Raw genomic sequence first — 138,659 nt, forward strand, 5'->3', positions numbered from 1 at the left:
TGGGGGCAGGAAACTGCCAAATCCCCTTTGGAAATGACTCATGGGGAGGGGGAGAGGAGGAACCAGCCAGGTGACAAGATACTCAGGTTACTTCCACAACACCTCCCTCAACCCCTCCTTTTTGTGATGTGTCAGTGATGTAGTCATGATGTAGTTGTGATGTAGTTCTAGGGGTGTAGCTTGGGGGATTAGTAGCTAATAAAAGTTTGGGTCTTCTTTTGTTCGGGACTTCCATCTTGCTTCATCTTGTTGTGGGTGTCGCGGCAGTTTTCAATAAAGTCCAAGCCTACAGGCTGCTGTTTTGCTCCAAATTGTCCTGGTTGGTGTCTTTGTCTTTTTGTCCAAGGGAGCCCTCGGATTCCTCCGTTAACAAGTTCAATCCCTGACATCTCCAGGCAGGGCAGAGAGAGAATTTCACCTGACACCTTGGATAGCCACTGCCAGTTGGCATTGATCAAGGAGAAGTAAGCTGTGGTCCTTCAGTTGTTATGGCATTTGACCTCTCAGCATCCCCAACAAGCATGGACAAGAGTTAGGGCTGATGGGGGTTGTAGTTCCACAACGTCTGGGAAGCTGGAGCTTCTCCATCACTGGTGTAGGCCATACTGACTGGACTAGAGGGCCTCTGACTGCATATAAGGCTGCTTTCTATGCTTTGTCCAGCAATCTTTACAGCAGTTGCCTAATTTTGTGAACCCAACTAGTGATAACAGTGTGTAGTTTTGTGAAAATAGACTCTCTGTGTTAACATTTATGCCGTATCTTAAAAACAAAAAAATTATTGTTTTTGTACAGCCTTCTTCATCAGATCGCCTGACCAACTGCACTGCCATCCACAGAAGCTAGCTCTTGTTCTAGTTTTTAATGTGCCACAAGACTTTTACTTTTTCTGCAGACTCTGGAAGCTGCATACACAGAGCTGCTGTACGTACTAAGCTAGCTGCAACTTTATTGGCTTGACATGTTGCTCCGTGCATCATAGCGACTCTTATCTGTGGACTAATATGCAAACTATGCAAGAAAGATATTGGTGGTTGTGACAGACTCCAGTTCGTGGGCCTCGTACAACTATGTCTCAGTTGGTGTTTTAAAGATAGGGAGTCTGAAACAGTGTGATTTCAAGTCTTGAAGAACCATGTGTCACCCAAAAAGATTACCACCACTCAGGCCCAGTTCCCGGCTGGGAACAGAAAGCTAGATTATTAGGGACACAACTAAGCTGGAAACCTTCTGACTTCCCGCTTTGTATGTACAAGCAGCCTTCACTCATGTGACTGCAATCTGAAGTAGTATTGTCCAGACACATGTTTTCCACCCTAACTGCTCTTTGTGCAAATAAAGCCTCAGTTAGGTTAGATGTGAGACAAAATGAGGCTGTTCTCTCACCATTAGAAATGTTTCTAACCCCATTTATACTTCTAATTCATAATTTTATCAAATTTATTTTTATTGTCTGGATATATAGACACTGACTTGTTGTATCACTGTGTATTTGCATAATCAAATAAAAGTGTTTTTTCCTAGCAGGAGTTCACATATTTTGACTGAGTGACAAGTCATCAGATGCAAATAGTGAGTGGTATATGAGAATTCCAGTATATATTTTTTAAAAAGATCCTCTGTGCTAAATCATACTCTAATGCTGCAACCCTATGCAAGTTTACCGAGAAGGCCTCATTGTAGTCAATGACACTTACTCCCAAGTATAGAATCATAGAATTGTAGAGTCAGAAGGGACCTCAAGCATCATCTAGTCCAACACCCTTCAAATGCAGGAATCTCAACTAAAGCTTCCATGACAAATGGCCATCCAGTCTCTGGATCCTGTTCACATGTCTCTCACAATTGCGGGTGGTGCTGTGGGTTTAACCATAGAGCCTAGGACTTGCCGATCAGAACGTCGGTGGTTCGAATCCCCGCGACGAGGTGAGCTCCCGTTGCTTGGTCCCTGCTCCTGCCAACCTAGCAGTTCGAAAGCACATCAAAGTGCAAGTAGACAAATAGGTACCACTCCGGCGGGAAGGTAAATGGCGTTTCCGTGCACTGCTCTGGTTCGCCAGAAGCAGCTTAGTCATGCTGGCCACATGACCCAGAAGCTGTACGCCGGCTCCCTTGGCCAATAAAGCGAGATGAGCGCCACAATCCCAGAGTCGTTGGCGACTGGACCTAACGGTCAGGGGTCCCTTTACCTTTACCTTTATTGGACAAGCATGAAATGATTGTTGCCTGTACAATAAAACATAACGTGTTTGCTGCTTTTAATCCTCTTCACAACCCTTTCAAATTGTTTCCAGCCTGTCCCGGAGAAGCCCCAGATTCAGTTGTTCACAGGCACACCCAGGGACCACCTGAACTGAATTCAGTGGTTGTGAACCAGTTTGGGAAGCCCTGACTTAAAGGGTTAAGTAGCCTTGGCTCCCTGTGAGTTTGAAGAGCCTCCAGCCGTTTCCTCATGACTCACCTCTCTCAAATGTGGGTGGCCTAATCAGTGGGTGGCTGCCCTTCCCCCAGGCTATAAACATCTCCAGGACATAAACAGTATCCAACAGGCAGACCCATCTCCCAGTGTTTGGGATGGGGTGGGGGGTTGTTGCATTCTCTTGCCATGGGCAGAAGGGAGGGGGGAAGAGATGCTAAATCAGGTTTTCTAAGCAAGATGTTGGCAAGTCCTCAAGCACACACATTGCCTAAACTGTGGTTACAAAAATGGTAGGGTTGCAAATTTCAAGATATTGATCAGCACAATCATCAGTTAAAGCTTTAATAAGGAGTACACACCAGGTAAGTGGCCATATCAGTAGATTTATGGGACCTGTGTCCCAGGTTGTTTTTCACAAACAGCATTAAAAGTCACACACAGAGTGATGGTAGATGTGTTGACCCATAAGCAAGATGCTAAAGATAATAATAATAATAATAATAATAATAATAATAATAATAATAATTTATTATTTTTACCCTGCCCATCTGGCTGAGTTTCCCCAGCCACTCTGGGCGGCTCCCAATCAGTGTTAAAAACAGTACAGCATTACATATTAAAAACTTCCCTGAACAGGGCTGCCTTAAGATGTCTTCTGAATGTCAGGTAATTCTTTATAGGGCAATACCTTTGTATGATATTTTAGTTGGCATAATAAAGGTATTTCCCCAGTAATATAGCATTTGGAACATTAAATGCAACTTTCAGACTTTTTTGTCATTTGTGCTTGCATGGAAATTAGTGGGGCACAGTTCTGAATGTGAAAAATACAGTTTAAATCAATTGAAGGCTGTAGAAAAAGGTAGGTTTCTACTGAGGGCTGCGTTATCAACTAATTTGTTGAAATACACCTTATTCTTGATTAGATAATCTGCCATGTATTCAAGATAAAGGTATTAGCTACAACACATTATGGAATTTTTGTGCTGGACAGGACTAGAATACTAGAATCTCATGCCTTTCCTACCTCAGCACCCCACACATCAACCCAATAATCCACAATACTGCCTGTGACAAACACAGAACAGATCATAAACCTTCAGCTTATTGCCTACAGATGGTAAGGTCAATGTTGCACATAATTCTACAAAGCACCCTGTGATTTTAAAAAAACAACAACCTATAGTCCTCAGAGACCAAGCCATTCAATCAATGCAACAGATGCTCTACTTCAGTGTTTCCCAACCTGGTGTCTCCAGCTGTTTTCAGACTACAGTTCCCATCATTCCTGACTACTGGTCTTGCTAGCTAGGGATGATGGGAGTTGTAGTCCAAAAACAGCTGGAGACCCAAGGTTGGGAAACACTGCTCTACTTCATCATCAATTTGGCCCAAACTAATTGTGAATGAAAAGTTAAAAAAACTCAAACCTTCAGGACAACATAGAGAAATATATTTTATAAGGACAAGTTAAAATGTCAGTCTTCAGAACTTCTTCAGGTTGGATGTCAAAAAACCAAACCAAACCAAACCAAACATGGATGGCATGATATTGGAGCCCAAAACTCTGCAGTTTGTTACAGATTTGACATAAATTACGGTACATAGGAGGTAATAAGTATACTCAGGCTACAATCCCATACACACCTGGAAGTAAGTCCCATTGAACTCAGTGTGACTTACTGTTGAGTAAAGATGGGTAGGTTAGTGCTGTGAGTTATTGTCACTTCTAACATACCTCAGGGGGTAGCTAGACTTCAGCCTTACAGGAGAAACATTGGCTTTTACTAGAACCCTGAGTTCTACCAAACAGATCCAGGTGCTAAATATTTAGAATTAAAGAATTCTGAGCCTAGGAACTGGTTCTGAGTACCAGAACTAAACTGAATAGCAAGTTTCCAATTCTTCCACACAAAAATCCACTCTTTGTTACATCATTCATTTTCCCCATGCCTGGTCTTCAAATCACCAATGTAACTTGAGATAAGGGTTTGTTTTGTTGTTGCCTTTGTTAAGCAGGGTGAAAAATCCTGTCTACTTCAAATCACCCAGAGATCACCAGTAGTTCTACTCACCCCTGCTATTGATAGATACTATAGACAACTATGACTTACACGGAACCCAAAACATTTTGTCTATCAATAGCTTTCACATATATTTGGTAAGAGGAAACAGCTTGTTTCACTTATACAGTGGTACCTCAGGTTACATACGCTTCAGGTTACAGACTCCGCTAACCCAGAAATAGTGCTTCAGGTTAAGAACTTTGCTTCAGGATGAGAACAGAAATCGTGCTCTGGCAGCGCGGCAGCAGCAGGAGGCCCCATTAGCTAAAGTGGTGCTTCAGGTTAAGAACAGTTTCAGGTTAAGTATGGACCTCCAGAACGAATTAAGTACTTAACCCGAGGTACCACTGCATCAGTAAACTACTACTAACACAGAGGTTTTTTTGAGGGGTGGGAATCAGGGATTGAAACTGCATCGTTTAAGGAAATTTCTGATGGAATCGTTAACATTTTAAAATGTCCCAGTCGGTGTGGAATACAAAATCATATTCGATCCAAGTAAATCCAGATGTTTTGTGACTAGTATTTCATTTCTTCACAGCATCCCTGTGAGGTGGGTTAGGCGGAGAGCAGCAACTGACCCAGGGTCGTCAAGTGAGTAGAAATTTGAAACCTGGTCCTCCTAAGTCGTGCTCCCACCTAGTGTTTCCCAACCTTGTGCCTCCAGCTGTTTTTGAACTACAACTCCCATCATCCCTGAATAGCAAGACCAGTGGCAAGAGATGATGGGAATTGTAGTCCAAAAACAGCTGGAGGCACAAGGTTGGGAAACACTAAACTGATAACCCAAAACTCTCATTGCCTTCTAGAGTTCTGGAGGTCCTCTGTTTTAGCTATGAAGCAACCGATGAGCATACCAAAGTCAAGTCCCGAGTCTAAATATTTGCAGCAGAAATAACCTGAAGGCGCTAAGCTCTTTGCCCGACTGTAAAGTAAACAACTGTCATACTGTTGCTTCAGAGCGGAGACAAAGGACAGAAGTTCCTGTGCAACCCTCAAGGGTCTCTTTGCAGGATCTCTCCCTAAAGTTGCATCCTGGCTGGATTGCACCCTCGCGGACCCTCCCTCTAGCGCCTGCGTAGTGGAGCCTCCCTCTCTCTAATGGCAAGCTGAGATTCCTTTCTCCCAGTGTCAGATTTGCATCCTGGCTGGAAGGAAGGAGCAGAAAAGGGTAAGGAGATAAAACTGCATGCCTTGCTGCCTTTGCTGTGGGAGATAAAAACCCTGCAACTTACTCTTTTTCCTCTCCCTTTTGCAGAAAGAAAGGTGGAATCCGGGTGGCTGTTTTGTTCTCCTCTTTTCTTTCCTGGCAGAAGTAATGAGATGGGGCTTCTCCAGGTGCATCTTTGCTGTTTCCTAGGTAATTAAACATTGTTGTTTAATGTTGTTATAAACTGCCTTCTTGTTTTAAGCGCTCGGTGTGTTCCCTGTTCCCCAAGCTGGGAAGAACTTTGTTAGTCCCAGAGCAGAACTTTTGTTTTTCATTCAAACCATCCCCTTTTAACAAATTTCAGATGTGCGGCAGCAACAAAAGGGGCTGCAGCACGAACTTTTGCAAGCGATGGCATTTGCCCAAGTACTTAGAAAACTCCCTTGTTGCAATTTAACCACCACCACCCTCCTCTCGATTCTCCTACCCTTATCTCTTCCCCTTCCTCTCCCTAGAGATTGCAAGCTCATTGCGGTTTTCTAAATATATCCGCCTTTATGTTACTCATGTCTTGTGAACGATCAAGCGGGCTGTTTCCTCCGAAAGTTCCTTGCAGCTGTAAGGATGCGCTGGAAGTTGGGGCATTTGCATGGCTAAGGCTGCAATCCTGCGCCCACTTACAGGGGAACAAGCCAGACTTACTTTAGAGGAAGTGCGTGTGGGATCGGCTGGCAATCAAAGAGTTGTAAGGGACCCTAAGGGTCATGTAGTCCAACCCCCCTGCAATGTTGATGTGGGAGTACGTTTTACGGAACCTCGTGGGTTTACTTCCGCGTAAACCTGCATAGGATGAGGCTGCAAATAGGCTCAGGATGTAAGGCTGAAGTTCCAACTCCCACCTGGGAGTAAGTCCCATTGAATCTACTAGGGCAGGCACCCCCAAACTTGGCCCTCCAGATGTTTTGGGACTACAACTCCCATCACCCATGACCACTGGTCGTTAGCTAGGGATGATGGGAGTTGTAGTCCCAAAACATCTGGAGGGCCGAGTTTGGGGTGTGTGTGTGCCTGCGCTGGGGCTTAATTCCCATAGGATGGCACTGTATAAGGCTTCGATCCTGTGCGCATTCTTCATGGTGCAAGTCCCATCAAACACAGTGGCATTTACTTCCGAGTAAACGGGCACTGGACTGCGCTTTATATAAGTCAATACTATGTTACCATTTTTGCCCACTCCGTCCTGAAAGATGCTAAGAACCAATTTTTAAAGTAGCCTGTGAACAATTCAGGCAAACTCAGACCTTTAAAAGAATCCCCACAACCCCAACGGACACGCTGATGGAGACAGATCCACACGTCTGGAGAGTGCAGAAGAGTCCCCAGTTGTTTTTATTTTGATTATACATTTTGTGGTTTTATATTTTGATTTTGTTCTGTGAACCGAGAGAGAGAGAAACCCAACCCGGTTTATGCCGCGATTCCTATACATCCCAGGCTGTAAACCCCATTGAAAGCAAATTGGCTCGCGTTCCTTGAGCATCAGCTTGCTTGGCTAGCTTGCAGCCGTGTTGTTGTTGTTGTTGTTTAGTCGTTTAGTCGTGTCCGACTCTTTGTGACCCCATGGACCAGAGCACGCCAGGCCCTCCTGTCTTCCACTGCCTCCCGCAGTTTGGTCAGACTCATGTTTGTAGCTTCGAAGACACTATCCAACCATCTCATCCTCTGTCGTCCCCTTCTCCTTGTGCCCTCCATCTTTCCCAACATCAGGGTCTTTTCCAGGGAGTCTTCTCTTCTCAGGAGGTGGCCAAAGTATTGGAGCCTCAGCTTCACAATCTGTCCTTCCAGTGAGCACTCAGGGCTGAATTCCTTAAGAATGGATCGGTTTGTTCTTCTTGCAGTCCATAGGACTCTCAAGAGTCTCCTCCAGCACCATAATTCAAAGGAATCAATTCTTCGGCGATCTGCCTTCTTTATGGTCCAGCTCTCGCTTCCATACATCACTACTGGGAAAACCATAGCTTTTACTATACGGACCTCTGTTGGCAAGGTGATGTCTCTACTTTTTAGACAAGCACAAACCCTGGTAATCCAAAACCCCGCGGAACTCAGTAAGGAGGGTGACGCCAGTGGGCGCGTTCGTGAGAACGGCGCGACACCCGAGTCGCGGGGAAACGCAAGCGCCTCGTCTGCTGTTCAAGCCCCCCTTTTAGCAAAGTGAAATGATGCCCTGGAACCGCTTCAGCCTCCAGAAACCTTGCGCGCGCACACCCACACCCACGCTACCATAGCGCATTCCTAGTCAGGTCTACTCGGAAGCAAGGCCCGCCGCGGCGTGCTTGCTCCCAGGTAAGCGCCAAGAGGCCTTGGCTTTCCGCACCGCCTTCTTTGCCGCCGCTGCCCCTGCTTCTCAGCTCCCCAGAGGGAGAAACGGCCCGGCGTGGATTTGGGAAGAGTCGTCGCCTGGCGCCATATGGCTTTCCTTGCCCGCTTGTTCTCCGCCGCTGGAGAGTCTCAGTCGCTGGGCGAGGAAAGGAGGGAATGGCGCCGGCTCCGTGAGGGGGAAATTGGCGGGAACTTGTTCCCCCTCCGCCAGCCGCGTTTTCCCCTCAGCCTCGTGGCTCCCTCCGAAGCCTTCAGACTTGGCCTCTTTGTTTGTTTTTTTTAAAGTTAAGTTTTAACAAAAAAAGAAAAAAGGGGTTACAAAACAGTAAAAAAAGACACCACAGGAAAATACAAAATCCAAAATTAAACGTAAAAAGAAAAAAGAAAAATCCCTCTTTCTCATATCTTACCACTCATTAACTTATTTTCATGACTTCCTCACACCTCCCTTTTTTGTATTCCATTTAAAAATTTGTTCAACAAATCCATACCCTCTTAGTTTACCCTTAATTGTTTATGCTCACATATTATAATTTCATATTTTCATCTAATATCAATCCATTCTTGCATATTCTTAGTTTGCCTTATTGCTAGAACCACTTGGTTTCATTTCAACGTCATTAACATTCAATAATTTTACAGTGTTTCTGTAAATTTAAATTTCTTCCAATCTTCTTCCACCGACTCTTCTCCCTGGTCTCGGATTCTGCCAGCCATTCCATGTAGTCCACAGACTTGGCCTCTTTGGAGCACGCTTCGCCTCACGACCCTCCAGTTAATATATTTATATTCCTATCCCCCTCCAAGGTGGCCTTCCCCGCTCTCCATATCGTCCTCAGGACAACCCTGTGACTTTGGTCATGGTGTGTCCAGAGGGAGGTAAAAAATGTGCCCGCCTCATAATACAGTGGTGCCCCGCAAGACGAATGCCTCGCAAGACGGAAAACCCGCTAGACGAAAGGGTTTTCCGTTTTTGAGGCACTTCGCAAGACGAATTTCCCTATGGGCTTGCTTCGCAAGACGAAAACGTCTTGCGAGTCTTGCGATTTTTTTTGCTTTTTTCTCCCTTTTTCTAAGCCGCTAATAGCGCTAAGCCGCTAAGCCGTCAATGGGCTTGCTTCGCAAGACGAAAAAACCGCTAGACGAAGAGACTCGCGGAACTGTATTTCTGATTTCTTATTCAGGATGGTGAAGACGGTTTTACACACACACACACACACACACCATTGAGCAGAGAGGGCACAATATGGAGAAGATCCCATTTGGGGGCGCCAAGTTTTGGCCCCGCACAGTGTTACAAAAGATGGCCAAACTTCTTTCCGCAACAGTTCCTTTGGGAATGGAGTTTGTTGAAGCACTTTGCCCCCTTGCTTTCTGCGCATGCTCTCAAGGGCACTGTTTATGCGCCCCTTTGGCTCACACCCAGTGCCGGCAAAGTGTTGCCTGTGAGGCAGGTTAAGAAGAAAGATGGCGGCTGCGCCAAGGTCACCCAGTGAGCTTCGTGACTGAAAGGGGATTTGAACCCTGGTCCCCCGGGTCCTGGTTCAGGTTCGGGGTTTTTTTAACAACCACACAGACTCTCAAAAGTTAGTCTCATTGGGACTGCAGCCTTTATGGGTTGCGCATGTGCAAGCTTGATATAACTGCGCCAGCGGCTAGGATTCAGTCTAAAAACAGAATCCTGTGAACGTTTACACAGAAGTATATTCATTTCACGTGCATCTCATTGTTCATCCAAGGCTCAAGGCAGCATACAAGCTTCTTTCTAATTTTCAAACGAGATTGAAGAAAGAATTCCTGGCCTAAGGCCCCTTGGTCACATCCACACCAGTCATATTACTTTAACAGTAATGGTTTCCCCCAAAGAATCCTGGGAATTTTGTGTTTAACTTCTCACAGAACTGCCATTTTTAGTGCCCTTAACAAACAACAGTTCTCGGGATTCTTTTTTTTTTTTTGCGGGGGGAGGGTTATTGGGTTGTTGTTTTTATTTTGATTATATATTTTGTGGTTTTATATTTTGATTTTGTTCTGTGAACCGCCCTGAGACCTCCGGGTATAGGGCGGTATATAAATTCAATAATAAATAATAATAGTGCTTTGAATGTGGGTGTACCCTGGTCAGCTTCATGGCTACCGTCACATTTGAATCGGGGTCTCATCGGTCCCAGCCTGACGCACTAATCCAATGGAAGCTAATGAGGGATCCACCAGATCCCTTCGACCACAACTCCCATCATCCTGGTGGGAACTGTATTCCACAAATCCAGAGGGCACCTGGTTGGCCGCCCCTTTTGTAACCATTTTTCTACACTGGTGTTCTACCATACTGCCTTCATTGTTCTTATTTCTAGGTAAAAAATAGGCAGTGTAAAATTGTGCCTGCTGTCTTTTTCCCCCAGTATCACTGAATGCTTTAAACTGAAGGGGAAAATGGTAGTTATTAACAAATGCTTGTCACCTTTTGCTCGTCCTGTACTAAGTTCAAATAACTCAGTAGGCAGATAACCATTTCCCCCTATAAGTGTTTGGGCTCCTTTTCTATTTAATTTTTAAGGTGACATGCATGTGTCGTGGATGGAAAATGGAAGGAATTGTGGTCTGGATGCTCCACCACAGATCCATTTCACAAGTTAGTGCATCTTGCTCAAATAACTTTCTGAAGTATTTTCAGTGGTGCACTCAACTGAGGCCTCACTGTGAAGTGAATCACTTTGATTTCTCTTTCATCACCTGGGTGTCCCATTTGTGGCAACCTAAATGAAAAAAATAAACAAACCTAAACCACAGCTCTCCGCAGACAGGAATGAGACAGAGTTGTGTGATTTGTCCTGTGGTGATGAGGGGCCCCTATATTTTCAATAAATCTCTTTTGTTTTTTGTTTTTGCTACTTGCCCAGCTTAAATAACCATAGAATCCAGAATGCTTTTATTCTAATCTGGGACAGGAATCGGTGGCTATCGCCTGCTTACTTGCAAGTTCACAAAAGCATTGACAGAGATTGCTTATTCTTCAGCAAGAAAATGATTTGGCACAACTCCATAGGGTTTAGTGTCTATCCCTTATTATTGTTAGCATCAACACATTTATGAAATTGCCATCTGGCAATTACCCCGTGTGTAAGGTGATGCTAATCATGGCAGACACCACTGAAACATCTCCTCTTCCAAATGCTGATCTGGTTCTCCTTCCCATTTTAAGGCCTTTGGACCATTGCAGTAGCTCAGGAACCAGAATTCAGCTACGGATGTGCGGAGGGTAGCTGCTATCCAGCCACAGGAGACTTGCTGATTGGCCGGGCTGACAAGCTAACTGTCACGTCCACATGTGGGCTTCAAAAGCCTGAACCATACTGCATTGTGAGCCACCTCCAGGTAAGTTTTTGCAGAAGAAGACTGTCTCAGAGCAAAGAGGAATTCGGTTGAGTGTAATTGAAGGGCAATTGATCATAACAGTCCTGGGTCTTCCTCTCTCTCTCCCCCCTTAGCTGACCAAGCAGCCCCACACCCTTTCTAGATAAGTAGAAACATCTGGTGCTGTCCAGAGCTTTGAGAGGAAGCAGACACCATCCCCCTGGCTCAGATTTGTTTGTACAGTTGCATGTGTCCTGCTGTTTCCTGCTCTTGTTTGTTTTTGCTCCCTGAATGCACCAAACCACCTTCTCCCAGGATCATTAGGAGCGTGAGCCCTTCTTTCCCGCAGTCCTAGCTGTGACACCAAGAAAAATTCTTATCTCAAACTTCTGGGAATTCTGTCCAAAAATGCAGATAAATCCCAGGGCTCTTAGTTTTAACAAAATATCTATGTCACTGGGCATGTCTGCATGGGAAGTTACCCCATTTCTGATTCAGCTTTTTTTAGTGCTGAAGTGAAGTCACATCAGGAAGAAACAAATGATGTGGGTGGCATATCCCATTCTTTAATGGTGTTTCAAGTCGTTTGGATAATGCTGGCCTAAGATATTTTGATGCTCCAAAGTTAAACAAAAAACAAAATACCACCACCGACATCAACAATCTTATACTTAAAAGCCATGTGTGCACTGCAGACAGAGTAGCTACTGTTTGGGAAAGTCAGTTATTGCCTCCTTGAATGGATAGATCTCACTATCTATGGATCAAGACCACAGGTCAGAACTCGGGCTGTGTTTCTATATACACTTACAAGGGAGTAAATCCCATTGAGCACATTACTCTTGATTAAATATCCATAGGAATGTGCTGTCTACTTACACTGAGATTAGTATTGGGACCACACTGATGTTAATGGCTACTAATTTCCCTCAAACTAGCTTTTATAGTTCATATTCTGCATACTGATAAGATGGTTCTTATAACTAGCCATTACTTGTGTGTGTGAGGGGAGTGGCATTTCTGCATCAGTGTCAAATTTCTCTTCTGTAGTTCTGGTCACAATTAAGCGGGTCTTAATTCCCAATGCATTATAAGTACATGCAAAATTTCAGCTGAAGTTACTTGTTATTAAACTATAAATGTTTATAGACTAGGAATGTTAATGGTTAATGCGATTGTGGTGTAATGAGTCCATTTTATTAATGATATATTAATAAAAACATTCTGCTGATTGCACTACCCCCAGCATGATATATGAGAGCTGTCTAGACTACTTCCTTCATTTACAGTCTCTGGAAAGATATATAGCTAAAATTCTAGCAATTTCAGTGTGGTTGTAGATATAGACTAAGGAAATACAGTTAAGCAAACAAGGTCTAAGCAATATATTGTTAAATAACCCATTCTTTTCCCAGAGCATTTTTCAGATATAAAACAAATTTTGTCAAAAAGAAAATGAAATATGCTTTGAGTAAACAAATAGACAGTTATATATATATAAACTTAGTAAGTATTTTCTTAAAATAAATAAATAAGAGAAAGTAGCAGAGTAGTTTTTAATCTGAATTATGGGGAAAAGCTATATCCAGTTTTGGAAGACTCAACCCTTAGGGATGATGGTGAAAATGTTTCTGGTTATCCAGGTGAGAACAGGGCAATGAGCATATGGAAAGTAAAGATATCTACTTGAACAAACCAATAATTGTAAGAGCAAGTCATAAACAAAAAGGGAGTTGGTGTATTGGTAATGATATGTAATACTAGAAGCCTACAAGCCAATCTGGGGAAGAGGGAGTGCTCAGGTTGAAAAGAGAACATGGATAATACTGAGTATATGAGAATCATGTTATCGTGAGATAAAGAAAGAAATTGGGAATAATCGAGACAGAAAGAGTTTGCAGTTATGAGGGACTTCAAAAACCTTCACAGTGACCATGCAAAATAGCTGTTCATGTTGCAAGAAAAAGGCAAACTTTCTGGATAGCACAGATATCTGTGCCTTGGAATGTACTATAATGGCATCTGGTGCTCCCTCAAAGGTTGGCTACAAGTCTACCCACTCTGCCATTCCACTCCCACCAGCAGAATATAGCTAGTCAGGGGGCACAGCTCACAGAAAATACGTTAATCTAAGATTTATAGCTATTGGTCATGCTTATAAATTCCTTGCCATCCACACATGATATTAGGCCACCACAGAGCAACACAATGCAGGCGGCAACTGTACCACAATCAGCAAAAAAGGAATTAACTTGTCTTGAGAGCAGATAACTCAAGGAAAAAATGTCACTCAATACAGAATTATATGCACATAGTTAAATATGCAGGATATATCCTAGAAAACATTCACACATTTTAGAGATAGAGAACATCAGATGGGATAGTGTTTTCTTATAACCACCTGGATAAGTTTATGACAGTGTTGAGACTCATGGGATTTGGCCCATCACTTTAATAGAGAGAAGTGCAATTAGGAAACTAACTGGGTCAGATGCATTCTTATGGGTCTGGTTTGTCAACAAAAAGACCAACATGTCCTCTTCTACCCAGTCAATACCTTTTTGCTGCTGCCCCTGCATTCACTATAAATTTTTGTCTAGGGCATTTATACTGTATTGACAACACTGCAATGCAATATGCCACATTGGTTTCCATAGCCGATTGTTGACAATGACATCAGTGTTCCTTCAGGAGAATCCCTCCAAACCATCCTAACATAACTGCAGAGGGGAGGCTAATCATTAATGCAAACCGATTACCCTCCAGGCTCCAGCGAATAACTGGATCATAAAATCTGTCTCACCGCATAACTAAAACCAGCAGACAGTAATTTGGACAGGACCCATCACCACATCGGAAGCACAGCAGCGGCGACACTATGACACCCTGTGCAAGGCCAAAATTTGCCCCCCCCCCCCGTCTTCACACTGCCTTCCCAAAGGTGGGTAGGCACATGGCTTTGGGAAGGAAACAGGGGGACCCTAGGACCCTTTCAGAGCCTTATGCCTCCTTCCCAAATATATATATATATATATATATTTAATATTTAGATTTATTGTGTTTCTAGTTGTATCTCTTTTAATTTATGCTAATGCACTGAAAGAAAGGTGGGACATAAAATAAAATTTAAAAGTAGTGCCTATTCAGAATTATACACTTTTAAATACATTCTAAGATGCTGCTACGGATCTATAACCATGTGCAATTAGGTCATTCTGTAAGAGACACTGAGTCAGACTGACAATGTCAAGGCATCCAGGAATGAAGTATCACTCTGGTAGACTGCCCAGTATCTTCCAAATGACAGTTTCATGCTAGGCAGAAAAAGCTCGAGCCAGTAAAATTACTTCAAAGCAAACACAGACTTCAAAGCAATCAAACCATTTAGATTATTCTACAGCTTTGTTCTACAATTATTCTACAACTTAGCATGTTTGTCTTTCTTCTGCTCTCTGAGTACATTCACATGTAAAGCTAAACCATGGTTTTCCACTATGCAGACAAACCTTAAAGCTCTGGCAAGGCGGCAGAGTACCAAGCTCACCCTCTTCCCCCTCTCTTCTTCCCACGCGTCTGGGAGAAGGAACATTTCAGTTCCTTTGAATCTCAGCTTAGTGCTATGAATGCAGCAGAAATACTGCTTTAAATTCTGATCAATTTCAAGATAAGCCAGCTTCAATCCATGTGTTATAAAGCTGATTTATTAAACTAGCCATATTTTGTTTTAAACCGGGATTTCAGTTTCATGCATAATGCTAAGCCAAGATTTAAAGAAACCAAAACTGATAACAATCTCAGCAGGAAGGAGCCAGGCGTTTTGCTTCAAATCACTGAAGCTCATCAGTGCAGTGCTAAGCCAGCCAAGTAACCAACAGGCTGCCCTTCAGATATTTTGGTCTCAGACTCCCACAACAGCCTCAGTCAGCAGCATGGCCAATGGTCAAGGAAGCTGGGAGTTGTTATCCACAACACCTGGAAGTCGGCATGTTGACGACCCTTGCACTAAACCACAGTTTAGCATTACATTTGAACAAGCCCTTTGCCTTCCAAGAGACCCATGTGTTCTACTGGATTTTATATTTTCGAAACTGGGGAAACAACCCATTATCTTTTCTTTGTCTCGATGGCCCTTAGCGCCTCCTGTGATCTGTCTTGCACCTGGCGAGGCTAATCTAAAGACATATATGCAACTTATCCTGCAGTTCTTCTTTGACTATTAGAAGCTACAAAATTTGGGCCAACGGCATGCCCACCTTTTCCTCTGCCCTCCTCTACCCCCTTTTTAATTAACATTCTGTTCTGTTCAAAAACTCTCTTATAACTTTATGGTGTTTTTGCTAGACTCTAATAAAGGCAGTCACATCTTGTGGCTTTTGGATCCCTCCCCAACCTATCTTCAAAGCAATCAATCCCTGGAGTCTCTCAAGTGACTCAGTGATGCTGAACCAGACATTCAGAGATTGCTCCTCCATCACCCCTCCCCCAAGTTAAAGGCACAGATAAGTGCAATAGTATGAAGCAACCATCCATTGCGCCTAGAGCACAGTGACTGTCCATGTAAAAGAAAGAGGCATGCAAGGGTATTTATCTTTAGTCCGATGCATATCCTGGCATCAGGCTCAGACAGTAGCAGAACCGAGATATGAGAACAATAAAAGACAAATATGTTGGGTCGTCTGAATGCCTGTTTCCAGGAATGCTTGCAGGAGTTGTATGCAAATAGCTCAGATAAATATGCTATAAATATTTTTAAATAACCACTTTGAGCCCTCAGCAAGTTGAAGTTAATGTGAAGCCTTCTTTTGATGTGACCCTAGACTTTATTCTGAATGGTGCTCAGGATCTGGTGCAAGTGTTGTCAGATGGATTTTGAGACGTGACCACAATGCTATCAAATGCAACATATATGTCAGTGACAAAATCCCCAGAGAGTTCCAACGTTTGATTTCAAAAGCAGAAATGAGATTAAAAGAAAGTCAGAAGCAAGAGTTAGAATGATAAAATATATTCAGGAAACTTGCAGATTCTTTAAAACCCTAGTAAGAGAAGCTCAGATAGAATTAATACCATCGATTAGGAAAGGTTCCAAGAAATCCATGAGCATGTCAAAAGGCAAGATGGGGATTTCCAAAAATGGAAGTCTTGCCCATACAAAACACAAGCTCTGGTTAAACAACTACAAGACAAGATGAAAAATGGCCATAGTTTACCCTCTGTCTTTGAATAAGGCGTCGTATTCAAGTCAGAAGAGGAGTACTGCTGCCCCTCCCTTTCATGTGGTGCTGTTGACTGTAAGGATAAGGGCAGCATAATTGTGAATTGGGTGGTCGGTGGAATTTAGGGGAAGACAGTAACTTCTGCAAGATTGATCTGTCTTGTTTGTTTCAGGAGGATAAAAAGTGTTTCACCTGCTCTTCACGGGACCCATTCCATGAGACACTCAATCCTGACAGCCATCGTATTGAAAATGTGGTCACTACCTTTGCTCCAAACCGTCTCAAGTTATGGTGGCAGTCAGAAAATGGTAAGCTGTTTATGTGGGAAGAATTTCACCCAACACTTAATTGGTTGCCCTCAGTTGATCTTAAAACCTTGCTTTGTATTCATAATCATCTATATAGCTGTTTGCCTTGTAATTACTTCTGCTTCATAGTTTCAGTCTTTTGAACATTGTGTTTTTTGTGTGTATGTGTGTAAAACTATATCCTTTAATTAGAGGTTGTTGTTTTTTCAGGCAACGTCTCAAAATGCTTGGAAGGCAGGAATTAATAGTTCTAATTATCTAGTTATTTTAAAAAGGAGAAATTTTCACATATTGCCCTCAATCTTTTTCACCTTTAAGATCAGAATGAGGCATATGAGAAAATGTTTCATCAGGAATAATCCTAGGCAATTCCGTGATTGGTTGTGAAACTCCTATGATTTTAGTTTACGCAAAGTTTCTTTCATGAACAAATACAAGTGTATTATAAGTAAGTGCTCTTAAGAAAAACTCTTCCTTTGATTACAGAGAAAAAATCATTAAGAATTAAGTAACTTGAGCTCTCTATCTTCAGTATTTTCCATTTGGTATTCTAAACAGCCGTCATGTAATTTTATTGTACTAAACTTGGCAGCAGCAGCGCATAAATGTTTCAGCATAAAAGTTCACACAAGTATCCCTCAGAAATAAATAACACATGGTTCTTCTTGCCTGGTTTGTTTGTTGTTGTGGGTTTTTTTTGCATTAGACCAGGCTCCAGTAAGGTCATTTATAATGATTCATAGTTCCATGGAAATTATTGTTGTCTAAAATGTTGAGAGCACAGTTCTTTCCTTTCTTCTTGTGTCTGTCTCCTGTACTTAAAAGGATTCACAGGCTTAGATTTTATGGCAGAGGGACATCAAACTTCTGCCATTGGCTGAGAAAAACTTGAAACTTATTTAGGCAAGCAGCAGCCTCTCCTGACATGGTGTGCCTATGTTGGCTGAAGGCGGCACCATAAGGGGGAAGGCAGAGGCAAGTAAATCAGACAAACCAATGCTTCCTTCTCAGTGTTATGCCCAAGTGGGCATATTATACCCTGTTTTCCCCTGCTGCCTCTATGAAAGAATCCTTTAACATTTCGGACTTGTAACTGGCCTGACCTATTCCATGCACTGGGAAGAATGGAATGTCACTTGGGTGACAGGGCGAATGACAAAGCCTCCGACCACATTTTTCCAGAAGAAACAAGGTGTTAACTGGGGTCTTCCTCTGTGTGCTCCCTCAGAGAGAGATTTAGAAGAGGGCCTTTTCAGTTGTAACTCCTTGGTTGTCAAATATTTGTCCCAGTGAGACCTACCTGTCCCAGATATTTGACAAGTTTAAGATGATTTGGTTGTGTGTTGATGCTGGGTTTTTTTTTTTTGGTTTTTTTTGCTGAAGTTTTTGCAGCTGTTTTATTGCAGCTGTTTTACATACTGCTTTTTTTTTATTCTAGCAGGCATTTTAACTGAAATCTGATTTTACAGTTTTAACTAATTTCTACCTTTTCTGTATAGTATTTCTTGTGCACTGCTTAGAGACAACTATAGTTAAGTGGTATATAAACTTCCTACTAAATAAATAAATCAAGCAAGCAAGCCTTTCTGGCCATAGCAATGAACTTTGGTATACCATAGTTAGTTACTGCTGTTTAATCATATAAAGCATTCTATACCAAGTTTAGTATTCTGTGGTTTCAGGCACAGTATTCTAATGTTACTATGGAAAAGGGGTTCTGAAGTGATGTCTAAAAAGCACATTACATATTCCATTGGTGCTGTGTGAGAATTTTTTTAAAAATGATGGTGTTCTTCACGGTTTTATTCAGGTCTCCCATTGATTTTTATACAGCTTGTTTCCAAACAACTGAGCTTAAGGATAAGAATACTATGTAGAATTTGTCCCTGGTTTCCTTTTGACTCTGTGAATGTTCCCAAATATAAACGCTAGAGATCTTTTAAAAATAAAAACCCTGTGATTTTTTAATTTCTACAACAAATAGCTGATTAGTACTTTGTTGTTATGTTACTCTATATTGCACCCTTTCACAGAGAACAAAAACAAAAAACAAACTGGCTTTTTTGTAACCAAACACATACCCCCAGGGAAAAAATGATGAAATTAGACTTTTGACAAATGTTCTTGTTTACTGTGCAACTTCCTCTCTTGGTCTTGTAGGAGTAGAAAATGTAACCATCCAGTTGGATCTGGAAGCCGAATTCCATTTCACTCATCTCATTATGACCTTCAAGGTAAAGAATCCATAACATTCTCGCAAATCACAAATGACCCTTGTGTAATCTGGTACTGGTCATGGAAGGCAGTTAACTAGCTGCTTGAGAATAAAATGCATAGTACCCCATGTTTTGAGGAGATCTTTTAAAAAGGATTTTAAAAGCTATTAAAACTGGAATGCAAGAGGTAAGATAAACCACATCAGTTTTACGATACAGGCTAATTGGCTTCTTCTGCATTCTTAGGTAAGTCTTTAAATAAATTCCAAACACTTAGAAAGCAGGAAATCCTGATTGCTCTAGCCCCACTGAATTTTGTAAAACTTACTACTGAAAGGTCATGGTTAGGATTGCAGTCTTACGGTTGCTTTTTCATCTGTGCCCTCTGCAGCAGTAATCAGTAGCTGGTCTATCACTAATTTTTTGTTGATAAAGTTGAGGGTTCTGTAGGATGTTTTGTCCACATAGCCTTCTCTGTTCTCCTTATAGTTGTATCAGATCCAAACCGGGGAATGTGATTCTTTAAGACAACAAAATTATTGGCTTTAGAATTCTCTCAAATTTGGCAGCTGAAATAATCTCCAGGAAAAAAAGAACATCTGTATACAAAGTTCTTTTGTTTCCTTCTGAACAGATGTCTTGGCAGGGCAGATGCGCCCATATGGTTTAAAATATATTTCATTGGGGAGGTACACAATAGTTTGACTCTCCTGAGATGTGCATTCAGAAAATCTGTGCTGGGATTACATTTAATGCATTGCTTATGTGAAAATAATTTAGACGCTTAATTTCATACCAAGTGAGCAGTACCTAATAATAATCAGTACCTACACCCAAGAAGCACCATATATGTTTGTACAGTATAGCATTTGTAATCAATTGAATACCCGACTTTTAGCTGATATAATCAATCTCTTCCATTTAACTTACTTTTCCCCATCTTTATCAAAGCATCAATACAGGTGCCTTTCTATGAACACACATAACTGCCTAATATTTGGTCAGGCCAAATATAAACCAGCAGTCCTCAACCATGGAGCCAAGGGGTACATCAGGAAATCCAAGAAACACTCATGACTATCACAGAACAACTATTTCATTTAAGATAAATTGGCAATGCTCAGAGCCCGCCCCCAGCAGTCAAAACACCCCCTGAATCAAACAAACTGCAGGCAGGGCTTTTTTTCAGTTGGAACTCACCAGAACTCAGTTCCGGCAACTCTTTATTGCATTCTGGCACCTCTTTGGTGCCATTCCCCTGCATGGCACTCTGGGCTGTGTGACAGAGGCGGCGGGCAGCAGGGTGAGATATATTCCTGTTCCTGTGGCGGTGGGGTGAGCGGGTAAAGAAGAAATGTCCCACTCCAAAAAAAGGCTCAACAATTTCTTCGGGTGGGTGCTCCCCCTAAAAAAAGCTACACAAGTTCCAACACCTCTTTTTCTATATAAAAAAAACCCTACATCCAAACAACCTCCTCAAAATGCAAAAAGAAAATGAATGAAAACGCTTAGGAGGAGTGGGGACATTGGTGAGAGCCTTAGGAGGAGACTTTCTGAAGGCACCACATTGGGGAAATCGGGTCCAAACCAAGTGACTCTTAAGATAGGAAGCAGATATATTTCTCAGCCCTGCTACCTGCTATCTAGAAATACCAGAGATTGAATATTGTGCTCACAAAGCATTGCTGTACTACTGAGCAATGATCCTTATTATGTTAGTCTGGTTGATATCCCCCACCCCCGTACTGATCTATTTGTGGCAAAATAAACTACAACACAGTCTTATTGCTACTGATACATTTGCTCGCGCTGTGACTTCATGAGTCCTCCATCCATCAAGCAACACCATTCCTATACAATCTGGGGATTTAGCTGGTACAGCTGTGCCTTTTTCTGGTGCAGCCTGGACGAATGAATGAATATCACTATTAACACGCTCCTTGGCCCATGAGGGGGCCTTGACCTGTTGGAGCACCTGCAATTACAAGAGGCTTATTGTTGTTTAAAAGCATATTCTGTAGACTGACATGCATAGGCTACACAGATCTGAGCATAATCATTGCAAGAAGAAGCAGCGGCAGAAAAGTCAAATAAACGTTCAGGAAATCGTAAATGATACTGGAATTTTTTTTTTCAAATATTAGATGAACATTGTTTCAAATAATTTGTAGCTTAACATTCACTAAAATCTATTCCTCTTCTTGATTCTTAGACGTTTCGCCCAGCTGCAATGCTGATTGAAAGATCCTCAGATTTTGGGAAAACTTGGCAAGTATATAGATACTTTGCCTATGACTGTGAGACTTCATTCCCAGGTGTTTACAATGGACCAATGAAGAAAGTAGATGACATAATTTGTGATTCCCGTTACTCTGATATTGAACCTTCAACTGAGGGAGAGGTTTGTAGTTTTATCTACAATTGATCTGCCTTACTAGTGAGGCTCTATCTCTGTGACGCTGATGAATCCTCATGTTTGTTTCAGGTAATTTATCGTGCTCTGGACCCTGCTTTTAGAATAGAGGACCCATATAGCCCAAGAATTCAAAGTAAGTATGCAAGCTTCTTATCTTCCTATACATTTTTAGGATTGCGCTTGAACTGCATTAAATGCTTTACAATAATTACTTCACATGTCAGCCTTGTGTGGTGAAGTCCTCTTCACTTTTTGCAGACAGAGAAAGAAGGGTGAGAAATAGTTACTTATTCAAGGTTATTCAGTAATTCTGTCACCAAGCTGGCAGATCGTAGGTTCCTTGCGGACTCATGTTGCACAACCTCTTAGTCTTGAAAGTTAAAAAGAATTACAAGTTGTTGTTACAGAATATGGAAAAACTTGCATCCTTGTACTGGCTTGTTGGAGCCAGTATGTTTCAACATTTCAGAGCACAGGTTCGTTTCAGATGGATTTCAAGTGAGCTTGGAAATATATGTGTTTGCAAGACTGGAGTGCCTGAAGAATTTTCATTAACACCAACCTGTGATCTCCACTAGGATCAAAGGCGCTCTTAAACATGCATGCTTAGAAGCTGATGAAAGGGTTAGGCTGAAATGTCCTCAGGTGTCCCATCACAAACAACAGTGGTGATGAACATACAGAAATTTTAAATGACTCAACAGAGCTAAGTCTTATTTAAATCAATATTTCAGCTACATAAATTTCTGCTTCATTTCAGCATATACTATTAATGAGTGACATTTACAAGAAACTTGCTGCTGAACAATCATCATACATTTAAATGTATTTATTTAATAGAGCATACTTCCTTTCCTATCGCAGAGCTTCAGGTTGATTAAAATCAGGCTAGGCCCAGGGCATGGATTTAAGGTTCATGATACAGTAACTTTGCAAAAGCTGAGCAGGACCAAGTCTGCTCAGCGACTGAATGGAAGACTGGATAAGAACCCTACTTATGCCTCTTGGGTGTCTGTGATGGAAGAAAGGCAGGGTATAGATGTAATAAAATAGATTTAACATTGGAAAACAGTTATTTAATAATAATACTTTGAATTTGTATAGTGCTTAAACTTAGTTGCCTTAGCCTAAGTGTATTTTCAGGGAAACTTATTGCTGGTACAGTGGTGCCCCGCAAGACGAATGCCTCGCAAGATGGAAAACTCGCTAGACGAAAGAGTTTTCCGTTTTGGAGGTGCTTCGCAAAACGAATTTCCTATGGGCTTGCTTCGCAAGACGAAAATGTCTTGCGAGTTCCTGCGGTTTTTTCCCCCTCCCCCCCTTTTTCTAAGCCGCTTATCCGCTAAGCCGCTAAAAGCCGCTAAGCTGCTAATAGCGCTAATCCGCTAAGCCGTCAATGGGCTTGCTTCGCAAGACGAAAAAACTGCTAGACAAAGAGAATCGCGGAACGGATTCTTTTCGTCTTGCGAGGCACCACTGTATATTTATTTTATTTTCATGAATTTCCACCTCACTATTTAGCCAAAAGAGGCTCCCAGGAAAGCTTATACACTAAAAACAAGATAGACCCTGCTTCTAAATGGTACAAAACAAAAGGAAAATGGATTGGGGTGTGTGGAGAAAGAAATAAGCAAACACAGGCACCAGATATTCATTACAGGATCTTCTAGTGATCAGCTGGGTTGGAAACAGTTAATTGAGAAGAGGTCCCCAATGGTTGCTGGTGTCTTTAAGTTGCACCAGTTGTTGCATCCCCCGCCCCCAGCTCATTACTGCTTGGTGGAATGGCTTGCAGTTGATGGAGGAATGGGAGGCGATAAATATGTGCAACTCCCATCATCCCTGACTGCTGGCCTTTTAGCTAGGGATGATGGGAGTTGTAGTCCAACAACAGCTGGGGACCCAAGTTTGAGAAACGCTTTGTTAGACTCATAAGTTTTTCATAATAAATATTCTTAATATGTCTCTTGCAACAAAACTAAATTTCTTTTTTTAAAAAACAACAACACCCTTACTTTATTTATCTTTGGCTTTTCAGATATGTTAAAAATCACAAATTTAAGAATCAAATTTACCAAACTGCACACACTGGGAGACAACCTTTTGGATTCGAGAATGGAAATCAGAGAAAAATATTATTATGCCATTTATGACATGGTGGTCCGTGGAAATTGCTTCTGTTATGGACATGCCAGTGAGTGCGCACCGGTGCATGGATATGATGAAGAGGTGGAAGGAATGGTAAATTTTTATATATTTTTCATAACAAGCAGTGTTAAAGTCAGATAGGTTACAATTCTGCCACTCAGATTCTAAGAGGTTCCCTCCTTGAGGAGAGCTACCAACGTAAACAAAGGTAGCAAAACTAGATTTTCTATCAATTTAAATTATTGTTGAGGGTCAAAGTAAATGAGACATCAGTAGCCATGGGTTAAGGGGGAGGTTTAGCACAACCATGTCCCAGTCCCTGAAAAGCTTGGATGTAGAACGGCTTGTATATAGCTGCTTGGTATAAACTCTGGATTAAACAAACTGAGCTGTCACAATCTAATTTGGCCCTAGAGCCAAATTAGCATCTCATTTTAAGGGTGTTCTGGACAGCATGTAGTTCCTTTTTACATTAGACGGGTGAGAAAGGAGCCACTGCTGCCCTGGGAGTCAACATATTCCCAGTCAAAGATGAAGTGACTTGTTCTTCTTGTTGTTCCATTATTTCCAAGCCGCTGGATTTTTGTAAAAAAGTCCCTAGAAATTCTCACAACAATCAAAGACTACTATTTCTTTATATGAATCCTTAGTCAATGAGAGGAAATGAGCATTGCTTTTATTTTCAATATATTGTGTCTATGTATGTATGTATGTATGTATGTATGTATGTTCCAGTCTCTCTCTCTTTCTTTAAATGAAAGGTCCATGGTCACTGCATGTGCAGGCACAACACCAAAGGCCTAAACTGTGAACAGTGCTTGGACTTTTACCATGACTTGCCATGGCGACCTGCCGAGGGTCGCAACAGCAATGCATGCAAAAGTAGGTGTGACAAATTTAAATTCTGCTTTGTAAAATCTATGGTACTAATGTCTGATGAGCCTTTCGTGAGAAACTGTCTCTCTCACAGATTACCCAACTTTTAATCAATTTTGCTAATAAAAATACTCAGCTGCCGCTGCACTCCTTTCTAAATAAGTTAATGTAGTTGTTTGATGGAAATTTTAGTTTTAAAAATGGATTGTCGCTTAGAATTAGTTTCTTTATCTTTATCCTAGAATGCAATTGCAACGAACACTCTGCACAGTGCCACTTTGACATGGCCGTGTACATGGCAACTGGAAATACCAGCGGTGGAGTGTGTGATGACTGTCAGCACAACACGGTGGGGCGTAATTGTGAGCAGTGCAAACCCTTCTACTTCCAGCATCCAGAGAAAGATATTCGGGACCCCAACATTTGTGAACGTAAGTACATTGTCTCCAAAGTGTAGTTGACAGCTTGTTAAGATAAATGAGTGTGATTCTGAAATAATAAATAAAACTTTGTAGTTCTTTTTTATCCTAAAATGTACAAATGGAAGACTTACTGCATGTTCCAGAAACATTGTGGGTTACATCTGATGTAGGCCACAGTCAGAGTAAATCCACTGAAATGGGCATGGCTAATTTAAGACCATTCATTTCATTGGGTCTACTCTGAATATGACCACTTATGTGTACTGATTTGTAATAGCAGAGGCTCCTGTATTCAAAGTGGTATAGCATAAAATTTTGGCTAAATGGGAAAGCTAGTTGCCATTTGGCACAGCACCTTTAGACAGTGGGAGGTTTTGATGACAGAATTTTCGGGAAATGGAATTGGTGTTGTATTTGGCTATAATATATGCTTCCAGCCCAGTAGCTATGATTACATAGTAAAGAGCTGCTATTTCTTTTAGCATGCAACTGTGATCCAATTGGCTCCCAGGATGGCGGGGTATGTGATCGCTACACTGACTACTCAACTGGCCTTATTGCCGGACAGTGCCGTTGCAAATTATACGTGGAAGGGGAGCGCTGTGATTTCTGCAAGGAAGGATTCTATGGATTAAGTTCAGATAATCCACTTGGTTGTCTGTGTAAGTAAAACAAAAAGAAACCACTTTGTAGTTTTGAACAAGAGGAGTGTTTCTAATGCTGCACCTCACTGATTATGTTAACGGAATCTTATTAAGTTTAGAGCTATATTTTTTATTTGTAAATACATTGCCCTGCCCTGCCCGCCATTGTGTGTGTGTGTTACTGACATAGAGGATCAGGAAGGTATAAATTCATATTATCTTGCATTGTTTACTTTCCTGGCCTTTCCTGTACGTTCAAATTTAATTTTGGTGTGGGGATACAAGGGCTGTTTTCTGTTTTTATTTGTTTTGTTTTCCAAGCAACAGAAATCTCTTATCCTGTTCCTTGCACACCGGAGGGGGAAACCCATCACCTTTCAGTATTCTGGCCAACAAGTGCAGAGGTGCTGGGATGGTCTATAAGCACTTGAGCGTTTGGGGGCAGAGGGTTATATTAAATTTAAATGACTCACTTCAAATATATCAGACTTCTTGCATTTTGCTTTTTACTGGGTTATATTTAATTACAATGCCCTTATAAATGATTGCTTAGCAGTGCTGGCTCTAGAACTTTGAGGGCCCCACAGTACACACATTTGGAGTCCTAACTTGGAAGAGGCGGATGATGCATACCCTCAAACAGGTTGCCGCAGAAAACCAGGATGTGTGTCTACTGTAACGCTCTCCCATGCAAGTCACATGACCTGCATGAGATCACACCCCATGTCTTTTGAGGCTGAGGCCCCTGCGAAACAGGAAATCCCGATTTAATTGGGGCAGTTGAGGGGTATGTGCATGCAGACTGAGAATTCTCATAGGCTTCAGCTAACCATATTGAATACTCTGTGCAAGGTTAACACTGTTAGGGTGAGGGGCCGTTTTTCTGGTCCTGGGGACCTGGGAAATTGCCAGTCTTGCCACACTGTGGAGCCAGCTGTGAGCCTTAGAAAACGCCACAAAATTTCTAACTGCAGGATTTCAATTTATGGTACACACTGCTACTTCACAGCTTTTGTTTTGTTGTTTGTGCTATTTTTTATCACTGACTGTAGGTTATGCTGACTGGTTTTTTGTTTTCGTTTTGTATTGTTCAGTATGACCTTTGGTCAACAGGCAATACATCTGTCTCCTTGGCTTTACTTATACACAGGATGGTGTGTGAATGTGTTTTTGTGAACTGGATAAGAGAGAAAAGCCATTTGTCAGTAAGTCTGCAGTGAAAAATGAGGGATAGTGTTGATGTAAATATTTGTATTAAATGTTGTGCAGATTTATAACTTAAACATTTTTATTTACTTATACTTCCTAATATAGCTTGTGCATGTAATCCTTTGGGCACAATTCCTGGAGGGAATCCTTGTGACTCAGAGACAGGAAGCTGCTATTGTAAACGTCTTGTTACAGGAAGACGTTGTGATCAATGTCTGGTAAGTCGCCTTGCGTAAAAGAACAGAGCTTTTATTGTGTGTGCGTGCATATTTTTTTAAAAAACCCTTTCCAAATAAAACAACAAGTGTCATTTGTCTGGTAAGTTTCATTTAAAAACTTCATAATAATCAAACTGATTTGCAACACCAAGCTCCTCTACTCAAAAGCCTAAAGGGCATTCTCGATACTTCATGGTACAGTATTTGAATCCACAAAAGTTGCATACACTTGTGTTGGAATGCCAAATTATTAGGCCTGTGACATCCTGCTTAGGTTTCAGCTGCCCGAACTGTTTTATCACATGGGCAAAGGTATTAGGCCTGCCCCTCACGCACAGGCTCTCTGTAACACCAAAACACCAAAGCCAAGAACAGTGATTGGGGCTGTGACCCCTCTGCTTGCAGTGTCCCATCCTGATCTCAAAGCTGGTCAGCAACTTCCTGGCTATGACTACAACTTCCTTAACTTCCATCAGGATTGCACACTTGGTTTTCCTCCCCCAGTCATTTATTCTCACAACATCCCTGTGAGGTAGGTTATGGTGAGAGTTTGTGACTTAACAGCTGAGTAGATAGTTGAACCTGGCTCTTGCCAGTCTTAGCCACTACCCCACATAGCTTAAGGAAGCAGATAGTTCTGCTATTACTTATTGGTAATGTCCACCTTTTCGCACAACCTTGAGCTTGAACTATGCTTGAGTTTCGCAACATCCTGTTATACCAGTAACACTCTAAATCTTCCCTTGCAGCCTGAGCACTGGGGCTTGAGCAATGATATGGATGGTTGCCGACCGTGTGATTGTGACCAAGGAGGGGCGCTGAACAATAAGTAAGTCTCAAAGAAGCAACTTGCCGCATTTTCTGCTCCATAAGATGCACCTGACCATAAGACACACCTAGTTTTTACAGGAAAACAAGAAAAAAAAGTATTCTGAACGAAACAGTGGGTGCGTGATTTTTGTGGTTCATGCTGTGGCCACAGACATGTGATTTGATGGTGGTGAGTTTGGGGTAGCTCAGTGCAAAAATCCTGAGAATCCATGTGGATCCGTGCTTTGTAACCACGTTTTTGCACCATTGTGGCCCCACGCAACAGTGGGTACGTGATTTTTTTGGTGCAGGCTGTAGCCATGGACATGCTATGTGATCTGATGGTGAATTTGGGGTGACCCAATGCAAAAATCCTGAGGATCCATGTGGACCCATGCTTTGTAACCACGTTTTTGCGCCATTGCGGCCCCTCTTGTTTGCCTTAGTGTCTTTTCCTTAGCTGGAGCAGGTTTTTTGGGCCTCCTTTTCTTCTAATTTCTCTTCTCATTGATTTAGTCTTCCTGTCTCCGCTCCTTACAAGTTTGCTGTCTTTACCTCCCCCCTCCCAGGCAGCCCCCTTTATTGCTAGTGTCCCTTATCTCCGATCACTTGCAATCAAGTGCTTTGTTTCAACACTCACTTCCCTCTTTTAAAGAAAAAAAAAAGCATGATCTGCTTTTCGCCCCTGGGCAGTTCGGCTCCAGGGACCACACATTCGCTCCATAAGACGCACAGACATTTCCCCTTACTTTTTAGGAAGAAAAAGGTGTGTCTTATGGAGCAAAAAAATACGGTACTTGGTTTTTCTTTTCTTTTCAGAAGCACCTGATTCATCTGCAATGTACCTCTGTTTTTAAAAACAATAATGATAATAAAAACAACACTTAGTGTTTACATAGTGAATTTCAAGTATTTAAAGCATCTCACCATTGTTAGCTTAGTAATTCTTACAACAGCCCTGTAAAGTACATCAAAATGTTTATCACTATTTTGCAGATGGGAGAGGGGCAGGGCATGGATTCAAATATAGTCATATTTTGAGTAGCGTAACTCTTGCCTAGGTCATGGCTAACTTAAATTCCATAAATCTGTTACCTATCAGTAACTTAAATTCCATAAATTTCAGTAGGTCTTCTCTAAGCATGGCTGAATACAATCTGCTGGTGGCCAAGTCGCCTAGCCAGGATGTTTCCCAGCTGCATCTCTAGATAGTTAGATAATCATTTAAACCTTTCCTGTTTAGTTACTCACTTCTACATGTGTTGAATGGAAAGGGGGAAGAATGCATGAGCCGAAGATCTGAATGCACTTAAATAAACCTCAAGGGCCAAGTAAATGTCCTGTTTTTTTCTTCATTTTGTTCAGTTAGTTAGTTTACACTTGGGAAATAACTATTGCACAATCAAATTACATCAACACAAATCTTTCTGTCATTTCAAACTTACTTGCCAATCTGTCTGAAGTAATCACAAAGAAGATAATTCCAGCGGGCTCATGTTTGTACCCCTGTTGTTGGCCCCTAGCTATTTGTTTTCCTATGCAATAATAATAATAATAATAATAATAATAATAAATTTTATTTATATCCCGCCCTCCCCAGCCGAAGCCGGGCTCAGGGCGGCTAACAACACTAAAACAGTATGACATTATAAAACATTATAAAAATGAATTAAAATCAAAATTGATGGCAACCATAAACTAAAGTTTTGTAACGATTGCCAGAGGAGGGGGTCAGGCTGCGCCCTGACCAAATGCCAGGTGGAACAGCTCTGTCTTGCAGGCCTTGCGGAAAGATGTCAAGTCCTGCAGGGCCCTTGTCTCTTGTGACAGAGCGTTCCACCAGGTTGGAGCCGCAGCTGAAAAAGCCCTGGCTCTAGTTGAGGCCAGCCTAACCTCTCTGAGGCCTGGGACCCTCAAGGTGTTTTTATTTGAAGATCGTAAGTTCCTCTGTGGGGCATACCAGGAGAGCAGTCCCGTAGGTACGAGGGCCCTAGGCCGTATAGGGCTTTGAAGGTTAAAACCAGCACCTTAAACCTGATCCTGTACTCCACCGGGAGCCAGTGCAGCTGGTATAGCACCGGATGAATGTGATCTCTAAGCAAAGACCCCGTAAGGAGTCTCGCTGCGGCATTCTGCACCCGCTGGAGTTTCTGGGTCAGTCTCAAGGGCAGCCCCACGTAGAGCGAGTTACAATAATCCAGTCTGGAGCTGACCGTCGCGTGGATCACAGTGGCTAGGTCAGGGCGAGAGAGGTAAGGAGCCAACTGCTTAGCTTGGCGAAGATGAAAAAATGCCGCCTTTGTTATAGCTGCAATCTGCGCCTCCATGGAGAGGGAGGTATCGAAGATTACACCCAAACTCTTAACGGACGGTGCTGGCACTAATTGCACCCCCGCAAGAGATGGGAGTTGCCCCCTCAGTCCCATGTCGTCCCGTCCCAGCCAGAGGACCTCTGTCTTCGAAGGATTTAACTTCAACCGGCTCCCACGTAACCATCCAGCCACAGCCTCCAAGCATCTGATCAGTGTGTCTGGGGCCGAGTCCGGGTGGCCGTCCATCAACAAATAGAGTTGGGTGTCATCAGCATACTGATGGCAGCCCAGCCCAAAACTCCGGACAAGCTGGGCGAGGGGGCGCATAAAGATGTTAAAAAGCATCGGGGAGAGTATTGCACCCTGAGGCACTCCACACACCAAGGAGTGGCGGGATGACAATTCCCCCCCAAGCGCCACCCTCTGTCCCCGACCAGAGAGAAACGAGCGCAGCCATTGAAGGACTGTGCCCTGGATCCCCACGTCGGCAAGGCGGTGGTCCAGGAGTTCGTGATCGACTATGTCGAAGGCTGCTGACAGGTCTAGAAGAATCAGCAGCCCCGACCCGCCTCGATCCAGCTGCCTGCGGAGATCATCTGTTAGGGTGACCAGAGCCGTCTCGGTCCCATGACCAGCGCGGAAGCCGGACTGGAATGGATCCAGAGCTGATGTTTCATCCAGAAACCTACCAAGCTGTTCAGCAACCGCTCTCTCAATCACCTTACCCAGGAATGGAAGATTCGAAACCGGGCGGTAATTGGATAGATCTAAGGGATCTAATGATGTTTTCTTTAAGAGCGGGCGCACCACTGCCTCCTTCAGTTCCCCTGGGAATGTCCCGGTGCCAAGGGACAGATTGATGATATCCCCCAGGGGGGCCCACACCTCGTCTGGACACGCTCTAATCAGCCAGGACGGGCACGGGTCGAGAGGACAGGTGGTGGGCTTTCCAGCTCGGAGGAGTCTGTCTACATCAGCTGGGGATATCCAGTCAAAGTGGTCCAATACTGAACCCGAGGACAGTCGAGGGGCCTCCAGTTCCTTTATTGTATCCAAATTGGCAGGGAGGTCATGGCGGAGCAACAAGACCTTCTCCGCAAAAAAGCTCGCAAATGCCTCACAGCTGTGTGTCAGATTGTTATTTAAATTTGGCTGTCCTTCGAGGGACTTTAAAGACCGAATTATACTAAATAATTGCACCGGGCGAGAGCTAGCGGATGCAATGGAGACTGAGAAGTAGGACTTTTTAGCGGCCTTCACTGCCATCTCGTAGGTTTTCATAAAAACCCTATAAGATGTTCTTGAAGCTCCGTCACGGGCACCCCGCCATACTCGCTCTAGCCGTCTGAGGTCCCGCTTCATTTTCCGGAGCTCCTCGGTAAACCAGGGAGCCCGGTTTCTGCGGGGTCGCAGAGGGCGCTTAGGTGCGATCTCATTGATGGCTGCCAGGAGCTGGGTATTCCAGGCCTCAACAAGCTCAGTCAATGAGTCGCCGGGGGAGATGTTCAGATGTTCTCAGAAGTACTATTAAAATTGTTTGATAGAACCACGAAGCTGCCTATCCTTTGAATGTTAATGACACTGATTGCAAAACCATCTGAAAGTGGGTGTTGCCCATTAGCAGAAGTCAAGCCAATTCGCTTTTCCTTTTTGTCTCCCAAGAGAATGGGCTCATTCATCCTGAAGATTCTGCTTTAAAACGGCTGCAGTTGAGATGCCTATTCTTACAAGCCTGTTTTCTATTTTTACAACAGCCTGTCAGGAAGGATAGAGGGTATTATTCCAAAAAGTTTCTAACTGCAGTTTTATCCAGCATAGATCATGGTGTCTTGATACAGCACCTGAAATGCACATCTGGGTTGGAATCTAACTTGTGATTTTGAATGCTGGAAAAATACAAGGGAAGCAAAACAAAGGATGGAGTTGTAGTTCAACCATAGGGTACTTCCCATATTTGTTAAAATCTATCTGGGATAAATACAGAAATTTCACAGGAAGGAACAATGTTTAATTACAACAGTTTTTTCCCATGGAATTTTCCCCTCCGCCATAATTTGTATTCTGCCCCCAAAGTTTTAAGCTGACTCATATGCAAGAAAATGCACTTGTATTTGAATCTAAACATCTATGCCAGGGTATCTCCCTGTGCCGTGCAAACAGTGGTGGGACTTAGCAGTACAATTTGTGATGGTTTATAGAATCATATAATTGTAGAATTGGATGGGACTTTGAATGAGGGCCATCTAGCCCAACTCCCAGCAATTCAAGTTGTATCGCTACAGTGTCAGTGGATCCTATTCTCAACCCTAATTTACTTCTGTGCATTGAATGGTTATATGTTCTTCTAAAGTTGTCTGTCTGTATTTGCTTTTAGAAGATTGCAATATAAATGTGTTATCTTTTTCAGTTGCTCGAGTGAATCTGGTCAGTGTCAATGCAGGCCTCATATGGTTGGCCGCCAGTGCAACGAAGTGGAACCGGGGTATTTTTTCATTTCTTTAGATCATTATGTCTATGAGGCTGAGGAAGGCATCTTTGGCCCTGTGAGTACCTACTCAGTTAAACTTCCACAGGCCCTTTTCTAATGCTCTGATATTTCCATGTACGGTATTCTGTTCTGTTTCTAGCCTGTTGGTTTTACACTATACCTACCGAAAGACGCGGATGGTCTAAACCACCGAGCCTCTTGGGCTTGCTAATTGGAAGGTCGGTAGTTTGAATCCCTGCAACGGGGTGAGCTCCTGCTGCATTGTCCCAGCTCCTGCCAATCTAGCAGTTTGAAAGCACGCCAGTGCAAGTAGATAAATAAGTACTGCTGTGGCGGGAAGGTAAACAGCATTTCTGTGCACTCTGGCTTCTGTTATGGTGTTCTGTTGCGCCAGAAGCGGTTTAGTCATGCTGGTCACATGACCCAGAAAGCTGTCTGTGGGCAAACATCAGTTCCCTCAGCCTGAAAGTGAGATGAGCGCCACACCCCATAGTCGCCTTTGAACTGGACTTAACCGTCCAGGGGTATTTTACCTTTACTTTTTTATTTTATTTTAACCACACCTACCAGACATGGTCTGAATATAAACATGAGCTGTCTTAGGTGATCTGTTTAGGAAAGACAATGTGAAAATAAAAGTAAATAAATACAAGTGTGCTAATGGGCCACTAGAGAGTTGGCCACTGGACCTTGATGGTTATGAGTTTTAGCAGTCTACACTGAGAAGGTATATGGGGCATGTACCAGAGCCAGGATCTGCTTAGAGGCAGGTTCATCTAGAACACTGGCCTTCAGCTGGTAGGTTCTAACTCACAACTGGTTCATACCAGCCGCCATCTTGAATGACCATGTTTTGGAAAGAGGGAGAGAAAGAAAAAGGTACAGAGAGCAAGGGTGGAAAGATGGGTCTAAACTGAGTAAAGGTTAATATTAATGGTATAATATTTTTTTTAAAAGTAAGTATTAAAGCATAATTGTGTGTCTATCGAAGTTGAAGATCGCTTGCTAAGTCTAACTTCTTGTTTAGGACGCTCATTCCATTTATGTTAGGCAAAGTATCTTCCTGAAACCGTCAGATATTGCAACTATGCTGCAGCTGAAGATTCCTGGCTTTAGTTATTTCATAAACATTAGGCATTTCTGTTTACTCTACAGTTATATTATGCCTGATAAAGTGGTTAATAATACAAATGATTTTTACACTTCACGTCTCATTACGCTAAACAGAAGAGAATTTGTGCAGTATACTTTATCTCAATGAAGTGGCCCATGTAAATGTAGGAGAAGATGTAAACAAAAACATTTGTCAGCAAATAGGAATAGGAAGCAAGAAGAAATTAAGGTCAAAATAACCTGTAGTGCCACTCTTCTACTGTGTCATTCCCTTCAATTCTTAGAAGGTGCATGTGCCAACTTAAAATAATATGTAATAACTCCTTATTCTGTTCCACAGGGAGTGAGCATAGTTGAACGTCAGTATTCCCAGGACCGCATACCTTCATGGACTGGAATAGGATTTGTGAGAGTTCCTGAAGGCGCATTCCTGGAATTCTATATAGACAATATTCCTTACTCTATGGAGTATGAAGTTCTGATTCGCTATGAACCACAGGTAAATACCAACCCTGGACCCATGCTCTTTCATAGAGTTGAATCTGAGTGATGGAGTTTTCAAGAAGGTTTAAAGCCTGCCTATATAGGTTGATGTGGCTTGCTTTTCTTTTGTCTTAAGATCACGCAGATATTCCAGTGGCTATTCCAGTGGCTATCACGCAGATATTCCAGTGGATATTCCTAAGTCTACATTAGGCATAATAATCTCTCAAGTGTTCATCATTAACAATAGACCTCTGTACACATATGGTGAAAGTGACTGTTCCTATTGTTCCTATTTTGCCTAAACATTCCAAATTTGCATATATTTAGCATTTTATTTGTATATTCAGCAGGTAGTAGTGTGCTGTTATGAGGAGAAAGATGAGTAAATAAACAGCAGTTGTGGTGTATGAGTAAGGGGAAAGACTCAAGTGCATATAATCATGCAGAGTTCAAAAATGCTGGAGCATAGAATTTATTTTCTTTTCTTTTTAGATTTATCTAAGAAACCATGAGGGCTGAAACATTATTTTATTTCCCCCCTCCCCCGCCCAGCCTAAGATGTTCCTCCTTCTATTTGCAGAGGTGCAAAAAATGTCCAGACCTATTTATAGATTATTAACTGCCATTTAAAGGGGACGCGGGTGGCGCTGTGGTCTAAACCACTGAGCCTCTTGGGCTTGCTGAACAGAAGGTCAGCCGTTTGAATCCCCGCGATGGAGTGAGCTCCTGTTGCTCGGTCCCAGCTCCTGCCAACCTAGCAGTTCGAAAGCACACCAAACATGCAAGATAAATAGGTGCCACTTCAGAGGGAAGGTAAACGTTGTTTTCGTGCGCTGCTTTGGTTTTGCCAGAAGCGGCTTAGTCATGCTGGCCACATGACCCGGAAAAAACTGTCTGCAGACAAACGTCGGCTCCCTCGGCCTATATAGTGAGATGAGCGCTGCAACCCCAGAGTTGTCTGCGACTGGACTTAACTGTCAGGGGTCCTTTACCTTTTTAACTGCCATTTATACTAGATAAAATCTGGTGATTGTTTGCTATAGGTAGCAGAGATAGCTACGAGTAGCAACCCTGCACGTTTACTCAGAAGTGTATCCCACTGTCCAGTGAGAATTCCTTCAATGTACTTATAGCAGCTTACCATGGTTGCTAATACAGTCCCAATTCCTGCATCAGGGGGAAAAATGGTTCATCTCCATGGAGAGAACTTTGATTACTGCTCAGCAAAGAAAATATGTTAATGTGTGCCATTTTTTCCAGTTACCAGATCAATGGGAGAAAGCTGTCATCACCGTATTTCGCCCAGACAAGATTCCAACCAGCAGCAGATGTGGCAATACAGTTCCTGATGATGACAACCAGGACGTATCGTTATCTCCTGGTTCAAGGTGAGTATCACAACAGAAGGATAAACAAAGGAGCAGTGAAGACATGATGGGAGGCAGAGGGAGAAGGAAAGGTTTGATTCCACATAATCAACAATCTCAGTCCAATCATTTGTTGTTTTAACATCCCGTTGTTTTATCTCCAATGTACCCTTCCCTTCATGAACATTGTGTCCGTCCTGGTCTTGCAGATACGTACTCCTTCCACATCCAATATGCTTTGAAAAGGGTCTGAATTACACGGTTCGTCTGGAGCTGCCACAGTACTCCCATGATACGGAAGTGGAAAATCCATACACACTCATAGATTCTGTAAGTGCATGTTTAAATAAAAATCTGTTTACATAGTTTGCAATTTTACCCAGTTAAATAAAACTACATGCATTGTGCTTCCTCTCCATGAGCCCAGAATTTTAGCACAAGTAGACTGCAAGCAGGGGCAGCCTTGAGAGAAGCAGTGTGAACGGATTCCTCCCCATGAGAGAAGGAAAGGCTCAGTGGCAATGGCTGTGATTTATTGTGGTTTGCCTGGAACGCTGCGTGCCTTGCTGAGTGCCAGCAGGTGAAAGCGGCAGGAGAATGAGTTCCATTGCACTTCACTCAGAAAGCTGTGAGCATAGGAAGGGATGGATTGAGTTTCCCTTCCTCCACCTGTAACTTTCCCTAAGAACATCTTGTGTGTCAGGGGAAACTTTGGGAAGTGTCGCCAACAGTGTTGGTTGAGGGAGGGAAAGCAAAACACCCTGCTGCTTATGTAGTAGCTCTTTTGTGCCCCTAAACCAGTGGTGGTCAAACTGGGCCCTCCAGCTGTTTTTGGACTACAACTCCCATCATTCCTAACTAACAGGACCAGTGGCCAGGGATAATGGGCATTGTAGTCCGAAAACAGCTGGAGGGCCAAGTTTGGCCCCCACTGCCCTAAACACTCCTTGGACAGCATTTTTAGGAGACACTGTGCATATTAATGATCAACCATCTAATACTTTTAACTATTGTAGATTTCTTTTTCTAACAATACTGCATGGCACTGTACAATAGGACCTCTGGATGTGAACGGGATCCATTCCGGAGCCGCGTTCGCATCCAGAAGCAAACGCAATCCACATCTGCGTGTGCACGGGTCGTGATTCACCGCTTCCCTGCATGTGCATGATGTCATTTTGACTGTGCATACGCAAGCAGCGAAACCCAGAAGTGATGCGCTCCGTTACTTCTGGGTTGCTACAGCACGCAACCCAAAAATACTTATCCCGAAGCTACTTCAACCCAAGGTATGACTGTACCGTATTTTTTGCTCTATAAGACTCACTTTTTCCCTCCTAAAAAGTAAGGGGAAATGTGTGTGCGTCTTATGGAGCGAATGCAGGCTGTGCAGCTATCCCAGAAGCCAGAACAGCAAGAGGGATTGCTGCTTTCACTGCGCAGCGATCCCTCTTGCTGTTCTGGCTTTTGAGATTCAGAATATTTTTTTTCTTGTTTTCCTCCTCCAAAAACTAGGTGCGTCTTGTAGTCTGGTGCGTCTTATAGAGCGAAAAATATGGTATTTTATACAAGGTTCAGCTACAGATCTAAATAGTAATTCTGCCATGTTAAAATCAACCCACAGCTTGTTCTCATGCCTTTTTGCAAATCCCTGGACATATTCTCAGTTGGAGGCAGAGGTGATGATGTGACGACTAACAGTGCCTGGGAAGCCTTTCAGAGATACCGGTGCCTGGAGAACAGCAGGAGTGTTGTTAAAACACCCATGACTGATGTTTGCAGGAATATAATTTTTAGCATCTCAGCTTTGCTGCATGAGACAGCATTAGGTAAGTAGATGTAACTGATTATTGAACTAAATTTCACAAAGTGGGATTGGGGTTAACTAGGAGGAAAAGGCAGTAGCCATGTTTACTACCAAAATAGGTAGACATCCAGATGTTGTTGGACTCCATTATTCTGGCTTGCATGTCCAGTTTATGAGGGGAGTTGTAGTCCAACAACACCACTTGCAGGGCAACAGGTTTCCCAGCCCCTGTTAAACTTAGCATCTGAACAACCCCATTGATAGAAGACAGGACCCTGGGTAAATATATATATATATAAGTGATTCATAAATGAAATTATTATCATCATCTTAATCAGAAATAACATTTAATATCTGTCCAATCAGGTTTATGCAGATCAGTTCTTTACTAACCCATTGGCACCTTGCATAATACTGTTGCTGCCAAGATGGCCCACACTTGTGCATTTGCCACTCCTGCAAAACCTGTGTCTTTCCCTGTTTCAGCTTGCCAGTGTGACCCACAAGGCTCATTAAGTTCTGTTTGTGACCCTAATGGAGGCCATTGCCAGTGTCGGCCAAATGTTGTTGGAAGAAGATGCGACAGATGTGCTCCAGGCACTTTTGGATTCGGGCCTAGTGGGTGCAAACGTACGTTGCTGCTTTATTCTAATCAAAACGTCATATGTTGCTGCTGTTTAACCCTTACCCAGTAAGTTTGATTGAAAGGAAGAAGGAAAATCCTTTGATCCCCTTTGTTTCACTATACATCTGTAAGAATCCTTTAAAAAAATCCAACCTTCACTCTCCAAATATTTTATTTTTAAGTAATTTGAGGCTTCATGTCCTAGTGTCATCATAACTTCATGAATGTAAGCAATGTATCCAGTTTCAGTATCATTCAAGATGGATACCTATGTTCTTTTTAGCTTGTGAGTGTCATGTCCAAGCATCAGTTAATGCTTTCTGCCACCCGGAGACTGGTCAGTGCCACTGTTTCCATGGAATATATGGTCGTCAGTGTGACAGATGTTTGCCTGGTTACTGGGGATTTCCAAGCTGCCAGCCCTGCCAGTGCAATGGTCATGCGGATGAATGTGACCCATATAGCGGACAGTGTTTTAATTGCCGTGATCATACCTCTGGCCACAACTGTGAAAGGTATGCCTTCTTTTTGGATTAACTGGGATATTCGTTAAATGATATATTACTTTTCAAGCAAGATTTTATCATGCTGCCCTCTGAAATGTTGAGTTCTAACCCATTTACTTAGGCTGCACTTATTTTCAGGATATTTTGTAGATCAGATGCACTGATCTCAACTCATACTCCTACCACTACTCATTTCAAAATGATTCCTGCCTGTTTAATGGCTGTGAATCTTGAGCATGCACACACTTTAATTGGCACCTGTTGTATAGTTTTCCAGCTTGGCCACTCTGCCTCAATTGCCTATTCCTATTTTATTTTTATACTCGCAGAGAACTTAATTTTGCTTACACAGGTCCAAAGACTGCTCTAGGACTAGCACAGTTATTGCCAGAACCATCAGGAGTTTGGGGAAGGGGGGAAAGACAGCAAAGTAACCATTTGCAAGATCTTAGAAACGCAGCTCTTCTAAACTCTCAGAACTTTCAGCAGTGCACATTAGCTTGTGAACTGAAGCGTGTTTATATGATACCTGAAATAAATGGGTTTGGTTTGGCATGCCTTCCACTAACATCAAGGAAGAGCCAATGAAAACATCTGTAAAATAGTGATTTTACAGATTATGGAGGGCTGCAAAAAACCTGCTGAACTGTGTCCTATGGACTGTCACCAACCCATATCAGATATGCAAATATATGTGTGGCAATGAAGGGGAGCTCGCTCAGGGTGAGAGACTGGGAGAAGAGAGAGATGCTCCCAGGTTAGAGCTAGGAGGGCTCACCTTTTTCCTGTAAAAGGGGATAAAAGTTAAGGTATATCTATGAGAGAGGATCTTGTATTCTTTCTCTTCTTTTCGGTCTTTTTCTTTTTATTATTCTTGGTGTAGATTAGTTTGTGGGGGGTGTTTTTGTATTGTGAGAATTTTAAATGAAACTTTACTATAAAAACAATAACAAAAGATATGCAAATATATGTGTTCTATTCCTTGGGTATGCTTAACAGACTTTTATATTGTAAAATTAAGATGCCTTGGTGGTTATTATGGAGATCCTGTCCTGGGATCTGGGGATCACTGCCGTCCTTGTCCTTGCCCAGATGGGCCAGAAAGTGGCCGCCAGTTTGCCTCTGGCTGTTATCAAGAACGTTCTACTCTGCAGGTGGTGTGTGTCTGCGAGACAGGATATAAAGGTAAAATACCTTGTGAAACCAAGTATAGTGAATGCTATTAAATTGAAGCCATTTCAATGAGCATACATATTTTGATTATCACAAAGTGTCATATTTTACACTTACAATTATTATTATTGTTATTTTATTAAATTAGTTGCTCCATCTTAGGAATGGTTCACATGTTAGTAATAATAATTCTACCATCAACAAATGTGCCATCTGCATATGTGGCGCTTTATAAATAATATGTGATGCTTTGTGCACTAAAGGCAGTGACAGACCTTTGGGTCTCAAATTTCAGCAACGCCCTGTGTGACACCAAAATTTGGCAGACCCACCCACGTCTTTCTGCCATGTCACTCGTTGCATGTCTTTGATACACAAAATATGAGTATGCTCGGCTGACGAAGCCCAGCAGGGCGAAACAAGGTATTATTCTGGGAATCCTTGTCACGTTTAAGTTCTTTCGTCTGATACCAGCATACAACAACTATATTTTGCAATGGCAGGTGTGGAACATTACAAGGAAAAGATAATCTTTTGCAAGTACTGCATCTTAAAGTTGTTACGTTTGACACTGATATTTGCTAAGATATACATGGAACACAAAACCTTCTATTTGGACATTACTTATATAAGAACTGATCTATTTGTTTTTCCTGTTCTAAATGTTGGTCCTTAATTGCTTCTACTCAACTAGATAATGTGAAAAGAGTTATGTTTATATGATGTATAAAGAATTTATATGGGTTAAACACAGCCAGTTATGTTGTGGGTATATTTGGAGCACAGACATATCAACATAAATTAGGTTTCAAAATCTCCGGCAAAAGCCAGATTCTCAACCAGCCTAAGTAATAGTCTCTCTTCTGGCATGTGAATTGATAGTGGCTAATCTATTTGAAATCTTTCTGATGGTTTTCTTGTTTGGTGTGTGTTAAGATTCTCCAGACAAACTTCCATCCTATGTCTTAGCACATACCTTGATTTTTTCCTCCCCTTTATCATGCTTTCATTTCTAGCTAATGTTTATGTTTGAGTGAGCTGAAGAGATTTCTTCTTCCTTTGATTTGTCTCGTTGAGCAGGGAGCAGATGTGGTGAGTGTGCTTCTGGTTTCTTTGGAAACCCTGAGGATGTTGGTGGAATTTGCCAGCCCTGCCAGTGCAACAACAACATTGACTCAACTGATCCGGAGGCCTGCGACAAGAAGACTGGATTGTGCCTGAAGTGCTTGTATCACACAGAGGGTCAAAATTGCCAACTGTGTAAACACGGTTATTATGGCCGGGCTGTTCAGCGGGACTGTAGAAGTAAGTAGGGGAAGGTCTCTGCCTCTGACCTTTGCAAGCATCACTTTGTCTTCTTTTAAGCACTAAGGTATTATTTTGGTGCACTGGGAATTTGCAGATTGGGAGCATAATCCTTCATTAAAGGTCAACAGATAACTCAAACCTAGTTTGAATGGGGCACTTAAGTGAAGAAGAACTCCAAGCCTGATCTTGAAAAGATGAGGCTTTTGTGTGAGAGAAGGCTTTCTTGTTAGCTTTCATTGTTTTCTTCTTATCAGGAGAAAAGCCCAGGCCATTTCCTGCAGCCCCTCAGGCTTTGGAGGAAGAAGAGGGGATTGTCTTTTGTTTACAGAGACATTCCTGGTAAAGAGTAGAAGTGGATTTCTGAAAAGTCATAGGGGGTGGGGAGAGAATATGCACAATAGCAAGCAACAATATTCAGAAATCCTCTTCTGCTCTTTGTTTTTCTATTATATTTTATGCACCAGGCAGTAGTGAATAACCTCAGCCGATAGGTATAGAACTAAATGTGTTAAGAAAAACGCTTAAAAGTGTGTGTTTAAAAGTTTTATGCTGTGAAGTGTGACCTAGAAACTAGCAGTGTTTTAATGTTTAGATGTATGGACTGCCCCCTCCCAAAGACTTCAGGTATGCTTCCTTATCTATTAATCTTTTCAAAACAATCTCCTGAAGTAGATCAGTATCATTTCCATTTTAAACTTCGGGAATATACCATGAGAAATTGTTGCTTACTCTGTGCCTGCTTATGAGTCCATGGCTGTTGCGGTATTTTAATGCAAATCTCATAGTTCCTACCAGGTGGATAGTGGTTGTTTTGCTCCCCAAGAATGAAAGGCCTAAAGAGAGTGAGTTTGTTGAATCAGGTGATGTTCACAAATGAGAGAAGCTGAGCTTTTGAATAATGCAGATAGTTGTGAGAATTCATTGAGATAATTAAATTTTGAAACCCGACTTCAGCCCAGCAACTTCATTTTGCTTTGACATGTAGAGAGCAAGTGGGGGATATGTAGGAAATGACTCACAGATGCTGCTTATATTCTTGTGTCTGGAGCAGGGAAATGACAGCTGCTGGAGACATTTATGCTTAGTGGGCCTCTTTTTCTCCACCCCCCCCCCCCATACTAGGACCTCATTTTCGCACCATTTCCGCACCATTGTATATACATTGTATATACACAAAACTCTCATCCTTCCTATAACCTTTTGGAAATATAAAAGTGGCTACAGAGAAATAAATCTAGTTTTACCTTGTTCTTCTGGGGTTGAGTTGTCTCAGCAACACAGCAAATGTGGGTCTGGCCCGCAGCCTCTGCCCCTTAGTCCCATTCCCACATGTGGAAGTTAGGTTGAGTAAAACGATCCTATTTGCACCAAGGGGAAGTTTTTCTCCCCCCAAAACTGGTTCTCGCAGATGTTTATTGTTTTTCTCCTTAGAATGAGGCAATCCTGACTAAAGCTATCCACTTATGCCAGGCATGTCCAAAGTCCATTGTGGGGGCCTAATTCAGTCTGCCAGTTGGTTTAATTTGGCCCACTTTGAAAAAAGTTTGGACACCACTGACTTATGCCAATGGGAGCTTTTCTCTAAGCCTAATTGCTGAGGGAAGTGGCTGCTCTTTTTCCGAGATGGTGGCAGGGAAGGATTCATCCTCCCTTCCCTGCACTCAAAGAAATTATGCTTTGGGGGTTGGGAGCAGGCAGGATCCCACTGCTGCTAATGGAAGCTTTGTTGCCACACAAGGCACTTTTCATTGGAGTGGAAGCTGATTAGGGAAGGGTTAACTTTTCTCTTTCCATGAACTCTTATTTTGACAAAATTCCAACCCCCTGTAAAGCAAAATCAAAAGAGGCAACCTTTCCTGCCACTGGCTTTGGCCTTTCCCACCCTGGTTGCGCAGCCTGGAAGAGATTATCCCCAGGTAATGTGACCCTAGGGACGCAGGTGGCGCTGTGGGTAAAAGCCTCAGCGCCTAGGGCTTGCCGATCGAAAGGTCGGCGGTTCGAATCCCTGCGGCGGGGTGCGCTCCCGCTGCTCGGTCCCAGCGCCTGCCAACCTAGCAGTTCGAAAGCACCTCCGGGTGCAAGTAGATAAATAGGGACCGCTTACCAGCGGGAAGGTAAACGGCGTTTCCGTGTGCGGCTCTGGCTCTGGCCAGAGCAGCGATGTCACGCTGGCCACGTGACCCGGAAGTGTCTCCGGACAGCGCTGGCCCCTGGCCTCTTAAGTGAGATGGGCGCACAACCCCAGAGTCTGTCAAGACTGGCCCGTACGGGCAGGGGTACCTTTACCTTTACCTTAATGTGACCCTTGATATCTCACAAAGCTTCTCCAAATCTGCTACAATACCTTCTTACATGTCACAGTTTGATAACATATTAATCACCCAAGTGTACTGCAACATGTTACATTGCCTACTCTTTTATCCCCAGAGTGTGTCTGCAACTACCTGGGAACAGTGCGTGAGCATTGCAACAGCACTGAAGAATGTCAGTGTGAGAAAGAAACTGGCCAATGCCAATGCCTTCCTAATGTGATTGGACAGAACTGTGACCACTGTGCCCCCAATACTTGGAGGTTGGCTAGTGGGACAGGGTGTGAACCATGTGGCTGTGATTCTGAACGTTCCTTTGGCTCATCTTGTAACGAGGTAAGAAAAGCTGATCGCTGTAGAGTCAGACCATTCAGGGCTAGCTCTGCTCTCCCACCTCTGCTACTACTATGACTACTACTCCTACTAATATTTTATTTATACCCTGCCCATCTGGCTGGGTTGCCCCAGCCACTCTGGGTGGCTTCCAACACATAAAAACATAATAAAACATCAAGCATTAATAGTAACAATCTGATCCAATATAAAAGTCACAATAACTTTAAAATAAACAACTTATATCGAACAAAGCAAAATTCAACAATACATCAGAATCTAATAGTAAACAGTGAAATTAAACTTAGCACACTATCTCACATTTGAGAAGTTTAATAGCAGCAAGAACATATGCTGTTGATAATGGTAAGAATATGAGATAACAATAATAGTATGAGATCTAATGGTAGTGTTGGCAGTTCTATCTAATTTTTTTATTGCGTTTGCTTAAACTTGTATTCTGCCTTGATATTTCATCTGAATAGAGGGTGTAGAAACGTGTTTAGGAATTAAATAAATTCACATGCCACAGGGATTTTAAATAATCCAGCAGAAAGCAACTCTGCGCATACTGAGCTCTGTGAGTTTTGTATGTACTAGTTTTGTTTGTTTGTTGTCTTAAGATTGAGGAGTATTCAAATGCATGTTCTTGCAAAAGTCACACTATTTGAGTACAGTGGATGATTACTGTATCACAGTGCTTGGCAGTATGACAAATTGCTTTGTATTAGTGTTGAGAGAGAATTTCCAACAGATTATTTTGGCCAGTGGCCCTGTGGGCTGTTTGCTTTAGCTTGACTTGCCTGCTTATACAGTGGTGCCTCGCAAGACGAAATTAATCCGTTCCGTAAGTCTCTTCCTCTTGCGGTTTTTTCGTCTTGCGAAGCACGGCTATTAGCGGCTTAGCGGCTATTAACGGCTTAGTGGCTTAGCGGCTTTAAGAAAAAGGAAACAAACTCGCAAGAACTCGCAAGACGTCGTCTTGCAAAGCAAGCCCGTAGGGAAATTCGTCTTGCGAAGCACCTCAAAAAACGGAAAACTCTTTCGTCTAGCGAGTTTTTCGTCTTGCGAGGCATTCGTCTTGCGGGGCACCACTGTATAATCTATAGCTGTTTGTTCCACTGGCATCATTTTTACATGGTGCCTGCTGCCTGCAAAATCCTGTTTGGACCTGACTTAATTTAGCAGGGGAATCAAGGTCTGGTGTATATAAGACTGTCCTGCTCTGGGACATGGCAATCAGCTGTGAGTGGTGCTGAAAAGTTACATCAAGGATAATGTTTAAAATTTAATATCCCATCAGATGTGATGATGCTTTAGATGTTTCTTGAAGAGCTGTTGCTGCAGCTGACAATAATGCAGACTAGCTATGACTTGTAGTAAAAACCCATTCATTTCGCTAATTCGTTCATAATCACCTGATGATTTCCATAGAAGGTTGCATTAACAGTTGAAAACATTTCTCTACAGAGTTAGTGTGCCACACATTTGCACTTGGTATATAGTACTAGGAAGCAGCGGCCGACTGATCTTCTAACTCATGTTATATGTAGCAAAATACACACGTGTAATTGTCACACATAATGGGTTGCTCCCTAATTCTTACATGAAACCAAGAAACTTGCTGATATTTCAAGTTCCATTTCTCTTTATTAATGTGACAGTCAACCTGATTTTTCTATTTACTGAGCCTTTTCAAGTATTCAGAGACCACAAAGGGTAATAACGGGAAGAGCATGCGCTCAACTCTATGTTGGTGTGGTACCGTATATTTGTGTATTAATTAATATGAACCATTGTAATTCCTTTGAAAATCTGATGAACTGTTAATACTAAAGGCCCTCATACAGTTACTTGAACGTGTTCTTCACCATAAGCTTGAAACCCTGCAAGTAACTGATATGAAGTCGGAACCAGTGGAATCTATTGTTTAGCCAACTTCTGTTATTGTAAAGATATATTTTCAAAAGGAATTGCAACTGAGGGAGAAGAATTTGAATTGACACTGCGGTGCCGAAAAAGAGCTTAATCCTTTCTCCTGTTCCACTTTTCCAATGGAATATGTCTTTGTGTGTGTGTGAGTGATCTTTGACCTACAGTCTCAGCTGCAAGCGGAACATCCTTTCTTGGGGAAACAGTGCAAGAAGTATTGGTTATCTGAGTAGCCTCTCCCGAGCTGCTATTGACTCTTAACAAAACTTACCGAGATCCTATTTAAAGATCTCCAGAGTCATGTGTACTATGTCCATAATTCTGATAGGTGGCCAGTTAACATTTTTAGCTCTTTTGACACTTAATGTATTGTATTGACAGATGGCTCTAGTGGCCCAATAAAGTCCCTGTGGCTTGTTCACTTTGTGAAATGCACCCTGTTCAGCTATTTTTGTTGCATTTGTTTGAATTAACAGTTTACTGGGCAGTGCCAGTGCATGCCAGGATTTGGAGGGCGCACATGCAACGAGTGCCAGGAGTTTTTCTGGGGTGATCCTGGTGTGGACTGCCAAGGTGAGCACATTACTTTCATTGTTCCGCGTGCATTATTAGCCTTTTGAAGGAGCACTTCTGTATGTGAAATCTGCATGCATTTCCCATATTGCAACTTCTGCTGCGGTTGGGAGCCTAGAGATAATTGCTGATAGCTTGCCCTGTGCCTATGTGTGTAGAAAGAAAACAAAGCAGCATTCATTTTGGCTCCCTCATGCTATGTTGCAAGGAATTAGATACACGAGAGAACTAAGATTCTATAGTGCATTCATTAGCCTCTTCATGTTGCAAGGTTTGTTACTATACAGCACTTAAAAAAGAAGCTCACTGATCTTGGCTGGCTTTTTTAAAAATGCTATTTTTGTGAAGCTAAATTTAATTCTAGTACGGGTTTGGTTTTGAAGTGGATTTTTGCAGCTTTGTAACAGAAATGACAGACTGGCTTTAGATGATAAGAGATTTAGATGTTCATTTTCTAGTTTCTAGTAGTTGTTTTTTTTTCATATCGTTAACAAAAATAATGTGAAAAGAGTATTTTCAGTTTTTCACCTGGGGAGAAAAGTATCTTCTCGTTTTGGTTCTGTAAGAAAAGCACAGCATAGAATAAAAGGGGAGCAGCACCTAGGTGTATAAATAAATTAAGAACTCATTTACTGAGGCATGTTTCGTAAATATGCCTGGTCACTTCAGTTGCTATCCAAACCAGAACACCATACATTTAGAACACATTTAATGCCACTTAAAGCACATGACTTATGCCAAAGAACTCTGGGCACTGTAATTCACCCTTAACAGAGCTACAATTCCCAGCACACTTAACAAAATACAGTTCCCATCATTCTTTGGGGAAAGCCTCTTAGGCTGTCACATTTTGCCATTAACTATGGTGGTTGCCTCACCTCAAAAAGGGTACCGAAGAGCTGGAAAGGGTTCAGAAAAGGGCAGTCAAAATGATCAAGGGGTTGGAAAGGTTCCAACTTTGGGGTCTTTTTTGTTTGCAGAAAAGGTAAGTAAGAGGGAGCATGATAGGTAAAGGTAAAGGTACCCCTGCCCGTACGGGCCCGTCTTGACAGACTCTAGGGTTGTGCGCTCATCTCACTCTAGAGGCCGGGAGCCAGCGCTGTCCGGAGACACTTCCGGGTCACGTGGCCAGCGTGACAAGCTGCATCTGGCAAGCCAGCGCAGCACACGGAAACACCGTTTACCTTCCCGCTGGTAAGCGGTCCCTATTTGTCTACTTGCACCCAGGGGTGCTTTCGAACTGCTAGGTTGGCAGGTGCTGGGACCGAATGACGGGAGCGCACCAGGCTGCAGGGATTCGAACCGCCGACCATGCGATCGGCAAGTCCTAGGCGCTGAGGTTTTACCCACAGCGCCACCCACGTCCCATAGGGGGCATGATAGAAGTGTATAAAATTATGCACAGTCTTGAGAAAGGGGATAGAGAAAAGCTTTTCTGCCTCTCTCAAAAAACTTGAACCCTGGAGTACCCAATTAAGCTGAGATTCAGGACAGACTGAATATAGTTCTCCATACAGTGTATAGTTAAACTATGGAATTTGCTCTTAGAAGAGGTAGTGATGGCTACCAACTTGAATTACTTTAAGAGGAGGATTAGACAAATTCATGGAGCGTAAAGGCTCTGAATGGCTACAAGCCACAACGGCTATGTTCTGCTTCCACTGTTGGAGGCAATATGCCTCTGCTGAATAGAGATGGCAAGTCTAGTAACTGCAGACGACTGCACTCAGGTCCTTGTGAGCTTCTCATACACATCTGGTTGTTTACTGGGAGAAGAGAGTGCTGAACCAGATGGGCCTCTAGCGTGATCCTACAGGGTGCTTCTTATTTTCTTAATTTCTGAAAAATTCAGATCTAGTTGTATTCAATGGATTTCAAACCAATTCCTGCCTAAGTGTGTATATGAGAGAAAGGTATCTGGGTATCTGCATTTAAAAATTGTTTCAGCTGAATAAAGCCCAAATAACTTCATTTTTTTGGCATCAAGCATATAAAGGATTAGCCATTACACAGGGGGGACATTGTGTTTAATGGATAGGCTGGAATCAAATCAGAATTCTGTTATCTTTCAAGACTTTGTTATAAGAGTCCAAATCCTACTGAATCCCCCAGATTTCCTCTATCTGGAAGAGCATGCCTAAGAGACAAAAATACTGGTGAGCTTGGGATTTAGCATTAAAATAGGGCTTATTGCCCGGAGCTTTTGGAGTATTGTTTTAAATTAAAATGCAGTTGTGCTTGTTTTAACTCAACACAACTGCTAATATTTGCATTGTATGTATTATTGAATAAAAACCTCAAGAACAGGAAGAAGAGATGGGGGAAAGTTTTGTACTTATTGTACAAAATAGTAGTTACTGAAGGTAGGATTTCTGAGATTTTCAGAAGTTTCTCAAAGGTGTACTTAAGGTAGGTGCAGGTCTGTTTCTATGAAACAGGTTTAGAAAACATGTAAAGACTTGCAAAACTCTAAAGCATCCCATCAACTGAGACCTGGCTCACAGGTATTCAGAGGCTGGTTCACAGGTATTGTTTCTGTGACCTTCCAAGGTTATCTCAGGTTTCCAAGCCTGGTTTGAAAGGCAAGAACAAACCATAGATTGTTAGTTCAGGTGTAATGACAAACTATGGTTTGCCTGGACTAGGAAGTAACTGACCCTGAACGCACAAGGAGGAATACGGCATTTAATTCTAGAATTTATAAGCTATGACTTGAAGGGTAGCAAACATTCAGCATAAACTATATTTTAGCTTGAATGCTGTTCAAATTTGTTTACATGTGAGGATATACAGCATTAGGTAAAAGAAACTGAAGCATACATAGTTTAATTTTACTGATACTTCAGTTCAGACCTATGTTTAAGCCAATATATATACTATATAAGCCATCACCAACCTGATGTCCTCCAGATGATTTGGACTACAACTCCCATAAGCCCCAGACAGCCAGATGTCTTTCCAGTGTGTTTTTTGTCCTCCATTGGGAAAATATGATGGACATATTTTTTATATATAAAAAAACCCTAATTATTTTGCATAAATTTCATAGACTACAAGATGTCTGTGTGCTACAGGGGCTGTCATATCTAAATGAGAAAAAACCAAGGGGGATTTTGCACTTTGGTAGGTAAGATAAGAGACTTCCAATGTCTTCATCATGTTCTATGGAACTTGGGTGTCCTAGAGATCCCGTCCAATAAGAGTTTTCTAGCTACATACATTGTAATTGTGGAATGTAGGAGATTTGGCTTCTTTACATTTCTCATTAGGCTTGTCTACTCCAGGCATCCAGATGTGCTACCTAGGGATTTGCACTGACGTTTTTTTGTTTTTTTTAAATCCTCTATTCCACATGTGTATTGTTCTAATCAAGTACTGGATGATCCAGCAACAGTTAGTGTTCCCAGCACTAGGAAGTTAGCATGGGTATTTTCCAAGTACATGCTATCCTGATTTGATCCTCTAAAGAAGTTTCTGAGGAGTATGGAATAGCTTCTCAGTGTTTATTCAAAAGTCAAAAATAAAAGCAAGAGAAAAAAATTGGGGGCCCTGAAGAACTGTAGCACACAGAAATTAGATAGGAAATAGGATTGCACCTGATTCACTGCTAGTCATATAGGACTCATTTTTATTTATATATTTACTTATATTTTATTTATTTATATACCACCTTCAAAGTAGGGTACATGGTTCACCTCCTCCCCATTTCATCCTCACAGCAACCCTGTGAGATAGGTTAGGCTAAGAGATGGTGACTGGCCCAAGGTCACTCACTAAGCTTTCATGGTTGATTGAGGATTCGAACGCTGGCCCAACACTCTAACCATTACACCAGGGAAATGCCATTGTTAGGTTCTTTAGGGGCACTGGATCATTTACAGAGCTCTGTACAAGATTGATTAGTTATCTTGACAGATTTATTTTGACATACAGTGGTGCCCCGCAAGACGAACGCCTCGCAAGACGGAATTTCCCTATGGGCTTGCTTCGCAAGACGAAATGTCTTGTGAGTTCCTGCGGGTTTTTCCCCCTTTTCCTCCCTTTTCCTAAGCCGCTAAGCCGCTTATCAGCTGAACCACTGATAAGCCGCTTATCAGCTGATCCGCTAAAAGCCGCTAAACCGCTAATAGCACTAATCCGCTAAGCTGTCAATGGGCTTGCTTCACAAGACGAAAAAACCGCTATACGAAGAGCCTCATGGAACGGATTAATTTCGTTTTGCAAGGCACCACTGTATAAGCAGAAGAGGGATCAAACTATTTATCACTTTTAATTCTTCTGTAGTTATCTGTTCATACATAGCACTAAATTATGGTTTATTCAACTACACACACACACACACACACGTACGTATTAAAAGTTCTGTATTATCCTTGTTACAACAGGAATTTGGATTTTTCGTATACCATCAATGAACTTGCAGTTTTGTGTTCTGTTTATTATATTCATAAAAATGCCTCTGAATCAGGCAAAATCCCAATGCCCTCAAAGAAAAGATAAATATAAATGCCCATTCATTTCAGTGTGATCAGGATTGTGTGCTCAAAAACGAAATAAAAGATAACTCGACATGTTAAAATGGATTGAATGTGTAATGTGATATTATCTTGGGATCTTCAAGAGAAGGGAGCCATATACTGGTGGGCTTCTGTTTTCGTTACACCCATGTAAGGAATCCGAATAATTCACCATTATCCAGATAGTCTAATTTCCCACAAAGTAATAATAGTTTACTGGTGGTGGAAAGGGTTAAGTGCCTCCTTTCCCCTTCAATCTTCAAAGAGGAATGAGTTGCCGGAGGGGGTTTAGGAGGGGGTTTATGTTCCATTGCAATTCACTGTGGGAATGCTGAAGTCTCTTTGATGGAAATAAAACCCCTTGTGTTGGCTTATAATTCTGAGAACAAAAAGGCCATTTTGTTAAATTGCACCAACATAAGTTGAACAGCAGGACAACACATTTTTTTTGTATCCTATGTATTGAATTCCTCTCTACAAGAAAGCTGGTTTTGTTTATGGTAACTTGTTCTTTTAAATGGTTTTTAAGAAACTTGGCCAAGAGATGTGAATATTTAAATAACAGTATGTGCCAAAGTATTAGCCCTTCCCTGCGTACTCCCCTTTCTCATATATTCTTATGGGAAGTTTGAATATTTGTGGAAGAAACCTTGACAATAGACCACAACATCCACACAATACCTTACAGGATTCCTGACTGATGGATCATTTGCATATGTTAAATTTGTTAAGCCTTTTTGAAGGATGTGGCATTTTCCTATGGGCTTTACATTGCTGGGAGTCAAACTGTCATTTTGGATGCTGGCAGCATGTGCCTTTTTAAAATCATTTCATTCCATTTCATTTCACCTGCAGCTGTGATGGAAAGGATTCTCCGAACTGTCTCATCCCTTGTCAAAATGAAGCTTTTCAACACTAGTAGCTTCTAGTTTTCTTGTCCTGCCTGGCTATTTGGGGTCAACTAATGGAAAGTGCCAACTACCTATTGATTGTAAATTCAATTTCTGCTACACTAATAAGCGTGATCCAGAGCCATTCATATCCATGGGAGATTTGTCATTGACCTTAGTGGGATGTAGAATCATAGAATCAGAGAGTTGGAAGAGACCACAAGGGCCATCGAGTCCAACCCACTGCCAAGCAGGAAACACCATCAGAGCACTCCTGACATATGGTTGTCAAGCCTCTGCTTAAAGACCTCCAAAGAAGGAGACTCCACCACACTCCTTGGCAGCAAATTCCACTGTCGAACAGCTCTCACTGTCAGGAAGTTCTTCCTAATGTTTAGGTGGAATCTTCTTTCTTGTAGTTTGGAACCATTGCTCCGTGTCCACTTCTCTGGAGCAGCAGAAAACAACCTTTCATAGTGCAGACTGTTGGTCTTCAGACTGGTGGGACGGAACCTGCTGGTGGGTCATGGGTTGATTTAAAGTGGGTCACAACAGCAGCCATACAACATATCATCATGCAAATATATTTCAATAAATTAAGAAACATGGCTCCAAGGTCTGAAAAGCTTGCAGACTAGTGGTTTTTAGCCTTTAACACAAATACTTTTGATGAGAAATAAAACAGCTAAACTTAACTAGTACTGCACTCTGACCCACATGTGGGGAGCAGAATCAAGAAAGGGAGGAGAATTAGGAGTGCCAGGAACAGGGAAGCACTCCCTTGTGTCAATTCACATTTAATTTGCACACATTTCACTTCTATTCCAACCTTCCTCCAAGGAATTCAGGGCAGCAAACATGAGCCTCACAGCAACTTTCTGGAGCAGGACAGGCTAAGGTGTAAGACAGGCTTCAGTAGGGACATTATGGTTAGATAGGGATTTGAATGCAGATCTCGCTGACGTTGGCATGCACAGCTATGGAGTGTGATCTGGACATTCGTCCACCAAATAGATGGATAATCCCCAAGCTGCAGGAGTAGCAATTTTTCAGGAGAATTGGCATGGTTTTGTTCATTTGTAAAACCGCTGCCTAGGGACGCGGGTGGTGCTGTGGGTAAAACCTCAGCGCCTAGGACTTGCCGATCACAAGGTCGGCGGTTCGAATCCCTGCGGCCTGGTGCGCTCCCATCGTTCGGTCCCAGCGCCTGCCAACCTAGCAGTTCAAAAGCACCTCCGGGTGCAAGTAGATAAATAGGGACCGCTTACCAGCGGGACGGTAAACGGCGTTCCGTGTGCTGCGCTGGCTCGCCAGATGCAGCTTGTCACGCTGGCCACGTGACCCGGAAGTGTCTGCGGACAGTACTGGCTCCCAGCCTCTAGAGTGAGATGAGCGCACAACCCTAGAGTCTGTCAAGACTGGTCCGTACGGGCAGGGGTACCTTTACCTTTACCTTAAAACCGTTGCCTTATTTGGTGGTTCCCCGCCCCTGGTTTGCGGTGTCTCCATTTATTTTTGTCTCTTTTCAGCTTGTGACTGTGATCAACGTGGCATCCAGACCCCACAATGCAACCGCACGACTGGGCAATGCATCTGTAATGCGGGGGTTGAGGGAACTCGTTGCGATAAGTGCACCCGAGGCTACTCCGGCACTTTCCCAGACTGTGCACCATGTCACCAGTGTTTTGCACTTTGGGATGTCATCATTAGTGAGCTGACTAACAGGACACAGAGATTCCTGGAAAGAGCAAAAGCCCTGAAAATCACAGGGCTCAGTGGTCCTTACCGGCAGACACTCAACTCTGTGGAGGAAAAACTGAATGAGATTAAAAGTATCATTGCTCAAAATCCTGCTGCTGAGCCTCTTAAGAACATTGGAAATCTGTTTGAGGAAGCAGAGTAAGTGTGGCATAAAACACAAATAGTGTTCTTTCGCATTTGCTCAGACATGGGGAGTGGGGATCTCATCATTCTGCAATTTTAATTAGACTTGTAAGCAGAAAGTAAAGAAAAAGAAGGTTGGAAGTGTGCCTTACAGTGATTATGGAAAATTTGAAGGAAACTGTGAAACTGCTTTTCAATTAACAAGGTGGCACACCTGTTCATTCCTTATCTTCTCCCTGAGTATAGGATAGAGACTTCCGTCTAAATGAAGGAATGTGGGATGAGAAATGATGTGCTTGAAATGTTCAGCCTCTAGCAAATTGCTCGTTCCTGTCAGTCTAAGGAAGGGAAACTGATTTGGTTTCTTGATACCACCAGTTGTTTTTGTAGCCTTAATGACAATCGAGCAATTAAAGTAGCTTAACTGTATTAGGCAACTTAATTGGGTACAAATTAGGTAACTTAACTGTACCAACTTCTGTTAATGGATGATCATACAATCCTTTCAGGTTTTTAGTTTAACCTAACAGCTGGTGCACTTTCCCCTGCAGAACTTGGTCCTGCATAAGAAAAACCAAAATACATTACACCTTTTAGTACTTTGCATTCATTCGGCACCAACCATTTCCCCTGGAGTGCTGTGCAATAATTTCCCCCCACTGCAGATGATAATTTAAGAATTAAGCGCTGTTGAACATGTTTAGACATAATTTATACCCACCCTGATTTGTACTTTTATCAGTTGCAAAGACCTGTTGTATATGGATGCCAAAAGAGAGGAACTGCAGTTTCAAAATCTCAGGCTTGGCAGACGACCACAGAACAATCTTGCCCAAGTGTTGTCTCGCAAGGGCTTTCAATACCTTTTGTTTTCTGGCACTGTTATTCTTCAGGTGCTGCCAAATTATAAGCAACTCCTGTATGGATTAGCCTGTGTGAATCAACTTTCCCCCAGTATTATCAGTGTGGTCTTGCTTTGGTTTACTCACCTACCCTGTTTGTGAGTTTTGCTTGCCATAATGTAGATCTTACTACTGGATCTTCTTTATTTTTCAGTTATGCAGTTTTAAGGCACACACAGAGAAATTTCCCAAGAAAATATCCCGGAGATTTAAGAATGCAAAAACAAAACAATTGTCATGCCCTAACAACCCCTTAATTCATATGCATCTTTGAAGAAAGAGTTCACTACATTCTCCCTTCCTTGCTAAACTGTTGTTGCATTTTTAAAGCTATAATAAGCAGCAGCATTTGAAGACAGATTTTCTACATTCAGTTTTCATTTGCAGAACAAATCAGTCTCAAACAATGCATGATGGAGAGAGGTGTTCTTAATTCAGGGCCTAACTCTGACTACTTGCCCTTGTTGGTCCCACCCTAGGAACAAAAGAAGTCATGCTAGAGCAGGCCAGAGGGCCATCTGGTCCTAGTTCTCACAATGGCCAACAAGGTGCCTATGGGAAGCCTACAAGTAAGAATTGAGTTGAACAGCACTCTCCCCACCTGGTATTACCAGCAATTGGTATATGAAGGCATACTTCCTTGGCCACTGGAAATATAATATAGCCATTGCTATGTACTGAAGTTCTCACCCTGGGCCAGCAGGGGGATACTGTAGATAGTTCAGGTCCACATATGCAAATAAGGGATCAAAAGTGACGTTCAGTGATTGGATAGTTATAAAAAAATGGTTACTGTTGCGTTCTAGTGGAGTTCTTTATAAGCAGGCTGGCTGAACCCTTCAGTTCAGTTCTGTTCTGGCCTGTGAATAAACAAGAGCTGTTTGGAGAATCACTGTGTCGTCTGATATGTTCACCCACAACTTAACAGCCATCATGTCGCCCTACCCTAAAAATTCCTACTGAGCTTTTGCACAAAACATTTTCCACAGGCATTTTCCTCATGTGAGGGTTAGGGACAGTGGGTCCTGTTCTCTGCTGTATGTGCATTTGGTGTAACTGAGGACTACAGAAGAAGAACACAAATGCTGGGACAGTTGTTATAGTAGGGTTAAGGAGATCCCCCCCTTTAAAAGCAAGATACCTTGCACAAATACATTAATATCTCATTTCATTTGTTCAGAGGTTGAGTCCATGCAGATAATGCGCATGCCCAAGGACTGATTCTCTAGGCTTGGCAACTTTCCTCAAAATGTTGTTTATGTTCATTATGATGAGTCCTACTTTGTATTAAACATGGAGGAAGTCTGCAGCACAGCCAGCTTCCATTTTGTCTCATATTTTACGGAGTAAAATAATCTATTATGCATTGACCCTCCCACCCCTTAATCATAACTAGTTCGTCTGTGAAAGAGTCTGTGAAAAATAAATTAACAACCATTTGTTAACTATGTGGGATACAAAAGAAATTATGTATGGATTCTATGAGCCAATGCTATGACCTATGCAGTTGGCAAAGTTCAAGCACATTACAGCAGACTTCTGGAATCCAGATTGAGTTAAATCTCACACAAAACAGCTGTTCTCTGAGCTCTTTGCTGCTTTGTGCTTATAAAATGTGATTTTGTTTTTAAGCCACGAATTCTGATTAATGAGTATTTTGAGTAGGGAAGTTGTAACAAACTCATTAACCACATTCTTGGGGTGAAAAGGAAGGAATTAACCTATCATTTGGATTTATTTATATTTTAAATTCAAGGCCAGTAGGTTTTTTTGTTTTGTAACAATAAATGTTGGTTCTGTTTGGTTCACAGGAAGTTAACAGCAGATGTTACAGAAAAGATAGCTGAAGTAGAAGAAAAAGTATCCAAGGTGGCCTCTGAAAGCAGTACCACAGACACTCAACTGAGCACCCTGGAGGCAGATGCAAAGAGCCTCGACAATGTTGTGAAAGAGCTTGCAGAGCAACTAGAATTCATAAAAATATCTGATGTTCGGGGTCAGTGTTTGTATGCTTGTGTTTTGCTTTTAATATGAAAGAGAAAGGAATAAGTTTAATGGGGAGGGGAATCCAACCAAAATTAAGTGCTTTGAATTATCATTTATATCAGAGCAACAAAATTAAGTTTGTGCTTATTACGCCCAGTCAATTATATGTGCTTAACGATGGCTGTAGCATGCCTTTCATTTTCTTGGAAGAGCATGCGGAGATCTTGGGTCTGTTGACTTCCAGGGCAATTACACCCAGTGTATTGTGTACATAGGGCTGCTTCTCCTGTTACAATTTCAAATGAGGCCAGCCAGAATACTCAAGAATCATCACATTGGATTTTTGCAGGAGCCTTGGACAGCATCACCCAGTATTTCCAGAGGTCCCTGGATGCTGAAAGGAGAGCCAATGCCTCAACTCTTCTTCCTGGTAGTGTAGTAGAGCAGTCAGCTGAAATGCGCCTAGAGGTGGAGAGCTTGATGAATGAGACTGAGGCCAGCTTCAAGGCTAAGCAAGAAGAACAGTCACGCCTCTTGGATGAACTTGCAGGCAAGCTCCAAAGTCTGGATCTTGCAGAAGTGTCTGAGAAGGTAAAGTGCAGAGCCTTTGGTAAAAGGGCCAGAGAATGGTCATAAAACAAGAAGAGCTAAAAGACAGGAGCAGCATTGAATATGCTGCATGTAAATGGAAAAGTGTGAGAGCTGCAGTGGGCACATTGCAATGGATTACAGAGGCTAATGTGCTCTTTTACAGATACATTACAAATGAGGCATATATATAGAAAACGAAAGCCCTATTTAGGCAGTCACCTTCATATATGGCATAACAGGGAGAGAGGGGCTATTCTGTGTGGGGTGGTGGGCATGTCAAGTCGCTGATCCCATCCACCCATGCATTGGGTGCTGAAGTGTGGAAGGGGGCAATAAACCCCCCCCCCCCTGCATAACAAGAGAACATAAATGAGAAGAGGGTCTAACTGGGCAACCACTTTCTGGAACAAAAAAGAATGAGAATTCCACACCTTTGGACCATTCAGTAATGATTGGGACGAAGTTTTAAAAAAGAAGGGACCAATGTTTTCCACAAGAAGGGAGTTTTGGGTTACAGCCACTGGCTTGAGAATATCTAATAAAAGTTCATTTTTTTCAGTTACTGGAAATTAGTAAGGACATAAGATGGGCCTGTTGGTTCAGGCCAATGACCCATCTAGGCCAGATCCTGTTCTCAGTGGCTGACCAGATGCATGTGCAAGTTGAACATGAGTGCAACAGCTGAAATCTGACCACCTGGTAATCAGAAGCACAATACCTCTAATGATGGAGCTAGAACATAGCTATTATGGCTGCTAGCAATTGATAGCCTTGTCCTCCATGAATTTACCTGATCCTCTTTTAAGGCAATCCAGTTTGAGGACCATCATTGCCTCCTGTAGAGCAAGTTCCGTAGTTTAGCTGTTTGCTGAGTGAAGAAGTACTTTCTTTTATCTGTTCTGAATCTTCCAGTGTTCAGCTTCATTGGATTCTTTACCCACTTTCTCCATGCTATGCAAAATTTCTTAAAATTCTCTAAACTCAAAAGTCAGAAGAAGCTGCAGCCTTTCCTCATAGTCATTCCACCCCTTAATCATTTTGGTTTCCCTTTTCTGAACCATTTGGAACTGTACAATATCATTTTCTTGAGACTGTGCACTGTACCTGACAATATAGCTAACCTAGGTAAACGGAGAGACACTTACTGCTCTGTCTAGCAGCCTCACGCACCCACCCTGGTTTTAAGAAAATGCTAACCTTTCACTTTTGTTCATTCTTTCTTGGGGTTGCCCAAAGGCAACTGCTGTTGTCAACATTCTGCTGTCAGTTATAATTAAAAGTAACATACTGTAGGCATAAGGTGGGCTAATCACTTCCCTAAAGCAAACTAGTGTGGCCCAAGGAACCGCTCTCCCAAGGTGGAATAATTTCATGCTAACCCCTTCTCCTTTTCAAATGGGAATACTAAACTGTATCGAAATCTGATAGCCATGAAAGAAAATTGCACATGCAAATCCTGGTTACGTGCGTCTCAAAGCCCAATACAAACACTGAGGGGGCATAATTACTCACTGCCCAAGCTGGAGCAATGCCCCACAAGGGAAGGTCACCATGCTTGGGCCTTTTGTGTTTAGAAAAACAGGCCAGTACAGAAAGGAGCATCATAGAGGCGAAGAGAGTAGCAGGAGAATAAACTTTTTCTAACAGCCTTTGTGTTCTCGATGGGGCTCTGGAAATTTGTCAAGCTGCAACTAATAGGATAGAGCTTTAGGGAGCTGGCTGGGAAATTTGTTTGGAAAGGGTGATAACCTCCCCGCCACCCCACTCTTTCCTCTGTCTAATCCTGTCTGCTGCAGACGTGCGGAACTCCCCTCGGGGCTTCCTGTGCTGATTCAGAATGTGGTGGCCTGAGCTGCCGCACAGAAGATGGAAAAAGGAAATGCGGAGGACCAGGCTGTGATGGGTTGGTTACTGTAGCCCACAATACCTGGCAGAAGGCGATGGATTTCGACAGAGACATTCTCAGCGCTTTGGCAGAAGTTGAACAGCTCTCCAAAATGGTGATTTTATTATTGACTGTTATTTTTAAAAGGTAGATCAACCAGAATGAATTTTAGAATAGTAATAAAAAGCTTAATCAGCAGATTGTGCAAGTCTGGACAATTGCAAACAAAACTTCTCCCCAAAATAATTGGTTCTTTACAGTTTGCATGATCCTGCTAAGTACCCTCATTAAAGAAAAAGGTCTGGCTTAAATAGAGATTCCTATGAGTACTACACAAAGCATCTTGGGCTGTTTAAAATATTGTTGTGTTTACATCAATTTAAGAGCGTTCTCTGACTTTTATGAGACTTGCTCTCACACAGCTTCAATGCTGACGAATTGCTTTCTCAGTGTCTCTTCTTTTTATCCCTGAGCATTTTTTAAGATTGCCAGAAATAGAAAATAATGGCCCATTTATTTCACTTAGGTCTCAGAGGCAAAACAGAGAGCAGACGAAGCAAAACAGAATGCACAAGAGGTTCTCCTAAAAACCAACGCCACCAAAGAGCAAGTGGACCAGAGCAACAAGGATCTGCGGAATCTTATTAAGCAAATCAGGGAATTTCTGATGAGTAAGTCTAGTTTTAATATGGTTAGCCTGCTGTTTTGGGACTGTTGTGAATAAGCGCTTCCTCATCTTAACCTAGTATTTTAATTATGCACATTTATTCAATTGCATATTGAATGGGACGCGGGTGGCGCTGTGGGTAAAACCTCAGCGCCTAGGACTTGCCGATCACATGGTTGGCGGTTCGAATCCCCGCAGCGGGGTGCGCTCCCGTCGTTCGGTCCTAGCACCTGCCAACCTAGCAGTTCGAAAGCACCTCCGGGTGCAAGTAGATAAATAGGGACCACTTACCAGCGGGAAGGTAAACGGCGTTCCGTGTGCTGCTCTGGTGCCGGTTCGCCAGATGCAGCTTGTCACGCTGGCCACGTGACCCGGAAGTGTCTGCGGACAGCGCTGGCTCCCGGCCTATAGAGTGAGATGAGCACACAACCCTAGAGTCTGGCAAGACTGGCCCGTACGGGCAGGGGTACCTTTACCTTTACCTATATGAGACAATCCAAAGTCATGGGTAAACAAAAAGGTTTTCACTTTGTGCCTAGATTAAATCATTGCAACAGTTTTTTGGGGGGAATCCCATAGTATCTTTCCCATTCAAGCACCTCTCTCTTCCTTGGGACCTCCTCTCCTAAGTTCCCATGCTTCCCTGTTGCTGCTGGACAGGCAGACAAAGCCTGCTTTGGGTGTGTTTCTACTTCCTTCATTTATGTTTCTCCTGCCTGTTCTGTCCAATAGCTTTATGACTGCCCCATCCAATTCTGCCATCAGGGCAGCTCAGCTAATCACTGCTAGTGACTTCACTTCTCCCACTCCAACCTGTACTGTGTTACCATACAAAAGTGTACTGATGATTTGAACATCCTCTGAAGGCAGGAAACTGCGATGGTGCAACACGAAGAGCTGCTTTTCTTCACATTCCACGATCAGTACACTTAGTGCTGAAGTGACTTTATTCGTGGTACTTTGTGCGCTGAGAACCTGGATCAAAGCATTTGGGTTTTTCTAGGAGGAAAGTAGTTTGCAGAGTACAGATATAAATCCACCCACAAAGGTTTAACTAGTGGCAACAAAGAGCAGTAAGATCATTATTCTTTGAAGAAGTTGGAATACGCTGCTCCCTTTTAACAGCATCCAAGATTGCTGGCCCAGAACATGTAGAACAGCTTATATAACTGCTTCAGCTCATCACACCAGCCTGATTACTGCGTAGCATCACTCCTGTACAGGCAAAAAAATCGCTATGCAACACAATAGACTTCTACTTTTAGTGACTATAAATATATATGCGCAGAAACAGGATTTTTATCTGCTCCACGCAGTGTTGCATGCACATACACACTCTCTCTTGACTTCTTCATCCATATACCGTATTTTTCGCCCTATAGGACACACTTTTTCCCCTCCAAAAATGAAGGGGAAATGTGTGTGTGTCCTATGGGGCGAATGCAGGCTTTCGCTGAAGCCTGGAGAGCGAGGGGGGTCGTTGCGCACCGACCCCTCTCGCTCTCCAGGCTTCAGGAAGCTATCCGTGGGAGACACAGCTCTCCCAGGACTAGCGGAGAGCTTGTCTGCACCCAGAAGCTTGGGGCGCGCTGAGCTCCGCACGCCCCAAGCTTTGGGATTAGCGCAGCGCTCCGCTAGCGGTGGGAGAGCCGTGCGAAGTCGCGCGGCTTTCCCAAGGCTAGCGGAGACCTTGCCGGCAGCCACAAGCTTGGGGCGCGCTGAGCTCCGCACGCCCCAAGATTCGGGATTAGCGCAGAGCACCTGGGGGGGGAAAATAATTTTTTCCCTCTTTATTTCCCCCCAAAAAGACTAGGTGCGTCCTATGGGCCGGTGCGTTCTATGGGGCGAAAAATACAGTAAGTCATAGAATGCATGAGCACCTTTTGTTATATAAGCTACAATGTTATATCAATTGATCAGAGATTGAAGTAAGTTGAAAGCAGGATGGAACGACCTGCATAATTTTAACTCTCCATATTACTCAAAAGTAATTTTGTCAATGACAGAAAGTTCATTACATCTGCTATGATACATTATTGATCAAAATCCACCACATGGCTGAGGCCATTTATTTTTGATGTTACTTCCATCTGCCATTGCCCTTTGGCGAGAATTCCTTCCCAGTACTCAACTGCCTGATCAGATGCGAGATTCTTAAGACGTCTTAGAAATTCATCAAAGCTAAAGCACTTCCAAAGAGTGTGGACTTTTATACCTTTTTTATTATAAAAAAATGCCACCTGGCTCCTGTTTTTTCTCGGCTTTATAGGAAATAAAACATGATGAGGAAGGGAGCCATCTCACTCACTGTTTCTGTTTACCATTTCAACAGAAGACAGTGCTGATCTGGACAGCATTGAGGCAGTTGCTAACGAAGTGCTCAGCATGGAGATGCCCAGCACACCTGAGCAGTTACAAACACTTGCAGATAATATTCGTGAACGGGTGGAGAGCCTTTCGGATGTTGAGACTGTCCTACAGCAGAGTGCCGGAGACATAGCAAGGGCAAAAACGCTGTTAGATGAAGCTAAAAAAGCCAGGTACCAATTTTTTACCCCCCCTTGCTCTTGCTCTTTTTTACCTTTCAGCGGAATCCTAGGAGACTGTCTTTGTGCCCTGAAAAGCATTCAGTATTTAATAAGCATGTTGAGAAACTGGGAGTAAGTTTAGCCTGTTGCATATTCTTTGAAAAGGCCAACCCAAAAGAATCCTTTTTAAGGAGAGCCTGTCCTTTTGTAATTAATTTCCATTCCACAGTAAAAGTGCAACAGATGTCAAAGTCACTGCAGACATGGTGAAAGAAGCTCTGGAAGAAGCCGAAAAAGCCCAAGATGCAGCTGAAAAGGCAATCAAACTAGCAGATGAAGACATACAAGGAACACAAGACCTACTTACCTCTGTGAGTTTCAGTCACCTAAATCTGCTTTTGGAAGCAGTGTTATGGCCATGTATGTTCTCATGCTGTTTTACTTTTGTACAGGATACACAATAATCTTATCTTCTGGTTCATTCTATTATCACCTAATACTATCTGTTCCTTAAATCAGTGCTTCAATATAGCTAGGCTTTGTCTAGAAAAGTACAGAAACTGAGAAAACAAAAACAGCAGATGGTTGATGGCTGATTTGGGGTGGGATGAACAAGAAGCGAAAAATCTGTTCACCACCCTTTGTACAAAAGCAGTGGAGGTAGAATGGAAGAAAGCCTTTGTTGCTAATGTACTGGCCCTGTTACAAGCTCAGTCAGATACGGTGCCACAAGCATTAATCACTTGCATCCAGGTTGTTTGTCTTGCTGCCTCGATAATCTGATCTTCCTTTTATACCATGGTAGAGGAAATGCAAAGGTGGTCAGAAGGGGTTCCAAGGGGCTCCTGTGTCAGTGATCTGTGTTGGCAGAGACAGAAAAGGCAATCCATAGGAAAGAAATCAGTGAAAAACTCTGGCAACCCATTTAGCGCATTGGTTGAACCATTATGACTAGCCTATCTGCACCCTGAATTAAGATTGCAATTCAGCTTTTTACCCCATATGATGATGATCTCAACATAGCAAGCAGACTTTCAATACTCCCCTTATATCAGGTTGTACACCACAGCTGTTGGTTTAGGCAGGGAGTTGCTGGAAATATTAGGGATGCGAGTGGCACTGTGGGTTAAACCACAGAGCCTAGGGCTTGCCGATCAGAAGGTCGGCAGTTTGAATCCCCATGACGGGGTGAGCTCCCGTGGCTCGGTCCCTGCTCCTGCCAACCTAGCAGTTTGAAAGCACATCAGAGTGCAAGTAGATAAATAGGTACCGCTCCGGCGGGAAGGTAAACGGCGTTTCCGTGCACTGCTCTGGTTCGCCAGAAACAGCTTAGTCATGCTGGCCACATGACTCGGAAGCTGTATGCCAGCTTCCTTAGCCAGTAAAGCAATATGAGCGCTGCAACCCCAGAGTCATCTGCGACTGGACCTAATGGTCAGGGGTCCCTTTACCTTTTGCTGGAAATAGGGCATTTTAAAAACCATGACAGCAGCAAAACAACTCTCTGCCCCTTAAATTACACTGCTGAAATAAAGAAAGCTTGGGTAACAGAGAGTGGTTTTTGTCTGGAAGAATTGGTGAGCTGTAGTCTCAAACATTTTTAATTCTTAGTGTGCCTTTTGCCCCAGGCTGAGATACCTTGGGCTTATAGTAAAATAAAAACTGTAGGTCCTGCAAGCGTGGTGCGTGCCCCTGCCTAGATGACAATTTCACTTAGGCCTATCTTGGTACTACTTCTTTCATCCAGCTAAGCCAGAGCTTTCCAAACTTTTCATGTTGGTGAGACACTTTTTCGACATGCACTTCTCAACATAGTAATTCAGTTTTACTAGGAAACGCAAGCTTAAACTAACCCCTTTCCAGCCCCAGGAGGAGCGTTAATGCTACACACCTACACACTGCAGCCGACACACTAATGTGTTGTGACACAGAGTTTGGAAAGCTCTGAACTAGATAGACCTTGGTGATATATGGCAGATTGGTAGCCATGCCCTTGCTCAAATCATAGGATCTCTCTTTTTTCTTCGTAAGCTGGATTTAGTAATTAGCCGAATGAGTGATTTACTACTGAATTTGATTTGGGACACTGGTAACAGGCAGCAAAGCTACCGTCTACATTCCCTTCCCCTGAAACCCCTCCTTCCTCCAGTTGTTTTGCTCACAATTCAGTGCACTAAAAGGTAGCACAGCAACTTAACTCAATAGGGTTTAAGCATCTAACTGTAGTTAGTTCAAAGACTCTAATGGAGGGGGTCACAGCTCAACAGTAGAGCATCTGCTTTGCATGCAGATGATCTCAACTTCTATTCCCAAGCAGTGTCTCATGGAAGTGTACTGTATAGAACAGGCATAGGCAAACTCAGCCCTCCAGATGTTTTGGGACTACAACTCCCATCATCCCTGACCACTAGTCCTGTTAGCTAGGGATTATGGGAGTTGTAGTCCCAAAACATCTGGAGGGCCGCCTATGCCTGGTATAGAACAACAAAATAATTATTGGACAGGCTACCCTTGTCTTCCCTCATTTTTGCATGAAGACCACAACCACCTCTTCCCACTGGGCCGGAGAAAAACTATCAGCTGTATAGCAGCAACATCCCAGGTCAGTGGAAAGGAAAGGGAGGCAAGTGTCACCTCATGCAGTTGATGAAAGCTGGGGAAGAGGAAAAGCATAAGCCTGCCACAACACAGAGACTTAACGTTTGGAAAGCTTTGTAAACTGAACAAGTATGTCGTTAAAGTACTGTGGTTTGGGAAGAAATTTGTGCATCATGTTCTCATTTGCAATGCTAGATTGAATCTGAAACTGCAGCTTCGGAAGAAACTCTGAACAACGCCACTCTGCGCATTGCTGAGCTAGAGAAGAACGTGCAAGTGCTTCGACAAAAGACTGCTACAAACATAGAGGACATTAGAGCAGCCGAAGAAACTGTTGCGACTGTGAATCAAAGTACCACAGATATCAAAAGAGTAAGGCTCTCCGTTTGAAATTACTTTCTATGTTCTCAAGAAACAAAGGCATTTTCTTAGCTACCAGCTTGTGTTGTCTGGTTTGCCCTTGAATTTGTTAAGTAAAATTAGGCCTGGCCAAAGATGCTATCAAAGTAGTTTGGCCATAACACAATGCAAACCATCAGGCTGTAAAAAGCATGTGCCATTTTAACTGTTGTGTGAAGTGCATCTTACTATCCCGTGGAACTGAATGAGGATTTTCTTGAGGCAGGAATCTGACATTCCATTTTCAGTGGTGGTTAAAAGTGCTTCACATCTTGAGAGCACACATAACTTTATGCAGTGGTGAGCTATGGATTCTTGCTTGCATGGTTATTGAGACTGTGTAATTCCTGGGGCAGGGAGTTAGCTAAACCAGGCACAACTCAGTTGAGTCCACTTGCTAAGATGGCTGGAAGCCACATCTAGTTACATGCTTCACCTCAAGAGCATAGCAAGAACAGCAAAGAATGGTTCCTGTTACGAAGGCTCCAGATTTTCTGGCCATGTGTATGGTGATGTAAGACAGTAGTAGTAAAGAAGCTTCACTTTGTAGGCTTAATTAGGCCCACTAGGCCTCACCATTTGACTGAAGCCCACTGTTCCAGCACATGACTTTCTATAGCATCAGGCTCAGAACTGTGCAGTCACTGGTACCAATTACATTCTGCACTTTTCTGATGCCCTGCAGCAACAAAACAAGGTGCTAAATTTGAAAAAGGCATTGAATTAGAGCTACAGAGAAAGTACTGGAACCGCGGAGTACGCTCTCGATTCTTCATTTGAAGGTGTACCACTTGATAAGCCACCCACCTGTCAAAGTTGACTCTGGAGATTGGGCACAGCCCCAATTTGGGATCCGAGGCAAAGCACTATATGGTGTTCCCAGTGGCGTAGCGTGGGTTGTCAGCACCCAGGGCAAGGCAAGTAATTTGTGCCCCCTAACCCGTGGATTTTAGCAGGGGGCAGAGAGCTGCGAGTGCGAGCGCGGCCCCCCCAGATGTTGCGCCCGGCCTCCCTGCACCCCCCACGCTACGCCACTGGGTGTTCCCCTTTCCCGTCAAGGAAGAGGTGGAAATGAAGATCTACATCAGGAACAAGGGAATAGATAATGGCAGGATCTTCTGTCACTATAGATCCTGATGTCTGAGGCTGTCACCTCACCTTACCTCATGGGGGGGCTGAGGATGGGGCAGTTGTGGATCAGTCTCACCCGCTGGATCTAGCGCCTCACACCAGTGTAATGCAATGGCTTACGAAAACACCTGCTTGCAGGATTGTAGTTTATTTCTATTTAAAAACAGCTGTGGCAAGCATTGTCTGTTGAAGGAAGTCTTGGTCCATTCTTAAAGGTCCTGCTCCCTTATTGGCAGCAGCTGACTTCCAGTTTTATTTTCATTTCCAAAAAGAGTATGGACACTAGTGCAAGTATCTACTCCAGCTGTGACCCATATTTAAAGGCTGGGAACAACAAACCACAGTTTTTTTTCCTTCTCATGGGGTAAAGAGAGTAGAAGGGAAGGGATGCTTTGAACGATGCTGAAAAGAGAGGTCCATTTCCATGGACTCCACTCAGGATGTGTGTGGTCTCTGCTCAGTAGATCCTTGTTATGAGCGAAAGTAGGACGTCAAACAAAGAATGTGTTCCATTTCTGTGTTCTGAGTAATACTGCCACCTTGTGTCTCAAATCGCAGGTACTAGATAACGATGTGGACAACAAGTATAGGACAGTAGAAAGCTTAATTGCCAAGAAATCAAGCGAGTCTGCAGCTGCCAGGAAGAAAGCAGAGGCACTACAGAATGAAGCTAAAACACTGCTAGAACAAGCAAACAGCAAACTTCAGCAGCTCAAGGGTAAAGACCAATATGGAAAAAGGGGTTGAATATTTCTTTAGAACTGCCATATGTTCTCAGTTACAGCTGAGCACTCCTAAGCCCATTTCCACAGCACCGTGACGTAAAACATCATCATCAAATACAGCTGTTTCTCCTTTTTATTGGAAGCCTCTCGCCAAATAACTGGGTACAATGGGGTTTGACTTCTTTCCAATTCCACCTTTACTTTGGGCTTTCAAACCACCCAACATGTAGTGTCTGCTGTTGGAATAACCTGACTCTTGTGTGTGTCTCCCTAACCGTTTCTTCTTTCTTTGCAGAATTGGAAAACACATATGAGAAGAATCAAAGAATTCTGGAAGACAAAGCCAAGCAAGTGGTGCAGCTGGAAGAAACAGTCCGCAGCCTCTTGCAGGCCATCAGCCAAAAAGTCGCTGTTTACAGCACTTGTTAGTAACTGATTGGAAAATGGAACCAGAAAGAAAAAAAAACCCTTTGGAAGGGGAATATGTAAATCCAAAGAGAGAGAGGTCTTGAACTGATATACATTATTTTCATACCTTAAGACCTGATAATTTGACTAAATACCAGCTTTAATATCTTAAAACCAAAGACTTTCTCTTTTACTTAATAAACAGTACTTTTGTAACAAAGCATATGATTCATTTAACCAGTGTTACATTCATTATCCCGAAATGGCATTTTAACTCTTTTTAAGTACTCTGATAATAAAATCTTAGATGGGAAGTTAATTTCAATTTAAAGAGTTTATGAATGCAGCTCCAGAACTTCCTCTGCTATGTCAACAGATGTTAGGAAAGTGAAACGCTTAGTTCATAAAATAAAGCCATAGAGGACCAAACATTTGCAGAATCAGAGTGAGGGGAAAAGATGCCTGAAACAAGACAGAAACATAATTTATTTCATTATGTTTTGACTGTCACTGTATCAGACATGAGTTTTGATATTATGTATTTGTACTCTTTGGAAAACAGTAGAAAATAAAATACCCTTTTTACATTAGCTGAGGTGTCTGCATTAGTTAAAGGGTGTGTGTGAACCCTTAGGACCATAAGATCCCTGAACCAGTGCCATCCAGGAAGCAAATCCTAGTATTCAAGTTTTTTTCTGATCTCCCTCTTGTTTGAACAGATTCATTCCCCTACTATTTCTAACAAAGGAAGTGTTAAGAACGCCACCATATAAATGAGCTGATAATGTACCATGAATTATTTTTATGCAAACCTAGGGACAGGAAAAGTGATCCTCCACCACAATAGAGGGTCATAAAACCCAGTATGTGAAGCGCTGGCATAGGGAGAGAAGCAGGGAAACTGCATCATGGATTCTATTACCTGGATTCAGCTGTGCATACAAGCAGAAAAGGAGGAGATTGCTGCTTGCACCTCATGTCAGAACATTGAGGACAATGGCGCTAAAGCCAAAAATGTTGGCCTGCTTATGCAACAGCTTGGTCCGAACTCTTCCACTTGCTTTCCACACAGTGTATTTTTTAATACCAATTTTTGTTTCTCCAAAAGAACTTGATTTTCTTTCAATAAGTTTCACAAAAACGGAGGTGTGTTTCCATTTTTAAAAAATATATCGATACAAATGGCCGTTCACAGAGCAAAACCAGCTGTACGCATTTTGTCCTACATATCAAGAAGAGCCAAGACAAAGACTAGCCTTGGTTAAAAAATAACTTTAAAAAGATTGTGACGCGTTGAAACCTATTGCTATCCCTCTCACTGAAATTACCACGACAGCATTGTGCAAAGGTGACAGAGGCATATTTTAAGTATCATGATATTACAGTATCAGTTCCTCAGCAATGACAGAACAGCAACACTGGATAGTATCGATAATTATATTTTGCCCGAGTACATGATGGACTCTTCTTAAGCACGCTACAATCTTAAGCTGTCATTGCTGTAGCTTGTCTTCTGCAGAAACCTAGAATGTACAAAACAAGCAAACATACTTAATGTACAGCTGTTGGGTGATTTCCCAACCCCAAATCTGTTTAAATAGCTCATGTTGAAAAGAAAAGTTCACTTAGTTAAGTCCCAGAAGTTTTCAAATGACTCAGCTTTTCACAAAGCCTTCTGACAGTTTTCAAAGGAAAATATGCTTTCTGTGTTTTGCTTTAGAAATTGATCGCTTTGCCAAATGATGCTGCTAGATTGGCTTCCCTGAAGGCTTCAGACACAGTCTGTTGAGAACAAAAGAAAGTAATTAGGAAAAGGTAATTGGGGGGGGGGGTGTCACGAAGAATCGGACACAACTAAACAACAATTGGGGGGGGGAACCTTGCAATTATGTGGATCTTCAATTAACCCACAGAGAGACAAAAATGACTAGACAGCTCACACCAACTTACTGGATGTGCGTGGCAAACTCTGGCAACATCTTCACATGATGCTCCATATTCCATTGCAAGAGCAGCTTCATTAATCATTTCTCCAGCACCCTGGAGGGGGGGAATTATTATGATACAAGTAATAAATGTACGAGAAAAAATTAAAAGCGGAGGTACAGAGAACAATAAATAGAGCTCTGTGTATTCTGTATTTTTAAAAAGATTATCAAAATTTGGTGTCAAATCTGATTTGCATTAAATGCTTAAGTTAAGCAACTATACATCTAGCAAAGGCTTAGGGCTGTCAATGAAATCTTCATTAAATTATGCAAATACTGTTTAGGGGGGAAAACAAGATTTACATATTATACATTTGCATATTTCATCAGCTGCCATCTTCGAAGAGTTATTACCGTGTGAGAGAAAACAACTGGGGAACACCACTTCTAAGATGCCATTGGCTTCTTATATTTGTATGTAATAGTATCATAAATCTGGGTTTAGATGCCAGTTTGCATGCTTTCAAGCATAGCTTCATAGACATAAGGACTGGAGACATGCTATTTAAAAAAACATCACACCCATGAAAGTTGAGACGCTCAGGATGTTTAAAGTTGTGCATAAGACCAAATTATATGCTATTATCACTGCACACAGAGTGCTCTGAACACAGTGTGCATGATGGGGTTTTTCATGTTCTGGTTTGCTTTTGTTGTTTGTTTGTTTTTAAAGAATTGCATTCTGCTGGCGAATGCCATGACTGTCAAAACCTCAGACTGAGAAGCATGGAGTAAGAGAAAAATCATACAACACAAAACTGTGGCAAAGTCCACTGTGCCGCACACTTGGTAGTGGCACATGGTAATAGCACACCATGACTGGGGATTTAGGAGCCAGCATGTGAAAAGCCTTAAATCTGCAATCCCAAAAAAATTCAAATTCTGCAGTGGACTACGTTATGCAAGAAGGCATGTGTTTATTTAAAATGTCCATGAATCCATCATTTGTTGTGGCATTCTTAGGTTATCTTCTTGAATTATGGAAGTAAAAGGTACACAGAACACCAAGAGAAATGTAAGAAGAGCAACTGAGGTGTGGTAAACATTTGGGGATACAGTGGTGCCCCGCAAGACAAACGCCTCGCAAGACGGAAAACCCGCTAGACGAAAGGGTTTTCCGTTTTGGAGGCGCTTCGCAAAACGAATTTCCCTATTGGCTTGCTTCGCAAGACGAAATGTCTTGCGAGTTCCTGCTGGTTTTTTCCCCTTTTCCCCCCCTTTTCCTAGGCCGCTAAGCCACTTATCAGCTGATCCGCTGATAAGCCGCTTAACAGCTGATCGCTAAAAGCCGCTAAACCGCTAATAGCGCTAATCCGCTAAGCTGTCAATGGGCTTGCTTTGCAATACGAAAAAACCGCTATACGAAGAGCCTCACGGAACGGATTAATTTCGTCTTGCGAGGCACCACTGTATAGACATTTTTCTGAAATCTTACAAGCCACCAGCAAATGCTTAGAGGCCAGAAGTATACATGGTTGCATATTATGAACGCCTGTCCACCAGAACCAACCAAATATATTCAAGATTCTGAAGCACTATGTGCAGATTCTGCATAGTACTCACTGCGCCTAAAATATGCGCTCCCAGCATCCTGTCTGTTGTTTTGTGACTTAGCATCTTCACCAAGCCGTCTGTGTCAGCGTTGGTCTTAGCTCGGCTGTTGGCAGCAAAAGGAAACTTGCCAATCTTGTATTCTACCCCCTAAAAAGCAAAAGACAGTTATGAGAAGCTGGACATTATCTCCTGCACCTGGCAGAAAAACTAAAGTATGACTTCTCTGGCAGTTCGCTGCATCTGAGCTCCGAAAGGCCAAGTTAGGGAGGGCTGCTCACATCCTGCTCCACACAAAAGTATTTCCTACATAGAAAACTAGGTGTCCGGGAGAGGGTTTTATCCTAGCCGCCTCCCAAACACAAATATTTTCAGTCCTGGAGTTGCAACCCTGCCATCAGATGTGGTGCAGTACACTTTACATTTTCGTGAGGTCCGAAGAAGACATGACCATTATAGATCCATGTGCAGAAACTGCTGCACTTGCTTAAGAATATGGAGTGGGAAGTGGACACTTGATTTAAGGCAGTGGCGCTCTCAAAACAGCCCCTTTCCCCAAATTGTTTTCTTCCCACTGGGGCTGCCGTAACAGAACCTTACAGAAAAGCACTTGCTACTTTGAGACAAAAGGCAGGAAAACTGAAGAGCACTCAGAAGACACGTATGACACCACGTATGTAACATTCAGAACTGCAGCAGCATTGTTTCCAACATCCATGGGGTTCTCACTTCCGAAAGTTTTTATCAGTGGTTTGTTTCTGGGAGCAGGACTGAACAACAACTATGATTCCTAGCAGCCGGCTTTGTGGACTTATGGCTGCTCTATAGCTATCTAAAACAATAACTGGGAGGGGGGCCCATCATGAAAGCCTCCCTCTCCTCTCCGCTATAAATTGAAACACTGATATTCAAGCACATTGTTGCTACTGCCAGATCCATTATTCTGCCCTTTGCTCCAAAAGAAATGCAGGTCCAGTTTGCACATCGTATTTAGCTATGGTTAACTTAGTGTTCCTAGTCATGCTGGCCACATGACCCGGAAGCTGTACGCCGGCTCCCTTGGCCTATAGAGCGAGATGAGCGCCGCAATCCCAGAGTCGGTCATGACTGGACCTAATCGTCAGGGGTCCCTTTACCTTTACCTTTATCTTAGTGTTAAAGCACAAGCATTCAGGTACTCACAGTAAAAAAAATAAATCGTATTGCTCCACTCCTCCCCCCAGCTGTTCTGGTGCAGTGTTACTTGGCACTAAGCCATAGTTTGGTTTAGCTTTATGTCTGGACCCAGGCTGGTGGTTTGCCTCCCCTGAACGAACCATGGTTTAATGCAAAAGTTAAAAATAGATTTGAAAAGAAGACAGCATCACAAATGATCCGAACAAAAAAGGAGAGCAGTGCTAACCGCTGCTGAACGCCAATGCCCTTTTAAAACATGTTGTAGAAAGGAGGAGATTATTGGGTTGTTTTTGTCATTGTTTTTTATGTTTTTATGTTGTGATTTTATGTGGCGAGACCTGGGGGGAGGTATACAAATTTAATAGATAGATAATAATAATAATTCTTTAGTGAAGCTCAAAGCAGTTGAAAGCAAAAAATACCTTCAGGAGTCTGAAAAGTTCTTAAAATTCATGGGTTGTCTGGAGCAAGAGCCTGTGGTTTGGATGATATTCTAAGCCAGCCTTTCTCAACCTGTGGGTCCCCAGATGTTGTTGAACTACAACCCCCATCACCCCTACCTAGCAAGGCCAGAGCTCATGTGAAATGAAAACATCTGAATCTCTACATCATGTTATGTTTATCTGCCCTTTGTACAGTTCAGCCCGTGCTAGCATACTAAACTCCATAATCCAGCCAATGGCTGACAAACCAGTAGACCTACAGCTTGCCTGGGTTCTTCAAGATGTGGATCCTTATATTACCCTACAGGTTGCTAAATTCCTAACAGCCGTCCTCTCGTACAAGAGACGGAATGGAATGTTAGCTGATTATTGATAGTTATAAGAATTTTCTATAACGACATCAGATATTGATTTTAGTGTAGTGCAATTTTTTTTTAATTTTAATCTTAATCTTAAACTTTTCTTATGAATGGCTAATATTTGTCCTTGTGAGTTGTGAACTGTGTTATACTACTTGTGGCTTGTACGAATCCGCTGTTTTGTTTGATTTGTTTTTTTGTATTGTGTGTCATGATGGGCGTAAAGCCGAATAAACATTTGATGATGCCAGAGCTCATGGATGATGGGAGTTGTAGTCCAACAACATCTGGGGACCCACAGGTTGAGAACCACTGTTCTAAGCTAAGCTATGGTTTAGCTCTGGGCAGCAGGACTACTGGGTGAGGAGCAAACTGGCTGAGACGTTTGCAGCAAATACTTAGCTGCTTAGCTGTGGTTTGGCTTAGTGACACATGCAAACCAGGGCATAGACACACTGCTCTACTATGAGCGGACAGAATAAACTACAAATAGTACCTCTTCTTTCAGCTGTTCCTCCGATTTTCCAATCCAGGCAACTTCAGGATGTGTGTAAATGACCGAGGGCACACAGTTGTAGTCAATGTGAACTGCACCTCCAGCGATTCCTTCAACACACAAAATACCTTCATCTTCCGCTTTGTGAGCAAGCATCGGTCCAGCAACTACATCGCCAATAGCATAGATGCTGCCAAGTAAAGAAAAACAGGCAGATAGACATAAAAACGTGCACTGTAACAGCAGCGTTTGACCCATTGTCCTGAATATACATGGAACAGGCTAAAAATAAAATAAAAATACAACAAAGAGTCAAATTTCTAATCTAATTTGAAACTTTCGTTTTTTAAGGTAAAATGACTTTGAGCTGCAGTCTCGTTTTAACCCAAAGGTAAATGCCAACGGGCTTGTTCTTGTCATCCTTTTCTAGCATATATTATGATTGAAAGCAAGAGTAACACAAGCCAAAAGAGGAGATTGTAACAATCTGACACAGTATAAATCTTCCTCCACTTAACCAATGCTCCCACGTTAAACTACATCCAGTTTTTATACCCATCTTGCTAATGCAACTGAACCTTAAATTTAAACTCAAAATAGCAACTCAGAAAAAACAATTTCCAACAGCCCAACAACCCATCTGATTACTTCACTTACTTTGGGACTTTGGTTTGGAATCTGTTGTTGATCGGGATTCTTCCCCTATTATCTAGTTCAATACCCACATCTTCCAGGCCAAGATTCTTAGTGAATGGGCGCCGCCCGATACAAACCAGAAGTACGTCACAAGTGATCACTTCTGCCTTGCCACCAGCAGCAGCTTCAATCCTGGGGGAGACGGAGTAGGGCAGTCCTCATGAATGGAGAAGCAACATACTGCTAGTACACCTGTTGTCACTGAATCCTGATCACTCCTTTTTATCTAACAGTTATGGGTCGTTACGCGGATAATATGTCAAGGCCCTGCAAAACTACAGCAAATTATGGTTAAGCCATACTAGATTTACATGTATTTACATTCACGTCACAATAAGTGACTACAGCAGTTCTCCAACAAACAGCTTAAACGAAAGAAATGTTATAATCGTCTCATAACTGTCACAACACCACCTTGTCTATAATGAATAGGTGGGATTATCTCTTAAACCCCCCTTCGAATTGTTTCAACTACGCATTGTCCAGCTCTTTTCTGAATCTTGCCAGCTGTGCCACAAACAATACAATCAAATGGCATAGGAATTTTGTGAAATGCATAGAGTCTACACATCGAGAGAATAACAAATGCAAGTTTAAACTTTGTGGTTTTTATCCAGCCACTTTAATTCTGAGGGATAAAACATGCAACTCGTGTAAGATTTTGAACATGTGAACAGGATGCCAATGCCTATTACATTAGAAACATTTCAATTTGTGCAGTGTAAGAGGCATATGTAACTGTCATTATCCAAGATTAGCAGCTCCAAGAGGACTTGTCTGTGTTGTGTTTTTTTTTAAGCATAAACTAATGGATTACATCACCTATGTCAGCGGTAGCTCTGCAGATGTTGGACTCCCAACATCCATCAACCCCATCCAGCCTAGCCAATGGTCAGCAGGGATACAACCCAGTATATTTGATTCTACAATATACACTTTCCATGCCAATAGCTACAATTCTGTAAACATGTTTCCAGAGATGAAAATATATTTGAAATAGCCTAAGAACCAGTCTCATATACAGTAATACCTCCGTGAACGTCCGTCTTGTCTAGTGTCCATTCCGGCGAACATCCGCAGCAAACCCGGAAGTACTGGAACAGGTTACTTCTGGGTTTGCTGCTTGCGCACGTGCAGAAGCGCTAAATCACACTCCGTGCATGTACAGAAGCACAAACCACTCCGCAAACGGACCCCGGCCACAAAATGAGGTACAACTGTATATAGATGCCAGTAATTCCACCACTCCTTTGATCCCATATCTGATCTGGGGCTAATTTAGGTTTTATAAAGAGAAGACAACCCGTTTCTTTAAGTTACATATTTACATAGTTGCATACATACTTACGAAACATCAATCTTTCCATCGGGTCTCTTGGTAGCACCGGTAACTTTAGTATTCAGTTTAAATTTAAAGCCTTGCTTCTGGAGAATACGCTGGAAGTTCTTAGATATTTCCATATCAATACCCAATCCACCTACGTGGCCCAAGAACTCCACAGCTGTCACATCTGCACCGAGACGCTGCCAGACTGAACCCTGCGATGTAAACAAGCCCATTTTTACTTTAATTTTTTTTTAAAAAAAGAGAGAGGGAGTGATTTTATAGCTCCTGTGTAGCTTTTGCTACAAATTAATCTGACTAATGGCAATCATGGAAGATTCAACTCCACCAGAAATCTTTAAACCGGGAATGTTTTGTAATCTTTTTAAACTCCACCAGAAATCTTTAAACCGGGAATGTTTTGTAATCTTTTGCACAACGCCTGCTACACTTTCATGACAATTTCACTGACTGATAAATTTCCTTAACTGGGAACACAATAAACCAGGAATGGGGAACGTGTGGTAACTCCCATCATCTGAGTCCACTGGCCATGCTAGCTGGGGCTGATGGGAGTTGGGCGGGGTACAAATAATAAATTACAATTACAACATCTTCTGGAGGGTAACTTCCCCGATAGGTCTTGGAATAACAGCAGAATTTTTTATCGTAATTCAAAGGCTTCCAGTCCTGCAGAAGCCCTGCTATATATCAGCCCTGTGCAAATATTCACTAAGCCCCATGTGTTCGATCGTGCAAGCATGCAAGGCTGCAAACCAGAACGGCCTAGAAATAAAGCCTGGATGGCGTGGCACCTCCACGTGCCAGCTGCTGCTATTTGCTCAACTGTTGCCATTTGGAAAACTATTTCTATGATTGCAAGAATTGTAACAGCCGTATAAGCAGCCCCCATAGAAGGGCACTGGTTTATTCAACCCATGTTTCCTTAGTACCTTGACTGGTTTGCGTGACTGCCACCACCCAATAGACCCCTACAGGCAACTGCATGAGGCCCAGAAATATTTTTTCGCATGTCAACTGGGAATAGTGACAGACGCTGAAAACATTTTAATGGAGGTAGAGCACTTCTTACCAGTTCCACACCAATGACTCCTGCACCGATGACCACCATTTTTTCAGGGACTTGCTTCAAAGAAAGAGCCCCCGTGGATGATACAACCGTATCCTCATCAATCTAAACAAATTTAAAAGAAAAATATATCCCCCCCCAAATATGAGACTTTTGTATAAAAGCATACACTGTGTATAAAATGCCAACATTTTTTTCAAGGTAATATGTAAGACAGCAGCCATACCACCATGAACACACCCAATTTCCTCTGACATCAGAAGTGAATATTTAACAGCTACCACACCATGGTGTGTGTTTAGCCTATTTGTATCTGCAAATGGGATTTGTTGCACAATATATATTTGAGCTGGGGGACGCAGGTGGCGCTGTGGGTTAAAGCCTCAGCGCCTAGGGCTTGCCGATCGAAAGGTCGGCGGTTCGAATCTCTGCGGCGGGGTGCGCTCCCGCTGCTCGGTCCCAGCGCCTGCCAACCTAGCAGTTCGAAAGCACCTCCGGGTGCAAGTAGATAAATAGGGACCGCTTACCAGCGGGAAGGTAAACGGCGTTTCCGTGTGCGGCTCTGGCTCGCCAGAGCAGCGATGTCACGCTGGCCACGTGACCCGGAAGTGTCTCCGGACAGCGCTGGCCCCTGGCCTCTTAAGTGAGATGGGCGCACAACCCCAGAGTCTGTCAAGACTGGCCCGTACGGGCAGGGGTACCTTTACCTTTACCTTTACCTTTTTATATATTTGAGCTAGTTTGCATGTTGCAAACACCTCTGGCCATAAGGAAGAAAAGTTTGACCTGGCCTAATTATGGTTTCTCTGAACTTAACCATGGTTTAATTCAGGGCAACAAACCACTATTTGAAACCATGTTTTGCTGCTGGTTTACAAATCTTGGCTTCCTATCAAGTGTGGTTTGCTATTACATTTCAACTTAGGAGCCTGGCTTAATCTTTGTTGTTTCAGTGCATTATTCTTGCCATTCAACTAGTTACCTCAGCACAGGACAGAGGCAGCTAGAAAATGAAACCGTTCTCCAGACCAAGCAACTCTTGATGGCACTTTTCCAGAAATGATCCTCCTCATTCTGGATTGTATACATTAGTCACACAGATGAGACGCCCTGAATGGAATGGGCAGAACTAACTTGGGCCTTTTAATTTCAATGGACTTCAGTGGATACAACTCTTTGCCTAGCTACAGCCTCCCTTCATCGCACAAGCCTACCTTTGCTGTAGCTGTGCAAGGTGAAGGGACCTCAGCCTAATTTGCCAGCACATGCAACTCAAGTCCTAGCAAACTAGCATGATTCTTACACCTATGGAAGGTAACATAAATAAGACTGAAAACAGAAGCAACAAAGAATACTAATGTTTCTATTTGACATCCCTGTCGCTGGAAAATTATAACTTGTTAATGCAACATATTAAATGACCAAACAATAGCACCTGAGAACTATCTGCTGCAGGTATAGAAAAGGGTTAAGAATTTCTGATCCCAATACAATGTTAAGCAGGGAGATTTCTTGACTCAGGGGGTGTCAAACACAGCTGAAAATGTGGGTTTGCTGGCCCATTTTTGCAGTCAATCAATGGCAAGTAAGCAGTGAGCACACTAGTAAAAAAGTTTAAAAATCAAGTCATACCGTAATTCCCGGGAAAGGTGTTACTTCTGAGCCAGTGGCTATGAGGATGTTCTTTGTATTAATGACCTGAGTGCTGCCATCATCTTTTGTTGCGGTGACCTGGTTTTTGCCAGTTATTTTTCCAAACCCAGAAACATGTGTCACCTTCAAAAAAGAAAGCTCTTGTTAAACAAAATCAACTAAGAAACATTTCAGGTTGCAGCAATCTTATTCTTTACCCTGCTTAAAAGGAGGCACTGAAATCTGATACACAGAGGTTGATGGAGTAAAAAGCTTTTTGTATTTTTTGTGACACAGGGCACACATGAGATGTTTCAGTTTTTTATTGTGGCACACACTAGTGTTTTTAATCTAAGCAAACAACTCTTTAAATTTCCGTGCATTTAACGATTACAACTTTATCCTATCAGCATGCAGGTCCCAGTGATTCCCAAGAACACCCAGGAGGCTGCCAGCCAGCCACCTGTTTTTAAAAGTGTGAAGGAAGTATATAAATAAATATCTTCACTTTGAAAGGAAGCTTGGCCTACATATGAAGCAGATTAGATGGCTGGCAAGCCTTTAAAGAACAGGGGAAACTGTAAACAGCACACATATTGATGGGGCTTCTACCTTCAGCAGTTGCTAGTGGATATGCAGCCCATGATATCCTAACCAAGTTAAGAATACTTCATCCTATGGTTCTTCGGGGATGTATTTGACCATGTTCAGACTATATTTCTGAGCAAAGGGAGTTAATTATTGCTCTGGCTTCTCTCACCAAGAACTACCAGTTTAGATTTGAAGATGGGATTAAAACCACTAATTTATGGGCAATAGCCAACGTTAATCACCCTCAGGCAATACAACAACAACAACAACAACAACAAATTTATATCCCGCCCTCCCCAGCCGAAGCCAGGCTTAGAGCGGCTAACAACAGTAAAATGATACAACATTCTAAAATCAGTTCATTATAAAATCAGTTAAAATCAGATTAATGGCAACCATTGGGCTAGAGTTCTGTGAGGATTGCCAAAGGAGGGGGTCAGGCTGTGCCCTGACCAAAGGCCTGGTCGAACAGCTCTGTCTTGCAGGCTCTGCAGAAAGATGTCAAGCCCCGCAGGGCCCTAGTCTCTTGTGACAGAGCGTTCCACCAGATTGGAGCCACAGCCGAAAAAGCCCTGGCTCTGGTTGAGGCCAGCCTAACCTCTCTGTGGCCCGGGACCTCCAAGATGTTTTTGTTTGAATAATAAGGTCCCCCGTGGGACATACCAGGAGAGGCGGTCCCGCAGGTATGAGGGTCCTAGGCCATATAAGGCTTTAAAGGTTAAAACCAGCACCTTAAACCTGATCCTGTACTCCACCGGGAGCCTGTGCAGCTGGTATAGCACTGGGTGAATGTGATCCCGCAGCGAGGAGCCCGTAAGGAGTCTCACCACGGCATTCTGCACCCATCGATTTAAATGGGTCCACTCCCCGTATGACTTGCGTATCATCCTCCATGTGATGAATTGAAAATTGGGCTGCCGTTCTGGCAACCACTTATAGAAAAGCGGCAACTTACACTGGCACCAACTTCTAAAGCAACTAAGAAATGGCCAGGAATAGCGCAAGCAGTAAACTGCTTTTGGTTCAGAGTCCAGACGTACCTTGTTCTGTTTAAACAAGTGAGCAATTCCCCCTGTTAAGGCCTTGACTGCACCACTTTTCTGCTCCATCATCTTCTCTAAATTCAGTTTGAGTCCTGTAACTATATAAATATGTGCAAATGCAACACACTTTATTTTTGCAGACTTAAGCACATAGCAAAGTTCTTACAGTTCTATTAGATGTTTCAGTGAAACATCTAGCAAGTTTTATTAACTTAAGACACCAATATCTCCATCCTTCATGTATCTCCATTACCCCCCTGGGTGTACCCTACAATACTGAAGTTGTATCAGAGGATTCCTTGGAGCTTTTCCACAAAAGACCCTGCTGTGAGATAAAATGTGGTGGCTGTGGACAAGGACTGGCTTGTGGCTGGGCCCCAGTTCTGCAGACCCTTCCCCAGGAACATTCTCATGGCACCAGAACTGAAAAGTGTGAGGTGCCGTCAAGCTCGGACTATTATTCCAAGCTTTTAGTGGAAGATGTACCCTTTATGCTGCTGGTGATATCTTAATTGCTTTTTTACTGATAGACTATTCTGTAACATTCTGGACTTGGTAATTTTAATTTGTTTTACTTTTCATTTGTTAACTACCTTGAAAGCACTATTAAAAGGGGGGAATACAAACGTCTTGAATAATAAAACAATGTTCAGTTTATTTATCATTTCAATCTATCCATTTAAAAGGTGTCTCTGATTAATCAGGTGTAATACACCAGCACCACTTTTCTTAAATAAAGCCCTCCTCCCCTTTCCTTCACATAGGAGAGCATGCCTCTTCTAAGAAGATGCCTGTCACAACAAACGTTATCCAAAAATAAAGTCTGCTTCTTGCTTTAAAATCTTATGGTTATTTCTGTGAACTCAACAGACAGGTTAATACACATTGCATGGGATGGTGACTAAAAGAAAGAGAAGCAGGCCTATAAAATTGGCTTAAATATAGATATTTTCCAATGATTTAAGTTTGCTTAGATCAGAATCAAGACCATAGCCATGGAATAACCTGACCCTTCTAGGGGCATTTTAGGTTGCTTCCCTGAATTTTTATTTTTATTTAGAACAAAATTGAAAAGCAAGCCTTCAAAAGCCAAGGAACATCCTGCTTTTTCATGCAGAGGGTGGAAGAACATTGCTTATTCTCCCACCTGCTCTAAATCAAGCAGTGATTTATCAAATCCCACCCACAGGAGCAGCAGGAACGGAACACAGGGCTGCACCAGGAAGCATGTGAAAGCCGTGCTGTGCGCAAGGAATGTTAAGCACAATTCTTTCTATCAAAATTTAAGTCTTTTGCCCTTTCCTCTACGGACAAGAGCAACTCACGGACAATATTCTACCCAGTAGCTTAGACCAAAGGATTGTACAGGATTCCAGCTAAGTATTGGCCTGGCTGGCAAGTTTCTCGGTATATATAATTTTAATTTAATTAACATCCTGTTAAATATGTAGAATAGACTCCCTATATTTAGGGCTTTACACTATCTTAAGAGGATGCAGCAGTCTAACCCAATATCCAATCCCGTAAATTATCTCACTATGCACTAGCACAGCAAAACCAGGATATTTGGAATGTCAACAGATGGTATTTCATACTTACCCTCGATTCCTCTACTAGCAAAGTCTTTTCCATGGGCCAAATGATACAGGTGTGAATTGTTTAGCAAGGCCTGTAACATAAAACAAAATTAAACTAAGCACATAATTTCCACAGGGTATATTGTAGTATTGTACTGAAGTTCAGGAGTGGCTAACCTGCAGCCTTCCAGATATTGTCGGACTGACTGGGGCTGATGGGAGTTGGAGTCCAACAACATTTGGATGAGCATGGGTTAAGTCACCCTTGCTATAGTATGACATCACTACTATTTATCCTAAGATCAGAATGAAGTAATTTCACATTGGTTATTAATATGTCTTCAGGAAAACACCACCATGTTCTGCACTTGATGACTGAATGAATAAATGAATGGAAGCCTGAATGGACTACATAAGTTTCCACAAAGAACTTCCTTATCAATTCACATTATCTCAAATGCAATGTTCTTCAAGGTAGTCAGTTCACACAATCAGCTGCTTGTCATGAAGTAATCAAGTGACATAGGTGCATGTGTGAACCAATGCTCCATTAGTGGTCAGTTTCTTTTCTTTTTTTGGTATCAATTTTTTATTCATATTGCACATATACACAGAAAAAACATAAACAAAAAAAGAAAATCCACCACATACCTTATACAAATTATATCCACTTCACAAATCATAAATAAAATACATAACTGAGTTAGTCTCCTTGGACTTCCCTCCACTCCTTTGGTAAGTATCGAATAAATTATATAGTCGCGTACTTTTAAACTCTTTTACATAGGCCTTTCCCGCTGTTAGAGTTATTTCAACCCTGCCAGTGTCACCTGAGATTTAGATTCCATATGTTGTTGTTGTTGTTTAGTCGTTTAGTCGTGTCCGACTCTTCGTGACCCCATGGACCAGAGAACGCCAGGCACTCCTGTCCTCCACTGCCCCCTGCAGCTTGGTCAGACTCATGCTGGTAACCTCGAAAACACTATCCAACCATCTCGTCCTCTGTCGCCCCCTTCTCCTTGTGCCCTCCATCTTTCCCAACATCAGGGTCTTCTCCAGGGAGTCTTCTCTTCTCATGAGGTGGCCAAAGTACTGGAGCCTCAGCTTCACAATCTGTCCTTCCAGTGAGCACTCAGGGCTGATTTCCTTCAGAATGGAGAGGTTTGATCTTCTTGCAGTCCATGGGACTCTCAAGAGTCTCCTCCAGCACCAGAATTCAAAAGCATCAATTCTTCGGCGATCAGCCTTCTTTATGGTCCAGCTCTCACTTCCATACATCACTACTGGGAAAACCATAGCTTTAACTATACGGACCTTTGTTGGCAAGGTGATGTCTCTACTTCTCAAGATGCTGTCTAGGCCTGTCATTGCCCTTCTCCCAAGAAGCAGGCGTCTTTTAATTTCGTGGCTGCTGTCACCATCTGCAGTGATCATGGAGCCCAAGAAAGTAAAATCTCTCACTGCCTCCATTTCTTCCCCTTCTATTTGCCAGGAGGTGATGGGACCAGTAGCCATGATCTTCGTTTTTTTGATGTTGAGCTTCAGACCATATTTTGCACTCTCCTCTTTCACCCTCAATAAAAGGTTCTTTAATTCCTCCTCACTTTCTGCCATCAAGGTTGTGTCATCTGCATATCTGAGGTTGTTGATATTTCTTCCGGCAATCTTAATTCCGGCTAGGGATTCATCCAGCCCAGCCTTTCGCATGATGAATTCTGCATATAAGTTAAATAAGCAGGGAGACAAAATGCAGCCTTGTCGTACTCCTTTCCCAATTTTGAACCAGTCAGTTGTTCCATATCCAGTTCTAACTGTAGCTTCTTGTCCCACATAGAGATTTCTCAGGAGACAGATGAGGTGATCAGGCACTCCCATTTCTTTAAGAACTTGCCATAGTTTGCCATGGTCGACACAGTCAAAGGCTTTTGCATAGTCAATGAAGCAGAAGTAAATGTCTTTCTGGAACTCTCTAGCTTTCTCCATAATCCAGCGCATGTTTGCAATTTGGTCTCTGGTTCCTCTGCCTCTTCTAAATCCAGCTTGCACTTCTGGGAATTCTCGGTCCACATACTGCTTGAGCCTTCCTTGTAGAATTTTAAGCATAACCTTGCTAGCGTGAGAAATTAGTGCAATTGTGCGATAGTTGGAGCATTCTTTGGCACTGCCCTTCTTTGGGATTGGGATGTAGACTGATCTTCTCCAATCTTCTGGCCACTGCTGAGTTTTCCAAACTTGCTGGCATATTGAGTGTAGCACCTTAACAGCATCATCTTTTAAAATTTTAAATAGTTCAGCTGGAATACCATCACTTCCACTGGCCTTGTTATTTGCAGTGCTTTCTAAGGCCCATTTGACTTCACTCTCCAGGATGTCTGGCTCAAGGTCAGCAACCACACTACCTGGGGTATATGAGACATCCGTTTCTTTCTGGTATAATTCCTCTGTGTATTCTTGCCACCTCTTCTTGATGTCTTCTGCTTCTGTTAGGTCCTTTCCACTTTTGTCCTTTATTATGGAAATCTTTGTACGAAATGTTCCTTTCATATCTCCAATTTTCTTGAACAGATCTCTGGTTCTTCCCATTCTATTGCTAACTTTTATATGCCTGTTATCTTTGTCCATGGAGTTTTCTTGGCAGGGATACTGTAGTGGCTTGCCGGTTCCTCCTCCAGGTGGATCACGTTTGGTCAAAACTCTCCACTATGACCTGTTCATCTTGGGTGCCCTGCTCGGCATAGTTCATAGCTTCTCTGAGTTCTTCAAGCCCCTTCGCCACGGCAAGGCAGTGATCCATGAAGGGGAGATTCCATATACATTAAGTATTCCTTCCAATTATCATGAAATTTCTGTTCGTCTTGGTCCCTTAATCTTCCTGATATTCTATCAAGCTCAGCATAATTTATCATTTTAACCTGCCAATCACTTATGTTGGGTATTACTTCTAATTTACAATTTTGAGCTAACATAATTCTCTTATCTTCTTTTTTAATTTCTTTACTGACCATTCCTAACAAAAAAGCTTCTGGCTTTTTGGGGAATGTATATTTCAAGATTTTTTTAAGTTCATTATAAACCGATTCCCAAAAGCCTCTCACTTTATAACACGACCACCACATATGGTAGAGGTCACCTTCTACCTCTCTACATTTCCAGCATCTTTTATCCTTCAACTTATAAATCTTCGCTAGTTTCACTGGTGTGTGATACCACCTGTAGATAATTTTCCACAGGTTTTCCTTTAGTGCCATCTTTCGTGTAGCTGGACCATGGGTTGGCAAACTAAGGTCTGTGGGCCGGATCAGGCCCAATTGCCTTCTAGATCCGGCCCGTGGACGGTCCGGGAATCCAGGCAGCCGGCATAGTGCGCACACAATGGTTTTTGCAACTCAGCCAGCCTTGGGGGTCAAAAATGAGGCGGACAGCTGCTTGAGACAAGCCCCTTCTCCGTTCGTGATGCGCGCACAGAAATCTTTTCTTCTGGGGTAGGAGATGGGGAAGAGGGAAAAGGAGCCACAGTTTCGATTTCCACCATGGAGCTGCCAGTGACTGACTTCAGGAAGGGCAGTTATGGCGGCAGGGGCTCAGAGGTGCCTCGGGAGCGGCGCCCGCCAGTGTCTTGTGACGGTGGTGCTTCCCGCTGGAGGAAGTGGGGAGAGCCTCGGTGGCTGCGCTCTGAAGCAGTTCTGCACTCTGCTGGGGAGGCCGCTCATTAGCTACATGGAAAAGTAAACAGCCGCTGCCTCATCTTCCCTCACGTGGGGAAAAGAACATTTTTGCCTGAGCGGTGCCGGCCTGACTTAGTGTAGCCAACGGCTTTTCCCTTGAGCCACGCATGCGCATACACTCTCCAGGGCTGACAAGAATGGCGCACTTACCCCAGCCCCCCACTACGAGAGAAATAATAATTGTCAATGCGTAAAACGCAAAGGAAGCAGTGTGGGTGTATGAGGGAACACCCTCTCCCCCCAAAAAAATCACATTTGGGCAATGTTTGGGTTGGTCCCAATAAGGGTTTTTGCCAAAAAAGTGGGTCATAATCATGGCAACGTATAGTCCGGCCCCCCACAAGGTCTGAGGCACAGTGGACCGGCCCCCTGCTGAAAAAGTTTGCTGACCCCTGAGCTGGACTCTTGAAAGCATGTCACTTTCACAAAACCACCAGGAATTAAGCAACAACACAAAGGAGCAATATCAACTCAGCAGCAGCATAGGGTTCGTGTTTGGCATTAATTCTATCCAATTAGTTGGGAAGTCACAAAGATTCTCAAAGAAAATGATTCCAGATTCCAGAATAAAAAGACAACTACCTTCTTTGTAGCATATTTAAAAATAAATTCTTGGATTTAAACCACAGATTTATTTGCTCCTGTGGACATTCTATGTCTAATTCCAGAAGTAAAGCTGTGCACTTTTTTTTTTTTTTTGCTGGCTGTGGATCACCTAATAAACTTGTTTGGTTATATAAATAAAAGGACATACATAACTCAGATTTTAATAACTGTAGTCTTTCCCTTATCACATTCCTTTCTTCTGTTGAGAAGGATATAATCCCATTAAAAACTGAATACTAATATCTGTTACATTTCCACCCTGCCCTTCCTCCAAGGGCTTCAGGTACCTGATTCTCCCACATCCATTTAATCCTCACAGCTACAATTCACGTAAGGTCACTCTTGAGTTTCCATGCTCAGCCTCTCTCTCCTAATTATGGTCTGACACACTAGCCAACACACCAAAGCTACTGCAAAACGACAATTCATGACTTCTCATACTGTGGGACCATATTGGCTGTGAGTCCTGGAAGACCTGCTCCCTGCCTTTTCCCACTTGGCCTGAGATAGTGGAGGCCTGACTGACAAAAGCTGAAGCTGCTGAACAGACTCTTGGGTAGGGATACTGTTTAGGAGTTCTTGTTGCTGTTGCTGATATTAAATTTTTTTGTATCTTTATTTTTAGATCTTCTGGGATTTTTATGTGGAAATTGTTCAGTTCAGCTGTGTACAAGGCCATCTTTGGCATATGCGGTGCCAGGGTGCAAAAAACTGCCCAGCGCCATTTTTTGGGGGGGAGGCCAAAGTTGTTGAGCTTTTTTAGGGGGGCAGCTCAGAGTTTTTGAGCTTTTGGGGGGCATGCAACTCTCTCCCATGCCGCTGTGGGGTGGGGGGAAGGAGGGAGAGCAATCCCCACAGAGGCTTGGGAGGGAAGCTGCGAGCCTCTCAACGGCCCGCCAATCCAGGCACACAGGAGGGCGGAGCAGGCCGGATGCCTCAGCACCCGCAGCAGAAAAGCCTGCGATGCTCGACAGACTCTGCTCCGCTTCGCAGCGGCTGGCCTGGCTCTTCAACCCCCAGACTCCAAATCTCACCCCTGGACTCCCACCCTGTCGCCCCTGAGAGCCTGGCTCCTGGATGCCTTGCACCCCTAGTGCCTATGGGTAAGTTTGCCCTGGCTGTGTACTTTTTGAAGAGCTTTATTTATTTATGACTGTTATGCTTGCATTCCTGGGCATAAATCTTTTCAGGGCTTTAACTATGGAAAGACAGAATGCAAATAAAATTATGATGACGATGACGATGCAGATTTGATTAAGTATTTTCCCACCATGAAGCTGATGAGCCCCGGTAGTAATAGTAAAGGGATCCCTGACCATTAGGTCCAGTGGTGGCCGACTCTGGGGTTGCGGCGCTCATCTTGCTTTATTGGCCGAGGGAGCCGGTGTACAGCTTCCAGGTCATGTGGCCAGCATGAGTAAGCCGCTTCTGGCGAATCATAGCAGTGCACGGAAACGCCGTTTACCTTCCCGCCAGAGCGGTACCTATTTATCTACTTGCACTGGTGTGCTTTTGAACTGCTAAGTGGGCAGGAGCAGGGACCGAGCAACAGGAGCTCACCCCATCGCGGCGATTCGCACCGCCGACCTTCTGATCATAAAGTCCTAGGCTCTGTGGTTTAACCCACAGTGCCACCTGCGTAGTACTTCTGTGCAAAAATGAATGTAGATGTTCCTCCAAGCTAGATACAGCACAAGGTGAGAACTAAAAACTGTACCTACCTTAGAAGGTATGCATCCAACATTCAGACAGGTCCCTCCTAGTGTTGCGTTCTTCTCCACACAGACAGTCTAAGAATTAAAAGCAAAAGGAATTTTCATAAAACAGTCTCCCCGCCACAGATCAAATAGGCCACAATGGGTTCCTGCACTTTTATTTTCAAACAATTCATTCTTTTTTCTTTCTTTTTTAGAACACTCCTATAAGAATTTTTTCTAATGGGAAAACTTTCATTTTGTTAGACAGCTCCCGTCATTCTTAACCAATGGCTATTCTGACCAGGGATGATCAGAGTTGAATTGCAACAACATCTAGAGACTCGTAAGTTCTCCATCACTGCTAGAGAGAAACAGAGCATCACAGATCTTCTGAAGAAATATCTGATATAACCTTATCTGCTTCGAAGACACCATATTGTCTACTACATAATAAAAGCCACATCTCTATATGAGAGACACACTGCTGAAGAGTTTATTCTTAAAGCTTTTATTTCAAAATGAGCCTGCTATAATGTGTATTCTCTATTTATTAGATGTATCTGGCATATTTAGCCTCCTAACTGTGCCAAGTGAAGTCTGCACATTACCTTTCCAATGTGACACAGCTTTTGTTCAACAAACAACTCTTTCCCCCAGGTTTGTATAGCAGGTTCTTTAGAGTGCAGTCAATTTAGAAGAACACAAGGGATCCTGCTGGATTAGGCAAATGTCCCATCTAGTTGAGCTTTCTCACAGTGGCCAACCAGATGCTGATGGGATACCCGTACTCTCCCCCTTCCAGTTTCCAGTAACTGGTATTCAAAAGCATACTGCTTCTAACAGGTAGAGCATAGCCATCATGTTTATTCGCCACTGATAGTCTTGCCCTCAATCAAATTGCCTAATCCAGGCATAAGCAAACTCGGCCCTCCAGATGTTTTGGGACTACAACTCCCATCATCCCTAGCTAACAGGACCAGTGGTCAGGGATGATGGGAGTTGTAATCCCAAAACATCTGGAGGACCAAGTTTGCCTATGCCTGGAATCCTCTTTTAAAGCCATCCAATTTGCATCGTCAAGATACAGACGGCCAAGCTACAAATGGTCATCTTCTTTTTGACATAATTGCAAGAACCACAACTGCAAGATTATCTGCGCCACGGCTACATTATGTGATTCTTCTCATCCTGTTTCCTTACCTTAAAGCCAAGTTGAGCAGCTTTGATTGCTGCAACATACCCTCCAGGGCCAGATCCAATGACAGTAACATCGGCATCAACTGACAGAAAAAGATGTCAGATGTTTATAAGATGTGGAAGATGTAAGAAAATATTTTACATTTAAAAAATTTCCAGTGAAATATTTCACAGACAGAAAAAGATCACATAGGGTTGTGTGATCCATCGAAGCAGATCCACTGAAATCAACAGGCATGACTAAGTCCATTTTTTTCAGTGGGTCTGCCCAGAGTATCTTTCTTGAATACAATCCCTCTACCTATTCTTTAAAATGAGAAAAAGAAAGCAATGCAATTCTTTCCATTTAAAAAGAAGAAAGTTTCTGAATATGTCATCTACCAGTGCTGCATTAATTTTGATTGGAATGCAATCAAAGTACATTTGCATGTGTTCCAATGCAATTAATTGCACATACTTAAGAGATGTATGAGGACATTTACATTATTACATATTTACAGTGGTGCCTCGCAAGACGAAAAGAATCCATTCCGCGATTCTCTTTGTCTAGCGGTTTTTTCGTCTTGCGAAGCAAGCCCATTGACGGCTTAGCGGATTAGCGCTATTAGTGGCTTAGCGGCTTTTAGCGGCTTATCAGCTTAGCGGATAAGCAGATAAGCGGCTTAGAAAAAGGGGGGGGGAAAGGGGGAAAAAGTCGGAAAAACTCGCAAGACATTTCGTCTTGCGAAGCAAGCCCATAGGGAAATTCGTTTTGCGAAGCGCCTCCAAAACGGAAAACCCTTTCGTCTAGCGGGTTTTTCGTCTTGCGAGGCAGTCGTCTTGCGGGGCACCACTGTATTAAAATGATTTATATACTGACTTAAAACCAGAAGTTACCAAGACAGTGTACAACATAATAATGCAAGATAGTCCACTAAAAGATATTTCAGTAAAAAAAAAGTATACAGGAACAATAACAACTGATACAACAATCCAAGTAAGCAATCTAACCGATCAGTCTTCCATGGCTACAGAATTGTTATTTATCATCTTTTTTTTATTATAGCTAATATCACAAAAATACATTGGTAAGCTTGAGGTATTGTAACACAATGTTTGTGGTATTTCAACTGTATTTTCCTTTCAAATACATGGAAAAGGGGCCTGATCCTTTCCAGTCACTACTTCCATGTATCTTGAAGGGAATTTTTTTTTTCTCTTCTCTTCTGGAATCTGCATTGCTACCACAAAAAATGTGGAGAAGCAATCTTCATGTGTTGGTCAGGCAATGATACAACTTTTCACAGTGTAGTAACATCTTAATAATCCTGAGAAACATCACATAGGCAGAAATGGTGAAACAATGACCCAAAATATTTAATTGTACAGTTTGATGTGCCATTTGAATGTAATGTTTAAAGTTACATAATATTTACCTTGGTCAGCATAGGTTCTTAAAGGCACTACAGAAATGCCTTGTAAGCCAGGCTGGATCCGGTTAAAATGGCTTCTCTGATTTGAAAAACAAGAAGAAATATATTTATGTTCTCCAATAAGGAAAGTGTATGTATTAAAGAAACAAATTGCTATTCACAGGATTAACTAAACTCATTGAAATTCAATATTCATTTTAAAACCTTCACTTGTACTCCCATTTTAGTTCCTAAGGAGGCATACTTTCTATGGGTCATTTTCTTCTTCAGATCCTCAATATCTGTATTTATCATTTGAAACAACCAGGGTGGGATGGAAATTATCACAGTGTATTGGTAAAAACCCTGCCTCACTTGTGTGATTTCTGCACACTGAGCAACACTTATGCATCATTAGCTGCTGGAGTTAGAAAAATAAATGTTGGGAAAGTTCCACGGAAATCTATTCTAATGAGCACCTATTCTGAACATTGCCTTTCACTGCTGATAGGAAGTGGCAAAGTCTATGTACAGATAAATCCACAAGTCAACACTTCCTCGCTTCTTTTTGACCTCTGACTTATTAGAAAATACAAAGACTGACAACTTTTGAACACCAAAGGTCTCTGTGGAGAATGCAAAAGGCCTCGCAGACCGCCTGGCATCTCTTATCATAAGGCGATACTCTCTAGTGCAGAACAGCGAACAATATATGTCCTTTACTTCAGAATACGACAGAAGAGCCCGTTCTTTTTGAATTCTTCTCCTGGAAAAGTCAAAGGAATAAGCCTCTCTACAAGCTCAGATGCAGAAGCTATAAAAAGAAACAAGTAATGCAAAGTAGAATTAAGTAGATCAAAGGATTGCCAAGTCAAAGGGGGCTTCTTGTTTTTTAAAAAAGAGATGGTACGAATAAATTTGCAGGAAGCTGCTGCAATCCCCCTTTACCAGCCCATGTTTCTTGCTTAGGTTTGCTGCAACCACATATAAAGATGCCAAACCCATTCACCACCCACCAGCACAGGCAATATGACTTGGCGGTCAAAACAGTAGCAGAGTCCTCCTTGCCTCTCTCAAACTACCCTGATACCTTCTCCTCAGCTAAGGGGGAACTTAAAACCCACCCCAGCAGAGAGAGAAGCAGCAGCATATACTGTATTTTTCACTCCATAAGACGCACTTTTCTCCTCTTAAAAACTAAGGGGAAATGTCTGTGCGTCTTATGGAGCGAATGTGTGGTCCCTGGAGCTAAATTGCCAGAGTGCGGCACGCTTCTGAGCCGCTCTTTGGGGCTGGTGGGGGAAACCCGGGCTTCCCCTGACAGCGCTCCCTCTAGCTGTTCTAGCTTCTGCCTTAGCGGCGCGAAGCCTCCGCAGGGCAGCGGGGAGCCTTCGCGTGGCTACCCCTGGCTTTTGCGGGAGGTGGGGGAAGGGACAGAGCATACGGCTCTGTCCCTTCGCCCACCTCCCGCAAAAGTCCCCAAGAGCCGCGCTCCCTTTAAAGAGCACGCAGCTCTTGCAGGAGGTGGGGGGAAAGCCAGTAGGCTTGCTTTCACTGAAGCCAGGAGGGCAAGAGGGATCGGTGCGCTCCCTCTTAGCCCAGGATGCTTTGCATTGCTTTCTTGTTTCTTGTTTCCCTCCCCTAAAAACCAGGTGCGTCTTATGGTCTGGTGCATCTAATAAAGTGAAAAATACGGTATACTGCAGCTTAGACTAGATGCAAGGTGCAATACACCTGCTGGGATAGCTCAGTCAGTACAGCATGAGACTCTTAAAGTTTAGGGTCATGGGTTTGAGCCCCCCCCCATTTGGCAAAATATTCCTTCATTGCTGGGGGTCGGACTAGATGACACTCATGGTCCAATTCCAATGCTGCAATTCTATGAAATGGCCACCACAGCACTAACAGCTGTTGGGCTTTTGAAGTTGTGTGGCCTTATTTCCTCTGGCTTGCCCCAAAGTTCCATGTGCATAACAAGCCGGAGCGGACAGCTTCACCTTCTTGTTGAAATCCATCTGTCTCAGGAGGCAATGGAGTTGTGTGTCTTTGAGGGTGAAATCAAACCGGTGGGACAGTTGCAGCGTTTTGTTGCCACTCTGGAGCAGATGACAGCATACAGTTGTTGTGCTGCTGCTGCAGCAGCAATAAAAACTTCATAGCGGCGAATAAAACTTCATATTGGTGCCCCAATAAAACAGCTAGGGCTGTTTGCAAAGCTAAGCAGGGTCCGGTATGGTTTCAAAGTGGATTTTTTTTTTGGGGGGGGGAGCTGCAAGTTGAGACTCCTACATTGCAGAGAATTGGATTTAGATGACTCTCCGGATCCCTTGCAACCCTACAATTCCATGATAAAGGAACACACAAAAATTATCTTACACCAAACAGTGTTTGGTCTGCGAGGGCTAAATTGGTAGAGCAAGAGATGCTCCAACTCAGGGCAGTGGGTTCGAGCCCCACGTTGGGCAAAAGATTCCTGTAGTGCAGAGGGTTGGACTAGATGCTACGCCCTTTTGTGGCTCTTGGTGTAGTGTTATTGGGTTGTTGTTTTTATTTTGATTATATCTGCTGGGGCTTTATATGTTGACCTTGTTCTGTGAACCGCCCTGACACCTTCGGGTAAAGGGCGGTATATAAATTCACTGAATAAAATAAAATAAAAATAGATGACCCCCGTGGTCCCTTTCCAACTCTGCAATTCAGACCATACGGGCTGATCACTGCCTAAAACACAGCTCTTTCTTCGGCCTCAGGGCGCCCCACGTCGCAGCACTACGACTTGGATGATGGACTCAAGGGCATCCTGATCAAATTTGCAGATGACACCAAACTGGGAGGGGTGGCTAACACCCCAGAGGACAGGATCACACTTCAAAACGACCTTGACAAATTAGAGAACTGGGCCAAAACAAACAAGATGAATTTTAACAGGGAGAAATGTAAAGTATTGCACTTGGGCAAAAAAAATGAGAGGCACAAATACAAGATGGGTGACACCTGGCTTGAGAGCAGTACATGTGAAAAGGATCTAGGAGTCTTGGTTGACCACAAACTTGACATGAGCCAACCGTGTGACGCGGCAGCTAAAAAAGCCAATGCAATTCTGGGCTGCATCAATAGGAGTATAGCATCTAGATCAAGGGAAGTAATAGTGCCACTGTATTCTGCTCTGGTCAGACCTCACCTGGAGTACTGTGTCCAGTTCTGGGCACCACGGTTCAAGAAGGACACTGACAAACTGGAACGTGTCCAGAGGAGGGCAACGAAAATGGTCAAAGGCCTGGAAACGATGCCTTATGAAGAACGGCTAAGGGAGCTGGGCATGTTTAGCCTGGAGAAGAGGAGGTTAAGGGGTGATATGATAGCCATGTTCAAATATATAAAAGGATGTCACATAGAGGAGGAAGAAAGGTTGTTTTCTGCTGCTCCAGAGAAGCGGACACGGAGCAATGGCTCCAAACTACAAGAAAGAAGATTCCACCTAAACATTAGGAAGAACTTCCTGACAGTAAGAGCTGTTTGACAGTGGAATTTGCTGCCCAGGAGTGTGGTGGAGTCTCCTCCTTCTTTGGAGGTCTTTAAGCAGAGGCTTGACAACCATATGTCAGGAGTGCTCTGATGGTGTTTCCTGCTTGGCAGGGGGTTGGACTCGATGGCCCTTGTGGTCTCTTCTAGGATTCTATGACTCTATGACCCCTGCCCCATCGACCTCGGGGGCGGCTGTAGCCACGACGGGACTCCCATGGGGGGAGCACAGCGGCCTCCTGGGCGGCCGATTCCCCCTCACAGCCGCGACCTGGAGCGGCTCCCCGCCCGCCAAGCAGGTGCTCCGCCTCGGAGCTTCCCCTGTTGAACAGCTGCCTGCCAGAGGCGCCCAGACCCGACCGGGCCCAAGGTCGGAGCGCGGCCTCGCCGGGGCGTCGCCTGAGGTGAGGCCCGCCGCTCCTCCACTCCGCGCCCGCCCGCCCGCCCGCCCGCCTCGGGCCGCTACCTGGGCGAGAGCGCAGTAGACGCGGCTCCAGCTCTGCATGTCGGCCTCGTTCGGGCAGCGTCGCTGCCGCCTCAGCGCCAAGCACCTTCAAGCTTCGCCCTTCTCCGCCCGGCCGCTCTCTGAGGCGGCTGCGGCGACGAGTCGCGCAGGCGCGCGGCGGGGAAGCGAAGCAGGCCTCCGCGCGAATGCCAGGTCTCGGGAAAGGGCACGCCGAACGTGCCAGTACGTACGCAGCAGAAGCTTGCGCAGGCGCAGAAGGGGAAAGTGGAGCCTCGCGCCGACGGCAGGGTCCCGGGAAAGGGCACGCAGCGTACCCACCCAACCTGGCGGCGGAGGTCTCTTGGCGCAGGCGCACGGAGGAGAAGCGAAGCCGGCCTCTCGCCGAACGCCAGGTCCCGGGAAAGGGCACGCAGCGTGTCCCACCCGCCTAGCAGAGGAGGACGCCTAGCGCGGCTCGCGCAGGCGCACGAGGGGGATGTGAAGCCGGCCCCTCGCGAAGGGCAGCCTCCGCGGCGATTAGGCGCCTGGGATGCTGAGTGGGCCTTGCGCCTCCGAGGGGGAAGCTCGGCTTTGCGAGCGAGTCGAATGAAACTCCCGCCTTTGCCCCTAGAACTGTGGCATTGGGGAGGAACCCATCCCAACCCCTTGCCATGCAGGAATCTCCCAAGGTCTGCACTCACATTTCAAGACGGATAGCCGTGTTAGCTTGTTGGCAGCGGAAAGAAAACAAAAGCGAGTCGAGGTTGACACGTGTATTAGTCACTTGTGGAAGGAGTCGAGGCATGCTTGCGCCCAGCAGCAGGAAACAAGCTAGGGTCCCTGGGCAAGTTACTAATTAAAATCTGCTGCAACCCTTTCTTCAGGAAGAAAGTTTTACTGCACCTACTGCATAGCTGTCAACTTTCCCCCTTTTTTAAGGGACATTCCCTTATTCCGAATAGGATTCCTCGCAAGAAAAGGGAAAAGTTGACAGCTATGGTACTGTGCGAGTAATAACTTCCTAGTAAACACGGCTTCCAATGATTAACTGACCACTTAAGGTACGAGGAAAAACACACCAAACACTGTACTCCCAATTCACAGTCAAATACCTGAATAAATAGAAATATTTTAGCCTGGCAGCTTAAAGCAAACAATGATGGTATCGGGCATACTGGAAAGCCACCTCTGAGATGGCCCATTCTCATGTTGCCACCCTCTGCACCGCCCTTAGAGAAGGCACACTGAGAAGGACCTCTGATAACAAACAGAGGCTGGATCTACATTGATCTGCTAAACCTTTTTTTTAAAAAAGTTATATAAAGTTTAAAAAGAGTTTCCCATTGTCGCTTGCTCGTTGCAGAGCTGTCTGATGTCACCTTTTAATAACGCATTTATAACGTTTTAAATGACAAGTGTGGATTAGTCCACAGTGTCCAAGTAGGTTCGTACGAGGAAAGGCACCCCTTGTGGGATTGAGGTCCTGAACATAAAGCTTTGTAGGTTAAAATTAACACATCAAACTGAGAGCAGAAACTAAAGGATAAGCAGTCCTCATATCATAGCATATTACCAACCACACACTTCAAAACTCCAAATGAACCACTCCGTATAAAAAGCAAGGGGGTTAAAATTATCATGAATACAACAAATGTAAGAGACCTCAAAATATCCGCCTTTTCATACATGGGGAAACTCTCCTCAAAGAGCGAAATAGATTTTTCGGTACTCATCTTTTAGTTATCTCAACATGACAGTGTCTTCCATAAGGTGGCAGCATATGCCAATTTCCAATATTGTTACTATTCCCTTGCTCTCCTTTTAATAGCCAGAGACAAATTAGACTGCTGCGATTTAGTCGTCGGCAGGATATCAGGATGGCAACCCTATTGATTCCAGTAGTTCATGAAGACACTTTATTAATCAAGAATTAACCCTGACTCAGTTCTGGCATAAGGCTTTATAGGTTAAAACCAGTACTTCGAGCAGCAGCAAGAATACTCATTGCAAAGTATTGGAAGACACAAGATCTACCCACCTTGGAAGAATGGCAGATGAAAGTAATGGACTATATGGAATTGGCGGAAATGACGGGCAGAATCCGAGATCAAGGAGAAGAGTTGGTGGAAGAAGACTGGAAGAAATTTAAAGACTATTTACAGAAACACTGCAAAATTATTGAATGTTAATGATGTTGGAATGAAAAGAAGTGGTTTTAGCAATAAGGCAAAAGGAATATGTAAAAATGGATTGATACTAGATGAAAATTTGAAGTTATAATATGTGAAGATAAGAAATTAAGGGTAAACAAAGAGGGTATGGATTTGCTGAACTAATTATTAAATGGAATACAAAAAAGGGAGGTGTGAGGAAGTCATGAAAATAAGTAAATGAGTGGTAAGATAAGAGAAATAGGGATTTATTTTTAACGGTTTTTATTTTTCTCTACTATTTTTTCTTTTTTGGTTCTGCATTTTTTTGTATTCTTTTTTTCATTATTTCTGTAACCTCTTTTCTTGTTGAAAAATTTGAATAAATATTATTTAAAAAAATAAAAATAAACCAGTACTTCGAATTGAACCCAGAAATGAATTGGTAGACAGTACAGTTATGCAAGAATCAATGCTATGCCTTCAGATAGCCTCACCCCAGTCAGCAATTTTGCCACTCAATTCTACACTACCAACCTTGAATAGGATATGGTATAACTCAACACCAAAACCCAGTGTACCATCCGAGAGAGAGAGAGACTGCAAGTCTCCATATGAGACTATATTTCCTTAGCCCCATGTCATGCACACTTAATGCTCCCAAGGAAGAACTTTGGCGATAGGAAACTAGAGAGAAAAGGCTCTTTACACAGAACAGCCTGGCTTCACGATGTACATGGCACGAGTGCACATTGCTAACACTTCTCTGTTTAGAACCCTAATAAGTCCTTAGCATTGAGACCCCAGAGACAAACTAAACAGTTATTTGTGCCCACTGTCAGGTCTATCCCTTGGTGGCTCCGAAATAGGACTGGCTCCTCGCTTGACTGGCAGTGATGCAGCACTTCAGATATCTGGAGGTGGACTGTTCCCTAGACAACCCACTTGGTCCTTGCCCAGAATCCAAATCTTCACTGCTCAAGCTGCCAGGGCCTTTCCCAGAATCAGGCTCCTCTCACAGTTCCTGATCCCTGCACCCCAGCATGCTAGGACTCCTCCAACTCCCCAAGCTCCTCCATTCCTTGTCTTCTGACCACACTCTCTGTGGCATCTCTATGGGGCTCCGGACAGATTTCAAACATGCCTCTCAGAATGCGTTTGAGCCTCTTCTGTGCTACTGGAATGCACACAAGGAAGATGGAAATGCAGTTTTAAAGGCCATTGTAATAGGTGTCTTAATTCTATCAGATGACCAGGCATGAAAGTTGATTTTTCAACTGCATCACAAACTCCCTCTGTCACTACATGCATTCTAACTGAAGCACATTTTGAGCTGTGTATAGTTAGGGATGACTCCCTCCCCCACACACATTTTCCCCTTTCCTTCCTGCAGAGAAGTGTGGAGGAAACTCATATTCAGCTTCGCCATGGCAGATTACTTGACCTTTCTTCTTCTTCTCTGCTGCCTATTAAAACCGACTCAGCTGTCAGAACTTCATTCATCCCCTTTCCCATTCTGCTACTGGTATTCCAAGGAGGTGGGTCGGTTGTGGGTTGGGGTTTTTCTTCAAAACAGCATGTGGGTCAGTTGTGGTTTGGGGTTTCCTTCAAAGCAGCATGTACAAGTGTGTCTGGCAATTGTGCATCAGTGCAAGTATAAATGGCAATACTAGAAAAGGCACTGCTGAGGCTGATAATGTTTTCCAATCTCCTTGTGAGTTTTCCCAGAAAGTCACATTTAGGTGAGGGGCACAGTAAGGAAATGCAGTCGGTCAGGTTGAGCAGATACCTGTGAGGTTGCATCAAAGTAACATCCAGTTGGGTAGGTGGGGGAGGACTTTTTATTTAAATTGGGAGGGGGGACCCCACGTTAGCTGGAGGAGAGCATGGTGACATTTAAAGTGGTCAAAGCATCATGGTAAACCCTGAATGGTAGTAATCCAGATTCCCAAGCGATCACTGAAATGTTTTCAAATGCACCTGTGATTTTTGGATCAAGCATCCTCTTACATCACCATCAAACCTTTTATTGGCATCACATACGAACATCCAAAACAAATCAATACAGAATTACCACTTCCCCAGTGGCACAAAACATTTGCTAAAAGAAAGGAGGCAGAGCAGTCTATTGTCACATCTCTAGGTCTCCAGGGAGATCAGACGTCTGCAGTGTATTTCGACGACAAAAAACCAAATGGAGATATTTAGCCACTAACTTGGTGAGCTCCTGATCATTCTCCAGTACTGTAATAGAAAATGTATGACCTCTAAATCTGGTTTCCATTTGGGGATACAGAGTTGTTGATCTAGAAATTGCTGGCGGAGATCAGCATATAGTTTACAATTAAGAACCATATGTGTAAGGGCTTCCACCAGATGGTCTTCACGTGGGCAAATTCTTTCTCCTTCCACCCTGCCTGAGAACCTTCCCCAAAGGAGGTTTGATGGATTTGAATTAAACGTGGCCAACGAAAATGCCCTTCTTTCTTGAGGGTTAAGCAGAAATTCAAGGTAATTGTGGTTAGTTTCATGTGCCCAAGAAAGTTGAAAATAAAGAGGGGAACATGTTTTCTCTGCTGCTACTGTTAGTTCTTGGCGTTCAATATCCCACAACCTAGTTTCTATTATAGCCTTGGCAGATGGTAGGGACATCGCTTGCAAAAGTTCCACTGACAGTTGCTGTACCTTCTTGTTAAACTGTTGTAGCCCTGGGGAAAGAAAGGGGTCTGACAAGACTTTGCTGAGGAGAAGATCTTTATCTGATGTAAGGCAGATGTTTAACCAACATAGAAGAAATCTCACCCAGGCAACAGTCTCTACCTTGTGTTGACCTCCCTCTAGACACAAGGCTACACAGCGTGGGACAGTAAATAATATTGAAGAGGAAAACTGGCTGCACACGTTCAACCAACTGGGTAAACCCTGGCAGCCAGACTGGAATACCATAGAGCAACTGAGCTATAATTTTGGGGCTGAAGACCTTGAGGGCAGAGGGGATATGCGAATTACCTCTTGTTACGAAAAAACACATTATGGCCTGCATAGACATCTTACTGGCATTCACCGCCGTTGCACAGTGTGTGAACCAGAGAAGCCTATGATGGAATGTAATTCCCAGATAGTTGAATTTGAATTTCCCACCAAATACCCAGCTATAGCTCTTGCGTGAATTCCCAAAAACCATTATTTTGCTTTTGTCAAAGTTCATGCACAATTTCATTCTGGACAGATAGTCAATACAGGAGTTTAACAATAGCTTTAAACCAATTCTTGTCCGTGAAAGCAAAATCATATCATCTGCGTATAGGAGGATGAGAATGCTTGATGCGTTGAGTTTTGGGCCAGTGCTGAGTCAGACTTTATGATGCCGAATCACTGCTGTTGAGTCATAAACATACCTTTCATAGAACAATGCATACAGGATTTTAGTGTAACAACAGTGGGAACGGTATGGATATAAATGACTTTTCAACTCTGCTGCTCCTAAATTAGATTTTAAGAGCTAACTCTCCTGGTATAATTCCACTTCCATCCTTCTGCGTAGCCTCAGGTTTATAATTCGTTCCACCACAGATACACACCCATCCTTGAGTGGTTTGTGTAGGCCAAATTGGCATGTAAGAGTAGAGGCTGAGTTGACCTGTGCAAACATTTTCATGCGCTGATGAAATGTTTGTGCAATTGCTTCAGCCACTTTACAGATTCACCTACATTTGCCAACCCCACTATTCAACCCACCTTTGGGCACCCTTCGTAGGCGAAGACTCAAACTACCTACATGAGAGCCAGTGTGCTGTAGTGGTTAAGAGCGGTAGAATCGTAATCTGGTGAACCGGGTTCGCTTTCCCGCTCCTCCACATGCAGCTGCTGGGTGACCTTGGGCTAGTCACACATCTTTGAAATCTCTCAGCCCCACTCACCTCACAGTGAGTTTATTGTGGGGGCGGAAGGGAAAGGAGAATGTTAGCAGCTTTGAGACTCCTTAGGGTAGTGATAAAGCGGGATATCAAATCCAAACTCTTCTTCTTCTTCTACATGTAATTATAGCCCACAGCCCCTTTAGAGGACAAACATGCAGGGCCGTCTTAAGCTTATCCGGTGCCGTGGTGCAAAGATCCCTCTGGCACCCCCCCTTCCCACAGTTGTTGACCTTTTTTTAGGGCTGGAGGAAGCGGGCAGCAGCTGGAAGAGGCAGAGGCTGTGTGCAGCACCTCCCGGCTCAGCTGGTCGCTTTGTGCCATGGTAGGCAGCACACCGAGCAAGGGGCCCCACAGAATTCGGCGGCTGCAGGCTAAAAGGGGGAAAAACTGAGCCGAGACTCGGCAGGAGCGACGCATACACCCTCGCTCATTCAGCGCACTCGTTCGGTGTTCCCCGGACTCTTGTCTGGTGCCCTCCAGAACCTGGCGCCCCGGTGCCCCACACCACTAGCCTTTACGAGTAAGACGGGCCTGCAAACATCCTGAAGGAGCGTCTCCACCCCCATTGTTCTGCTCGGACGCTGAGGTCCAGCGCCGAGGGCCTTCTGGCGGTTCCCTCATTGCGAAAAGCAAAGCTACAGGGAACCAGTCAGAGGGCCTTCTCGGTAGTGGCACCTGCCCTGTGGAACGCCCTCCCATCAGATGTCAAAGTGATAAATAACTACCTGACATTCAGAAGACATCTTAAGGCAGCCCTGTTCAGGGAAGTTTTTAATCTGTGATATTTTAGTGTATTTTTGGTTTCTATGGAAGCCGCCCAGAGTGGCTGGGGAAACCCAGCCAGATGGGCGGGGTACAAATAATAAATTATTATTATTATTATTATTATTATTATTATTATTATTATTATTATTATTATTTCAGGGGCAGAAAGCATTCAGGGGAGCATATAACTTAATACAACTGCGGCTTCCTTGCTCCAAATCGCATTCTCCCCCCAGCAGCTTTCTCCTCCTCTTGTGGGATTTTAAAATTATGTTTTCCCACGCTCAAAAGCCAGGAGGGGAAACCGTTTGCAGGGTAATTAGGGAAACAGGGACAGGAAAGGCTTAAACACCATCATGTGCTGCCACCAGCTGCCTCTTTCTGATCTCTCTCAACGTAAGTGGTTTGAACCATCTAAATACTCTGTTGTGGAAACCATGTGATAAGTAGTTTGGGCCGTGCTAAAGCAATCATATAAGGGATTCCTTACATAATTAATGTCATGGACTGGCTGGATTCAGAGGAATGGTGGGAGGAACCAGCTGGGGAACCACCCAGGGAAGAAGAAGACCCAGAGCCCTGGGAGTGGGACAACAATGAGAGGTCAGAGGGAGAAGACTGGGAAGAGGAGGTGTTGGAAGCTGAAGAGGCTAACAGGGCTTAAGTGAGCTGGGAGAGTGTGTGGCAGAGAGAAGTTCAGAATCAGAGGCAGAAGCTGAAGCAAGGAGGGTGGGAGGAGAAAGACCAAGAGGCAGAGATGAATCAGGCTGGTGAAGATTCACAGGTGTCTCCCCTTCCTGCTAAGACAAGCTCCTTTGTCTCCCAGAACCAGAAGAGGCATGAAAAGGATGGAGGAGAGATTAGCTGTGTGCAGATGCAGTCTCCGATTGCTTGGGGGGAAACCCCTGCAGACGAGGAGACTTAGGCAGCTGTGGGAAGGCAGGGACCTTCAGTCTCAGCAACTGCTTTTTGAGGGCAAGACCCACCAGAGATGAGTTGCTTTGCTCATTCAGCCTGATGCTTCTGTGTCGATTCCAACTTGCATGGTGTGGTGCACTGCTGGCTCACTTCTGACACTCACTTCTGATATATTTATCCCACATTGTGATCAAGCCCACTTAGACAAAGACTGGGCAAGACCCACTGGCCGCCACTAAATGGTCAATATTTTATGGGAGGAATTCAAGCACATGCTGGGAAGCTGGGATTACGCAACTGAACTGGATTAAAGCGCTCTGTTGCCCTAGTGGAACAAATCCATATTTAATTTTATTTCATTTTTTAAAAATTGATTTTTTTGCGGGTAGGAAAGTGACACAGAAATACACTGCAAAGTACAGTGGTACCTTGGGTTACATACGCTTCAGGTTACATATGCTTCAGCTTACAGACTCTGCTAACCCAGAAACAGTGCTTCAGGTTAAGAACTTTGCTTCAGGATGAGAACAGAAATCGTGCTCTGGCAGCGCGGTGGCAGCAGGAGGCCCCATTAGCTAAAGTGGTGCTTCAGGTTAAGAACAGTTTCAGGTTAAGTACGGACCTCCGGAACGAATTAAGTACTTAACCTGAGGTACCACTGTATGGACAGAGCAAATGATTAACAGGAAGATGAATGAACACCCCAGGATGGATGCTCGTTGTCATCAGACAAATCCGAACAAATGCTCAAGAAGGCCTGGGCATGGTCTAACCTGTTGTTTTTTGTCTATGGAGTTTTCTTGGCAAGGATACTGGAGTGACTTGCCAGTTCCTGCTTTGGGTGGGTCACGTTTAGTCAAAACTCTCCACTATGACCTGTCTGTCTTGGGTGGCCCTGCACAAAAGACCCTGATGTTGGGAAAGATGGAGGGCACAAGGAGAAGGGGATGACAGAGGACAAGATGGTTGGACAGTGTTCTCGAAGCTACCAGCATGAGTTTGACCAAACTGCGGGAGGCAGTGGAAGACAGGAGTGCCTGGCGTGCTCTGGTCCATGGGGTCACGAAGAGCTGGACACAACTAAACGACTAAACAACAACATGGTCTAACCTCTGTATAAGGTTTGTGCAAATGAAGCAGGAAGAATGCTTAATAAACAAGTCATCTGAACGAGCCCAGAGAATAATGCTACTAAGGTTAACACATCCTATCTAGCATAGTCCACAGTGAGGGTACAACTGAATTCCTACACAGTGTCGTCTGCCTTTCCTTTCTTGTTTCTTCTCCCTTTGAACTTGAGCTGAACTTGAAGTGAAAGGCAAGGCATTGTGCAGGAATCCACTGGAATGTAGCCATCGAGGGACATTCCTTTCACCCAAACAATAAGCGAGAAGGGTCACAAACATAATAGCTGCTGTTAACCTTGCAAGCCGTGCTACAGTAACACGCTTGCAAGGTTTACCAGGGAACCGATGTTAATGATTATCTCTCGGCAGGCAGGATCGTGGCCGCTCTGTACTTAAGTTGCACCACGGTGCCTACCTTCAACCAGCTTTCCACAGCCACCAAGAGCATCATTACGTGACATATTAATGGCGGCGTGGGATGGGAGAGGAATGGAAAGTTTTGGGGCAGCCTGACTTGATCTTTGGAAGTGGGACACACAGGCCTTCTTTGGATGAGACATTTGCGTGGGAGGAACCAGCGGGCTGGAAAAGGCAGGTGGGAATTCAGGATCCAAACAGAAGCCACATTCTCCATGTACGCATAATGCAACAGAGGGTCTTCTCCTGTAAACAACTTCTGTTATTAGAGTATATTATACTAAATCTGGCTCCCTGCTTACCCAATCGGTAGGAAGATCCAGGAACAGCTGCCACAGGGTCCGTTGCCTTGGAAAGAAAGACTCCGGGAAACTTAGGGTGTAATATGTGTTTATTTACAACTACAGCCATTAAACATGGAGGAGCAGGCAAATATTGAAATCCAGCAGCAATCCACTTCTTCTCCCTCCCTGGCAAAAAAGAACCGTGTCCCCCTCAGCTGCAATCCAAGGCCCAACTTGTTTTTCTCTACGTGCACCTGCATAGGCCAGGTGTTTGTGCCCAGGAAAGAGCAGCTGTCACAAGTCACTGAAGAAACACCTTCGAACTCAGGGTAGATTTGTTTTTTTCCACCCAGCTTATGGGCCACATTCCCTCATGCAACTTTCTGGGAGCAACACGAGCAGGTCCAGAGGATCAGAATGGCCAAGGCTAGAGGCCAAGAGGGAGTGGAGCAATGGAGGAGGTTCTTACATTTGCACAGTAGGGTCCATCAGAAGTTTCCACACAGAGAAACACACGACTTGGTTCTCCATCTAGGCAAGCAAGAGGCATTATCACAGTTCCAGAAATCATCCCAGCCAAGCAAAAGCAGTTCAGGAGGTGCAGAGCATGGCCAGTCAAGATATGGTGGCGCCAGGAAGAATCTTGAAGGTGGATCGAGAGGGTCACATTTAGTTATTTGGGTCCACTGAATCTGTTGAGAAAGTCGGCATTACTTAAATCCCAATATAATACACCAGTACTGAATGGAGTGAGGGCGCAATTGCATCATCTAACAGGATGTGTGCATGCTGATATTGTGCTTCTATTGGCCCATTTGTGGGTGGCATAGTACCATCAAGGTTGGCACAATATCTGATTAGTAGCCACTAATGGAGTTTCCAGGAATGCTGACGGCGTGTCTACTGTTCTCACACCATTTATATATTTTTCTACTTGTATGTTATTCTTCTATTTATTTTTATTTATTAAATTTGTATACTGCCCTCCATCTGAAGGTGAAAGGGTGTCAGGATGCTGTCAGTGGCTGGTCGCCCAGGAAAGTATGCAGACAAGGAAAAGTTTCTTACTGTCCTTTTTTATTTCAGTATTTACAGAGAGAGGCTATAAAACTCAGCCTCTTGGATAGTGGCGTTGTCTTGAGTGAATTTCCACCCCCCCCCCGTCTCTCCCACTTCCTCATTCGTCACTTCTATGGGTGCTGCTATGTGCCCTCTGTCTTTGAGCTCTTCGCTCTCCTACTTTTGAGGCTCACTGGGTTCTGGGAGACGGAAGGTGTGGAATGCTTTATAATGACAATGTGTCAGCCAGCTGCCGCTCCGGTTCTGCCTTCTCCTCCTCCTCCTCCTCCTCCTCCTCCTCCTCTCCTATTATTTTCCAACTTTTCCCCTTATCTGCCTCTGAGCTATAACCTCCCGCAAACCACTGATGTAAATCTATTCAGTGGTACCTCGGGTTAAGTACTTAATTCGTTCTAGAGGTCCGTTCTTAACCTGAAACAGTTCTTAACCTGAAGCACCACTTTAGCTAATGGGGCCTCCTGCTGCTGCTGTGCCACCAGAGCACGATTTCTGTTGCGTGGCGATTCCCGCCTCCCCTCAATTGGAATAAATAAAGACACAGGACACAATTGATTGAGGTTAATGGGCAAAAAATTGGCCACAACTTTATTGGTTGCAGGTAAGAGCGGTATTGGCTTAGGCATTGGTCCTATCAGACTATCCGGCTTCAGCCTGTTAGCATGAAATCCGGAAAGGGTTAACACCAGCAGGGGGAGCCCTGGGATGCACATCACTAGGAAACTAGGAACTCCCCCAGGGGTCACCGCTCGGGGGTGTGCTTTAAGCCCTGGCCTCCATAGGTTTCGGACGAGGCAACGCCCCCTGGAATCCTTTACTGGATTACCCTTAAATATTTGGGGGAGGTGATGGCGCTCCTTCCCCCCCAACACATTTACATAATGATACCCCTACCAATGCCTAACTGCCGTAACCAAAAGATGTTGTGACGATTTGCTAGGAGGCAGGCGAAAAACCAAATGGCCGTTGCCAATTCGCCAAGTGGAAAAAAATCCTACCAGGCCCCTGAACGGCGACCAACCGAAGTCCATAGCAATGTCAGAAGGAAAACCTAAAAGGTGGGTGGGTGGGAAACCAAATCTGCAGCATGGGCGAAAAGGGGAGATCCCGGGGCCGCACCAGCCTTAAATGACCCAGGCCACGCCCCCAGAGCCAGCTGATTGGCTGGCTCCGGGGCTGACGCGTCCCAAGGATTCCCCTGGTTGCGCGGGGCTGCAACCAGCCCTGCGCGATTGTTGGGGTCGTGAGCCCGCAACCCCACCTCCTCCTTATGTCGGAAGTGGCTTTCTCATCCAGAAGCAAAGTTCTTAACTGGAGGTACTATTTCTGGGTTAGTGAAGTCTGTAACCTGAAGCGTATGTAACCTGAAGCGTATGTAACCCGAGGTACCACTGTACTGTCTTCCTCTTCCTCGTCCCTGGAAGGGTCAGGATGGGGAGGCTATTTCCACCATTCCTCCTCTGCCCAGTCACTGACATCGGGCAACTCACAACATAAAAATGAGAACACAAAATAGATGATAAAACAAAAGCAAGCCAATAACCCCCGTCCCACAAACACATCTGAAAGGATGTAGAATGGCCAGGTGATAGAGAAATGTTTTCATCTGGTGCCTGAAGAGATGTAATGAAGGCGCCAGGCAAGCTTCCCTTGGGAGAGCATTCCAGAAATGGGGAGCACCAGATTGTGTTGCCACCCTCCCGACCTTTGTGGAGGAGGCACACAAAGAAGGGCCTCAGATGATGATCTCAGGGTCCAGATCGGTTAATGTGGGGAGTGTTCCAGTTTTGGATTTAGAGCAGCGCCGGAGGGTACAGAATGCTGGGTGCCATGGGGCAATCATCATCATCATCATCTAAAAACCTTTCTTTGTGGTTCGAGGACCCGACCCCCGCAATGTGGAATGAATACACAAGGACACGTGATATAAGGTTAATGGGCAAGAAAAGGCCACAACTTTATTGATTACAGCAGTGATAAGGTATTGGCTTAGGCATTGGATGTCTAAAACAAGGGGGTTTATTCACCAGTAGGTGGAGCCTGTTGATGCTAATCCAACTATAGGCTCTCCCCTGATGTCACCGAGGGTCGTGCCATGGCCTCCCGCCAAGCAGGCATCGGACAGAATACACGACCGCCGGATTCCTTTAACGGAATACCCAAAAATTGAAGGCATAGGCGATGGCCACACCTAGCTCTTCGACACACCACAACACATTATTCCAATGCCTAACCTACCCACCAATACCACAAAAGTTGTGACGATTGCTACGAGGTAGGCGAAAAAACCAAAAAGCCTAATGCCAAATGGAAAAATTCCTACCAGGCCCCCTGGACAACCAGGGCGACCAACCTAAGGTCCATAGCAAGGCCAAGGAACTAAGACCCTGAGCTTGAAGGGAGTGGAGGCGAGACGACGGAGAGGAGGATGAGGCCGAGGAGGGGCTGGCGCCGCAGCACATAGGCTGCTGAACACGCCCCCTCGGAGGCACCTGGTTGGGTGCCTGCCAATGGGCATGGGCGCCACCCAGGTGAGTGGGGGAGGCAGGGGGCTACCGCCCCCTGCTAGGGGCGGAGCTCGGGCTCCCGCCCACAACCACTCCCCTCTCTTCCAGGGAGGAGAGTCTTTATATGGGTACCTAGGGAGAAGATCCACAAAAAAAGGCAACTATATCAAAATGAATTGGCTGTCCTGCTGGTATATCTTTGGGTCAAGCCTAATGTGAGTGTGGGTTATTTCTTACTCCGTTTATTCACACACCCCAGTCAGGGACCCTCCTTATCACGTCTCCTGCTGCAAAGGAAAGCCAATCACCTTGAGATCATTCCATGAAAAGTGCTAAAGAAAATGTTGTGACCATTCTTAAGGCTCTAGAAAAATGCTGTTTATTGTGAATCATCAACTGTGGCCTATTGGCACATAAATTTAAATAATGCCTTAAATTTACCTAGGTAAATGCTGGATTTGCTAAGGAAACCATGCTTGCTGATTTCCAACATTTAATAGTTGCAAGGAGTATAATGGTCTTCTAACACACCTTGTTACAGAGAAACCACATTTTCCCAGCAAAAAGACCCAACATTTTCATCCAAACTCCAATAGTTTGTCACAGAGGGGGGGTAAACAGCTTTACAATTTTATATACTTTATATATCTTTTACCCCATTTTCTTAGCCCAAAGGAACCTGTCAGGGAACTGCCATCGGAGCCAGAGGGAGAGGGAGGGCTCCAGAGGGATTCTGGAGAGCGTCCCAGGAGGGAGAGAAGCAGCCCATCTTCTGGGGAAGGAAATCAGCGTAGCACCAGTGGAGAAGGGGGGCAGATGGGGGAATCGGTGAGGTGGCTCCATGACTCCTCGCCAGAGACCAGCGGGGAGAGCACAGGTCCTCCGCTGCCCACACCATCCCTGCGCAGAAGGCTTCCGCGCAGGGAGAGTAGGCGGAGACTAGGCGTCAAAGAGCTTCTTTGCTGGAAGAAGTTCAAGAAACGCCCACTGACAGATGCTTCCAGTGATTGAGACAGCCACGGGTGAGTGGCTGTCCGGACAGAAAGGGTTCACTCAGGCAACCCAGCCAGGTGTGGCGCCGATTTACGCACGAGCAACCCCTAGAACCATTACAGAACCCCTTCTCTTTTGCACTTTATAGGTGGGAGTGTCACTCACCTGATCTCTGATCACCTGCATCACTGCCGCATACTGGGATGAAGGGAAGGCCAGTTGGTTGGCACAGTGCAAACGCACTGGTGGGCGTGTCAGATTTACCTCACCCCTTCCTTTCTCTATCCTGGTGTGCAGCAACAACACAAGTGACCAGAAGTCAGCTGAACGCTGCTGTCCCATCTTGCCGTCTCTGCTATGTGATTGTCATGGGCATCTATTGGCTAGTGCCTATGAGGAGAAGCACACTTGCTCTGCACAAAGAACTCACTTTTCTTGCAATTTTTGTCCCCTTATAATGCAACTGTATTCCACACAGCTCCACGCAGTTCTGGTAACTGAGAGGGAAAACAAATTCCCCCCCAAAGTATTGTACTCAGTGCTGGAAAATGTGATTATCCTACAACCTTGGGAGAAAGATACTTAGATATGTCCCGACAAAAAGGAAACAACTGATTACTACGCAGAACGCAGCTGGTAAATAGACAGGGAAGGGAGGGAAGGAGTTGGCAGATTATCTTGGAAAGTATTGCTCAGTGTATCAAAGTATATCAATATTAAAAGTTTATTAACTTTCGTCTAGCTAATAAAAAGATTGCTCGGCTATGTACTGTCAGATACTACGCAATCTTCAATAATGTTCCTTCCACTTAGAACTGGCTTGTTTCCAAGGATCTAGGCAGTCAGTAGTATTACAGGCCATGGGGAGATTGGACTTGCGTTTCTTGAATGGCAGTACACTGCAATGCCACACACAGCAACTCTCACCTTTTCAGAGGCAGATTGTGGGCTGTTTCCTTCCCCGGAAGCTCACACAACATTTACTCAGATCTAGGGATAGACAAATCTAGCCATTTCGGTTCTTCGAGCTTCTGCTTTTCCCAATCTTAAATCCACTTCTTCATATTTCTGCAACCATTTGCTATTTTTTTAAATATATATTTTAAAAAAAAAGAAATGTCATGAAAATTAATCAGTATTTTTGTGCAAATTTCTCATGATGAAACTTTTTTTATTCAGTTTTAACTTGATTTCGCAGATTTCTGGAAGCAGTTTCTCCATACCTAATGCATTTCTGCAGATTACTTTCACCCATATATGCATTTATCTTCACACTTCACAGCAACAGATGCATTTTTGTTAACATTATTGGCTGGAAAACTGTTTTGCAACAATTTGGAGAAGTGCACATTTCGTAAAGGTGGCTGTGCTTTGGTTTGCACAGTGTTCCAAAAAGTATGAATTTGGGAAGTTTCACCTTTGAACAGAATTTCTTCTCTAACCCTACCTTTCCCTTCAAAATTATAGGAAGGCTTTGAAATATACTTGGAGTCGAGAGTGGATTTCATGCTCTTTATTCAGCTCATAGTGGTGAGGAGGAATGTAAGTTCCCCCACAATATCTGCTTTATATACATTATTTACACAATGGGCTGCACGTGATTGGCTAATTCCAGGATTCTCCTGTAGGCCAATCAGGTTGTGGATTCACTTCCACCTGGAGATGGATTGGGTGGCTCCTGTGGACCAATCAGACTGCTGCATTGTTCTAGGAGCAATCAGACTGCTGCATTTTGGATCCTATTCAACTCAGTACATAACAGGCTTTGTATGCCAGCTTCAACTGTAGCCTTCATTTGGTGCAGGAATTTTACTTTCAGGATAAACAGGACTCAATTTTTGCCCCTACACAGACACACACCGGTTTTAATTGTTCTCCAAGACATGGAGGAGAGGAAAAAGAAAAACCGGGCCATTTCAGGATCGAATCAGAAACCGGGACAGCTTCTGTAATTCCGGGACTGTCCCTGGAAAATCAGGACACCTGGAGGGTATGGAGTCACAAATAAGGGCCAAACTACAGTTAACATTCCCTTTGCATTTAAGGTTGTTGTTGTTGTTTAGTCGTTTAGTCGTGTCCGACTCTTCGTGACCCCATGGACCAGAGAACGCCAGGCACTCCTGTCCTCCACTGCCCCCCGCAGCTTGGTCAGACTCATGCTGGTAACCTCGAAAACACTATCCAACCATCTCGTCCTCTGTCGCCCCCTTCTCCTTGTGCCCTCCATCTTTCCCAACATCAGGGTCTTCTCCAGGGAGTCTTCTCTTCTCATGAGGTGGCCAAAGTACTGGAGCCTCAGCTTCACAATCTGTCCTTCCAGTGAGCGCATTTAAGGTAGGGTTGCCATATTTCAAAAGTGAATATCCAGATTTCACCTATTTCCGCCTGGACACTGTTTCCAATGGCCAAATTCTGGACCTATGGCAACCCTGATAAGGGCAGGGTGTTTTTTTTAAAGTGCAAAGCTGAGAGGGATGGAGCAACTGATAACTGATGAGATCAGATAAGGAACTAATTCATGCTTTGGAGTTGCCAGTGGTGTATTTCCTCCCAATGCAAACCACCTTCCAAACATATATACCTGATGCAATTTGCACTTTCTTTGTAAAAAAAAATGCATTATCATACATAGTTTATAGGACAGCGTGACAACAGTTGACTAGTACTTTTACGAAGTATTTCACCTAAATCACACACAGGGTCACATGCACCAGCCAAGCTTGACAACATGGGTTCTGTCTTAGTCTGCGTTTTTACAAGACTTTAACAGGGCATAAACTTCAGATTGCACATGTGTAGCCAGGCCCGTGCAGAGCTTGTCTGAGGTCCGGGGCAAAAGTCTGGTTAGAATAATCTTGAACAAAAACGTCCTCCTCCCCTGGCCAGCTTAGCCCTCCTAGGCTCGGGGCAAGTGTCCTTGGCTACCCCTGCTGCTCTCTGCACGGGCCTGGTGTAGCAATTGAAATTTAAACCCAGAGCATTTTGGGGCAGGATTCAACCACGTACCAGCAAATGGAGGTAGCACGATGGAAGTTGATTTGCAGGTCTAACTGATGTGATGACCATGTGTCAAATTTTACACTGAAGAATTTGAAAGAAGAAGAGTTTGGACTTGATACCCCACCTTTCACTCCCCTTAAGGAGTCTCAAAGTGGCTAACAATCTCCTTTTCCCCACAACAAACACTCTGTGAGGTGAGTGAGGCTGAGAGACTTCAGAGAAGTGTGACTAGCCCAAGGTCACCCAGCAGCTGCATGTGGAGGAGTGGGGAAGTGAACCCGGTTCACCAGATTACAAGTCCACCACTCTTGACCACTACACCACGCTGGCTCCAACAAAGAACCATAAAAGAGGAGAATAGGGTCCTTAACATTGCCTGCTTAGCACCTGAACAACAGACTGGGTTGACACGTGGTCAGGTTTCCTGCTTATAGCAAGATGCACAGTATTAAAAATGCAATTAAATTGTAGTAACTGTTTCAAAATTTGTTTCCTTTCTTTTAAAAGTAGAACATATTTAAATGTCTGTCCCTATATATATATATATATATATATATATATATATATACACAGTGGTGCCTCGCAAGACGAAATTAATCCGTTCCGCAAGTCTCTTCGTCTTGCGGTTTTTTCGTCTTGCGAAGCACGGCTATTAGCGGCTTAGCGGATTAGGGCTATTAGCGGTTTAGCGGCTTAGCGGCTATTAGCGGCTTAGCGGCTTAGAAAAAGGGGGGGAGGGGAAAAACTCGCAAGAACTCGCAAGACGTTTCGTCTTGCGAAGCAAGCCCATAGGGAAATTCGTCTTGCGAAGCACCTCAAAAGACGGAAAACTCTTTTGTCTAGTGAGTTTTTCGTCTTGCGAGGCATTCGTCTTGCGGGGCACCACTGTATATATATATACTTCTTATTGTTTGCTGCCACCCTACTCACTGCACTACTGATAGGACTGTACCACTTCAGACCGCAGTTGGAGAATTCAATGTCTGAAGGCTCCTTCACATTTTTTTAAAAAAGGCTTATTCCTGATATGGTACTTTGTACTTGCAGGTTCTTAAACACACACACACACACACACACACACACACGAGGGAACATGTCAGGATATGGCTATTTTTCTAGAAAAGGGGGTTCTGGAATTCACCACGAATGCCTCCCTTGTTCTCTTAGAATGGCAATGGTGTCCACCTAAGAGGGGCCAGAACTGAGTTCCGGCTGAAAAAAAGCCCTGGTCCCACACTTGCGTTCTGAAGTATCTCCCAACCATAGTTATGGCACACAACCAATGCTGATCAAGTGTTTCAGATCTGAGATCCATAGGATTCAAAGCGGTGGCAGGAAATCAGAATGCCTGAGACATGCCTTGATGTTAGACAAGTCTAATCCCAGACTTACTCCTCAGCCAAATGCCCACTCGTAGTTTCATCCCCTCAGCGGAAACGGTTTTTGGCAAGAGCATCAGTGCTCTGAATGTATGAGGCCAGAAACAGCCGTGTCCCAATGGTACGTGATCAAAGGCTTGCTCTTTCCTCTATTTCATAGGATGACACACAAGGTCACAAAGAATTCTTGGAGAAATGTTGAGATGCTTCCTTTTGTGTGTGTTGGTGTTTCAAACAACAACCCCAAGGATTATGCCAGTAAAAATAAATGTGACTATGAATTAAGAAAGCAGCTTTGTGATCATCCACTACTACAGAGCAGAGGCCAGGCTACGGTTAGTCCAATGTTATTTCTCCTCAGCGACTCTATCAAAAGTGTGGCCGAGTTGCTAGGAGTCCTGATTTCACGCACAAAAGCCCGCTTTTGTGTTTGGCCATGTAATATAGAAATGCACATTTTTCTATGGAACTATGTGGTGCTGTGCTTTGGGGCCAACACTATTACGGAATGAAATGCTTCCATACCCTGGGCTCCCTTTTTGGAGAAAAGAGTTATTCCAAGATGAAAAGAGCAGGCTATCTCTGGAATAAAGGATGTGGCCTGCAAGGACTCTCAGGGAGACAGCCCTCCCTTGCCTATGTTGGACTGAAAAGGTCCAAGTTTGATGTGTACCAAGCTGTACAGCCGGTCCCCCTGCCCCTAGATCTGGCGTCATGGAACTGATCTTGGTTTTCATCACATGGTGCTTTTAACTACCGTATTTTTCGCTCCATAAGATGCACTTTTTTCCTCCTAAAAAGTAAGGGGAAATGTGTGTGCGTCTTATGGAGAAAATGGCGCTGCGCAGCTCTCCCTCTCTGCGCAGCGCCTCTTCAGTGAAGCGGGAGGAGAAATGGAAGGGGCTCCGTTTCTCCTCCCGCTTCTCTGGAGAGGTGCTGCACAGAGAGGGCCACCTTAACCTCACTGGGTTGTTGTGAGGTTGTTGTGTGATAGCCCTTGTTTAGCCCCCTGAGCAACTTGACAAACAGACAGGAGAACATTATTCTTGTTTTCCCTCTTCAGTCAGTCTTGGATTCCATCACAGCCCAAACCATGTGCCTCTGTCTCTCCAAATGGCCAGATGATCCCATTTTTTTTCCTGGGGCTTTCTGTGAGAGAATGAAATCCAAGCACTAATGCCTGTTAAAATGCTTCTCCTGTTCACTTGCAAAATCAAGCTTTTGAAAAGAGGCTCTACAGAAATAAAAGATTCGGAATTTTTTTTTTTCTTGTTTTCCTCCTCTAAAAACTTTGTGCGTCTTATGGTCGGGTGCGTCTTATAGAGCGAAAAATACAGTATATCTGTCCGGCTCCTAGAAGAGGATTTTGTGCATGAACACCATTTCTAGGGTTGGGTTGTTGTTATTTAAAACACACACACACCAATTTTTAAATACAATATAATATTTTTCTCGATATCTAAGAAGTGCTCCAAATATGCAGCATCCCTTTTCTCTGTATATTGATGGAAGGTCCTGTTTCACCCTCTTGCTCGCCTGCACATTGCCACCACGTTTGATAGCTAACTGGAGAGCCCACAATGAACTATTCCACCTGTATCCTCCGCAGTGTAGAATCATTGTAGCATCGGAAGGGGCCACGAGGGTCATCTAGTCCAACCCCCTGTAATGCAGGAATCTTTCATCCAACATAGGGCTCAAACCCACGACCCTGGGAGTCTCATGCTTCACCGACTGAGCTGTCTAATTTGGCTAAATGTAGCGTGACAGCATTCCTGCTCTGGGGTCTAAATAGGGATGGGTGACAGTGAAATCTGTCCATTTCAGTTTCTATTTTTTCCAGTCTTAAATCTGATTCCCCACATTTCCACACCAGCTTGCTATGATTGTTTTTTTTTTTCAAAGTCCTCGTGAAAATTCTAATGTGAATTTCTCCCAAGTATATGAATTTCTGTATTTTTTCCCTAACGTGCACATTTTTTGGCAAAGCAGCTTTCTCTACTATGATGCATTTTGTATGTAGTTCTCACGAATATATTTACCTGAGGATATTTTATTTGGCGCTGTAAAATTCTTCTCTTTTTTTTGCCTTTCTTCTTTATTGGTTTCTTTTGACAAACATTCACGAAATCACGTTGTAACATCTCAATTCTCCTGTAACTAAACATGTGATTCTAAAACATAATAAAGAAAACGAAATATATACTTATTCATTTGATTCATTTGTACTCCATTTACACTTGACTTCGCTCACCTTCTTACTTGGGTCCTCTATTTTACTTTAAATGCCCCTTATAACACATCTATATATTTGGTAACCTATTTTCCCCACTATATTTTAATATTTTTTCTTACAAGAGTTACTCTAAACCAGTCACAAAATTTAATTCTCCATAATGATCTTTCACATATTGTTTAAATATATTCCAATCATTTTTGAATTTTTGTTTTGATTGATCTCTTATCTGCCCTGTCAGACACTAAAATTCAGGGGCACGCACATTTTGAAGGATGGCGGTGTTTTGGTTCACATACTGTTTTGGAAACTGGATGTTAGCCTTTCATGCAAACTGAACTGAATTTGTCACCCATCGCTATTCCCAGATATTTCTTTTTTTTCTACATACCTATGGGTTCCTTAGGGACGCGGGTGGCGCTGTGGGTTAAACCACAGGGCCTAGGACTTGCTGATCAGAAGGTCGGCAGTTCGAATCCCCGTGACGGGGTGAGCTCCCATTGCTCGGTCCCTGCTCCTGCCAACCTAGCAGTTCAAAAGCAAGTCAGAGTGCAAGTACAGTGGTACCTCGGGTTAAGTACTTAATTCGTTCCTGAGGTCCGTTCTTAATCTGAAACTGTTCTTAACTTGAAGCACCACTTTAGCTAATGGGGCCTCCTGCTGCCGCCGCACCACCAGAGTATGAACAATATATTTCGTCTTCTCATCCTGAAGCAAAGTTCTTAACCTGAAGCACTATTTCTGGGTAAGCAGAGTCTGTAACCTGAAGTGTATGTAACCTGAAGCGTATGTAACCCGAGGTACCACTATAGATAAATAGGGACCGCTCCAGCGGGAAGGTAAACGGCGTTTCTGTGCGCTGCTCTGGTTCGCCAGAAGTGGCTTAGTCATGTTGGCCACATGACTCGGAAGCTGCCTGCGGACAAATGCCTATAGAGCGAGATGAGCGCACAACCCCATAGTCGGTCACGACTGGACCTAATGGTCAGGGGTCCCCTTTACCCTTACCTATGGGTTCCTTTGGGTAGGCACATACACCCCGTGTTGCTCTCCTCCTGGTTAGAATGGATTGGAACCATGAACTATATTATTAGAGGGATTAGTATCTTTTAAAACAAGTCCTGGGCACTCGTATGTGGCCCTTTGTTCTTTACAGTGTTTCCCTTCTAATGCTAAATTTAGCTCATGGACTTTCCCCTTATTTTCCTCTACTCTAGCTAATGCAGGCCATCATCAAGATAAAGTAAAGTCATGTTGTTTCTCACTTACATTGGCCAGTAAGAAGTGCCTCTTCAGTTTACAATTAGCAGCCGTGGCAATGAAATTCAGCGCCGCTCCAGAGGTTAAACCCACCCGCTCCATGAACATTTTGCATAATTCCAGTGCCGTCCATAAGGCTGTGAACAGAAAACAGCAGATACTTAGGGAAGCAGAGATTTCCATGCCATCCCGGCTTGGTCACAATCAGTCGCATTCCGTTTTGGCTATTGTTTAAATTTTTTTGGAAGCGAAACTTAACTCAGGTTTGGGGTGTGCATCTGTAAACTGACTTTGAAAGAATATGTGAACCAGATGTGATGTTCAAAGATGTCCCTCTTCTGTTTTCTGCACTTTTTATTCATGCAGCTTGCACATTATTCCCTACTCAGAATAATTCCATCTAGGAATTTTATAATTGCATCATTGTCCTAGGGAAAACATACTGCATTACTGATACTATTGCTATAAAGTAGGGGCTTTATAACTTATGGAAAAGCATGGTAGTCCTGATGAGCCGTGGGGAATAAAACCATGTACAACAACGCCATACAAAGCAAACACTCTACCTCTCTTTCAAATCAGAACCAGTGAAGGTGGTGAAGGTCCTGTGTGAGTGTCTGGAGGCGGTTGGAGGATGGATGGCAGCTGACAGTTTGAGGTTGAATCCTGACAAGACAGAAGTACTGTTTTGGGGGGACAGGAGGCGGGCAGGTGTGGAGGACTCCCTGGTCCTGAATGGGATAACTGTGCCCCTGAAGGACCAGGTGCACAGCCTGGGAGTCATCCTGGACTCACAGCTGTCCAAGGAGGCACAGGTCAATTCTGTGTCCAGGGTAGCTGTTTATCAGCTCCATCTGGTACGCAGGCTGAGACCCTACCTGCGTGCGGACTGTCTCACCAGAGTGGTACATGCTCTGGTTATCTCTCGCTTGGACTACTGCAATGCGCTCTATGTGAGGCTACCTTTGAAGGTGACCGGGAAACTACAACTAATCCAGAATGCAGCAGCTAGACTGGTGACTGGGAGCGGCCACCGAGACCATATAACACCGGTCTTGAAAGAGCTACACTGGTTCCCAGTACGTTTCCGAGCACAATTCAAAGTGTTGGTGCTGGCCTTTAAAGCCCTAAACAGCCTTGGTCCTGTATACCTGAAGGAGCATCTCCACCCCCATTGTTCAGCCCGGACACTGAGATCCAGCGCCGAGGGCCTTCTGACAGTTCCCTCGCTGCGAGAAGCCAAGTTACAGGGAACCAGGCAGAGGGCTTCTTGGTAGTGGCACCCTCCCTGTGGAATACCCTCCCATCAGATGTCAAAGAGAAAAATAATCAACAAACTTTTAGAAGACATCTGAAGGCAGCCCTGTTTAGGGAAGCTTTTAATGTTTAATAGGTTATTGCATTTTTGTGTTTTGTTGGAAGTCGCCCAGAGTGGTTGGGGAAACCCAGCCAGATGGGTGGGGTATAAATAATAAATCATCATCATCATCTGTCCACATGACATAAACATTATTCCCCCCCCCCCCAGGCAATTCAGACTTATGATGATGTCCTGTGAAAGTTCTACGCCAGTCAACCTCATCTGGTTGCAAGACATTTTCTTGGAAAAGTCAGATTGAAGCAGCCTTTGAGGAGAGGGAGAAGCAGGCTTTTCATAGCTTTCATTCTGCAAAGCAAGCAGAAACAGACAGGGAAATGAGCGCAGATAAGGAGACTAGTGAGAAGATATTGAGAAATATGTTCACACACCATAAATGACCTCCCGGAAAAACCTCTGGCATGATCTCTCCAGCCCAATAGGTAAAGTCATTTCCTCTGGATGGCTACTGTTAGATGCAGAATCAGATGTGTGTATGCTCAGTGGCGTAGCGTGGGTTGTCAGCACCCGGGGCAAGGCAAGTAATTTGCGCCCCCTAACCCGTGGATTTGCACCCCCTAACCCGTGGATTTGCGCCCCCTAACCCTAACCCCCAGATGTTGCGGCCGGGCCCCCCTGCACCCCCCACGCTACGCCACTGGGAATATGCTTGCATGGGTGCAGTGGCGTAGCGTGGGTTGTCAGCACCCGGGGCAAGGCAAGTAATTTGCGCCCCCTAACCCGTGGATTTGCGCCCCCTAACCCTAACTCCCAGATGTTGTGCCCGGTACGGCCGGCCCCCCCTGCACCCCCCACGCTACGCCACTGTGTATGCTCACTGAAATCAATAGGATTAAGGGAATCTAAATGCATTGGCCAGTATCCCAAATGCTAATAATAATAAATAAGAATAATAATTGTTCCCTGTGGGTTGCATTGCCCCTAAGTTTATAAACAGTCCTTTGTTAGGAATGCAGTAAATTACACCTGGAAATCTTAACTGTTAATACATGTCGTGTTTTATTTTAGTAAACACATATCTGTATCCATTATGACATCCGTACCTGTGTTTCATTTTACTAAATAAAAGATACATCAATGTTTCTACTAGAAGAACATCTGAAATCAGGATTCAGTAGTGTACTACACTGTGTAGAAGAAACATTCGTTCTTCATTTCAGAATGTGCTCACAACACATTCCAGCAACTATCCATTTGCTGAGTCACTGGTGACTATTTCATGAATTGATTTTTTTAAAATAGGTTTTCTGTTTCCTGTATTATAACAAATGTTTATTTGTCCTTGCTTCAGCTTAAATTACTTACAAAGTGACTATAATAAACGATTATGCCTTTTAACTAGTTATTAATGGGCTGGAACAAGAAATGTCCAGCATTTTGTGAAACATAAAGAAGTCAAACCACAAAAAAAACTGTGGTTGCAATGTTGGCAAAATCCAACACGTGAATGCAAGGTTGCCCAGAGGATTCTACTGAATTGGAAAGGTGGGGGCGATTAGTTTAAAGGATGCTGTGGAACCTTACATTTGTCCCTATTAAAATTCATTTTGTTAGCATGGGCCCAGTTCTCCAATCTGTTAAAGTCATCTTGAATCCCAATTATTCAGTGTCATTGGCTACCCCTCCGAGTCTGGCGTCATCTGCAGATTTGATGAGCATCCCCTCATTTCTTTTGTCGAAGTTGTTTATATAGATGTTGAACAGGCCTACCCTACCAATGACCTCCACCCACTTTCCAACTTTGCAAGCACAGAGCCTATGCAAGTACAAGCTAGATACAACCTGCAGATTCTGTATTGGCAATCAGGAACCCTGTAAAAAAAGTAAGGTTGCTGATCATGCAGAGGCTGCGTGCGTAGAAGTTGGGTTGTGGGTCTGGCACAGATTCTTCTTCCAAGACTAGTCTGTCAGAGACACAACCCAACTCTCTCACACAACCGCTGGGTGGAAACGTAAAGATTTACAAGGAAAGTAAAGAGAAAGGAGCTAAAAACCCTCATCAATAGTAAAATAAACTTGTCTTCTTGATGGTTTTATAATGCAAACACATTCTAATCTAAACTCGAACCAAAATTGCAGCCTTCGAGTGTTTATTACATTCCATCATGTTATAAAATGAACTAAAATCCCCGCAAGACAATGGGATGGGCCTCTTTTGTTTCTACTGTTGTCTGGAAATTTCCATGGCGAGAGAGCAGACACTGGAATGTCAAGGCTTCATCATATGGCTGCAAAAGGCTCTTCTATTACTGTGTCCCACCCACATATGCCCCTCATATTTCTAAGGAACTGGGCCAGATTTGCAGGTTAAACTGAGGGCAGAAGATGAATAGCAGTGTAGACGGGAACACAGCAATTATTAACCCTGAATCTAGGCAGCTTTGGCACACATTGCAGGGGCATGGAAGCTCTCCACAGCATTTGAGGATGAAGTTGAGAGTGAATCGCTGGTGGGGAACACAAGCAGGCCCATGGTTCTCCTCACATGTTTGCCACTAAGCCAAGGTGCGGTAATGCAGGAGTGAAGAACGTCTGGCCCAACAACAACAACAACAACAATAACAATTTGGCCTGCCCTGCTTCTTCTTCTTTTTGGTGATCACTCATAGCCAAGTAAGGTTGTCTTCCATGAACACGGTCTTAACAGTGAGTCAGTAAATGACTGTGGAGGCCAATTCTGGATCCACACGTCCTTCCACAGTGGGGACATAGGTTTCTGGGAGTTAATCATGGTGAGGGTTTGCCAAGCGTGCCTTCCTCTTAGCACGTTTCTTCCTTTCGTCCTGAGTTTGAGTGTCTTCAAAGCCCATGACACCTTTGGTAAAGGCTGTTCTCCATCTGGAGCGCTCGCAGGCCAGTGTTTCCCAGTTGTCAGTGTTTATACTACATTTTTTAAGATTTGCCTTGAGAGAGTCTTTAAACCTCTTTTGTTGACCGCCAGCATTACGCTTTCCATTTTTAAGTTTGGAATAGCATAGTTGCTTTGGAAGACGATAAAAAGGCATTCGCACAACATGACCAGTCCAACGAAGTTCATGTTGAAGAATCATTACTTTGACATCATTGCCTGCCCTGCTAACCTCTGCCTTAATGTGCAGTAGCAAGACATAGTCTCCAATCGCCACGGAAATGCCAGGACCTTCACAAAAACCCTTCAGCCATCACTGCTTGTCTCTTTGTCGTGCAATGTCCCGGATTCCCAATTGCAAGCTTCTTTAAAGGTAAAGGACCCCTGACCATTAGGTCCAGTCGTGACGGACTCTGAGGTTGCGATGCTCATCTCGCTTTATTGGCCAAGGGAGCCAGCATACAGCTTCCAGGTCATGTGGCCAGCATGACTAAGCCGCTTCTGGCGAACCAGAGCAGCAAACGGAAATGCTGTTTACCTTCCTGCCAGAGCGGTACCTATTTATCTACTTGCACTTTGAGGTGCTTTCAAACTGCTAGGTTGTCAGGAGCAGGGACCGAGCAGCGGGAGCTCACCCCGTCGTGGGGATTCAAACCACCGACTTACTGATCGGCAAGTCCTAGGCTCTGTGGTTTAACCCATAGCGCCACCCGCGTCCCATGCACCACCTGCGTCCCATCCTTAAAGGGGCTATGGGTAAAATTGCGGCTAGCTTGCAAGAGTCTGTAAAAGTGAGGGGAAACGTTCCTGTGTGATATAAGAAAATCGTTATCCTCTCCTGCTTTACAAGCCCAGAAGCAACATGATTGGACATGGGGAGGGAGAGTCCATACTTGATGGCATTGAAGCCTGTAAGGGCAGCTCTGGCCAACTGTGGAGGTGGCAAAATGCTTCCTGTGACAGTAACCCTGAGAGAATTGAACCCAAAAAGTTGTGCTTGCACAGTACAACTTGTACCAAATTGAAAAGCAGGGACTGCATCTGCTGTAGCTTGACCAGAGGTGGTTTTAGGATAACATGACTGGTTTGGTTTGGCCACACTGTGTGCTGTGCTGCCGGCAGGAGGGCACCACAACAATGCGAGAGGCAGGTGGGCACCGAATTTTAGTGTCATACAGGGCACAGCTGAAATTTGAGAGCCCAAAGTCCGCCACTGGCTTTTTACAAGATACAAAAATACAGTGGTACCTTAGGTTAAGAACTTAATTTGTTCTGGAGGTCCATTCTTACCCTGAAGCACCACTTTAGCTAATGGGGCCTCCTGGTGCTGCCGGAGCACGATTTCTGTTCTCATCCTGAAGCAAAATTCTTAACCCGAGGTACTATTTCTGGGTTAGTGGAGTCTGTAACCTGAAGCGTCTGTAATCCGAGGTACCACTGTACATGATGGGAATTTAGAATTTAACATATACACATGAAGCATGGCCCTTGTTTCTCTGCCTTTGCCTTCTGTTTTTACCTATTATCCTGGCACCGAAAAGTTGCGTTTATTACATGTGTAATGAATATGGAAGGAAGTAACACATCAAAAGAGTGGTTTTCTAAAGACTATCCAATTGCCCTTGTGAAGAAACAGCCATTTGTTTCACACTTGGAAACCCAACATTCTTATCTGATCTACTACACTGGCTACTGCAAAAGGTAATAAATTACCAGGGGAACCTATGAATCACTTGGTTCATTGGGGTTCAGGGGTCTGTTTCTGCCATGCTTAAGTACACAAATTGGCAGCATTGTGCTTCTGCATATTTGTTGGTGGTAGGAATGGAGGAGCAATTTGATGTAATTTGTGTTTAAAGGCACAGTCTGAAAAAAATGAAAAGATGTGTACTGCCATCTTTCAAAATTCTCACTTATCCAGCCAAGTAAGGAAATACACACACCAAGGTAAAGTGTGCATATAAATGCATATATTAGCGACAATCTCACACAAGCATGCCTTATTTTAAGGGGAAATGTGCACGCAAGTCAAAACTGCATACAGTGGTACCTCAGGTTAAGTACTTAATTCGTTCCGGAGGTCTGTTCTTAACCTGAAACTGTTCTTAACCTGAAGCGCCACTTTTGCTGCTGCCGCGCCGCCGGAGCACGATTTCTGTTCTCATCCTGAAGCAAAGTTCTTAACCTGAAGCACTATTTCTGGGTTAGCGGAGTCTGTAACCTGAAGCATATTTAACCTGAGGTACCACTGTACAAAGAATTCACACTAAAATGCCGATACATTTTAATTGTTGCAGAACTGAAAGAGAACTGAGTTTATGATTGGAAAAAAATGAGAAACACAGAGAACTGAAACGGACAGATTCATTCAATGGAAAATAAAATTTAAACAATTTAGAAGGATCTTGCCCAAGTGGTGTGGAGAGAAATCCACAAAAAGAAAAGCTTGGAAACTTTTACATTGGGGCCCTGGACTGGCCAGTCAAGGTTCATTTACTAATTTGGCCATAATTGTAAGAGTTGGCATAACAGAAACATTACACGTTGCCCCCCAGGCAGGTTTGAATTGCCATAAACTGAGGATCCCTTAAGCCTGTATTGTCTTCTTCACAGAATCATAGAATTGTAGAGTTGGCTTGGCCAATAGTTTTCAGTGATGTTAGTGGGTTCACTGAGTGAATCCCATCTACCCCAAACCCCTTTCCCCTTTTTCTCACCCTCTCTGTGGGATTTGTTCTTTATTTTATTTTGTATATGTGCAAAATTCACTACACGGAAATTGGTTCAAAATCAGATAGAATCTCTTAATATAGCTTTAAATAAACATAATTTCAAAACATAGGATTCCTGTCCAACTAAGTGAGTTGAAGGGACGCAGGTGGCGCTGTGCGTTAAATCACAGAGCCTAGGAGTTGCCGATCAGAAGGTCAGCTGTTTGAATCCCCACAACGGGGTGAGCTCCCGTTGCTTGGTCCCTGCTCCTGCCAACCTAGCAGTCTGAAAGCACGAAGTGCAAGTAGATAAATAGGTACCACTCCGGCAGGAAGGTAAACGGCGTTTCCGTGCGCTGCTCTGGTTCGCCAGAAGCGGCTTAGTCATGCTGGCCACATCACCCGGAAGCTGTACGCCGGCTCCCTCGGCCAATAAAGCGAGATGAGCGCTGCAACCCCAGAGTCGTCCGCAACTGGACCTAATGGTCAGGGGTCCCTTTACCTTTAAGTTAGTTGAACTCAGATCTTATTTTAATCATGGGGACAAGTTAGCAATGTAAGTCCAAGGGTACCTTTTACTTGTAAAAGAATATTGAGAATTGATATATAATGAATTGGAAAAAATGTTTTAAAGTACCTTTCCAAAAAAGAATCCAGAGTCCTTTTTGTTGGGGATAATTCAGAGGGAAATTCCCAGGTGTCAAAAAATACTATTTATATATGCTACTGCTGTGGCCCGGGTTTTGTTAGCCCCAAATTGGAAAACGATCGAGGTCTCAACTAAAGAAGAATGGCAACTTCAATTGATTGAATATGCACAGCTTGCAGATTTAACACATATAATAAGAGAACAAGAAGAATGTAGGTTTAAAGAAGAAAATATTTACTGAATATATGGGTGAAAAATGTGTTTATTTAAAAACGCTGGTAGCATTAAGGTAAATTCAGCAGTATAAATCAGTGGCGCTGTGGGTAAAAGCCTCAGCGCCTAGGACTTGCTGATCGCATGGTCGGTGGTTCGAAGCCCCGCGGTGGGGTTTGCTCCCGTCGTTCGGTCCCAGCACCTGCCAACCTAGCAGTTCGAAAGCACCCCCGGGTGCAAGTAGATAAATAGGGACCGCTTACCAGCGGGAAGGTAAACTGCGTTCCGTGTGCTGCGCTGGTGCTGGCTCGCCAGATGCAGCTTGTCACGCTGGCCACGTGACCCAGAAGTGTCTGTGGACAGCGCTGGCTCTCGGCCTATAGAGTGAGATGAGCGCACAACCCTAGAGTCTGGCAAGACTGGCCCGTACGGGCAGGGGTACCTCTACCTTTACCTTTTTAAATCAGTTTTGCTGGATGTAACAATGGATTATTGAATGGTTTAGTTCATGTAAAATATGCAGGGGTGTATGGTATGCAAAACGAACCATGGAAAGAGCAGAAGGGAAGCCACTGATTTAATGTTGTTTAAATGAGTATTTTGAATTGTAAATTAGAAAAAGTAATCAAAATTATATATATAAATAAAAAAGCAATGTAAGTCCAATTTCTTTCAGTGGGAACTAACTGCAATTAATTTAGTCTGGATGTAGTATCGTCACTCTGCATTTGCAGTAAAGTGACGTTAAGAAGGATGAAGCCATTGTACTACTTCGTGTTGGAGAAAAATAATACATGCATTAGGGATGGTCTTCAACAAAGTTTTGCTCTGAGCAGACCCACTGAAATTAAAGGACATGGCAAAGTTTAGTTTACTCCTTTCAATAGATCTACTCTCTGTAAATCTTAGTTGAAAACCACCCTCTGTTACTTTCCCAAAGAGTTGGCAACTACACTAAAAACAAAAAATCATGGCAAGAATTCGAACAGCTCCAGTTCCCACTGCTACACCACATTGGTTCACACAAATGGTGAGTGAATAACCAGTCAATTGGGGGGGGGGGGATTGGGTGTTAAAGGAAGTGTTATTTCATGCACAGGTGCACAAATTGGCAGGAGGAACTTGTTCTCCGTTGCAATTAGTTCGTGTAGCTGAATGGTAGTTATTGATGATCTTTGCTAGGTGCCAGAAGCATTCCAGGTAAAGTTGAATGTTCTCTGCTCTATGGATGTTTTTGCACCTGCTGGCTAGTTGGGTTTTTTTAAAAGCTGGCACACTGATAGGCCAATTCTGTCTGTAGGGATCACGGTGCCTGAACCCAAAGCTCTTGTTCTTCCTCTCTTACATAACGTACCCTTCAACCCAAAGATTCCAAGGAGAGTGCACAGAATTATACTCAAACACCACAGAGAAAACTTTCCATAAAACCATAAAACCAAGAAATGAAAGTTAAAAGTGCAGCAAGAGCCAAGTCGTGACTTCTGTCATTTCCAAATGCCCATAAGAAAAAAAATAGCTTAATTCCAGCTAAACTCTACTCAAAGTAGACCTGTTAAAAAATAATGAACCTAAGTTAGTCTTAAGGAAATCAACCCTGAGTGCTCACTGGAAGGGCAGATCCTGAAGCTGAGGCTCCAATACTTTGGCCACCTCATGAGAAGAGAAGACTCCCTGGAAAAGACCCTGATGTTGGGAAAGATGGAGGGCACAAGGAGAAGGGGACGGCAGAGGACGAGATGGTGGGACAGTGTTCTCAAAGCTACCAGCATGAGTTTGACCAAAATGCGGGAGGCGGTGGAAGACAGGAGTGCCTGGCGTGCTCTGGTCCAGGAGGTCAAGAAGAGTGAGACACGTCTAAATGACTAAACAACAACAACAAAGTTAGTCATGTCCATTAATTCTAATGTCTTTAGCCTGAGCATGACTAATACTGAATACAACCGAATGGGATTCAGTACTGTGCCAGGGGGGTTCTCTTGGTGCAATTGGACTTCCTTTCCTCCACCCTGTGCCCCCCCAATCTTCTCCAGATGATTCCCCAACCCTCCAGCGCTGTTTTTGAGTGTGTGCAGGAGGCTGGAGGGGACAGGAAAAGAAGTTCCATTGCACACCAGCTGAGCGTTGGAGACGGCCCCATGTCTTAACTTGATGTTGAAAAGCTGGTAACAACAGAGACAACTGCATCTCCGATGGGAGAGAATTCAACATCCAGGTGCCACCACAGAGAAGGCCCTGTTCCACATTGTCATACAATGAACCATGGCTGACCTTGGGCCAAGCACTATCTTGTAGCCTAACCTAACTCACAGTGTTGTGATGATAAAATGGCACCAGCAAAGGTGGAATAGAAATCTAATAAAAATCAATACGTTTGTCACAGGCAGATGCTGAAATTTTGTAATCTGAATTAACTAACTGTGGACTAGGAAACAAGATTCAGCAATCCATAAACTGGCATCTTTAGTAAAATAATCCCTTTATCCTTACAGGAAATGGGGGCCTCTTCTTTCACAACATTTATGGTTGTCCCTATTAGTGGCCTTCTGCTCCCTTGTTGTTCTAACGCAACTTAGGCTGGGATATACCATTACCGCCATTCTTAAGCAGAATTTGTAACCTATGCAAACCAATCCTCAATGTTAGGCAATCACCAAGAAAACGTGGAAGCAATCAGCATGAGAGGGTTCCTTATCATTCTTATTGATCACGGGCTCAAAGGTCAAGGCCACAATGAAGTCTTCCTACCCTGTAAAAGTTAATGGAAGTTAGCTATTAAAGTTGTATGTGATTGTGCTTTCCACAGCTATATAAAAGGAGGCATTTTAAATGGACAGTCACCTTTTCTGACTCGTCTCTGCCTTCCTCCTATCTGCATGCTTCCGCCCAGCTTCACTGAAGAATCCCTCAGGTAAGATACAGACAGAGATCTACTTTACACATATAGAGGCTATGTAAACGTTAGCAGATTGGCAAGTGGCGCATCTAATGTGTTTAAATAATCAGAAGCCCGGGTAAACTGATGCACTGATTTTTTTAGATTTGCATGGGCACCAACCCCCAGACCACACACAATTAGCTCTGTGCGGCTATTGGGTTTAGACTGCTGCTGCTGCTTTGATTGTGCTGTTGTTTCGATTTGGGGCTTGAATTTCCCAAAGCAGAGCTGTGCCAGCCTTCGAGGCAAACTCAGAATATGCACGGGGTACCCACAATTCAGGGACATGGGCCTCAAAGATGTCAATGGAGAAAGCACTGCTGCACTTCTTGGAAGAGGTTCGCAAAGGTAGCCTGGCCAGTCTTTAGCTGGGTAATATCTATATATCCCCGTATGCCCTGGGAAACCATCTAAAACTTTCTAATCCCAATCGACTGCCCAGGATATAGGCAAGTAGTAATGGCAGAGGAGATAGTCAAATGAAAATGAGGAAAGGTAGGAAGTATTGCTGCAAATCTTTGATCGTGAAGGCTGCAATCCTGTACAGTGGTACCTTGGTTAAGAACTTAATTCTTTCTGGAGGTCCATTCTTAACCTGAAACTGTTCTTATCCTGAAGCACCACTTTAGCTAATGGGGCCTCCTGTTGCCGCCGTATGATTTCTGTTCTCATCCTGAAGCAAAGTTCTTAACCCGAGGTACTATTTCTGGGTTAGCAGAGTCTGTAACCTGAAGCGTATGTAACCTGAAGCGTAGGTACCACTGTATTCGCTTTCCTGGGAATAAGCCCCATTGAACTCTGTTCAAGGTGCCAGGGCTGGCCCAGGATGTTTTGCTGCTTGAGGCAAAATGCCTCACCAGCACCATCTCTCCTTTGGCCATGCCATGACCCTTCTGCCATGGGCATGCCCTACTGCCACTGCGGACACATCGTGCCACGGCATAATCAGGGCAGCTGTGGTGGAAGTGCATATCTGTGGAGGTGGTGGCCACGGGGAGCAGCATGCTCCTCAGGTCCAGATCGGCCGCCTGAGGTGACCGCTTCACATTGCCTCATGGGTGGGCCAGCCCAGTCAGGTGTTACTATTTTACTACAACTCAGAAAGGGCAGCAAAACTTTTAATTGGATTGGGGGAGGAGAGAAAGAGAGGAGGAAAAGGCCCCTGAACCAGCCCTGTCTCAAACAGAGCCCTGTGGCACAGGCTCACGGCTTCTTTAACTTAAGGGGATTTTCGAAGTAAAGATGTTTTGATCAAAGCAGCGGGGGGGGGGGGCAGGGACCTATTAATCCCCACATGAGGTGTCACAGTAGGATGATGGAGCACAAACCATCACACTTTCAACCACACATCCATCGCTGAACCCCAGTGGTTGTGTGAAGGACCTGTGCATACTAATTGCAATTCAGTCATAAACTGGAAATTAAAATAAGGACGTAAGCCTAAGCATGCTTACTTTTGAAAGTTAATTCCATCAGACTCAATAGGACTTAGTTTAGGGAAAATATGTGCAGGACGGGAACATGCTAATAAACAGAATAACTGAAAAGAAGTGAGGGAACGGTGCTTTAAAATAATTAACAAACTACAAGGAGCTTTTGTGCTTCTCTTCCCTTTTCAAAGTTGAAACTGAAGCTAAGCAAACAGATACATTGAGCAAAAGTGTTGTGTAAGGACACAGCACTAAATAGTTTCTGGTTACAACATTTTTTTGTTGCGGCGGGGGGGGGGAGCAAGGATGCAAGCAGAAAAGAGTAAAGATGTTTAAAGAACTTAGAATTTGTGGGTGAAAATCTAAGGAACACGTTTCCAAGGCCTAAGTTAAACCAGGATAAGAACAGGGAACAAATGTTCAATGTTTTCAATGCCTTTGTATCAGGTGTAGTAACAATTATTAAACAACAAAACAACAACACCAGAACAGGTTTATGAATATAAAGGACAATTATACTGGAATAAATATATAACCTCATAAACCTACTAGACAATGAACTAACTAAAGTGCAATGTGCATAACCAAGCCTGGAGATAATCATAAACATAGAATGAACCAGTGTCTCTCTCGTTGCTATATTGATTATCTATGTAGTAAGTACCGTATTTTTCGCTCCATAGGGTGCACCGGACCATAGGGCGCACCTAGTTTTTAGGGGGGAAATCAAGAAAAAAAAATCTTATTTCCCCCCCAGCCCCAAAGAGCAGCGTACAGGCTAAAGAAGCCATAGCCCAGTGCAGCTTCTCCCTGCCAGAGGGGTTGCGCGCGGCTATGGCACAAGCCAAGGCAGCCAGCAGGATCCACCCCGCTGGATGTTTTGGCTTCCTCTTTAGCCCCACGCAACGGGGCTAAAGCGGAAGCCATAGCCACGTGCAACCTCTCCCTGTTGGAAGGGCTGTGCGTGGCTATCCCTGAAGCCTGGAGAGTGAGAGGGGTTGGTGCGCACCGACGCCTCTCGCTCTCCAGGCTTCAGCGAAAGCAACGTGAAGCCTTTGGAGCACGGAGAGAGTGCTCCCTCTGAGCTTCGGAGGCTTAGCGTTGCTATCGCTGAAGCCTGCATTCGCTCCATAGGACGCACACACATTTCCCCTCAATTTTTGGAGGGGAAAAAGTGCGTCCTATAGAGCGAAAAATACAGTATGTAATAACACGCTGGAACAAATAAAACGTTCCTCAAGTAGTCGTTCACTGGAAGCACAAAGCCATGAACGTAGGAGCGCTTGCCAGAAAGCCTTCTTCAAGTAGTCATTAGCAGGAAGTGCAATGCCAAATGATCAGTCGAAGCCAAATTGATGAGACCTGTTCTCCAGATATTATCCAGGTTTCGCAGCAAACTTCATCAATCAATAATGCTAAATAATACAGAATGGCATTCCAGTTACAATAAATGAACGACCACAAACTACATGCAATACCCATCTCATGTTGTGTCTTACCTAATCACTCAACACGGTTCGCTCAAGACAAAAGGTCACACAAAATGCTCACAGGCACAGCAATTGTAGAAACTAGTAATACCAAACATGTAAATACATTACAGGTGCATAGACTCAATCATCACATTCATACATGGTTAAAGGTACAGTAACACTTCTCTGTTATTGCTAAACCAACAAAGGCACAAAAATTGATTATATATAACAACCGAGGTCAAATTTGGTATTCAAACCTTTTGGAAACAAGGTTCCTAGTTGAAATATTAATTTGTACTCTTTTTGTAGCAAGTCTCTTCATACATCAACAGATCTAAAAGGTAGTTTTTTAAAGGTCCACAGAAAGAAAGAAAAAACTCAGGTCATTTTCATGCTGGAAATGCTGGGCTAATGGGGTGTCTAGGCAAGCATTGCATATTTTGGACCTATTTTCAGAAATTCTAGTCCTGATTGCACGGGTAATACTACCTACATATAGAAGCCCACAAGCACAACGGATAAAGTACACACAGTTTTTTGTAGAACAATTTGTAAACTGTTGCAAAACAATCTTTCGCCCATTTATTGTGTTGGTAAATGATTGCACGGGTAACACAGATCTGCAGGACGTGCAATGACAGCATCTATAACGCCCTTTCAGTGTTGTATGTGGGTCATCATTATGGTACTCAAGTAGATCAGTGTGGGAAAGAACGTCCCTAAACAATCTAGTATGCCTTTTGCCTAAAATAGGCACATTTTCACAGCCTGGAATATGGGAAACTGTCCTTTATATTCATAAACCAGTTCTGGTGTTGTTGTTTTGTTGTTCAATGCCTTTGGGTCATTCCATCTCTCACGCCAAGGGTTCTTGATATTGTGAGAGGTTGGGACATGAATAAGGAGTCTTGAGTAGCTGACAGTGTGCAGAAAAGTCTCTGCTATGCCCATGAGGATCATGAAAAATCCCACACATTTAGAAAGAGATGCAATGGGATGTGATCCATCGTCTTGTTTTGAACGTTGCCCAGACACACCTCTCGCTCAAAACCCCTAGGGATGCAATTTTAGCTTTTTCACACCGGTTATTGTATAATTGCTTTTCTCTTTCCTCCCAAAGCTCTATCAGTTAATAGAAAGTCAAGAGAAGGACTTTAGTTTAGATCATATTTTGGGTTCCAAATATTTGCCCCATGTTTGCACAAAGCTCCCTAATACCAAGTCTCAGGGTGAGAACAGCTAATGCTCAGTGTTAGAACAGGTAGGTAGCCGTGTTGGTCTGATGCAGTAGAAATATACCGTATTTTTCGCCCAATAGGACGAAACCATAAGGCGCACCTAGTTTTCTGGGGGGGAAATAAAGGGAAAATTTTTTATTCCCCCCCCCAGGTGAGGGGCTGGGGCGGGGGAAGCCCAAGTTTACCCCGACCCCAGCCCCCAGAACAGGCAACTCTCCGCAAGCCGTGGGAGCCCAGCGCCGGGCTCCCGTGCTTTGCAAAGAGCTGCGCGAAGCCTGGAGAGTGAGAGGGGTCGGTGTGCACCGACCCCTCTCGCTCTCCAGGCTTCAGCGAAAGCCTGCATTCGCCCCATAGGACGCACACACATTTCCCCTTCATTTTTGGAGGGGAAGAAGTGCGTACTATAGGGCGAAAAATACGGTATACAAAAAAATAAAAAAATTGTCCAGAAGCACCTTAGAGACCAACTATGTTTGTTTTTAGTATGAGCTTTCGTGTGCATGCACAGACTGGCAGCTGCTCTCCAAGGTCTCAAGATATTTTCCAGCCCAGTGACCCCAAATCCTTAAAAAAAAAGCAGCATTAGACACTGAAACTAAACTAGGTGCCTTCTGCATGCAAAAAGGATGCTTTTGCTGAGGAGCAATCCCTCCCCATACCTAATCGTTCAACAAGCACGCTTTTTAAAAAGCCAAACCATCTCATTCCTGGAGAATTTAAAGTAGAAGGTATCAGAAAAAGAGACCTAGGATTTATCCTATATAGGCCCTCCATATCAGTTTGGAGAAGGATGCTCTAAAACATCTAACATCATAGAAATAACTTTTTGAAAATCTTTTGATGTTTCCAAAATGTTTTAGTGTAAGTGCCGCATCCTTGATTGCGTCCGGCAATGGCTGCTCTCTCCTAACCGGGAAGAGGGAGCTCCGCAGGAACGGGTCGTCCGCTACGGCGCAGCGGAGACCCACATCGGGAAACCACAGGTAGCGTAAGCCTGTGGCCGTGGGACTCGGCGGGCACCAGGAGCGCCCCCCGAAATGCAGAAGGGACCCCGTAAGGGGTCTCGGAACGTGGAAGGGTTAGCGCGGTGCTGTGAGTCAATCACTCTTTCTGCGGAGTGAAGCCGCGTAGCTGCTGTCGGCGAGCGCTGTCCTCTTTTCCTGGAATCATTCGGCTTGAAACCAACAACTCGTGAGTAAGATAAGAAAAGACAAGGTTTGGGACCAAAATTTTTGCTAATTCGGCTAAAAACGAGAGACGTAACCAGGAAGTCCGTCTCTTGCCACTGCCTAAGATCTAAAGCAAAGGCTTTGATGTCTGGAGCCTTTGAAGAGGTGTCAAAAGACAATCAACTCTTACATCTATTTAAGCTACTTTAGGACTTAACTTTTGAAAGCTTTATTTTAATTCATGAACTGTGTGATACCTCCACTGTTAGATTTACAAATTGACAAAGAATCCCAGGCAGTCGGACTGCCTAGACACCAGAACTGTCAGATTGCAAGACTTTGATATTTTGTTGCTGGAGCCAGTATTAGCTGAGCCTAAATGGAACTGTTGCTTTGAACTGTTACATCCTGCACTTATTGAGACATTGTTATATATTGAGACCAACTCCTCTAAATACAACTGCTGAAGGGTTTTCAAGAAATTAAAGGCTGTTTGGACATTCTTTTTAAAGTATTGAAGTTTGGAAAATTTTAATAACTGATATTAATTAATTTGACTTCTTCCCTACAATACAAGTGGACTCCCCCTAGAGGATTTTTGGATTTACAACTATACGTGACTTTCCTTTTGGTTTCCTTTCCTCCTATTTGGTTGTTTATCTTATGGGCTTGTGAATTCCCATGAGAACATACTCAGTTTGACCTTGACTCGTAGACAGAAGTGGAATGAGCGGCACTGGGAGACAAACAAGAGCGGGTAAAGGAAAAAAGCAAACAACTTTGAACAAGGGAACTTAACTGAGTTTTTAACAAAAGAATTTTCCAAGTGGTGGCCTTTGGAGGAGGAAAAGGACTTTAAAATTGTGACTGCTTTCAGGCTTGGGAAACTTACAAGGAAGGACAAGCCCAGAGACTGTTTGATTACCCTGAGATCCAAGGAGGAAAGGGATAAAATACTAGGACTACATTACGGAAAGTCACTTGAAATTTTGGACAAAAGAGCAGAGATTTACAAGGACATTCCTAAACAACTTTTGGGTCTTAGATCTACCTACCTTGAATTAGTCAAGCTGTTGAGGAGCAACTTGATTATCTTTAGGTGGGAATTTCCACAAGGACTATCTTTTACGTTCAGGGGGAAGAAGGTTAAAATTAAAACAGCTGAAGACAGAGATAAATTTTTGAATACTTACGGAGAGGACCTTCAGAAAGGGATTGAAAGACCCTCAGGGGCTGGACCACAGCTTGTACCCACACCTACACCTCTGGGGTCTGTAGACCAGGATAAAAAGATACCACCACTAGAACAATAACAGATTTGACCAGGATGTCTCTGCAACTTCTGAGTTGGAACATAAATGGCGCCAACATTCCGGAGAAAAGGAGAAGGATATTTCATATTTTGAAAAAAGAGCAATTGGACGTTATTTGCTTGCAAGAAACACATGTGACTAAGCTACATAGAAAAGTGTTAATAAATAAAAGATTAGGCCAAGAATTTATCTCATCGGATCGAGTAAAGAAAAGAGGTGTGGTGATATATGCAAAAGAGAGCCTGTCACCAAAATTTTTATTTAAAGATGAACAAGGACGAATTTTGGCAATTGAGATCCAGACCCAAGGAGAAAAGTTTTTGTTATTAGGAATTTATGCGCCAAATGAGGGAAAATCGGAATTCTACAAGAAGCTGCAGGAGATTATGCTGGACTATCTGGACTATGATAACATCATCATGATGGGAGATATGAATGGAGTGGTATCAACCAATATGGACAAGTCACATAGCCAAAACGTGACAAAAGACGGCAGACTACCGAAAACATTCTTTGAAATGACTGACAACATGGACTTGATTGACATTTGGAGAACAAAGAACCCTCTAGGAAGAGAAGGAACATTCTTTTCTGAAGCCCAACTGACATGGACAAGAATCGACCAAATTTGGATAACCAGAGGCCTGGCACCTAAGATAAAAAAAGTGGAAATCTGCCTAAAGACTTGCTCCGACCATAATGCGGTGAAGATGGATATGAGATTAATTCCAGCCGGCTCCTTTAGATGGAGAATGAATGACAATTTGTTTAGAGATCAGGACATTATTAAAAAGGCCCAAAAAGCTTTGAAGGACTATTTTGAGATAAACCTGAACACTACGGTGGGAAAAAGAACTGTCTGGGACGCAAGTAAGGCGGTCATGAGGGGGTTTCTGATACAACAGAATACTATTAAGAAAAAGGTACAGAACGATAAGAAAGATAAGATCTTAGAGAAAATTAAAGAAGGCGAGAAGAAGTTAAGATTGAGACCGAAATCAAAGGAGATATTAAGAGAAATCAAACATTATCAAGCACAATATTCAAAACTGATAAACCAGGAAGTGGAATGGACAGTAAAGTTAATGAAACAAAGATCCTTTGAATCGGCAAATAAATGTGGAAAGCTGCTAGCATGGCAGCTGAAAAAGAGACAAAAGCTGAACACAGTAACAAATTTAGAAATTGAGGGAAGAAATATTCAGAACCCAGTGGAAATCAGAAAGTGCTTCCAGAGATATTTCAAACAACTATATACTCAAGGGCCGCAAAATGAATCAGAGATAGAACAGTTTCTAAAGAAGAATGGTTTACCAAAGTTGTCTCTGCGGAATAGAACAATCCTGAATTATAAAATAACACAATTAGAGATTGAGGAGGCCATTCAGAACATGCAACTGGGCAAGTCTCCAGGGCCAGATGGGCTTACCTCCAAATATTATAAGACATTGAAAGACTATTTGATACATCCATTAATGGAGGTTTGCAATGAAATTATGGAGGGGAAGAAGGCACCGGAGTCGTGGAAAGAAGCTTTCATCACATTGATACCCAAACTAGAAACTGAAAAGACACAACTTAAGAATTACCGCCCCATCTCCCTCCTAAATGTGGATTACAAAATATTTGCAGACATTTTAGCAAGTAGATTTAAAAAAGTTTTAAATGAAGTAATTCACAAGGACCAGGCAGGCTTTCTCCCAGGTAGACATTTGTTTGCAAACACAAGGAACATTATTGATATTTTGGAACTCTTGCAAACAAACATTAATACAAAAGCAGTCTTGATATTTATAGACGCGGAGAAGGCCTTTGACAATATCTCCTAGAAGTTTATGAAGAAAAATTTGGAAGGAATGGGAGTGGGGCGGGGGTTTTACAATGGGATAGAGGCAATTTATTCAGAGCAAAAGGCAAAATTGATAGTTAACAATGTGGTGACAGAAGAGTTTAGAATTGAAAAAGGAACACGACAAGGTTGCCCTATATCCCCTTTGTTATTTATATCGGTCCTAGAAGTGCTCTTGAATATGATCAGAGGAGACCGGTTGGTGGAAGGTATCCAGGTCGGAGCGAAACAATATAAACTGAAAGCATTTGCAGATGGCCTAGTTTTAACCCTACAGGAGCCAGAGCCTAGTACTAAAAGGGTGTTGCAACTGATTTATGAGTTTGGTCGAGTGGCGGGATTTAAACTTAATAAGCAAAAAACCAAGGTCTTAGAAAAAAATTTGACTTCTTCAGAATCAGAAAGGTTTCAGAAACAGACAGAATTAAATGTGGTTAAAAAAGTAAGATACCTAGGGGTAAACATAACAGCGAAGAACAGGAATTTATTTAAAGACAATTATGAAAAATGTTGGTCTGAAATTAAAAGGGATCTAGATGTTTGGTCAAGATTGAAACTTTCCTTGACAGGACGTATTGCTGCTATTAAGATGAATGTATTGCCAAAAATGTTGTTTTTGTTTCAAACTTTGCAGATTGTGGACAAAATGGAGTGTTTTGGGAGGTGGCAGAGAGATATTTCAAAATTTGTCTGGCAGGGCAAAAAGCCCAGAATTAAGTTTAAGATATTAACTGATGCTAAAGAAAGAGGGGGCTTTGCCCTGCCAGACCTAAAGTTGTATTATGAATCAGCAGCTTTCTGCTGGTTGAAAGACTGGCTACTTCTTGAGAACACTGATGTTTTAGATTTGGAAGGATTCAACAATGCGTTTGGTTGGCATGCATATCTGTGGTATGACAAGGCTAAAATACATAAGACTTTCAAGAACCATGTTGTCAGAAAAGCAGTATTTAACGTCTGGTTGAAATATAAAGACTTATTGGAAAACAAGACCCCAAGGTGGTTATCACCAATGGAGGCTAAGGCCCTGAAAAAACTCAATATGGAGGCCAAATGGCCGAAATATTGGGAAATAATAGAAAAAGATGGAGATAACTGGAGGTTGCAGAGTATGGAGAAAATAAAAGACAAAGTGCGAGATTGGCTACATTATGCTCAGATTAAAGAAGTTTTTAAGTTGGACAAAAAGATAGGATTCCAGGTGGAAAAATCAAAGTTAGAAACAGAACTGTTAGAACCCAACTCTAAGATACTTTCAAGAATGTATAACTTGCTGTTAAAATGGAATACACAGGATGAAACGGTTAAATCAGCCATGATAAAATGGGCACAGGACATAGGGTATAACATCATGTTTGCTGACTGGGAAAAGTTATGGACCACAGGTTTGAGATTTACGGCATGTAATGCCTTGAAAGAAAACATTATGAAAATGATATATAGGTGGTACATGACTCCAGTCAAGCTTGCAAAGATATACCATATGTTTGATAATAAATGTTGGAAGTGTAAAGAAGCTGAAGGAACATTCTTTCACCTCTGGTGGACTTGCCCTAGAGTGAAGGTTTTCTGGGAAATGATTTATAATGAACTGAAAAAGGTATTTAAGTATACCTTCCTTAAGAAACCAGAGGCCTTTCTCTTAGGCATTGTTGATCAGAGCGTGCAAAAGAAGGATCGAATCTTTTTTATGTATGCTACAACAGCAGCAAGGATACTCATCGCTAAAAGCTGGAAAACTCAAGAATTACCCACACTGGAAGAATGGCAGATGCAACTGATAGACTATATGGAATTGGCGGAGATGACTGGCAGAATCCAAGACCTGGGAGAAGAACTGGTGGAGGAAGACTGGAAGAAATTTAAGGACTATCTACAAAAACATTGTAAATTGTATGAATGTTAAGAAAGATGTAAGATTAGCAAAAACATGGCTTCAACAAACTAGGTATAAAGAATAGAAATTTAAATTTAATTGGAAGACGAAAAGATAAATTTTGGATAAGTAACATTTTATGATTAAGTTTCAATAAGAGTATGTTAAATCCCAAAATTTGAGATATTAATATTGGAAAATTGTATTATATGAATTAAACCAAGTTAATAATTTGCTGGTAAAATTTATGAGTTTAGAAAGCAGGAACAAGGGTTGTGAGGAAGTCCAAAGATGAATATGAAATGTGGATATTGGAAAAGATTGTGTTATTATCTATGTATTTTATTGTTAAACTAAAATTTAATAAATATTATAAAAAAAAAAAAATAAAGTAGAAGGTATCAGAAAAAGAGACCTAGGATTTATCCTATATAGGCCCTCCATATCAGTTTGGAGAAGGATGCTCTAAAACATCTAACATCATAGAAATGACTTTTTGAAAATCTTTTGATGTTTCCAAAATGTTTTAGTGTAAGTGCCGCATCCTTGATCCTTTATTTTGGAGTAGTTCTGTTGAAGTGACTGTCATGGCTGATGTATGCCCCACGGAGGACCTTAAGGTCCATAAATAGCAACACCCTAGAGGTCCCGGGTCCTAAGGAAGCCAGATAAGCCTCAACCAGAGCCAGGGCCTTTTCAACACTGGCTCCGGTCTGGGGGAACGCTCTGTCTCATGAGACCAGGGCCCTGCAGGATCTGATTTCTTTCCGCAGGGCGTGTAAGACAGAGTTGTTCCGCCTGACCTTTGGCTTAGAATCAATTTGATTCTCTCCCCCTTGGGCATTAATGAATTAGGATAATTTCCTTCTTTCTGCTAATAGTCTCACCGAAGGATGGAATTGCAGGACTGCCACTTAAGTAATCATGAAACGGTATTTATAACATCCCTTAAATGTTAGTGTTCCATTTTCCCACCGTATAAAAGAGCCAGTGTTGTGTAAAATGGTCAAGAAGGTGGCTTCTACATGGGCTGTGGAGGAAAGTTAGGGGCAGATGGGGCTCATCCACCCGGGAAGGGAGCCCAATTGGGAGAAGGAAAACTTCTTAATACATCTAAATACAACTAAAAGCTAGAAGAACACAAATATTTAGAACAGTCACTTTGAAACAGCAGCTGGCGCTGTGGGTTAAAGCCTCAGCGCCTAGGACTTGCTGATCGAAAGGTCGGCGGTTCGAATCCCTGCGGCGGGGTGCGCTTCCGCTGCTCGGTCCCAGCGCCTGCCAACCTAGCAGTTCGAAAGCACCTCCGGGTGCAAGTAGATAAATAGGGACCGCTTACTAGCGGGAAGGTAAACGGCGTTTCCGTGTGCGGCTCTGGCTCGCCAGATGCAGCTTTGTCATGCTGGCCACGTGACCCGGAAGTGTCTCCGGACAGCGCTGGCCCCTGGCCTCTTGAGTGAGATGGGCGCACAACCCCAGAGTCTGTCAAGACTGGCCCGTACGGGCAGGGGTACCTTTACCTTTACCTTTAATAACTATTATAAAGCCATAGTATTGAGGACAGGCCATAATAATAAATTACTGGAACAAGTCAAAATCCCCCCAATTATAACTAATAGGTTTCTTCCTCATGTTTGGGAATTCTCAGTTTACAGAGAATGAACCTTTGGCTGTTGCTTACTGTAAATCTCAATAT

The 138,659-nt window shown here is 43.5% G+C and overlaps 2 protein-coding genes and 1 long non-coding RNA gene across 4 annotated transcripts; 1 reads left to right on the forward strand and 2 right to left on the reverse strand.

Annotated features, from left to right (window-relative positions):
* Window positions 1-3,791: 3,791 nt before the first annotated feature.
* LOC307225682 lies at window positions 3,792-9,095 on the reverse strand. Its single transcript, XR_013843124.1, has 6 exons — window positions 8,749-9,095; window positions 7,919-8,273; window positions 5,721-5,841; window positions 5,272-5,633; window positions 4,847-5,139; window positions 3,792-4,618 (listed from the first exon to the last, which is right to left on the reverse strand). It is a non-coding gene; the product is annotated as an uncharacterized lncRNA (long non-coding RNA).
* LAMB1 (laminin subunit beta 1) lies at window positions 5,625-67,517 on the forward strand. 2 transcript variants are annotated; one of them, XM_079993536.1, is made up of 34 exons: window positions 5,625-5,656; window positions 5,744-5,845; window positions 11,220-11,392; window positions 16,760-16,895; window positions 19,056-19,129; window positions 21,324-21,512; window positions 21,597-21,660; window positions 23,566-23,768; window positions 24,437-24,557; window positions 24,794-24,982; window positions 25,456-25,635; window positions 26,932-27,044; window positions 27,794-27,873; window positions 32,574-32,709; window positions 34,108-34,266; window positions 35,514-35,641; window positions 35,830-35,950; window positions 37,245-37,449; window positions 37,914-38,057; window positions 38,336-38,567; window positions 39,580-39,743; window positions 40,812-41,036; window positions 43,467-43,684; window positions 46,090-46,186; window positions 53,123-53,492; window positions 56,191-56,375; window positions 56,715-56,956; window positions 58,753-58,956; window positions 59,368-59,512; window positions 61,841-62,048; window positions 62,266-62,407; window positions 64,830-65,006; window positions 66,723-66,882; window positions 67,185-67,517. In XM_079993536.1, exons 2-34 carry the CDS (start codon window positions 5,809-5,811, stop codon window positions 67,316-67,318), a joined length of 5,355 nt encoding a protein of 1,784 aa, XP_079849662.1. In that variant the 5' UTR covers window positions 5,625-5,656; window positions 5,744-5,808; the 3' UTR covers window positions 67,319-67,517. The 2 variants fall into 2 exon arrangements, with proteins under 2 accessions (XP_079849662.1, XP_079849661.1); XM_079993535.1 differs by lacking the exons at window positions 5,625-5,656; window positions 5,744-5,845 and adding an exon at window positions 10,238-10,649.
* Window positions 67,518-68,554: 1,037 nt separating this feature from the next.
* DLD (dihydrolipoamide dehydrogenase) lies at window positions 68,555-94,027 on the reverse strand. Its single transcript, XM_079993678.1, has 14 exons — window positions 93,868-94,027; window positions 89,904-89,979; window positions 88,492-88,571; window positions 87,316-87,384; window positions 81,286-81,355; window positions 79,684-79,784; window positions 78,053-78,196; window positions 76,424-76,525; window positions 75,355-75,545; window positions 73,968-74,138; window positions 73,311-73,500; window positions 70,849-70,986; window positions 69,248-69,337; window positions 68,555-69,079 (listed from the first exon to the last, which is right to left on the reverse strand). Exons 1-14 carry the CDS (start codon window positions 93,904-93,906, stop codon window positions 69,014-69,016), a joined length of 1,527 nt encoding a protein of 508 aa, XP_079849804.1. The 5' UTR covers window positions 93,907-94,027; the 3' UTR covers window positions 68,555-69,013.
* Window positions 94,028-138,659: the final 44,632 nt, after the last annotated feature.

The sequence above is a fragment of the Podarcis cretensis genome (genome assembly GCF_951804945.1).
Source record: "Podarcis cretensis genome assembly, chromosome: 10".
In the NCBI taxonomy this organism is placed as follows: Eukaryota; Metazoa; Chordata; class Lepidosauria; order Squamata; family Lacertidae; genus Podarcis; species Podarcis cretensis.

Bases quoted from the DNA above. Each gene is read 5' to 3' on its own strand.
- DLD (XM_079993678.1), bottom strand. From the start codon at position 93,906: ATGCAGAGCTGGAGCCGCGTCTACTGCGCTCTCGCCCAG. The intron at 89,980-93,867 runs GTAGCGGCCCGA...TTTTCAAATCAG, and splicing joins TCTACTGCGCTCTCGCCCAG to AGAAGCCATTTTAACCGGAT. The intron at 69,080-69,247 runs GTAAGTTGGTGT...TGTTCTCAACAG, and splicing joins GAGTTTGCCACGCACATCCA to ACTGTGTCTGAAGCCTTCAG.
- LAMB1 (XM_079993535.1), top strand. From the start codon at position 10,580: ATGCATGTGTCGTGGATGGAAAATGGAAGGAATTGTGGTCTGGATGCT. The intron at 35,951-37,244 runs GTAAGTGCATGT...ATCAACCCACAG, and splicing joins CATACACACTCATAGATTCT to CTTGTTCTCATGCCTTTTTG. The intron at 56,376-56,714 runs GTCAGTGTTTGT...GGATTTTTGCAG, and splicing joins AAAAATATCTGATGTTCGGG to GAGCCTTGGACAGCATCACC.